Source organism: Oncorhynchus gorbuscha, linkage group LG23 (genome assembly GCF_021184085.1).
Source record: "Oncorhynchus gorbuscha isolate QuinsamMale2020 ecotype Even-year linkage group LG23, OgorEven_v1.0, whole genome shotgun sequence".
Taxonomy (NCBI): domain Eukaryota; kingdom Metazoa; phylum Chordata; class Actinopteri; order Salmoniformes; family Salmonidae; genus Oncorhynchus; species Oncorhynchus gorbuscha.
In genome coordinates this window covers 24,001,687-24,114,626 of record NC_060195.1, presented here as the reverse complement: position 1 = coordinate 24,114,626, position 112,940 = coordinate 24,001,687, and the positions used below count along the sequence as shown (strand labels likewise).

The 112,940-nt window shown below is 42.9% G+C and overlaps 5 protein-coding genes and 1 long non-coding RNA gene across 16 annotated transcripts; 3 read left to right on the top strand and 3 right to left on the bottom strand.

Moving 5' to 3' along the window:
- Positions 1-26,238: 26,238 nt before the first annotated feature.
- Positions 26,239-32,129, bottom strand: LOC124011452 (protein FAM199X-like). 3 transcript variants are annotated; one of them, XM_046324852.1, is made up of 7 exons: positions 32,029-32,129; positions 30,129-30,313; positions 29,792-30,011; positions 29,547-29,699; positions 29,302-29,463; positions 28,903-29,163; positions 26,239-27,685 (listed from the first exon to the last, which is right to left on the bottom strand). In XM_046324852.1, the coding sequence occupies exons 2-7, from the start codon at positions 30,296-30,298 to the stop codon at positions 27,509-27,511; spliced, it is 1,143 nt and encodes a 380-aa protein (XP_046180808.1). In that variant the 5' UTR covers positions 30,299-30,313; positions 32,029-32,129; the 3' UTR covers positions 26,239-27,508. The 3 variants fall into 3 exon arrangements, with proteins under 3 accessions (XP_046180808.1, XP_046180806.1, XP_046180807.1); XM_046324850.1 differs by lacking the exon at positions 32,029-32,129 and adding an exon at positions 31,870-31,998; XM_046324851.1 differs by lacking the exon at positions 32,029-32,129 and adding an exon at positions 31,653-31,812.
- Positions 32,130-33,738: 1,609 nt separating this feature from the next.
- On the top strand, positions 33,739-40,707 carry commd5 (COMM domain containing 5). Its single transcript, XM_046323691.1, has 7 exons — positions 33,739-34,249; positions 34,371-34,531; positions 34,671-34,699; positions 35,365-35,415; positions 39,415-39,510; positions 39,753-39,828; positions 40,485-40,707. Exons 1-7 carry the CDS (start codon positions 34,108-34,110, stop codon positions 40,584-40,586), a joined length of 657 nt encoding a protein of 218 aa, XP_046179647.1. The 5' UTR covers positions 33,739-34,107; the 3' UTR covers positions 40,587-40,707.
- A 1,354-nt stretch (positions 40,708-42,061) lies between these two features.
- Positions 42,062-48,555, top strand: LOC124011511 (LON peptidase N-terminal domain and RING finger protein 3-like). The gene is made up of 10 exons (XM_046324953.1): positions 42,062-42,888; positions 43,510-43,628; positions 43,737-44,000; positions 44,116-44,338; positions 44,461-44,551; positions 44,915-45,151; positions 45,308-45,466; positions 45,800-45,962; positions 46,085-46,234; positions 46,345-48,555. Exons 1-10 carry the CDS (start codon positions 42,246-42,248, stop codon positions 46,504-46,506), a joined length of 2,211 nt encoding a protein of 736 aa, XP_046180909.1. The 5' UTR covers positions 42,062-42,245; the 3' UTR covers positions 46,507-48,555.
- Positions 48,556-56,796: 8,241 nt separating this feature from the next.
- LOC124010383 (acrosomal protein KIAA1210-like) lies at positions 56,797-93,284 on the bottom strand. Of its 8 annotated transcripts, XM_046322773.1 has the most exons (14): positions 89,406-89,698; positions 85,798-85,854; positions 82,038-82,120; positions 78,698-78,872; positions 78,016-78,148; positions 75,198-75,222; positions 74,569-74,684; positions 74,036-74,101; positions 62,249-62,410; positions 60,675-60,765; positions 58,856-60,505; positions 58,232-58,377; positions 57,843-57,930; positions 56,797-57,534 (listed from the first exon to the last, which is right to left on the bottom strand). In XM_046322773.1, the coding sequence occupies exons 2-14, from the start codon at positions 85,845-85,847 to the stop codon at positions 57,368-57,370; spliced, it is 2,952 nt and encodes a 983-aa protein (XP_046178729.1). In that variant the 5' UTR covers positions 85,848-85,854; positions 89,406-89,698; the 3' UTR covers positions 56,797-57,367. The 8 variants fall into 8 exon arrangements, with proteins under 8 accessions (XP_046178729.1, XP_046178732.1, XP_046178728.1 ...); XM_046322776.1 differs by lacking the exons at positions 75,198-75,222; positions 85,798-85,854 and adding an exon at positions 92,974-93,284 and having other exon boundaries at positions 74,569-74,709; positions 89,406-89,528; XM_046322772.1 differs by lacking the exon at positions 75,198-75,222 and having other exon boundaries at positions 74,569-74,709.
- On the bottom strand, positions 75,387-75,764 carry LOC124010385. Its single transcript, XR_006834424.1, has 3 exons — positions 75,705-75,764; positions 75,514-75,552; positions 75,387-75,440 (listed from the first exon to the last, which is right to left on the bottom strand). It is a non-coding gene; the product is annotated as an uncharacterized LOC124010385 (long non-coding RNA).
- On the top strand, positions 92,054-102,191 carry ids (iduronate 2-sulfatase). Of its 2 annotated transcripts, none has more exons than XM_046322782.1 (9): positions 92,054-92,172; positions 97,485-97,621; positions 97,753-97,930; positions 98,430-98,518; positions 98,801-99,001; positions 99,352-99,522; positions 99,778-99,904; positions 100,237-100,404; positions 101,143-102,191. In XM_046322782.1, exons 2-9 carry the CDS (start codon positions 97,508-97,510, stop codon positions 101,670-101,672), a joined length of 1,578 nt encoding a protein of 525 aa, XP_046178738.1. In that variant the 5' UTR covers positions 92,054-92,172; positions 97,485-97,507; the 3' UTR covers positions 101,673-102,191. The 2 variants fall into 2 exon arrangements, with proteins under 2 accessions (XP_046178738.1, XP_046178737.1); XM_046322781.1 differs by lacking the exon at positions 92,054-92,172 and adding an exon at positions 96,951-97,176.
- The last annotated feature ends 10,749 nt before the right edge of the window (positions 102,192-112,940 follow it).

The following is a 112,940-nucleotide window of genomic DNA, read 5'->3' as shown; positions in this document are numbered from 1 at the left end:
AATCATCATTTAGTCTTCCCACACCTGTTCCCGATCCTTTCCCCTGATTAGAGTCCCTATTTATTCCTTTGTGATCCGTTCCTGTCCCGTCGGTTCCTTGTATTGTATTCACCATGCTGTGATTGCGTTTCGCCCTGTCCTGTCGTGTTTTTGCCGTGATTGTGTATCACCCTGTCCTGTCGTGTTTTGTGCCTTCATCAGATGCTGCGTGTGAGCAGGTGTCTCAGTCGACTACGGCCTGCGCCTACCCGAAGCGACCTGCAGTCTGTGGCCGCTTCTCCAGTTGTTTCCCCTCTACAAGTCTAGAGGATTTCTGTTATTCCGTTTTGGACTTTAATAAACTCTGTTTCTGTTAAGTCGCTTTTGGGTCCTCTTTCACCTGCATGACAGAAGGAACCGACCAAGGAATGGACCCAGCGACTTCAGACGCTCGTTACACTGCCGTCGAGATCCAAGGAGCCATGCTCGGCAGACACGAGCAGGAATTGTCTGCTGCTCGCCATGCCGTGGAGAACCTGGCCGCTCAGGTTTCCGACCTCTCTGGACAGTTCCAGAGTCTACGTCTCGTGCCACCTGTTACTCCCTGGCCTGCCGAGCCTCCAGAACCCAGGGTTAATAACCCACCTTGCTACTCCGGGCAGCCCACTGAGTGCCGCTCCTTTCTCACGCAGTGTGAGATTGTGTTCTCTCTCCAACCCACACATACTCTAGAGAGAGAGCTCGGGTTGCTTACGTCATTTCACTCCTTACTGGCCGGGCTCGAGAATGGGGCACAGCTATCTGGGAGGCAAGGGCTGATTGCTCTAACAAATTCCAGAACTTTAAAGAGGAGATGATTCGGGTTTTTGACCGTTCAGTTTTTGGTGGGGAGGCTTCTAGGGCCCTGGCTTCCTTATGCCAAGGTGAACGGTCCATAACGGATTATTCCATTGAGTTTCGCACTCTTGCTGCCTCTAGTGAGTGGAACGAGCCGGCGCTGCTCGCTCGTTTTCTGGAGGGACTCCACGCAGTGGTTAAGGATGAGATTCTCTCCCGGGAGGTTCCTTCAGATGTGGACTCTTTGATTGCTCTCGCCATCCGCATAGAACGACGGGTAGATCTTCGTCACCGGGCTCGTGGAAGAGAGCTCGCATCAACGGTGTTTCCCTGCTCCGCATCGCAACCATCTCCCTCCTCTGGCTTTGAGACTGAGCCCATGCAGCTGGGAGGGATTCGCATCTCGAATAAGGAGAGGGAACGGAGGATCACCAACCGCCTGTGCCTCTATTGCGGAGTTGCTGGACATTTTGTTAATTCATGTCCAGTAAGAGGCCAGAGCCCATCAGTAAGCGGAGGGCTACTGGTGAGCGCTACTACTCAGGTCCCTTCATCTAGATCTTGTACTACTATGTCGGTCCATCTACGCTGGACCGGTTCGGGTGCTACATGCAGTGCTTTGATTGACTCTGGGGCTGAGGGTTGTTTCATGGACGAAGCATGGGCTCGGAAACATAACATTCCTTTCAGACCGTTAGACAGGCCTACGCCCATGTTTGCCTTAGATGGTAGTCATCTTCCCAGTATCAAATTTGAGACACTACCTTTAACTCTCACAGTATCTGGTAACCACAGTGAGACTATTTCTTTTTTGATTTTCCGTTCACCGTTTACACCTGTTGTTTTGGGTCATCCCTGGCTTGTATGTCATAATCCTTCTATTAATTGGTCTAGTAATTCTATCCTATCCTGGAACGTTTCTTGTCATGTGAAGTGTTTAATGTCTGCCATCCCTCCCATTTCTTCTGTCCCTACTTCTCAGGAGGAACCTGGCGATTTGACAGGAGTGCCGGAGGAATATCATGATCTGCGCACGGTCTTCAGTCGGTCCCGAGCCAACTCCCTTCCTCCTCACCGGTCGTATGATTGTAGTATTGATCTCCTTCCGGGGACCACTCCTCCTCGAGGTAGACTATACTCTCTGTCGGCTCCCGAACGTAAGGCTCTCGAGGATTATTTGTCTGTGTCTCTTGGCGCCGGTACCATAGTGCCTTCTTCTTCTCCGGCCGGGGCGGGGTTCTTTTTGTTAAAAGAAGGACGGTACTCTGCGCCCCTGCGTGGATTATCGAGGGCTGAATGACATAACGGTTAAGAATCGTTATCCGCTTCCCCTTATGTCATCAGCCTTCGAGATTCTGCAGGGAGCCAGGTGCTTTACTAAGTTGGACCTTCGTAACGCTTACCATCTCGTGCGCATCAGAGAGGGGACGAGTGGAAAACGGCGTTTAACACTCCGTTAGGGCATTTTGAGTACCGGGTTCTGCCGTTCGGTCTCGCCAATGCGCCAGCTGTTTTTCAGGCATTAGTTAATGATGTTCTGAGAGACATGCTGAACATTTTTGTTTTTGTCTATCTTGACGATATCCTGATTTTTCTCCGTCACTCGAGATTCATGTTCAGCACGTTCGACGTGTTCTACAGCGCCTTTTAGAGAATTGTCTCTACGTAAAGGCTGAGAAGTGCTCTTTTCATGTCTCCTCCGTTACTTTTCTCGGTTCCGTTATTTCCGCTGAAGGCATTCAGATGGATTCCGCTAAGGTCCAAGCTGTCAGTGATTGGCCCGTTCCAAGGTCACGTGTCGAGTTGCAGCGCTTTTTAGGTTTCGCTAATTTCTATCGGCGTTTCATTCGTAATTTCGGTCAAGTTGCTGCCCCTCTCACAGCTCTTACTTCTGTCAAGACGTGTTTTAAGTGGTCCGGTTCCGCCCAGGGAGCTTTTGATCTTCTAAAAGAACGTTTTACGTCCGCTCCTATCCTCGTTACTCCTGACGTCACTAGACAATTCATTGTCGAGGTTGGCGCTTCAGAGGTAGGCGTGGGAGCCATCCTATCCCAGCGCTTCCAGTCTGACGATAAGGTTCATCCTTGCGCTTATTTTTCTCATCGCCTGTCGCCATCTGAGCGCAACTATGATGTGGGTAACCGTGAACTGCTCGCCATCCGCTTAGCCCTAGGCGAATGGCGACAGTGGTTGGAGGGCGACCGTTCCTTTTGTCGTTTGGACAGACCATAAGAACCTTGAGTACATCCGTTCTGCCAAACGACTTAATGCCCGTCAAGCTCGTTGGGCGTTGTTTTTCGCTCGTTTCGAGTTTGTGATTTCTTACCGTCCGGGTAGCAAGAACACCAAGCCTGATGCCTTATCCCGTCTGTTTAGTTCTTCTGTGGCTTCTACTGATCCCGAGGGGATTCTTCCTTATGGGCGTGTTGTCGGGTTAACAGTCTGGGGAATTGAAAGACAGGTTAAGCAAGCACTCACGCACACTGCGTCGCCGCGCGCTTGTCCTAGTAACCTCCTTTTCGTTCCTGTTTCCACTCGTCTGGCTGTTCTTCAGTGGGCTCACTCTGCCAAGTTAGCTGGTCATCCCGGTGTTCGAGGCACTCTTGCGTCTATTCGCCAGCGCTTTTGGTGGCCGACTCAGGAGCGTGACACGCGCCGTTTCGTGGCTGCTTGTTCGGACTGCGCGCAGACTAAGTCGGGTAACTCTCCTCCTGCCGGTCGTCTCAGACCGCTCCCCATTCCTTCTCGACCATGGTCTCACATTGCCTTAGACTTCATTACCGGTCTGCCTTTGTCTGCGGGGAAGACTGTGATTCTGACGGTTGTCGATAGGTTCTCTAAGGCGGCACATTTCATTCCCCTCGCTAAACTTCCTTCCGCTAAGGAGACGGCACAAATCATTATTGAGAATGTATTCAGAATTCATGGCCTCCCGTTAGACGCCGTTTCAGACAGAGGCCCGCAATTCACGTCACAGTTTTGGAGGGAGTTCTGTCGTTTGATTGGTGCGTCCGTCAGTCTCTCTTCCGGGTTTCATCCCCAGTCTAACGGTCAAGCAGAGAGGGCCAATCAGACGATTGGTCGCATACTACGCAGCCTTTCTTTCAGAAACCCTGCGTCTTGGGCAGAACAGCTCCCCTGGGCAGAATACGCTCACAATTCGCTTCCTTCGTCTGCTACCGGGTTATCTCCGTTTCAGAGTAGTCTGGGTTACCAGCCTCCTCTGTTCTCATCCCAGCTTGCCGAGTCCAGCGTTCCCTCCGCTCAAGCGTTTGTCCAACGTTGTGAGCGCACCTGGAGGAGGGTGAGGTCTGCACTTTGCCGTTACAGGGCACAGACGGTGAGAGCCGCCAATAAACGCAGGATTAAGAGTCCAAGGTATTGTTGCGGCCAGAGAGTGTGGCTTTCCACTCGCAACCTTCCTCTTACGACAGCTTCTCGTAAGTTGACTCCGCGGTTCATTGGTCCGTTCCGTGTCTCCCAGGTCGTCAATCCTGTCGCTGTGCGACTGCTTCTTCCGCGACATCTTCGTCGCGTCCATCCTGTCTTCCATGTCTCCTGTGTTAAGCCCTTTCTTCGCACCCCCGTTCGTCTTCCCTCCCCCCTCCCGTCCTTGTCGAGAGCGCACCTATTTACAAGGTACATAAGATTATGGACATGCGTTCTCGGGGACGGGGTCACCAATACCTAGTGGATTGGGAGGGTTACGGTCCTGAGGAGAGGAGTTGGGTTCCGTCTCGGGACGTGCTGGACCGTTCGCTCATCGATGATTTCCTCCGTTGCCGCCAGGATTCCTCCTCGAGTGCGCCAGGAGGCGCTCGGTGAGTGGGGGGTACTGTCATGTTTGTCATTTATTGTCATGTCTTGTCCCTGTGCTCCCCATGCTATTCGTTTCCCTCTGCTGGTCTTGTTTGGTTCTTTCCCTCCTTCTATCCCTCTCTCCCCCTCCCTCTCTCACTCTCTCGCTCTCTCTTCTCTCTGTCGTTCCGTTCCTGCTCCCAGCTGTTCCTATTCCCCTAATCATCATTTAGTCTTCCCACACCTGTTCCCGATCCTTTCCCCTGATTAGAGTCCCTATTTATTCCTTTGTGATCCGTTCCTGTCCCGTCGGTTCCTTGTATTGTATTCACCATGCTGTGATTGCGTTTCGCCCTGTCCTGTCGTGTTTTTGCCGTGATTGTGTAGGATCAACAAGAGTTCACAGAGTACTAGGGCTGGGTGCTAACATACAAACACAGAGCAAAGAACAGAGGAAAACAAAGGGTTTAAATACAATCAGGGGAAACGAGGCACAGGTGCAAATAATAATGGGGATCAAGGGAAAACAAAAGGTCAAGAGGCACAATGGGGGCATCTAGTGACCAAAAACCGGAACAACCCTGGCCAAATCCTGACAACTAGTACATGTCCCTGGGCCTGTAAATTATTGATTTCCCCCTCCAGGATGGAGAAGCTGTCTTCATTAAAGTATGGGGATTCTAGTGGGGGGATATACGTAGATGGCACAGAGTTGCACATTTTTCTCTGTTAAGATCATTTCCTTTGGTGGATGGGACTACCAGCTCTCTGTAACCTAGAGGGCAACCAGTGGGTCCATCTCCTCTATACCAGGTTTCTTGCAGGATGACAATGTCTGTATTACCGATTTCTTTGGTGAAGTCTGGGTTCTTACTCTTTAGGCCAAAGGCAGATGACCTCAGGCCTTGGATGTTCCAGGATGATAGAGTGAAGGCTTTGTGTTCCATAAAGTGTGCAATGTTGTTGGTCGTGTGGTTTGGCCTCAGGCCAGTAAGTGTGAGCAGAGCCTGCTGAGCATCTGGTACATGCCATTGGCTTGGGCGAGTGTAAGAGTGGGGGTTGGGCCTGTTTGCCCGCTCACTACCTGGGCGTGTGTGACTTCCATGTTGAGGCCCTCTTTGCGGGGGTGGGGTGCATGGGGTGGGCAGGAGTGGCATAGGTCTGATCTGAGGGGGACTAAATGGGGTGTGGGCATGGTTGACGTGGGGGGGGTGTTGATTGGTTGGGGTGAGGGTGTGGATGTGTTTGGGGGTTCTGTGGTCTGGATGTAAGTCCTCTTGGCGTGGGTTCTCTATGTGCAGGTCCAGGGGGGAGGTCCTGCAGGTCTTGGAGGGTTTCTCGCTGGTCTGGGTGGGGTGTCTATTGATCTGTTGCTCGTGTGTGAAGTGTTGGGGATACGTTTGAGAGCGATGTCCTTTAGAGTCTGGGCAAAGGTGGACACTGCTGCCTTGTAGGTGGACCTGGTCATAGAGGCTGTTCTTGTCCAGGGTGGAGTGGTGGGCCAGGAAAAAAATTGTTTTTGAGGCACAGTCACAGGGAATACTTGCGTTTACCCGCTGTATTGTGGCAGGGTGGAAGTCTTTTCGTGGTAGCAGGGTGGAGATAACCACTTGTGCGTTAGGGAAAGTATAAGAAGCCTTTTCAATCACTTCCTTCCGTGCTGTGGCCACACTTTCATGCTGTGCTCTCAGGTCATTTGTTTTTTTTCTTCTATATATTTCCCATTTGAGTCCATAAGAAGTACAATCTGTGTTTTGTGTTTGTCCTCAGTGGGTGTGGGGGGTTTGTCAGAAGGGCTATGAGAGTGGCTGACAGGGGGGGTGCTCAGAGGGGGTGAGAGCCGCTGGATATGGGGTTTTTCTTTTGTCTGTTCTGCTGTGATGTTGACTCTATGGTCAGGGTCTGGTGTGGACTGTTCTGCTGTGGTGTCGAGACTTTTGTCGGGTGCTGAGGTGGGCTGTTCTGCTGGCTTCTCTGTGGGGGTGGCCACCTCTCTAGTGGGTTGTTCTCTGTCACACGCCATCCCCCTCAACCTCTCCTCTAGTGCTCTGTTCTTCTCCTGCTCCTGTTGTAGTTGTCTCACCACTGTCCAGAGTGCAGATCTCTCTCTCTCTCTCTTTCTCAAGGTTGTGGGTTCGATTGCCATAGGGGACCAGTACGATGAAAATGTATGCACTCACTACTATAAGTCACTCTGGATAATGTAGAGAGAGAGATACTGAACCGCTTGTTAGATGTGATCTAAAGGAACAAGTTTGAATCTCCAACCTGGCAGGAGAACCAGGGAAGCGAAGGAGCTTCAGCTTACTGTCACATCACAGGAATGATTTCACTTTCACTTTTTAAGAGCAAGAAACAAGTCTAGCTTCATGCTTCATCGTGAATTCGGAACCATAACCAACCATAATCATGACAACAGGAGGAATAAACATCTCATGCTCATAGGTGTCCACATATGGAACACAGTGGGCATTTATTCAGTAAAGAGGTCAATGGGATGCAGATCAAAGTGGGAAAGCGCAAGGACACCATTCAAAATATTTGATCTAACAAAGTGGATATTCGCTAAATCCATCATTATTTATGTATTCTAATAGGTGCACAATTTGGTTACTAAAATCCGATTTGGATATATTTGTCTGTTTTCGTTGCATAATATTTAGATGTTGTCCTTGGTTTGGTTTATAAAAAAAGTTCTGCTAAATGCTACTGTTTTGTATGAGCTGATAGCACATGGTCTCTGGTTGTGAGGCCAGTTGGATGTACTGTCAAAATCTCTAAAACAACGTTTGAGGCGGCTTATGGTCGAGGAATGAACATTAAATTCTCTGGAAACAGCTCTGGTGGACATTCCTGCAGTCAGCATGCCAATTGTACACTCGCTCAAAACTTGAGACATCTGTGGCATTGTGTTGTGTGACAAAACTTCACATTTTAGAGTGGACTTTTATTGTCCCCAGCACAAGGTGTACCTGTGTAATGATCATGCTGTTTAATAGGCTTCTTGATATGCCACACCTGTCAGGTGGATGGATTAACTTGGCAAAGGAGAAATGCTCACTAACAGTGAGGTAAACAAATGTGCGTACATCATTTGAGAGAAATAAGCTTTTTTGTGGGTATGAAACGTGTCTTGGATCTTTTATTTCAGCTCATGAAACCAACACTTTACATGTTGCGATTATATTTTTGAACATACACTGAAGAAAAATATAAACGCAACATGTAAAGTGTTGGTCCCATGTGTGAAATACACATATAAACAATAGCCGAAATATAGACTAAATGAGATGGGTGGCAATGAGGTGATTCTGAATCTTTGGGTATGTGGCGTTTCCATTGTTTTGGTCAAATTCCATTGATCTCTTTACTGCATTAATATTTGAAGGAATAAGACAATCATGTGGTGGGTATTTTCTGTCTTTAAAAAACGCTTACAAAATAGCCTTTAATCTTTCATCTTGTCTTTCCTAGATAAATGCTCTATTGTGTTGCAATGCACTGGTGTGATCTAAAAAAAATGGTAAGTCATGACCAATGATCTCCTTGCAACTCTCATCTATGAAATATGAAGGATAGCTTTTTGATCCAGAGAGAGTGAGAGATGGAGAGGGCAACAGAGAGAGAGAGAGAGAGAGAGAGAGAATGAGCGTGAGTGAGAGAAAGAAAGAGCATGTTTAATCAGAGTTCAGCTAGCTGCTCTGTGTGCGGACTGAGTTCTCAACCCGACAATTAGAAGAGACCCTTAATGGTGTGTTCCTCCTGAAGGAGACAAGGGCAGATAAAACACAGCAGCCAGGATGACACACATCAACTGTGCCTGACGCATTAACTTCAGCTCAACAAGCCCATCTGTTGTGCTTCTGGGAATTATTCACTAGTGTAAATAATGAAAAGGACAAAAAGTGACATTGTCTTTGAATGCTGAAGAAATAATTGTGTGTTTGTTAGAAAATATGTGTTGGTTTTGACTGGTGTGCTTCAACTGTAAATACCTGAAATGTTTCTGTAATTCACATGACTTCCCTATAGGCTGTTACAACTATAGATAACAAGTGAAGGAACCATAGATCCTGGACCACTAAGAAAGGGCAATACAACCAGTGAGGTGCTTAGATTCATGTTCTGACCTGCAAAGTACAGCTTCCTGTAGTCTGCAAGAAATCCAAATATCAAAAGATCCATCAAAAATACTGTCACGACATGCTCTTTTTGGTTGAGGATCATAGCTCTCTCTCTCTCTCTCTCTCACCACAGGTTTATGATGGTCATAAATACCTAAAACTCTTTATCCCACTCGGCCAAAATGAAGGTTGAGAATCCCTTTGTTACCACAGAAAAAGACTTTGCAGTACGGTAACGTCAAAAGGTTGAATAATTGAACAGTGTTTCTGTATTCCAAGCAGTTGGTGTGGTCCGTGGACACTTAAGGAACAGTCATGTCGAGTTTGTTTCATTTGGTGACCTCATGAAGGACAGGAGACACACATTACTGTTTCTTTGTTTGTATACACTTCTCAAGTATGGGGTTTGCATCTGAATGTTGTATAACATAAATTATTGAGTATATGGATACTTTTGACATTATGAAATGTGATGTTAGCCTTCTAAATGAGAGTATGGGTTTTCATATAAAAAGTTAACTAGTCAGTGACCACACCCCGTGAGCACAGACATTTACATCGGCGTCATGGAACGCCCCCTTTTCTACTAAAAGTATAAAACCTACTTCCGACAAAATGTACATTAGACCAAAACATGCCGGTGATGCTGGTGTGTGAAGTGGTTTAAACTACATAGGACAAAACCAGAGAACGTGGAGATCATCCCCACGCTGAAATGGTGAAGAAATCTACAAACTAAAGATCAATGACTCAGGCTGCAGCTGTTTAAATACTTTAGTCTGGTAAATGCATCCGATCAAAGAATATTTCCTGATTGGTACTCGGTGACGTATCCATTATATCAACCTACAACTTCGACAGACTCTGATCTCTGGTGGACAAACCAGAGGCTTTCTGTTGACTAACTATCTAGCAGACGGACCGGCGATTGCAGAGGGACAACAAAAGCATGCACTCGTTAATATGTCAATTGCAATGTATTTTCGAATGAGCAGGTGTTCATGTTAAAAGTACTAGCATTTCCATGAGTGTAGTTAAAAACTCTTGAGTTTTCCCACTCTTGAGCTGACCCCACCCCTTTCCTTTGTCTACCAAGCCATCATATTGGTTTCATCCACTAGGGACTTTTCATTGTGTCATGTTAGTACCCAATGTATAACTAATTGTGTGTGTGTGTTCATGTAATTCTGTGATTGATTAGTTAGTAAATAAATAATTAAGCCAATGTTTATATCGCTGATTCATGATTTATGTTAGAGTTCGTGCAGATATCCAAGGGTTTGCGACATTCAGGAATGAGACTGATGGAGGTAACAATACATTAATAGAAGACTGTAATCGATAAGATATGAAAATATCTGAAGAGTTAATTCAGGAAATAGAGACTCTATAAACAAATTCCTGTGGCGTCCCAACTTCATAGTTAATTAAAGTTACATGATTCGTTTAATCACGTAAGGAATAATTACACAGATTTGATGATATAACAGTCTTAACATTTAATGATAGTCAATGCTTCGACAATACTATCGTATATCGGATGGATACATAAAACAATACGGTGACACATAGATGTCAAATGAATTCCAGCACTATAATATACAGTACTTTACATTTACCCGGGAAACCTTTCTCCTCTGTCATGTGTCAATCAACCAGGATGGTCTTAGCATGCATCCACTGCCTCATCACTCTTGTCAGGATTACTTTTGCCTGATGAGACTAGTGTTGACTCGTGTTGACTGGCATGACCTACAATCATCGAGGCTGGCTCTAGGCTCTAGGATTTGATCATCTCTGAGTTCAGGAACTTAAACCAGCTACTGGTAGCTAGAGCCTGGAAAAGAATCACATTCAATCAAAGCCTAAATTCCCTCCACCTGGAATATTAGTCACTGGGATTATTGCTTAATTTCACTAATAAGTGTACTCTCTCACTGTCCTAAAGGTACAGTCAATATCAGAGGACAACATTTGACATTTCTATGTGAGAGCAAGAGAATATTAAGACCCAAGCAATTCTATCCTTTATTTAGATTTGATAATAATCCTCCCCAGTCTAGCCCCTGCTAAACACTAGTCTAACAATCATTTATACCTGTCTTTTGTGATTCTACACGGTAACTGAGGAACCAGTCGAGTGATGACTATCCTCAGAGTGTGATGCCATACGTCAGCCAGCGTTGGGGACCACAGTGTGCCCATTAGGTGGCCTACATCACACTGCAACTCCTATAATCAAGGAGAAAAGCAAACGCCACGTGTTTTAAGGAGCCCTCCTATTGTGCCCTCTTTGTTTCCATCCGAGAAATCAGACTCACAGGCTAATTAAGAGGAGCCTTCATGCCTCCACATTAAGTGACATTAGACCCATCTGCAGTGTCCCCTCCTCCGGTGACACCCTCCTGGGCAGGAAGCCAGGATGGTGAGGCCCACTCTGCTATCACTGGCAGCTCAGCCTGCCTGATGGATCAGTTAAGTGTGACAGGGTCTGTGCTGTTCTCAGAGACCTGCTTCCCTGTGTGATGGGCTCCGTAGGTGACTTTACTGTTGGGTTTGGAGGGGGGGATCTGTGTGTGTGTGTGTGTCTGTGTGTGTGTGTGTGTATGTGAGAACAAGAGAGAGAAGGCTGTCATTAAGGTGTCTCTAGTTGATGTGCTGATGGTGATGACACCACATCACCCAACACGCATGACAGCCTTGAACCACTGGCTCTTGATGCCATTAAACATGGAGCTCAAGATGCTGGTTTTATACATACATTATAGTGTGATACATTCCTATATAGTCTAATGATTTGAATGAAAAAGACAACATGAACCTACCACAACAGAAGTAAACAGTCTAGCTATGTTGTACACAGTGAGACCTGAAGAGGAACAGATCTGTTGCAGTGAGAGCAGAATGTGTTTGATGCTTGTAATTAGTGTCCAATTATCTGAAACACAGACAGAACCGGTGATCAAAGGTGGCTCATAAGGTCTAAAACTCTTCTCAAACACTGGTCCCTAAAGAGCATTCAGCTAGATGTACAGCCAGTGCAACACATTTTTTTAAAGAAGCAATTGTATTTTCTTTCAGCAGACAGTGTGCTTGCTTTACCCATCTTATTGCTAAAGCTAGGAATATCACTCTAATCAAAACATAGCCACGCTTGTCATAAACTTTATTAAGTACAACAAGTAGGAGAGAAGCCCAGACTACAGTAGTTGTCTCTAGCCTAAATTGCATTTCTCTTAGATGAACAAGGAAACAGAAAGCCAGTTGGTTCAACAGCTGTTCACAGCTGCCTTCAGAGACCACAAATTACTGTCAACATTAAGAAACATATACAGAAAATGTAATTGAACGTCTAGTTCTTCGTATCTGGCATGAGGCTAAATCCTGCTTCTGAATTCATTTTCACAGCCGTAAATATGACTATTGCTTTATACCTTTCAATCATGTCAACTTTAGCCACATTTGGGGTGTGCTTGAAGAGGAAGACCCGATGTTCTTCCAGAGAAAACCCCAATGTGTCATGCCTTGGTCATTGTATTTTGTGTTTTTGGTATATGTTTGGGTAGGCCAGGGTGTGACATGGGTTTATATGTTGTGTTTCGTATTGGGGTTTGTATTAATTGGGATTTTGTATGATTAGGGGTGTGTCTAGTTAGGCTTGGCTGCCTGAGGCGATTCTCAATTGGAGTCAGGTGTTTCTCGTTGTCTCGGATTGGGAACCGTATTTAGGTAGCCTGAGTTCGCGTTGTATTTTGTGGGTGTTTGTCCCGGTCTCTGTGTAGTGTTCACCAGATAGGCTGTAATAGGTTTCACGTTCCGTTTGTTGTTTTTGTATTTATCAGTTATTTCATGTACCGCGATACTTTCATTAAAGTCATGAGTAACCTACACGCTGCATTTCGGTCTGACTCTCTTCTTACAACAGACAAACGAAGTTACAGAAACATCCACCACTCACAGACCGAGCAGTGTGTAAACTGGCAGGAGCTAAAGGAGGACGTTATGGACAGCAGAAGCATGGAGTATACGTCATGGGAAGAAATCGACAGGTGGGCTGCAGACCCGGAGAGAGTGCAGGAACCCGCCTGGGATTCCCTACAGCAATGCGAAGAGGGCTACAGACGAATGGAGTCGAAAAGCACTGCGACCGAAAGTAACGGGGGAGAGCGCAGAGAGAGAGTGGCTGAGTCAGGAGTCAGACCTGAGCCTACTCTCCCTGTTAATTGTTAGGAGCAGCAATATGAGGACTTCTGGTCTTGGGAGATGATATTAGACGGTAGAGGACCCTGGGCGCAGCCGGGAGAATATCGCGCAGCACGGAGACACTGTTGGAAACCGGAAAAACAGCCCAAAAAAATAATTGGGGGGTGGCTAGAAGGGAGAATAGTTATGCCAGGTAGGAGACCTGCGCATACTCCCTGTGCTCACCGTTCGGGCAGGCACCGTGTTATGCTATGGAGCGCACAGTGTTTCCAGTGCGGGTGCAGAGCCAGCTGCGGCACATACCAGCCCTTCCTATTGGCCGGGCTAGAGTGGGCATCGAGCCAGGTAAGCTTGGGCAGGCTCGGTGCTCAAGAGCTCCAGTGCGCCTGCACGGTCCGGTCTATCCAGAGCCACCTCTACACACCAGTCCTCAGGTAGCAGCACCCCGCACCAGGCTTCCTGTGCGTGTCCTCGCGCCAGTACCACCAGTTCCAGCACCACGCACCAGGCCTCCAGTGCGCCTCGCCTGTTTAGCGCAGCCAGAGCTTTTCTCCTCTCCTGCGCTGCCGGGGTCTCCCGCCTGTTTAGCGCAGCCAGAGCCTTTCTCCTCTCCTGCCCTGCCGGAGTCTCATGTCTGTCCAGCGCCGCCAGTGTTCCCAGTCGGCCCAGCGCGTCCAGTGCTCCCAGTCGGCCCAGCGCGGCCAGTGCTCTCAGTCTGCCCAGCGCCCCAGTGCTCCCAGTCTGCCCAACGCCGCCAGTGCTCCCAGTCTGCCCAACGCCGCCAGTGCTCCCAGTCTGCCCAGCGCCGCCAGTGCTCCCAGTCTGCCCAGCTCCGCCAGTGCTCCCAGTCTGCCCAGCTCCGCCAGTGCTCCCAGTCTGCCCAGCGCCGCCAGTGCTCCCAGTCTGCCCAGCGCCGCCAGTGCTCCCAGTCTGCCCAGCGCCGCCAGTGCTCCCAGTCTTCCCAGCGCCGCCAGTGCTCCCAGTCTGCCCAGCGCCGCCAGTGCTCCCAGTCTGCCCAGCGCCGCCAGTGCTCCCAGTCTGCCCAGTGCTCCCAGTCTGCCCAGCGCCGCCAGTGCTCCCAGTCTGCCCAGTGCTCCCAGTCTGCCCAACGCCGCCAATCTGCCCAGCGCCGCCAGTCTGCCAGGATCTGCCAGAAGTGCCAGTCTGCCAAGATCTTCTAGATCGGCCAGACAACCTGAATCATCCAGTTCCACCAGCCAGCCAGGATTTACCGGAGCCTACTACCTGCCTGAGCTTCCTCTCAGTACTGGGCTTCCTCTCAGTACTGGGCTTCCTCTCAGTACCGGGCTTCCCCTCAGTACCAGGCGGCTTCTGTCCCGAGCTGCCCCTCTGTCCCGAGCTGCCACTCTGTCCCGAGCTGCTCTTCAGTTATGTGGGGATCTGGGTGAGGACTATTAGGCCATGGTCGGCGGAGAAGGTGGATGATCCCAGGACGCGAAGGGGAGGAACGAGGACATTAATGGAGTGGGGTCCACGTCCCGAGCCAGAACCGCCACCGTGGACAGACGCCCACCCGGACCCTCCCTATGCTCTTGAGGTGCGTCCGGGAGTCCGCACCTTAGGGGGGGGGGTGGTTCTGTCACGCCTTGGTCATTGTATTTTGTGTTTTTGGTATAGGTTTGGGTAGGCCAGGGTGTGACATGGGTTTATATGTTGTGTTTCGTATTGGGGTTTGTATTAATTGGGATTGTGTATGATTAGGGGTGTGTCTAGTTAGGCTTGGCTGCCTGAGGCGACTCTCAATTGGAGTCAGGTGTTTCTCGTTGTCTCGGATTGGGAACCGTATTTAGGTAGCCTGAGTTCGCGTTGTATTTTGTGGGTGTTTGTTCCTGTCTCTGTGTAGTGTTCACCAGATAGGTTTCACGTTCCGTTTGTCGTTTTTGTATTTATCAGTTATTTCATGTACCGCGATACTTTCATTAAAGTCATGAGTAACCTACACGCTGCATTTCGGTCTGACTCTCTTCTTACAACAGACGAACGACGTTACACAATGTTCTTCCAGAGGAAAACCCAATGTTCTTCCAGAGGAAAACCCAATGTTCTTCCAGAGGAAAACCCAATTTTCTTCAAGAGGGAAACCCAATGTTCTTCAAGAGGGAAACCCAATGTTCTTCAAGAGGCAAACCCAATGTTCTTCAAGAGGCAAACCCAATGTTCTTCAAGAGGCAAACCCAATGTTCTTCAAGAGGGAAACCCAATGTTCTTCAAGAGGAAACCCAATGTTCTTCAAGGAAAACCCAATGAGAGGAAACCCAATGTTCTTCAAGAGCTTCTTCAGTACTGGGCTGTTCTTCAGACCGGGCTTCCCCTCAGTTCTTCAAGGGAAACCCTCAGTTCTTCTGGGCTTCCCCTCAGTACCGGGCGGCTTCTGTCCCTTCTTCCAGAGGAAAACCAAATGTTCTTCCAGAGGAAAACCCATTGTTCTTCCAGAGGAAAAACCCAATGTTCTTCCAGAGGAAAAACCCAATGTTCTTCCAGAGGAAAACCCAATGTTCTTCCAGAGGAAACCCCAATGTTCTTCCAGAGGAAAACCCAATGTTCTTCCAGAGGAAAACCCAACCCAATGTTCTTCCAGAGGAAAACCCAACCCAATGTTCTTCCAGAGGAAAACCCAACCCAATGTTCTTCCAGAGGAAAACCCAATGTTCTTCCAGAGGAAAACCCAATGTTCTTCCAGAAAAAAACATTTTATGAGCGGAAAAGGGTACATTCTGTTCATATATCTGATGTGGATTTATTATGTAGCCTACTTTCTCCTTCCCATAATTCCAATATCTTAAATATGCCATGAGAACATATTGAGAAAGAAGAGATAGGATGAGTCAATCTATGAAGGCTATCTGTTTCATGACAACTACGCATGTATAGATGCAACAGTCTACAGAGTATAATTCTCATGAAATTGAAGATAGTGTTGTGAAAACTAGCATGGCCAATAGAACCCTAACTTAAACAACATACTGCAAAAACTACTGTGCGCTCATTTCTGTACATTTATTACACAACATGGACAATATTGTATAGGACTATATAAGCAAACACACTGCAAACAACCCACACAGTACATAGGTAATGTACAGTTAACAGGACTCCCCATGGGCTCTGGCTCTTACCCTGAGAGCATCTTTGGCCATTATTGCATATTAAAGACGTTGTAATGCACCATCAGGTTTATGGCACACTAATTCTGACTCCCTGCTGCCCAGCAAATCAGCACTTTACAGCCCATAAAGGGCCAATAATCGTCCCTAAACTAGTGTTAGAAAAACTGTGTCAAACACATGGCTGCCTTCCTCTATCAGACAGTGTCCAATGAATTAGCGCTGTATCTAAAATCAGTGTGAACCATCAAAAAGCTGCAAAATGAAACGATATTTCAACCTACCTAACAGTTAAGAGAGACAAAAATGGGTGCATAGCAAAATATAGAATGGAATTGAAACAAAGATTGCCTTGGGGCTAATCCTGTGGAAGGCAAATAATTGACAGTGGTGTTTTGAGGTCATTATTAAAGCAAACACTTGACATATGAGAGAGGGTTGTAATTGAGAAATGTGCCAGAGTGGGATTAACACCTGGGGCTCATTCACATGCAAGGCAACATGTTCCCACGATAAACAATATGATTATTGTTAACCATTTCATATAGAAAACTGTCATGTAGAGACATAAAACTATCTAATTCACACCAAGTTTAAAATGTTAATTCTGACAGCAAATTGGTGAATGATCAAGGTGACCCGGCAGTATTTTGAGGAGGAAGTTCCCTCTCTCTCTCTCTTTCTTTTCCCTTTTTCTCACTCTCTTCCTGCCTCAGGTTCCTCAACCAGACTGCCTGGGATGGCACCCAGTCTGGCGTTGTATGAGGAGACTCTACAGGTCAGTCCTCACAGGACTCTAATGAGGTCTCTGCAGGTCAGTTCTCACAGGGCTCTAATGAGGTCTCTGCAGGTCAGTCCTCACAGGACTCCAATGAGGTCTCTGCAGGTCAGTCCTCCAATGAGGTCTCTGCAGGTCAGTCCTCACAGGGCTCTAATGAGGTCTCTGCAGGTCAGTTCTCACAGGGCTCTAATGAGGTCTCTGCAGGTCAGTTCTCACAGGACTCCAATGAGGTCTCTAGGTCAGGTCAATGAGTTCTCAGGTCAGGACTCCAAGGTCTCTGAGGTCTCTCACAGGGCTCAGGTCTGCAGGTCGTTCTCACAGGGAGGACTCTAATGAGGGAATGAGGGAATGGTGTGTGCTGATATAGGGCAATAGGCAGATCTGGACACAAACCCAAGCTGTGAAAATAGAAGAATAGCTAAAGCAAAAATAAATGTGATGAACGATTATCATCAAATGATTCCATGCTGGCTTGTAAGATTGAATTTTGAAAGATAATGAATTTGGCATTACAAAAGACATGTCAAACATTACAGGGAAGAGAAGATATTACTTGTTAGATATTACTGCACTGTCAGAGCTAGAAACACAAGCATTTCGCTACACCCACAATAACATCTGCTAAACACGTGTATGTGACCAATAACATTTTATTTGATTTTGAAGACTGAACTGTGGTAGATTGAATGGGACCACAGTTTTAAAAAATCTTTTGAATTGTACATCAACAGAAAATAACTTGTTTTCCACAGTCTCCGAGCAAGATGTCAGAATTTCTTCTCTTCCACCCGAGAAACCAAAGAGTCACCCCTTCTCTTCCTATTCTCTCGATACACATGTACACTTCTCCGCTTAACTTCTTCTGAAAAGTGAACAATTCAGGGCTGAGCACATTCTGTCCTTGTTTGTCACAAAGACCCAGATCCCAGAGGTGTTTCATTGACTGCCACATGGGCTAAATTGGGCGGAGCTGTAACGGCAGTTGACGGTGGAAGAAGAGGAGGACCAAGGTGCAGCGTGGTATGTGTCCATATTTATTAAATGAACATGTAAATAACAAAACTAACAAAGAGAACGACCGAAAACAGTTCTGGCTGGTGCAGACACACAACAGAAAACAGAAAATAATCACCCACCAAACACAATAGAAAACAGGCTACCTAAATATGGTTCTCAATCAGGGACAACGATTGACAGCTGCCTTGATTGAGAACCATACCAGGTCAAACACAGAAATAGCAAATCATAGAAAAACTAACATAGACAACCCACCCAACTCACGCCCTGACCATACTAAAAGAAAGACATAACAAAAGAACTGAGGTCAGAACGTGACAGGAGCACCGCTATGGTTCTGAGCAATGATCCAACAATCGATCCAACTTTACTTGGAAGCATTCTTCTTTGGCCAAGTGTCAACATAAAGCAACGTGGTTTGCTATTACACAAGAGAAGAGAAATCTAATGATGTAAACCCTTATGACCACACCCATTTTTTAAATATTCATGTTTCACTGTGTGATCAAGTCTTAAACATAGGGTTCATTCGTGTGGAATATATGATATAAATATGATTGCCTAAATCTTACAAATATAGATTTAGAATGAACCTTAGATAGTACACCATGTGGAAAACTACTGCCATCCAGTGGAATAAACCACTCGATCCGTTGTAAGGCTTCTTTTTCTCCCTGAGAGGAACATCATAGGACAAATTAATTACATAATCTGATAGAAAATGGTTCAGACTGGTTAGTTTTGAACTTGTTGATTTGAAAATCAAACATGGTGATGCAGTGCACATGCAGACACACACACAAACATTATCCTCACTGATTCATATTATGTCAAATATCCCCTCCAGTGGCATGTTAATTCAAAAATATGATTTGCATAAGTGAAGCCATGCTGGTGCACATTCCCAGAGTATTGCCCAGATTAAACGAATAGGACCTGGGCACCATCAAAAAGACTGCTTGGTCAATTAGTCAGTCTGCATGCTGCCATTTTCTAAGTTACAGCTAAAAGCTGTGCAGCAGGGAGCAGGCTATAGCTGGCTGACTGAAGGACAGGCTGGCTGGGATTCCAAATCGATGTGCGTGGCAATATTGACACCCTGTGTTTGCGTAAGAAAGTGAGAAATTGAGGTTTGGAGTTTCAAATAGGATCCTTTCCTGGCACTTCCCTACTAATAGTTACTGTCATAAATCTGTACATTTATCAGAGCCCCCTCCATGCTTCAATTAAACCACATTTACACCAACTTGTGGGCTGGCCTCCATGTGCCTGCCTCCTCATTGATTAAATTAAATTAGCTGATTTTCATAGTCCTGATATTGGTTGAAAAGGAGTTTTAATGACTCCAACCTAAGTATGGAAACGTCCAACTTAATTTGTATTGCTAGATATTACTGACTGTTGGAGCTCGAAAACATAAGTATTTTGTTGCACCTGTGATAACATCTGCAAATCTGTGTAGGCAACCAATAAACTTATTTCATTTGATATAAAATGCTGTTCAGACAAAGACAGTACAGTATGACGATGTGCTAAAACTGCTTCTCTAATAGACATCCCTTATCACACTTTTAGGTGATGTCATGGTTACGTTGACTAACTAAGCTCATGCGTAAAAAACGTCAAAGGGTCTAACGGTCGTCTCACGGCGAACTGCGCATGTGCATGCCGTCAAATCAAAGGCACTCGTTCGATACAAAGTTATATACGTGTCAGTTTGTCACTTTTACGAGGTCGGAGTAACAACGTGCTCAACTACTTACGACGGCTCGAATCTTGGTTGTGCCTTTAGAGAGAAAATTGACAACTAAGGAAAGATTTTTCCATTCTGTCTTTGATTCTCCAACATCAAACCCCTGCCTGGTCTGTTTCGCAAGCGTACCCGGAAGTATCGCAATGTTGCGCCTCTGGGTTTACAAACTGTGGTTCAGATATCTTTTTCTTTCCACATTGATTTCCACAGGTGGCCACAAGAGTGTACTCATCTCCCATCATTATTGAATGTCATTTAGTGGTATAAAAATTCAAAATAAGTGAAATTACTTTATATTTTCAGTAAATTGAAGTATTTCATAATAATAAACAATTATATAACCTATCAACCCCGTTACAAGGATACAGCTACAGTTATCTATTATCATTATTTTAACCTTTATTTAACCAGGCAAGTCAGTTAAGAACACATTCTTATTTTCAATGACGGCCTGGGAACAGTGGGTTAACTGCCTGTTCAGGGGCAGAACGACAGACCTTGTCAGCTCGGGGGTTTGAACTCGCAACCTTCTGGTTACTAGTCCAACGCTCTAACCACTAGGCTACGCTGCCACCCCGCTACAGCTACTGTTATATTGCTAGAGCTAAAGCTGATACTAAAACAAATTATATTAATATTACTAGTAGTATTACTTAATTTTGCACATTCATGGTAAAGTAGGGCTATCAATCTACAAATTCACAAACAACTGGACATAAAGTCTTCATCCTGCATGTTCCCTATCCTGGCAGATGGAAAAGTAAAGATGCTAATGACATCACAGTGAACCCTACAGTGATGAACCAATAGAGAGCAGCACAGCTTCCACTATTTGAGAGCCAATGCTTTGTTCACATCTAACTCTTCTGTCAGAGTACCTCAGAGATCTCATCCGTAGTGGACAGAAATGAGTGAGAGGGCTGTAAGGTGGTCTCCTAAACCACAGGATTGGGAAAAGAAGAACCATCCTACAAACCAGAAGTCATCACATGGGCTACAGACATTTACATTTTCATCGTCTTATTTGATTGATTCCATTCTGGGCAAAGACGCAACCAAAGACACTGGGATCGACAGAGGAGGTACTGTACCTAAACTAAATTTAGGGAAATTGTCAATTAACTTTCGTAAGTGGCGCAGGGGAAATTGTTTGTGAATGGTGAAATTTCTAAAAAAGGTGAAAATAATTACGTTACACGATAAATGACTAACTGTGCACATTTTCCAAGCAGTGGATACAATGGGTCCTACATCTCTCAAAGGGACTGAGAGTCAATCCAACAAGTCCAAGCAGATATCAGTAACACATCTTATTGCTCCTGAGGAGAACAAAAAAGCTACTTCACAGCTACAAGAAGATACCAGGATGGAGCTCCCAGTAAATACTAGTAGAGAGACAGAGTTGGGCTCCAGCAGAGACCCAACAGAGCAGCTGACAGCAGAAAGCCGAGATGGACACAACATCAACTCAAAGAAGCAACGACTTTATCGAACCACCTTTACTCATTTCCAGCTGGACCAACTGGAGAGGGCTTTCCACAAATCTCATTATCCAGACATTTTTGCCAGGTAATAACATTATGCCATCATTACTACTGGTTATTGACATGAGTAGTGGGGGTCTTGTTGCTATGTAGTATACCACATACCTCACCTCTCAATCATGTTTATTCTAAAAGACAATTCAAACTGTTCATAGATCAATTGCTCTTTATTTCCCTAGAGAAGAACTGGCGACAAGTCTAACTTTGACGGAGGCAAGGGTCCAGGTACACATACTCAATCATTTGTTTTTTCCCTTTATACTGTAAATGTTGGTCTTGGGGCTGATTCTTATTTAGTGTGAGGCTGCAACACATAGTAGTCAGACATGGATCCATCAATAGGCTCCTGACATTTCTCCACTTGCGACACCTGTGTGTCCAGGTGTGGTTCCAAAACCGCAGAGCCAAGTGGCGTAAGCTTGAGAAGGCTGGTGTTTTGAGCTCGGTCCCTGGGCTACCTCTAACCAACCCCCTGAGCCTGTACTTGGATGTCCCCCTGCACCAGGCCTCTGTGGTGTTGCCATCCTGGGGGGGAACCCCACATACAGTCTCTCTATATGGGCCTGACTCTGTGGGAACACTGGATATTGGCCCTCTGGCCTGTGTCTCACTGTGTGGACATCCTCTTATCCATCCAAACTTCAGCAGGTAGTATATATATACATCAGTCTTCTGTTGAGCCGGACATATGTTACGTAATGTGTAGCGATTAGAATTTGGATTTACTCAGTGGCTGATCTGAAAAACACTTGCATAGCTACACATCTTGGTAATGGTTAAGACAGACTAAACCCAACCCTAACGCCATGTGAAAGATGGGACTATGCATTTGGTGTTTTCATTTGTCAATATACTACACTCTTAGAAAAAAGGGTTCCAAAAGGGTTATTCGGCTGTCTCCATAAGGTTCTACATGGAACCAAAAAGGGTTCTCCAAATGGTTATCCTATAGGGATAGCTGAATAACCCTTTTTAGGTTATAGATAGCACCTTTTTTTCTAAGAGTATAGAAACCTGAAGTTATTTTTATCTCCTAAGGTTTTTAACTGTGATGAATCCTTCGGGTAACACTCCAACCCTGATGACCAAAGCTACCAGACCATCCCAGACCAGACCAGCTGCCATACTGGGTAATGTCAGGAGGCTACTGCCCACACCAAGCAGTACTCTGTCCACAGACAGTAGTCCAACAGATTAAGGGACATTATCCAGTCAATGCTTGGTTTATATTGGGTGTTTTGTTAGCTGAATGTCAGCATCATCAGATTCAGTTCAAATGTTGGTAGTGTGTCCTGTATGATTTAGTATTTGTAGTGTGTCCTGTATGATTTAGTATTTGTAGTGTGTCCTGTATGATTTAGTATTTGTAGTTTGTCCTGTATGGTTTATTGATTTAGTATTTGTAGTGTGTCCTGTATGGTTTATTGATTGAATGTAAAGATGTTGGACATCTTACAAAATACCTCTACTATATACAGTGGGGAGAACAAGTATTTGATACACTGCCGATTTTGCAGGATTTCCTACTTACAAAGCATGTAGAGGTCTGTCATTTTTAATCATAGGTACACTTCAACTGTGAGAGACGGAACTAGTGGCAAATACAGTACAGTGCATATGGACACGCATGTCTTTTTCCAGGTTATGTTCATCCACAAATGATATTGACCAAGCTTTCAGATAACATTATTGACTTAAAAGGGATCGAGATATAAAATTCACTCTAGTTGATGGTCAATCAAAACGTCCTTCAAATGTCTTGCTCACAAAAAACACAATTTCAAAAGCAATAGGCCAGCTAACAATGGGACACCATGATTTGACAGACGAGTCCATTAGGCTCCTCTAAACAATAGTCAGCTTGGATTTCAGGAGCAGCCTACCTGTCAATGGGAAACGATTAAGGCAATAAATGACTGCAAAGCTTCAAATGCCTGCTGAAATCAGATGGGAATGACTTAGGTCCTGCCTGAAATTAACAGACAAATAACACACATATTGTTGACCATTACTGTTCAACTAGCCATGCAGACCGGGGCCACTCAAATGTTTCATGGGTGATGAGACTGACGTTCACGACCCCATCTTGACTCAAGAGTATTTTCAAAATAAACTTTACTCACCCTATCTGCTCTAACTGATATCATCAGCACTAGTGTTCCTACATTATGTTCTCTTAAAATAAATACATGAATGGAAGTGTATTGCTTCCGATAAGGTTTGTAAACATTGCTGGTGTGCTTAGTATTCAGTAAGAAGCACAGGGACCAATTTGTGGCTCTGATTCACCTATTCTCTTGGATGGGAACAAATACAACAATCAGAAAGGCAATGACGCATGACCAAATACTTATTTCTGCAGGACAGTCTGTCTGTGTACATACACTACAGAAAACAGAAGGTAGCGGCAACATTGGCAGTAGCTTGTTCTCATACAGATTATTTCTTCAAGTTATGCGGACTTTGCCACCCTCAGCGCAATTCAGAGAAATAGTGGGTTCATCAGTAATGTATCTGATGCTTTTCTGGGAAAAGAGGATGTGGTGATTTGAAAAGGGACTATCCTTTCTCAGTAAGATTTCTATGTTTCTTTGTAAGTATAAATAATCACAAGAAGCTTAAATGACTTAAATGTAATGTAAATGTTATGCTCTGGCATTCTGTTTCCTGCCACTGAGTTGCCCTATTATTTACATCAGTTCTTCAGTATTTCTTGCTCCATAAGTTGTATACTATTCAATTGTTTGGGCCAACAGAGAATTGATTTAAAAAAGGCATTACATTGTTCATGATATAAGGCTTGATGCATTGGTGTTGCAGTAGTATTGTCGATGGCTCAATTGCGCAACGGTCCCATTCCCTGTGGCAGCCATTCTCAGACCGTTTTTGCGAGGTAGTTAACGTTAGCTAACGCTAGTTGCTGTACCTATGCCAAAGCGTTAGTATTTCACCACCCATAGTTTGGCCTCAATCTTGTTTTTTTTTATGTCCAGCCAATCTTTACAGCAATTGTATTTTCATGACTGATGAAAACTCATTTTTATTATTGCTCTCTCTTGTCCCTCTGCCGCAGAACAATACATTTCCATAAAAATCGCAGTATCGAAACACAACACATATATAGCATTTTGATAAATCGTGATACATGTAGAACCTCAATACACTTATTATCGGCACCTAAGTATCGTGATAATATCGTATCGTTAAGTCCCTTGCAATTCCCATCCCTCCTACTCACCAGTATGCCTGCTAATTAATTACAGTGAAAAGCACCTCTATTGAAATCTGCACCTGCTTCCAATGAACTTCAATGTTAATTTAAAACCTCCCATCAAAAACTATGGCAGTGGAATAATGGGATATACCAAAGATAACCTTCTATACTGACAAGACAGCCAAGTAGCTGGTCTAACAATGGAAATACACGTACACAAAGATAGAAGGCAGGGGAGATCAGGTGGGACCATTCTAGCCAATTAGACGACAGATGCGCGTGTGAACAGCAGGCACATCTAACTTACAGTCGTCGTTTTTCTCAAAGTGCCCGGAATGCCACATGCATCCACTTATATCAGTACATTCGTAACAGCCTAAACATTACAAAACGTATATTCCATCAGATAGGGCTGTTGTAAATCGACACTCCCTCATAGACCTTCGTACAAAAAGGGCTTATCTCACAAGGACAGATTTTGGGTGGAGTAAATCATCTCGCTTCGTCTCTTCCTCTTTTTTTCACCTTTATTTAACCAGGTAGGCCAGTTGAGAACAAGTTCTCATTTACAACTGCGACCTGGCCAAGATAAAGCAAAGCAGTGCGACACAAACAACACAGAGTTACACATGGAATAAACACAAAAGAAAGAAATCGATATACAGTGTGTGCAAATGTAGTAAGATTAGGGAGGTAAGGCAATAAATAGACCATAGTGGCGAAATAATTACAATTTAGCAATTAAACACTGGAGTGATAGATATACTTGCTATACCTTATTCCCATTGCAGACAAAATAACCCGATTTGATTTGAGTTTCAGACATCAATTTCAGGGAAATAGGTCTCTAAATCAGTAGACGTCAGATAGGCTACATGAACTATTACTCTCTTGATTAACATCGTATCAAGCTAAGTTTAATCAGATCATTAAGCATCCACCGTTTTTCGGTAGTGGAATTGGAATATACTTTTTTTTTAGGATCCAATCGATATGATATGGTACCTCCATCACCATTACAGTCTCGCTGAGTATGTGCTTGTATCTCTTCCAGATAACGCTAATGGAGCTAAGCAAACACATTTCTAATGTACCCTGGACAGTGAGGAGTCACTAACACACTGATTAATCACAGATCAATTGCATTGCTTTCATTCACACACTATCTTCCCCTTTAGAACGGTTGTGTGAGTTTAAACCTATAATGTATTTCTAATGCATTACCTATTGAACTTCAGTCTATGACAGAGGAAACTGATCTGCAATGAAGCTCAAATGATTAACTCCTTAGCCATTGCATGCTGTTACACAATGACATACAGTATATTAGTCTTATGAAATGTCAGCCCCCGAAGAAACCAGTTCATGTAATGACTAAGTATAGGCTAGTAAAATTATATGTGCAATAGTAATTTATAAACTGGGGGGGGCTCAAGTCCAGAATGCTGATTGGCTGACAGCCACGGTATATCAGACCGTATACCACAGGTATGACAAAACATTTATTTTTACTGTTGTAATTACGTTGGTAACCAGTCTATAATGGCAATAAGTCACCTTTAGTGTTTGTAGTATATGGCCGATATACCACGGCTAAGGTCTGTATCCATGCACTCCGCGTTGCGCACAAGAACAGTCCTTAACCGTGGTATATTGGCCATATACCACACCTCCTGGTGCCTTATTGCTTAAATTTAGCATGTCTTTTGTGAATACATTTATATTGAGGTGTAATTCTAATTTGTCTGTAAATTGTCATTGTAACAAATATTGGACATTGCAATTTGCATTGCATAAGCCAATCAACAAGTAATTTATCCATTGATATATTTCTCTCTAATGAAAATGAAAAGAAACGTCATGGAAAATATGATGCGTCGATGTCAATTTATTTCTCGTTATGCGTTACATTACTATTGAGTACATCACACAGAAACAGTTCTGGTTTGCGTCTGTTCTGCAACACTATTTCCAACACCGCAGTCAGGTCAGTAATACATGGTTGTGGTATATACAATTTATAATTGGACTTCCAAAAAAGAACCAACAAAAACATCCCATCTTGGTCCGTTGAACTTTCCTCCCCAGAATGAATGGTACAATATACACAGACATAGTTGTTTTATGGCAATTCATTGCTTTCATTCAAAATAAAGATCTACTCACAATATCTAGTTGATCTATTATATTGTTTTCAGAATTACTTAAATGCGTAACTTTATACAGGAAAAAGACAAAGCGAAGTAAAGCTTCTTTAAGGTAAATACATGTTCTAATGTACAGCAGTTAGTGTTAACTGTTGAAGTGGAAAGAGTAATGAGTTCCACAGGACAGGATCAGTAGCCAAGGAGAGTAAGCCAAGACATCATGAAATACCTTCCCATTCACAGACAATACAGTCATACTGAAGTTTCATGTCATTCGGCAACATAAAAATATCTCCTGTGTGCAATGCAATGGATATCTGCATTATTTTACGTCTCATGCTCAAACGTAGCCCCCATGCACAAAACACACAAAAAAAAAAAAGATTTGTTAGCGGTGAACACTGTGTTACCATCTTGCATTTATGAATGTGTAAGCCTTCATATTTTAACTTAAAGGGAAGACTTGATGCAAAAACTGTTCTTTATGATTAACCGCATTTATAAAAATTAAATTTTTAAAAGCAGTTTAAGCACTTATCTCTGTTGGCATTGAGTTATCACTTCCCATGCAGTGACTCAGTGTTCCATCTATGCCTTCAACATTAAATGAACCACAGAATTAGGAAGTTAACCTCATCTTATGATACATTTGGTCGTTTTAATTGAATACTCATTCAATATTAATGCGCAGTGCTTTGCCTCAGCAGGATCATACTACCAATGTTTATAGAACAAAAAAAACAAAAACAAAAAAAAGAAGTTTTATTTAAAAGAGAACTAGATTCTTCAAAACAAGGTGCTTCATTTAAAAAGAATAATTATGTGCAGGTGTCCAATTCTAAGGATATAAACTAGAACTCAAGAATGGTCCCAATAGGGCAGCTTTGCTTCAATGTGAATGGGGCTCTAGGATGTGGGACCAGCTGTGATGTTAGCGGAGGACGTTATTGTGAGGCTTAGAGGGAACACTGACTCATTCATTCTTGTCACATGAAGACGTCAACCACATCTTCTCCATGGTCCTCCTCCTCTGTGACTTTGAGTGACAGCACCTCTTCATTGAGGAACAGGCCACTCAGCCTCTCCTTGCGGGCCTGTCTCTGTTCCTTCAGCTGTCTCTTACGCAGGGCTTTCTGCTGCAGTTTCCTTTGCTTAGAGCGTTTCTTCCAACACAAATAGGACAAGAAGATAAGCAATGTGTGGCAGTGGCACACCAAGCACACACACACAAGAGAACAGACAGCACACCAAGCAATGCAAAACAAAGGCTCAGGCTACAGGTTCCATGACTCAAATGTAGGGTAATTTTTTTACTTGAGGCAGGAGATACATTTTCCATTATATCTGGGCACTTCATCCTACAGTAGGTCACCTATATATTGAGAATATTTCCCTGTTATCACCGTGCAAAACTGTAGGAGTGTGTACATATCAAATAGAAACCCATTTGAATACCTCATGTAGAGTAACGTGCACCACATTGACGCCACATGGAAGTGATTGCAATAATAATGCAAGGAGGAATACATACATTGATGTCCCAAAGTATTTGGACAGTGACATATGTTTGTTTTGGCACCTTGGATTTTAAATGACTATGAGGTTAAAGTGTAAACAGTGTCAGCTTTAATCTGAGGATCTTTTCAGAATATGCTTCTAAACACTTCTACATTAATGTAACCTCAGTCATTGTATCATTTCAAAGCCAAAGTGCTGGTGTACAGAGCTAAAACAAACTGTCCAAATACTTTTGAACCTCACTGTAGCCTCCCAAGTGAACGTTCGTTCCTTGTGTTTTCTCAAAATGCAGGTCTTCCTCTGCTTTGTCAACATCCTCCGTTTCAGTGTTGGTTTATTTTTCCACTTGTCTATGCCTCCCATCCTTGGGTTAGTAGCTAGTATGCTAGCAGTTTTTAGCATTTTTAAGCTAACAACTCAACCAGGTAATAAATTACAGGAAGAAGAGGGAAGGAAGATTACTTCATGTAAATAATCTTCATCTCTTTATTTAAAACCTATTCGAGGGAGATTAAGCTAGCAAAACATAAAATACTGCATAATACTAGATTAAATGTGTTTTTTAATTACGCAAGATGCTCTTGCCGCTGGTAGATACTTCCCTCTCCTCTGAGCTTCCCTGTCGAGGGAGGTGTCCAAATCATTGGTCCATTTTTCTAGGGAGGATACCTACTTCTGTCTGTTTTTATTTAAAGCTCAGGTGCATCCTGTTTCCAAAGATCATCCTTCAAGGCACTGTATGTTGTTGATTTCAGTCAAATTCCAATTTCAGTTGCTGTTTAATCTGTAGGTATGGAAAACTTGAGGAGCTATTCAAAAGCCATAGTGAACTTCAACAGTCAGAGTGAAGTCCCTGCCTTACCTTGGAGTCCCGGATGCGTTCAGCTGCACTGGACAGGTTCCCGTCGCTGTGGGCACGGCTGATGTTCGCTGTGCTGCAGTTGGACGTGGAGTTGCCGGTGGAGCCTGTGGATCCGGTGGAGCTGCTGGCACTGCTGACCAAGCTAGCATTACTGCTGCTCACCCCACTAGTGCTAGCACTGCTGTGGCCACTCCTCTTCCAGCTGTCTCGGGTGCTGCTGGGGCGCTGCCGCGGACTGTGCTCCCGGATGTAGTTCCTCACCTGGAGGATAGGAATGTTAAAGCTTCAGGTTCAACTTACATCTGAAAAGTTGTACTATTTCTTTAGATGTGAATACACTGCAGTGTCACAATCCAATATTTAAAAAAAAAGTGTGTACCATATGTGCTATTCACTCACCTGTTTCAGTTTCTCATCCGTCAGGCAGTTGAGCTCAATGATGAACTCGCTGTCTGTGGGGGATATCTGTGCACACGGGTCAATGATCTTGATGATGTCCAACTGCTCTCGTAGCCCCATCTCTGTGCTGACCTTTCTGCTTAGATATTCAATATATTCCACCTGACAGAGAGACAAAGCCTATAACATCTGCAACCACTGCTTTACAATTCTGGCATTGTGAATTTGAGAGCTGGTCTCCATACCTGTTCATCATTGGTCATAGCACTCCAAGGGAGCTCATCCAGATTTCTATGTGGTTTGGTCTTTCTCTTGGAGGAGAGGCATGGGGAGCTTGGAACACTGGGTATGATGTCAGAGAGTACATCACTTCCACTGGTTATGTCACTTCCAGGCAACTGTGGATAAACAAAAAACATTAACCCAAATGGAACAACTACCAACATAACATAAATATTTTTGTCAAGTTATCACATTGGGGGGCACATACCTGCCACTCAAATTCGCTGTCTGACCAGTCCCAGTAAGTGCTGATAGAGGAAGACACGTCGCTGCAGACGCTGCCCTCCGGAAACAGGTCAAAGGAGGTGAACTCCTGGTCATCCAAAAGGGAGTAGCAGTCCTCCTGGTCTCCCACAGAGACGGAGGAGAACAGCTCCTCACTGCATTCAGAGCTGGCCACACTGGTTCCACAAGACGTCAGGTTCCATCTGAAAACAGTCAACAAAAGCAACATTTTGGTGTGGTTAGTTTAGCCTGTTCCACTACCGTCTTGCATTAAAAAGTGGAATGCAAGTCAAAAACAGGTAGCTAGCCATCAGCCTTACCTGTTACTATGTAAGCGGCGCAGTTGGTCTGTCCGGTGACAAGAGGATAACTGACAGCCAAAGTCACTGACATCCAATGTGCCCGTCTCACTGATGTTCCCTCGCTGAGACAGCAGCCGTGGAAAGGGCTCCTCTGGAGAGAGGAACTTTTCATAAAGAGCCTCAGACATTTTTGTTTTCTCCACCTGAGAAAAACAGTGGGAAATAAGTGTAATTAGAAAATGTTTTATAGGTAGCTAGCTAGTCAGGGAAATGTTAAACAAGGCTCTTTCCACTTGGATAATTAAGCAGGTTAGCTACCTACCTACACTACATGACCAAACTATGTGGACACCTGCTCATCAAACATCTCATTCCAAAATCATGGGCCTTAATATAGAGTGGGTCCCCCTTTGTTGTGATAACAGCCTCCACTCTTCTGGGAAAACTTTCCACTAGATGTTGGAGCATTGCTGTGGAGACTTGATTCCCCAAGTTGTAGTATGCTGTAGCATTAAGATTCCCTTCAAAGGAACAAAAGGGCCAAGCCCAAAGCATGAAAAACAGCCCAAGACTCATCATTCCTCCTCCACAAAGGCAGGTAGTGTTCTACTGGCATTCGACCAAACCCAGATCCGTCGGACTGCCAGATACTGAAGCGTGTTTCATCATTCCAGAGAACACAATTCCACTGCTCCAGAGTCCATTAGCGGTGAGTTTACACCACTCCAGCTGTGCTCAGAAATGGAAACACATTTCATGAAGCCCCCAATGAACAGTTATTGTGACTGTTGCAACAGGCGATTTTTACTCACTTACAAACTTCAGCGATCCCGTTCTGTGAGCTTGTGTGACCTACCACTTCTCTGGTGAGCCGTTGTTGCTCCTAAACTTTGCCACTTCACAATAACAGCACTTACAGTTGACAGGGCAGCAATTCGACAAACTGACTTGTTGGAAAGGTGTCACGTTTAAAGTCACTGAGCTTTTCAGTAAGACCATTTTACTGACAATGTTTGTCTATAGAGGTTGCATGGCTGTGTGCTCGACTTTATACACCTGTCAGCAACGGGTGTGGCTGAAATTTCCGAATCCACTCATTTGAAGCAGTAGACACATTATTTTGTACATAGTGTATCTGAGATTGGCTGGCAAGACAAATTAACTGGCAGCGTAGAGACTAGCGGTCTGTTAACAAAACATTGCTAACACCGGCTAACTACCTAGTTAGCTAGCGTCCCCAGCAAGCTTCAGAGTTCGTTAGAGTCAGTTAACAAGATACAGTAGATGGATAACTTGTCAATTTCAAATGTTAACATGTTACATGCTAATGATCTAGCTAGCTAGTTATTTTGGGAGAAAAATAAATCATTTTGAAGGCAAACAACGAGGCCTCGCTAGCTAAATCCTCCGCGAAATCGAAAAGGCAGAGAGTTAACATTAGCTGGCTTGTTCGATATAATAATCAACTCGCTAATAATATGCCCAACATTATTTGCCACGGAAGATCTGGCCTGGTCGAAAGAAGTTGACCAAACAACAAACCTGCAGTTGTTCAGAGAAAAACAGTTATTTCCTCCTCCATTTGCAAACACTACGCAACTCCGCAATCACACACGTCAATTCGACGCTTTGAAAACGACTGCGCCCCCTTGCAAGTAAAAATAGGAAGTAGATGGCATGTCATGGAAAAGACTACTAGAAGGACAGATATCTGTTTCCTTGTTCTATTTCGCCGAATGTATAAGTCTGGAGCATCCACCTGGCGTTTCCAGAGGAAGCAAAGAGGTCGGCAGTGGGAGAAGATGGATTTTAGCCGACAGTCTGAAAATGTTCTCATCGATGCAACATTTAATACAATTACAACTTTCTGTTATCCAAACTATTACGGACATAGTGGACTAAGTTTTGTAGACTTTACCCTTTGCCAAAATACGTTGTTTAGGAGTGCAAAGGCTAATTGCGTTATTGCGCACTTCAGAGTAGGCGTGTCCTAACGGAAATATGCAATTGAATGCTAGAACGCGCCAATAGGCTCTCGCTAGCTCGTGCTTGGCTCTGCCCACCTCCTAGTTTGTTCGAACCCCTGATCCATACTTAATGAGAGACTGAGTTGGACCCCTTTGACTAATACAAATACAAGGCAGTTAACCCACTGTTCCTAGACCGTCATTGAAAATAAGAATTTGTTCTTAACTGACTTGCCTAGTTAAATAAAGGTGAAATAAAATAATTTAAATAATGATAATTACAAAAATAAAGTAGCTAGCTAAATAATTTTCAAAATGCTAAACAAGAATACACACGAGAAAAACACAACATCAATTATTTACACGAGAAACTAAAAAGGCTATAATTTCTACTTGCTAGGTTACTTGTTACTTGTCAATGAGAGTTTGCATGAAGAAATGTGGAGGTTTTTCCCACCCTGCACATTGAGCGATTACTTCAAAGCTAGTGAAAGGATGTGTAGTTCTGTATGATAGCCACATTAGCTACTAATTAGCATTTAATTTGAGGAGGGGTGATTACCGCTGAATATATTGATCAAATTGACATTGTCTGAGAGAGATTACATGGAGCACTGACCTTATATGTAGTAGTTCTAAAATCCCCTATAGAAATATGAAAAACGGAACAAACTACAAAATAAATAAAAAACTAAATCAAACTACTTTTCTGTAAAAAAATAAAACAGAGCTAGCCTGTTTCTAAAACCCTCCTGTCACTAAAACCAATAAGCATTTCGCTACACCCGCAATAACATCTGCTAATTAACAAGTGTATGTGAACAATACAATTTGATTTGATTTGGTCTGATTTAAATATGTGAACGTGACCAATATTTGTATTATTTTGTATTATTTTAATTTTATTACTATCGCCATCTACTGACCATGTTTAACCCCTACCACATACACGTGAACTCCTTTTATTTTGTAGATTCCTTTCCTCTCTCCCTTTCCTTTCCTCCTTTCCTGGCTTCCTTTCTATTCATATTTTCATAGCTTCCTTTCATCCTTGCCAAGCTTCCTTTCTTTCCCTACCTCCCTTTCCTCTCCTCCTTCCCTATCTTCATTTCTTTCCCTTTTTTCCTAACTAGGAAAGGAGGAAAATCAAGCGAGTTAGGGGAAGAGGAAAGGAAGCTAGACAGGAGGGAAATAAAGGGAGCTAGGAAAGGAGTGCAGGTATCTAGGGAATAAAACGGAGGAAAGGAAAGGAAGCTAGGAAAGGAAGTCAGGAAGGATTTTTTTTATAAAGATGTTTTATTGTTACATACACCAGATATGTGCTGGGAAATGTGTTTTTTTACAGTGTCAGCCATAGTAGCAAATTAGGGTTAAATGCCTTGCTCACTTTGGGTATTCGAACCAGCTGGCCCAATGCTGTAATGCTAGGTTACCTGCTGCCAAGGGAAGCTAAGAAAGGAGGAAATTAAATTAGGAAAGGAGAAAAGGAAAGGGAGAGAGGAAAGAAGGAAAGTAATCCAGGAAAGAAAAGGAGGAGTTCACATGTACAGTTTGTGTAAGGGATTAACCACGACCAGTAGATGGCGATAAATAGTATTGGGTCGAGTGACAGACGAATATTAGTCAGAGGCTATGCTGCAGGGCTGCAGATGGATGCATCTCGGCTGGGGAAGGTTGGAAGGGATTCTGGAGAGACAGGAGGGTTTGTTTATTTGTTAACTTTTTAAAATGTACTTAGTAGTACATGATTAGGTAGGAGGGTTTAATTTTTAGTTGTATGTATGTTTGTTTGTTTTATTTTATTCTAGTCTGTAAACTATGCTTGACCACACCCTCCACTACAGTAGGTGGCGGCAGAGGCACGGTTGTTTGCAGACCGCCATTAGAAGAAGGCATGTCATGTGATCTACCATTACAGAAATCTTCTGGAATAAATAAACCGACAAGCTAGTCAACTCAAACATCATCATTTGAAAAGAGGTTACGCTTATTTAGGTTTGTTCAAGAAGTTTAGCTATATATGAAGTATAATGTCGTCAAGCCATGCCAAAGTCGCGGTTGGTGCATCCAAAGACTCAAGTTTTTTGGGAGGAAGGATACCATCAGAAATCGAAATCATGGCTAAACAGCTGAAGGATTTAGACCAAGAAATGTTTAGAAAAATACTGAAAGGTTTGTTAAATTGCATGCCATTAACTTTGGTATATTGTTAAATTAATTTGTTTTAATTTCTCTTCCGTTTATCCACACACGCAAACCATTTTGACATCACTTTTCTTGTGTCTATTCCCAGCGGTGGTGAGTGCTATTGAGGGCAAGGACTGCAGAGAAGCAATGAAGGCTATCGCGGAAAATGCTGCCCTCCCTGAAGAACGGTTGTGTTATGTTGTGGCTGGAATGTACAGACTCCTAAAAGAGGCATTACGTATCCCCACATCATCGTTAAAACAAGAGGTAAAGAACTGGTTATTGTTTATGTTGTATTGAAACCATACTCTCATAGACCATGGTCAGATTGGATTTCTAGATGACGTCTGATTTCATGACTCATACATAACATCTACAATAAAATATATATTTTTACGTCTTCTAGGTCTTCAAAGAAGATCTAAGGGAACTAAGGTAGCTTCTTCCATGTATCACCTCATCATATCTCAAAGCTGTGACTCATCAGTTTATCTTGCCTGTATCATGGAATTGAACAACTTCTTACAATAGGCCAGAGATTATCAACTAGATTCAGCCAAGGATGGTTGGGGGCCTAATTACAAATAATTTGTAGACTGCAAATTGTCCACGTAAAGCCCAAATAGATTTGACCAAAACATAATCATTTCAAACCCTGCTTGTATTTGTATATGATCAATTCTGTCACTATTAGGAAACAGATTTCCTAAATTAAAATCACTTGAAGCTGATTTCCTGGTGTTTTCAGTCTATTATTTGCTCAGATAATTTAGGGGGCCAAATAAAACCACATGCGGGCCAAATTTGTCCCACAAGGCCGCCAGTTGGGGAACCCTACAATAAACAAATTATGGGGATCTTTGATTGCCTATCACAGAAGGAGCTGGTGGTATATGAGAATACACACATTATTACAAAATATCATTGTGTAAATTAACCCCAAAGGTTTTTTGTTTGTTGTTGCATTTATCGTAATATGAAACACTGACTACACTTGGCAGTCTACATTATTCAAAGCAATGATTCATACTGTGCCATCAAAATATTATCTGGACATGTTTTGAATTGTTTTCAGCTGACATTCCATTCTTTCATTGTAGGATACCTGAGGAATTCATCACAGACTTTGCAAGTGTGGTGTTTGGCAATCGGTATGTTGACTTGTTATGGATTAACATTAGCCTATATTCCCACAATTCATTTTGTTGTTATACAAGGCTTTCGGTAAGTATTCAGACCCCTTCCCTTTTTCCACATTTAGTTACGTTACAGCCTTATTCTAAAATGTATAAAGTAAAACATTTTGCACATCAATCTAAACACAATACCCCATAATGACAATAGGAAAACAGGTTTATGGACATTTTTGCTTATTTACATACAGTACCAGTCAAAAGTTTGGACACCTACTCATTCCAGGGTTTCTTTATTTGTACTATTTTCTACATTGTAAAGACATCAAAACTATGAAATAACACATGGAATAATGTAGGAACCAAGAAAGTGTTAAACAAATCAAAATATATTTTATATTTGAGATTCTTCAAAGTAGCCACGCTTTGCCTTGACGCCTTTGCACACTCTTGGCATTCTGTTAACCAGCTTCATGAGGTAGTCACCTGGAATGCATTTCAGTTAACATGTTTGCCTTAAGTTAATTTGTGGAATTTCTTTCCTTAATGTGTTTGAGCCAATCAGTTGTGTTGTGACAAGGTAGGGGTGATATACAGAAGATAGGCCTATATGGTAAGAACTTTAAGACGTGAAGGTCAGTCAATCTGGAACATTTCAAGAACTTTGAAAGTTTCTTCAAGTGCAGTCACAAAAACCATAAAGCACTATGATGAAACTGGCTCTCATGAGGACCGCCACAGGAAAGGAAGACCCAGCGTTACCTCTGCTGCAGAGAATACGTTCATTAGAATTAACTGCACCTCAGACTAGCCCAAATAAATGCTTCACAGAGTTCAAGTAACAGACATCTCAACATCAACTGTTCAGAGGAGACTGTGAATCAGGTCTTCATGGTTGAATTGCTGCAAAGAAACCACTACGAAAGGACAATAATAATAAGAAGACTTGCTTGGGCCAAGAAGCACGAGCAATGGACATGGAGGTGTGGGGCCGATTTGCTTGTGACACTGTTTGTGATTTATTTTGAATTCAAGGCACAGTTAACCAGCATGGCTACCACAGCATTCAGCAGTGAAATGCCATCCCATCTGGTTTGCGCTTAGTGAGACTATAATTTTGTTTTTGAACAGGACAATGACCCAAAACACTCCTCCAGACTGTGTAAGGGCTATTTTACCAAGAAGGAGAGTGATGGAGTGCTGCCTCAGATGACCTGGCCTCCACAATCACCCAACCTCAACCCAATTGAGATGGTTTGGGATGAGTTAGACTGCAGAGTGAAGGAAAAGCAGCCAACAAGTGATCAGCATATGTGGGAACTCCTTCAAGATTGTTGGTAAAGTATTCCTCATGAAGCTGGTTGAGAGAATGCCAAGAGTGTGCAAAGCTGTAATCAAGGCGATGCTACTTTGAATAACTTTTTTTTGGTTACTACATGATATTATTTATACTTCATAGTTTTGATGTCTTTACTATTTTACAATGTAGAAAATAGTCAAATAAAGAAAAACCCTTGAATGAGTAGGTGTCAACTTTTGACTGGTACTGTACATTTTCAGACCCTTTGCTATGAGACTTGAAGTTAAGCTCAGGTGCACCATGTTTCCATTGGTCATCCTTGAAATGTTTCCACAACTTAATTGGAGTCCACCTTTATTTAAATGAAATTGATTGGACATGATTTGGAAAGGCACACACCTGTCTATATAAGGTCCCTCAGTTGACAGTGCATGTCAGAGCAAAAACCAAGCCCCGAGGTCGAAGGAATTGTCCGTAGTGGTCCGAGACTGTGTCGAGGCAGATCTGGGGCTGGGTACCAAAACATTTCTGCAGAATTGGAGGTTCTGAAGAACACGGTGGCCTCATCAGTCTTAAATGGAAGAAGTTTGGAACCACCAAGACACTTCCTAGAGCTGGCCAAACTGAGCAATTGTGGGTGAATGGCCTTGATCAGGGAGGTGACCAACAACCCGATGGTCCCTCTGACAGAGCTCCAGAGTTCCTCTGTGGAGATGGGAGAAACTTCCAGAAGGTCAACCATCTCTGCAGCACTCCACCAATCAGGCCTTTTATGGTAGAGTGGCCAGGCGGAAGCTATTCCTCAGTAAAAGTCACATGACAGCCCGCTTGGAGTTTTCCAAAAGGCACGTAAAGACTCGGATCATGAGAAACCATATTCTCTGGTCTGATGAAACCAAAATTGGACTCTTTGTCCTGAAGGCCAAGTGTCACATCTGGAAGAAAGCAGGCACCCTCTCTACAGTGAAGCACTGTGGTGGCAGCATCATGCTGTTTTTCAGCGGCAAGGACTGGGAGACTAGTCAGGATCGTGGGAAGATGAACGGAGTAAAGTGCAGTGGTCCAGCCAGAGCTGGGACTTGAACCCGATCAAACATCACTGGAGAGACCTGAAAATAGCTGTGCAGCGACCCTCCCCATCCAACCAGACAGAGCTTGAAAGGATCTGCACAGACGAATGGGAGAAAGTCCCCAAATACAATCTTGTTGTCATACCCAAGAAGACTCTACTGTTATAGCTGCCTAAGATGCTTTAACAAAATACTGAGTAAAGGGTCTTTAAGACTTATATAAATGTAATATTGGTGTTTTTTTTTTTTTTTATACATTTGTAAAAATGCCTAAACCTGTTTTTGCTTTGTCACTATGTGGTATTGTCAGTGGTTTAAAGTACTTAGGTAAAAATACTTGAAAGTACTACTTAAATTGTTTTTGAGGGGTATAGGTACTTTTACTATACTATTTATATTTTTGACTACTTTTACTTTGCTAAATTCCTAAAGAAAACAATGTAATTTTTACTCCTTACATTCTCCCTAAGACCCAAAGTACTTAAATGTTTATGCTTAGCAAGACAGGAAAATTGTCAAATTCTCTTATCCCTACTGCCTCTGGTCTGGTGGTCTCACTAAACACACATGCTTAATTTGTAAATTCTGTAATATATGGATTTTTAAATATTTTTTTAGCAATTACATTTGAGACAAAAGTATATTTCAAACCAAATACTTTTAGACTTTTACTCAAGTTGTATTTTAGTGGGTGACTAACTTGAGTAATTTTCTATTAATACCGGATCAGTGGGAACCCCTTTGGGGGGTTGAGCTAACGTAGGCTAATGTGATTAGCTTGAGGTTGTATGTTACAAGAACATTTCCCAGGACATAGACATATCTGATATTGGCAGAAAGATTAATCTAACTGCACTGTCCAATTTATAGTATCTATTACAGTGAAAGAATACCATGCTATTGTTCGAGGAGAGCGCACAGTCGTGAACTTGGAAATGTATTAATAAACAAATTAGGCACATTTGGGCAGTCTTGATACATTTTAAACAGAAATGCAATGGTTCATTGGATCGATCTAAAAATGTGCACATGCACTGCTGCCATCTAGTGGCCAAAATCTAAATTCGCTCGGGCTGGCGTAATACATTATGGCATTTCTCTTGCATTTCAAAGATGATGGTACAACAACAAAAAAGCGTTTTTATTTGATCTTTCACCAGATCTAATGTGGTGTTCTCCTACATTTTAATTTAACATTTCCACTAACTTCAAAGTGTTTCTTTTCAAATGGTATCACGAATATGCATATCCTTGCTTCAGGTCCTGAGCTACAGGCAGTTAGATTTGGGTATGTCATTTTTAGAGGAAAAAAAGGGGGGTCAGATCCTTAAGAGAGAACTTTACTTTTACTTAAGTATGACTACTATTGGGTACTTTTTCCACCACTGGGTATAGATTGCTGGGGGGGACAATCAAATCATTTTTTTTAAATAAGGCTGTAATGTAACAGTTTGGAAAAAATCAAGGGGTCTGTTTACTTTCCGAATGCACGAAATGACAAACTTAATGAAAAGGTTTGTCTTAAACTAAAATCCAGGTTTCCAGCACTTAAGTGGTGGGTTTATTGTGCACAGAGACCCCTGTGGTGCTCACTCTGTGATTGTGGATCAGCTTACTGTCCCTTGCTTTCTCTGGGGGGGGTTTCAGACGAACAGCACTGGAGGCAGTGGCTACACAGCAGGGGCCTCGATTACCCTCCCTGAAGGATTTTAGATGGAGAGTGGATGTGGCCATATCAACAAGGTACACTATACTTTGTTCACTATCACATAGGAGGGTCAACTTTTTGATGGAGAAATTGAACAGAGAATTAAACTGAGAAAAAAATGCATGCAGTGTTATCGTTATATAGTAGTACAATAAATGGTTTGATAAATAGTTAACACATTTCATTCTGTAGTGAGAATTTAAAAAGCAAACTGTATTGCTTAGAAGGCTCTGATTTAATAATACATGCATCACATTGTCTGTTGTTTTCTTGGAAGCTCCCTAGCTCGTGCCTTGCAGCCCTCCATTTTAATGCAGATGAAGCTCTCAGATGGAAAGGCCCATCGCTTTGAGGTAAAAACACAAACAACTTGCTGGTTATGGCTTTCATATGCACGTCTCCTCACTGGCTTACTCGGGTGAGGGTTGATTTAAGTTTGTCTAATGCATGTAAAGATGTGTGTAATTACTCGGCCTGTAAATATGTTGGCCTATCACAGTTGCAAGTAGGTTACTATGTAACAGTGTGTCCCTGCTTTATGCAACTGTGTACAACATGATTTAGACTAGAATATGGGCTACATCTGTTTTAGACTGTCAACGTCTTATGGTGAAGAACTGTCTGGCATGAAGAACCCTCAAACATAAATATTGTTCTGTGTTCAAACAAGTAATCAGACATAGCATTTATTCCATAGTCCATTTGTATGACAGAGCTTGATATCAGCATTCATAATGTTAATAATAGTGTTATTTCCTTCAATACAATTGGGTAATTTTTAAAGGTAGACTCAGCAATATGACATAGATGCAGAAAGAAAACAGCATAGTGGGTCAATTTCCGCAGCAACTAAGGACGTTGACGTTGAAGCACGAGGCTCAACTTCTCCGCTGTTTTGGTTCCGTGGCTACCACGTTGTAAATGAGTGAAGAGAACATGGCATACTGCTCATGGCAACGTCATTCTACCAGTCTACCTTTTTTTAAATATGTCTGGGTTTTTTCTCTAGGTGCCTGTTTCCAAGTTCCAAGAACTCCGATACAACGTTGCGCTTATTCTTAAAGAGATGAACGATCTGGAGAAGAGAAGCGTTTTGAAGATTCAAGATTAACCGTGCATGTCAGTAAGGTTATGAGAAGATGGTTTCATCAGGCAAGGTTTTTGCCATAAAAAGGATTTATAAGTTTGACATGTCATACTGTAGATATTAAATATGATCATTTGTACCAAAATGGGTGTTGTGTTTTAAATATCAGATATTTGTATTAGCACTTGACTTAATAATGGTGTTAACAGTAAATGTATTGTTTGTGTTTATAACCATGTGTTTATTTTAAATTACAATGCAAAGTAAAGTTGACCTAGAATTGCTAAGGTGACATGGGGGAAAGTTATGGGTCAGCCACAGGATGAAGGCTAAACCTCATCCAGGTCTAGACTGACTGGGTTACACCGATGGCCCACTTTCAGAGTCACTGTAAAAGAAGGTTGACCTGTCCCTGGCTGTCTGAAAATGGGATTGAGTTCATTTGCAAGCTCATACGACCTACCTGTGTGGAGGAATTCGGGTAACAATGTAACCCACTAACAGTCTTTTGTCCTTGAATGAATAAAAACACAATTTCCATGTAATACTGCCTCTAGCACAGTGCCTATTAATGTGCCACATTAATTCCGGCAGCATACCACCCGGCATGCTTCTGAAGCTAAGCAGGGTTGGTCCTGGTCAGTCCCTGGATAGGAGACCAGATACTGCTGGAAGTGGTGTTGGAGGGCCAGTAGGAGGCACTCTTTCCTCTGGTCTAAAAAAATATCCAAATGCCCCAGGGTAGTGATTAGGGACACTACCTTGTGTAGAGTGACATCTTTTGGATGGGATGTTAAACTGGTGTCCTGACTCTCTGAGGTCATTAAAGATCCCATGGCACTTATCGTAAGAGTGGGGGTGTTAACCCCGGTGTCCTGGCTAAATTCCCAATCTGGCCCTCAAACCGTCAGTCACAGTCACCTATTAATCCCCAGTTTACAATTGGCTCATTCATCCCCCTCTCTATTATATCACTTTATAGCCTACTGCAACATACTCAGAGTGCTATGTAGAACTTTTAGTCCCTGTAGGAGAACCCTCTGAAAATAAGGTTCCAGATAGAACCCTTTTCAGTTCACATAAAACCTTATTTGGTAGAACATCTGCTTCCAAATATCATCCTTGAGGTGGTTCTATGTGGAACCAAAAAGGATTCTCAGAATCCTATTTTAGAGGGTTTTCGTGGGTTAACGGCCTTGTTCAGGAGCAGAAAGACAGATTTTTACTATGTCTACTCGGAGATTAGATCTAGCAACCTTTCGGTTACTGGTCCAACGCTCTAACCACTAGGCAGCCTGCCGCCCCATATGCTCTACTGTCCAACAGACCAGTGATGGAATGCCATCAACCTACGTACATCTATACAAGTATTACGCATTAGACCCATTTCAGCACATTGACCGCTTCAGTCCAGACGCTCTGTTACAACTGAATTGTTATTAGGCAACTGCGTTAGAAACCTGTCCAATACAAACAGCTGGCTGTGGTCACATGACAGTTTATGTAACTTTTATTTATTTATTTTTTAAAAGTGAGAATATTATTTATGGTGTGCTATCATATCGTCTGAGTAGTGAGCTGAACAGGGGCGAAGACTTCAGAAAATGAGATAAATAGAGAACGACCTGTTGTTCCAAAAAGGAAATATTAATTTCGCGAGAATACTACACAACAGCAGTCATCATGGGAACGGATAGTACAGGTTGTATGCTGCTTCTTGCGGTAGAAGCGTTTAAATCTAAAAACTTCGGGCTCGCAGCAGACATATACGAATGTCAAATGCTGCTCCTCCGTGACCCTGGTAAGCAGCAAGATCTGTTGGTGAAACGAGCCGATGCCCTGGCATTTGCTGGCAAATTGAACGAAGCTTTCGAAATCTACCGAAAAGCGGCTGAAATCGAGAGACTCCGACCAGTCCATCTGGAGAATCTTATTAAATATCTCTCTAACAGTATTAAAATAAATGATGGGACACACAGTCAAAGCAACAGGCAGGAGACGAACTCTTATTGCGTTGGATATGATGCATTTACCTGCAGAATATGTTATAGATTTCTATACGAGCCAGTTACCTTGCCCTGTGGACACTGCTTTTGCAAAAAGTGCCTGGACAGAGAAAAAACGCCCGTCTGCTGCAAAGAGTGCAATGACGTGACCAAATGCAATGATGTGGACAATTATAGAGTGAATGTTGTTCTTAGTAACTTGTTATCAAAGTGGTTTCCAGTTCAATTACTTGCTGTTCATCTGAGACGTGAGGGGAATGGACTATATTCAGAGAAAACGGATTCTGCTTTGGAAAAATACAACAAAGCAATACAAATAGGTATGGCATTTGACCTTTTCATTGAAATCAATGTTCTAAATGAAATTAAATTCAATTAAATCCTATGCAATGTTGCAACAGTATGTAGAGTACTGTTTTCAGTGCCCATGGGCTGGTTTAATTGACAGCTGAATCAGCAGCGTGTGGTGTAAACTGCGCTACATTGTAAGATTTCGATGGGGAAATTATTATAACAATGTATCCTGTTTTACTAGGCTGTAACCCCTTAATTAGGAGAGAATCGTGCTTTTGTCAGACATGGGCGTGTGAAGGTTAAATAAAATGTTATGTAGGCTAGGCCAGGGTTGTTTGGGAAACACTGGGCTTGGCGAACAAACATTGAGTGACATGTGAGCCATGGCATTTTGTTGCGATCGTGTAACAAACAGTAAAATAAATGTGGGTCAAGGGTAATTCAAGTTCAACAGTAGACACAGGAGTATTGGTTCCACTGTCATTATTGATTAAACATATACTTCTTCAAATGTTGAACCACAACAATCAAAAATCCCCACATTTGCACTGTGATCTAAAGAACAATGGTCTTGTGTGACATTCAATGATAGAATGATGGAATAATTAATAGATTATCATTTTCAGTATGTTGTATTTATTTTCCAGCTCCAAGGGACCATGTTCTGTACAGCAACCGATCACAGATGAATTCCAGTCTGAAGAATTACCAGGATACCCTCCATGATGCAGAGATGGCATGCAAGCTCATGCCTCGTTGGTCCATGGTGAGTGTTGGATGTTTTGCCATGTTTCATTTAGATCTATCATCAGAACTTCACAATGCAAAGAGATTGTAGGATTGTACTGATTACTAAACATGATTTTTCTTCCAGGGACATATTAGAAAAGCACAAGCTCTTGTCACTCTGGGGAAATGTGAAGAAGTGTTAAGAGAGTACCTGGTCGTCATTGCATTAGACCCTGAGAGTAAACTGGCAAAAACAGAGGCGCAAAATATTCTGAGTGATCTCCTGGCCCCTGTCACTGATCAAGTACACAGAAGAATCCTGGACTGCACAAGTCTACTATCTTCCAGAAGTAGATTTAAAGGTGACGCTCTGAACACCTCAAGCTGCATCATCACCACATCTTACAAGGTAAGAGAAGTCATCTATCTTCTGAGTTTGTCTATGCAATACAGTACTATCATATAGTGCCTGGAGTTGAGCTCATGAACTTACTGAAATGTCCTATCATCACCCTTTCTCACAGGAATACAAGAACATCATCGCCTCTGACGAGAAGTTGACGTTGTCGCCCACGATGAGTGAATCTAAGACAGATGGCTCGTTTGAGACATGCAGCGGAAAGAAAAGAGAAAATCAGGTGAATGTCTGCCATCCCAGCGTCACCAACAGGAGCGTCTTCCTCAAACGTAGCTCGTCTGAGGACAGCCAATTGGACAGTAGCGACATCTGCAAGCGTTCCAGATATGGTAAGTTTAAATGCCTCTTGTCTCTGCTCTTCAATTCAATGGAGCTTTATTGGCATGATGTCTACTGTAAGTGAAGTAGTCGTTGAGATTCACATTCTAACTCAAATGGTTCTCCTTTACAGAAGTGACCCAGAATGAACAGGCAACTTCCTGGAGTACAGTGCTTGCTGGCCTCATAGACCCGACTGACCTGGAGTGTTCTCTGTGTATGAGGTGAGTACTACCATCCATGACAATACTTGTAGCTAAATTGTAGTATTTGCCACTTAAGGCTAAAAGGATAGTAATATAGTGTTCTGCTTTTGATTCTGATATTCTAGGATTAAAAGTTATTTCCTCAGCCTGATACAAGTCAGTTAGTTTACAAGTGAACACAAGATATCAATCTTCCTTTCTGATAGTATTAAGCAATAAAGATTAATTGGTAAACAACTTATTTTCACCATTATAGCTTACATTTAATTTTCAAACATTCTAATTGACATGCAATGCACTATAAATAAGAACCTGAAAGTAATCAACACTAGAGTAGTGTGAGACGTTCTGAGTATCCTTTCTCTCCATGGTATACCCTAGGCTCTTTTATGAACCAGTCACCACTCCTTGTGGACACACCTTCTGTCTGAAATGCCTCGAGCGATGTCTGGACTACAACCCCAAGTGTCCTCTCTGCAAGATGGATCTGAAAGAGTATCTGTCAGAAAGTAAATACAACAAGACTGTCTTGGTGGAGAACCTCATCTGCACGTATCTGCCATCCGAGCTCATAGATAGGCAGAAAGTCAACGCGGAGGAGATTGCAGACTTATCGAAGTAAGAATCACGTCAGCATACAGACACTACCCCATTGATCCAGTACTGTGTAACAAAGACATGTAAACATGGCATTTATGTTTCTTCACCTGTAACTTTGGATATATTATTTCCTCAAACTAATAATTTTCTCTACTTTGATTTCTTCTTTTGCAGTCTAAACAAGAACGTGCCTATATTTGTTTGCACCATGGCCTTCCCCACAGTTCCATGCCCTCTTCACGTCTTTGAGCCCTGCTACCGGCTGATGATCCGCAGGTGTATGGAGATGGGCACCAAGCAGTTTGGAATGTGCCTCGATGATAACCTCAAAGGGTGAGTAAAGCCTGTACAAAGCAGAGAGACATTGTGTTGCATATTCCTCAGTCAGACAGGGGACATCGGCATCATCTGGCAGTTCATGTTAACAACTCAGAAGCCCCATTGGGTCAACTCTCTTGTCTGGCCCCATTGGGTTAATTCTCTTGTTTGTCCCCATTGAGGGCCTTAGGGTATTATCAGAACTGAGCAGGTCTTGCATGTCATTTTGTATAAGCAACTTCAGATAGTTTATATAGCCTATTTTATTGTTTGGTCCCCCTGTGAATGCCGTAAGCACATTTTTGGTCTTATTTGCTTACCATATCTACTTTTTTTCCTTCCCCATAGATTTGCAGATTATGGTTGCCTCCTGGAGATCCGAAACGTGGAATTCTTTGCAGATGGCCGCTCCGTTGTTGACACCATCGGGAAAAGAAGGTTTAAAGTCATTGAGCACCACCAGAGAGATGGGTACAACACAGCAGACATTGAATACCTGGAAGACATTAAGGTTATTTGTTAATCACATAAACTCAAGCATTTGCGTGAATGTTCTCTGAACTTGTTTGAACATGTTTAAAGTGTGTTCGTGTATCTCGCTGTGCTAATAAAGGCTGTTTCTGTTCTGTATAGGTGGAGGGTGTGACAGAGAAGGAGCTGCAGAGTCTACATGATGCAGTGTACGACCAGGCCTTAATCTGGGTCAACTCCCTCAGAGCAGAACAGATGGAGAGGATCGTGGGTCACTTTGGGCCCATGCCGGAGAAAAACTCTGAACCACAGGTAAATATGTGAACTCTGGATACAGATCGTATTTGTGTTCACTCTATTTTGATACGGCACAGTTTGTATTGAACAGGTTATGGATAGATTGTTCTGGTTGTCCCCTGTAGGCCAGCCCCAATGGGCCGTCCTGGTGCTGGTGGCTGCTGGCAGTCCTTCCTCTGCAGGGTCGAGCCCAGCTGCCCTTCCTTGCCCTGACCTCCCTGAAGGACAGACTCAGTGGCATCCGCAGAGTACTCCTCTTCATGACCCGCAACCGCTCCTCTCGGTGACTCCAACCCTCACACAACCATCCATCTCCTCCCTGTGGATGTCTGTTTTGTCAGAAAGACCAAATGTTAACGAAAGCCTTCTGCGTAAATAGGTTATTGGCAAGTGGGCTTTGATTAGATTACCAAAATGTGATGCTGATTATTTCTTCCTTCCAAGGATTAGAAGAGGATATTTATGGACTGAATCAGTGTGCTTAATCAGTGTCCTTTAAAGACAATAATGATTTTCTTTATTTTTTTCTTTATTTTTTCTTTATTATTTATAAACACAGCATGTGCATGTAACATGTTTACATGCCTGGGAGGGATGACAAACTCTAAACTATTACATAAATAACTTTTTTTTCCATAGGGTTTGTTAACCACCACAAATGACATGCTATCAAAACCAAAACCCCTGAAAATGTAGAAAGTGAGTTAACAAAATGCCGATACAGAACAAGTTCTGCTGCTGCTTTAACTCTATCATTCAGATAACCGGATTTCCTCCCTGTTCTGGTGGAGATGAGTGTGATACACCTCCAGTTGAATGGGGCGATCTCCTACTTACGATGGAATGTGTATTGTTATTTACATGACCTACTTTGCAGCAGCAGCATAAGTGATACTCACATGGTGAGCAAAGATGGGTCGTGGGATTTGCCTTTAAGAAAGGAAAACCTTTTTAATTGTTTTGTTGGACATTACATGATTCTTTGTCTGACACTTTAAAAAAAAAACTAGTTTTCTGCTGTTGTTTTTATGTTATGATGATCACCTTTTTATACAGACAATGTTGAACCAGGATGGTTATGTTGTTGTTAAATCTTGTGGAAATGTGTTAATGAACAACTATTATGTTTTGTATTCCAAGGGCCAAGTGTAGGTTATTGTATTCATATAGGGCTGCCTTGTCTCTTATTATTTGCAACATTATATGGTCATAAATTAGAGATGACGCACGTGACGAACAAACTCAGAGTGATTTTGCAATAATGGTTTCCACTTGTGCAGCGTGATTCCTGTCTTGTATACAAAAGACAACGACATGAATGTGAACATGCAAATAACTGTAGACGAGGGAAATATCAACTTGTAGAGCGTGCAGGATTTATCAGCCTTGTCACTCTTACCATTTTCTACTATTCTCAGTTTGGTTTTAGAAAAACGTTTTGCATTAGGTTGTCCTGACCTAAGCCCAAAACACTCTGAAATGATTTTCCGAACACACATTACAGTCAGATGAAACAGGCAGCAGTCTAACCATTCTAAAAGCTCACGAAGGAGTTGGAATAGTTATTTCTGACATTTGAACGGTCATCTTGTCATAGCAGTTGTTGTCCACTGGCAGTCCTCATAAACGGTAGCATCAAACACTCAGTGATTTCGAATCTTTTTCAACATTTAGTGCCTTAAGTTGGATTTCTTCCATGATGCCAGTACCATAAAGCTCAAACTATGTAGCAGAATTAAGGGTTCACGGTAGCGTTCCACCGAGGAAGACTTGGCTTAAATTCCAAACTATTACTGAGGAGAAAAACAGTAATTTAAACAATTCCAGTCCTGGTTTATTGTGAGTATTGTTGTTGTTACAAATATTGGTATTATATTGTGTATTTTATCCCAACTAAATGAAAATCATCTCAACGCAAGAACACAATTTGAGTATTTTCAGCTGGACTTTCAGATACAACAACAACGTTGTATCTTCCTGTCCTTTTTGAATTCCACATTGAACCTTGCTCTAATGATTGAAGCCTTCTACCTCTGTCACACTGACCTCTAGCTCTTCCACCACAGAACATGCTAATTCAAATGGACATGTCATTTGTTTCTATGGAGATGAGGTGACCACGGATGAAGTCTTTTTTGGGTGATTGTATAACACAGGTATAATTGCCTCGAACTGTATGTCTTTACAAAAAAAATGGAATGTATGTTGTAGGCATCTTATCCGACGTTATATTTCTGTTTTGATGGAAATGTAGTCATTGCAATGTTATACAATGTACAGAAAACATACGTCTGAATAAAAAAGGCACTTAATTAGTGGAATAAGAGCTAAACCGATGGTCTGTCATTGGTCTCGTCACGTATTCAACATTTTTCTCCTTTGGTTACATGTTAGTCTAAAGTATCAATATAGCTCTTTAGAAACGTCTAGAATGTTGGGACATAACAGAAAGCTTATGTAAGGCTGCATTGACTTTACACAACAGTGTGAATGTAGGTCACGGTTTAGGAGGAAGGAAACACTATTCCACTCCCCTTGCCCCACTGCCCCACATTCTGCAGCTCTGCCTTTTTGCTGGAGGAGATGACCTTACCCATACCGAACCGCACGTCCCTGACTGGGAGGGATAATGGACTCTGAGGAAGAGGGGACAAGTAGCACCAATGTAATTAGCAGTCTGGTGGGAGTGAGGGAGGGAGAAGCCATGGGGATATATTTAATAGGGCTTACATAACGGGGCAGTCAGACGTTACGTAAACTTTGAAATGGGGTTAGCATCTGCAGAGGATCAGGGTGTCTTGTCTGCCTTTGGGAGAGGGCATTTTTCAGCAGTCGGTACAGGAATCGTGCCAAAATGGCAAGGGACTCCCCCCCCCATCTTTGTTATTTTGAATAAGGCGTCATGCTTTGTTTGTTCAGGACAGAAAAATGCATAAACAAACTTTAGTGAGTGACAAATGGGATCTCAAAGGTGTGAAGCGACTAAGCCAGATATTATTCAACTGTACTGAGAGCCCCACTGGAACTAGAGAGTATAAAGATACTCTTTCTCAGCATACGCCTTTAAACAGATCCCTCATCAGCGTGCCCTAGCCAGACTGGCCACATAACACTAGTCCTATGTTACACGCCAAGTAAGGTTATGTAACTGAAGTGATAAGGCCACTAGAGGGGTTGCTATTGGAACTTGGCGGATACACCTTCCCCCAATTTTATAAAACATGTAGCACACTGACAGAAGTAGGGCAAAGCAGTGCATTGTGGGAAAACTGGTTACCTAACTTACCCAGAAAAGGTATCTGGGAGGTTAAGTGCCTGTCTGTGTGCTGATGTGACGACAGAACTCACACTTAGTGCTAGATCGTCCATTGTAAACAGTGTGGGAAACTGCATGAGAGAGGGCAGTGTGTCAAAGGGCTAGAGAGTGCCCATGTGAGAAGTGTGTGACTGTGTGTGCCACAAGCTCGTATGATACAGTGTTAGGTGCTCCATGTATAGCCCTGAGATGCTGCTGCCTGTGGCTGGTAGCTCTGAGATGCTACCAGTGGATGGATGGCTCCTACTGTCTCCTATCGCTTCAATGCTGCCAACACTTCCATGCTGTCACACTGGGCTGGCTGTGCTTGTAATGTGCAGACAGCCTGCCCTCAGCCTTAAGCTGCTGCGAATAAATGCATGCTATTTTAATGTGCCTAATCAAAGTGTTGTATAATGGTTATCATATTGCAGCGGATATTGCAGGGTTTGTCTTTGTATCCCTCAAAGCTTTGTCTGTGATGAGGAATAGTCAAACTAAAGAGTACACATCCTAGTTTACAACATGTGACAACAGTTGCGATGCAACAGAGAGTTTGTCCACAAAAACATTTTTCCACAGGCAATGTGGAGACACCACCCAATGATTGTGTAATGATTTTTGTGCAGGCAGACTGTTGTATCACAACCATTGTGTAAAATGCATTTTACATCAGTTGTACAAGTTGTATTGTGTATGTGGCCATAGTCTTATCTTGCATTACACTTGTCTACTCTAATTCAATTAAATAAATACATATTGTTTAAACACCAGATGAGGGGGCCATTAGATTGCAAAGGCTTTTCAAAAGCAACGTTTGAGAGGGCTATCAACATGAGCTGAAACACAGGAAACATCTCTGCCACTGAAACATTCCTGACTCTTGGGAATGTGTGGTCTGTGCCTCCAACAAAACACCCCATGCACATGAGCTTAACCCATGGGCTGAAATGGAAGGTTGTGGAACACAAAAGACATTTCATGAGTCAGTGCCTCGGTTATCTCCCCTCTCCGAACCACTTTTGTCATCTGGAAGTATAATGCCACGAAAAAGTATTTTCCCTGTCTGATTTTGTCTTAGCATATTTTTTTATACTGAATGTTATCAGATCTTCAACCAAAACGTAATATTAGATAAAGGGAACTTCAGTTTACAAATAACAAAAAAATATACTTATTTTATTGATTTAATTAACAAAGTTACGCAACACCCAATTCACATGTGTGAAAAAGTAATTGCCCCACTTCATTCAATAACCGGTTGTTCCACCTTTAGCTGCAATCAAATCAAACTGTATTTGTCACATGCGCCAAATACAACACGTGTAGTTGTTGATCAGTCTCTCACATCGCTGTGGAGGAATTTGTGCCCGCTCTTACATGCAGAACTGCTTTAACTCAGTGATATTTGTGGTGCTTTAAGCATGAACTGCTCGTTTGAAGTTCTGCCACAACATCTCAATTAGGAGTAGATCTGCACTTTGAGTAGGCCATTCCAAATCTTCACATTTTAGTTTTCGCCAGACATAATGGTGGTTTGGGGATGCTTTGCTTCCTCAAGACCCGGACGACTTGCCATAATAGAAGGAATCATGAATTCTGCTCTGTATCAGGGAGTTCTACAGGAGAATGTCAGGCCATCCATCTGTTAGCTGAAGCTGAAGCGCAGCTGGGTCATGCAGCAAGACAATGATCCAAAACACACACTCAAGTCTACATGAAAATGGCTAAAAAGCAACCAATGTGAAGTTTTGAAATGGCTTGGTCAAAGTCCAGACCTAATCACAATTGAGATGTTGTGGCAGGTCTTGAAATGAGCAATTCATGATTGAAAACCCACAAACGTCCCTGAGTTAAAGCAATTCTGCATGGAAGAGTGGGCCAAAATTCCTCCACAGCGATGTGAGAGGCTGACCAACAACTACAGGAAGCATTTGGTTGGAGTCATTGCAGCTTAAGGTGGCACAACAAGTTATTGCGTGTAAGGGGGCAATTACTTTTACACACAGGAGCATTGGGTGTTGCATAACTTTGTTTATGAAATAAGTAAGTCATTGTTGTGTTATTTGTTCACTCAGGTTTTCTTTATCTAATATTAGGTTTTGTTTGAAGATCTGATAACATTCAGTATCGAACATATACTAAAGTAGAGAACATTAGAAGGGGGCAAATACTTTTTCACAGCCCTGTACATGCTTTTATGTGCATGATGTAACAAATACCCCCTCTCCAGCCCGGTCACTGTCAGTGCGGTCCAGTAGTCAAAAAGTGGACACTGTGGACATCAGGAAAACTGTAGAATCACACTTCTTAGTGAGGTGAAGCTCAATTCACTAAGTTGTCAAAAATAAATAATACCTAGCATTTAATAAGGTTTGTAACCCTTCAACACTCTGACCATAGAAGCAAATGGCTGGGCTGACATATCTGCACTTAGACAGCTGTAGCTGAACAGCCTTTACATAACAGTACCTGGCCCGGGCCATTCACTGGGTGTGTAGGTGCCTTATTCACTAGACATAATAAAGCCCTTGATGTGAGTAATGTGCTTGTGTAACACAGCAGAAAATGGCACAGAGGTTTGCAATGGCAGCGCAGCCCAAGAAGGTCAAGCGAGCCAAGCCGTTCCAAGTGTGGTTGTATAACATGTAATTGGGTAAAGTAGGCTACTTAGTTATAAATACTAGTACACAGGAAGGAAGACAGTGTGCCTGCTTAATCATATCATGTAAAAGTAAGTTCCATCTAAGTCATTACAAACTAAAGGGTATTTTCAGGTACAGTATGTGGAATGTGTACTGTGCAATGCAGGAATGGCTTAATAGCAACAGGCAGTGTTAATGCTCCCTCTGACTTCGTTTCCATGCTACTGCAGTTCTAATGGATCAACAAGGTATGCTTTGAGTTTGATATACAGTACCAGTCAAAATGTTGGACACAGCTACTCATTCAAGGCTTTTTCAAATATTTTTATTATTTTCTACATTGTAGAATAATAGTGAAGAGATCAAACTATGAAATAACACACATGGAAACATGTAGTAGTCAAAGTGTTAAACAAATCAAAACATCTTTTATATTTGAGATTCTTCAAAGTAGCCACCCTTTGCCTTGATGACAGCTTTGCACACTCTTGGCATTCTCTCAACCAGCTTCATGAGGTAGTCACCTGGAATGCATTTTAATTAACAGGTGTGCCTTGTTAAAAGTTAATTTGTGGAATTTATTTCCTTCTTAATGTGTTTAAGCCTATCATTTGTGTTGTGACATGGTAGGGGTCATATACAGAAGATACCCCTATTTGATGAAAGACCAAATCCATATTATGGCAACAACAGCTCAAATAATCAAAGAGAAACAACATTCCATCATTACTTTAAGACATGAAGGTCAGTCAATACGGAACATTTTAAGAACTCTGAAAGTTTCTTCAAGTGCAGTCACAAAAACCATCAAGCGCTATGATGAAACTGGCTCTCAAGAGGACAGCCACAGGAAAGGAAGCCCGAGAGTTACCTCTGCTGCAAGGGATAAGTTCATTAGAGTTAACTGCACCTCAGAGATGCAGCACCAATAAAAGCATCACAGAGTTCAAGTAACAGACATCTCAACATCAACTGTTCAGAGGAGACTGCGTGAATCAGGCCTTCATGGTCGAATTGCTGCAAAGAAACCACTACTAGGACACCAATAAGAGGAAGAGACTTGCTTTGACCAAGAAACACGAGCAATGAACATTAGACTGGTGGAAATCTGTCCTTTGGTCTGATGACTCCAAATGTGAGATTTTTGGAACCAATCACCGTGTCTTTGTGAGACGCAGAGTAGGTGAACGGATAATTTCCGCATGTGTGGTTCCCACCATGGAGGAGGTGTGATGGTGCTTTGCTGGTGACACTGTGTGATTTATTTAGAATTCGAGCCACACTTAACTAGCATGGATACATCAGCATTCTGCAGCGATACGCCATCCCATCTGGTTTGCTCTTAGTGGGACTATCATTTGTTTTTCAACAAAACAATGACCCAACATACACCTCCAGGCTGTGTAAGGGTTATATGACCAAGGAGAGTGATGGAGTGCTGCATCAGATGACCTGGCCTCCACAATCACCAGACCTCAACACAATTGAGATGGTTTTGGATTAGTTGGACTACAGAGTGAAAGAAAAGCAGTCAACACCTGCTCAGCATATGTGGGAACTCCTTCAAGACTGTTGGAAAAGCATTCCACATGAAGCTGGTTGAGAGAACACCAAGAGTGTGCAAAGCTGTCATCAAGGCAAAGGGTGGCTACTTTGAGGAATCTGAAATATATTTTGATTTAACACTTTTTTGGTTGCCACATGATTCCATGTGTGTTATTTCATGGTTTTGATGTCATCACTGTTATTCTACAATGCAGGAAATAGTCAAATAAAGAAAAACCCTTGAATGAGTAGGTGTGTCCAAACCTTTGACTGGTACTGTAGGTCAGTCCAGCTAATCACAGACTCTGCTTTAAATTGAGGTTATAGTATTTAATCAACATTTCTTGGTAATTCAGAATCATTTTTGCAGTTCAATAAAATAACTTTAGGTTGCATAAAATGAGTCAAAGCTAGAGTTAGTCAGTCTGTACCTTGAATAGAAATTCTCAAAACAAAGATGAGTGTTTTTAATGCGATGCTCAAGCATGTTTTATTGGGTGTCCCCCTTTACTATTTGTGTATTATGTTTGCGTTGAAACCTTGGCTGCAAACACATCAAATAGCAAACCTTGCCAGTGACCGTAGATACTGAAGAACGCTTCAGGTTGACAGTTCTGCAGCCGAACAATGACGATCATGATGAAACCCTCACTTAACAGCCTTTTGAAGAGGAGGTTGAGCACCAACATATAGTAGAAGCAAGCTAACCCCAAGACAACATCCTCAGAGTGGCAGTAGCTCTGCTGCGTGTGCTAGTGGTCATCGTGCGATGGGAAGGAGAGAGAAGAGTTGCAGTTGCACTAATCTCGATGCTCTGCTGGACCGATACGGATCTAGCAGCAAGTCCCCCCATGCTCTGAGCTGAAAGAGTTATTTGGCTTCTGTTGATGCTCAGATTCCATCCTTCACCTGGCAGCTCTGTCTCTCTGTCAACCTCTGTATTTTTATCAGCCTGGTGGCCCACATCAGGATCTGGCTGGGTTCCTAGGTGGGTGTTCAGTCAGTGTTCCATGTCACTGTCTCTTCAATTCTCCCTCAGCACCTGCAGTACGTCCCAGCACCTTCAGTCTGGACTCCACTGGTGGGCAGAATGATATCACTATAAGTTCCACTGCCACGGAATCTAGATGGTATCTGAGTCCCAATGATCTGTTCCCTTGTTTCTGAAAAAACAACAATATTTGATTGCTTAGATTCTCCCTCAACGTCAATGTTTGACAAAGATTTGATGACTACAAAACGCATGGGTACATCAACTCTCAAGACACCTTGTAATGGAGTCACATCATTTGTGTATAAATTGTTTGTTTTTTTACCTAGAAAGTTAGTGAAAATATCTAGATGAAGAAGGTGGTACAAGTAATGGTTGTTGTGGGTCATGAAGGACAGCTCTCGATAATGAAGTGTCAAACTCACAGGGCTATAAATACTCCCAGAGCACTGAAGTGTGTGTTGCCGATGCAAAGTGTCCACTGAAGTGTGTGTTGCCGATGCAAAGTGTCCACTGAAGTGTGTGTTGCCGATGCAAAGTGTCCACTGAAGTGTGTGCTGCCGATGCAAAGTGTCCACTGAAGTGTGTGCTGCCGATGCAAAGTGTCCACTGAAGTGTGTGCTGCCGATGCAAAGTGTCCACTGAAGTGTGTGCTGCCGATGCAAAGTGTCCACTGAAGTGTGTGCTGCCGATGCAAAGTGTCCACTGAAGTGTGTGCTGCCGATGCAAAGTGTCCACTGAAGTGTGTGCTGCCGATGCAAAGTGTCCACTGAAGTGTGTGTTGCCTATGCAAAGTGTCCACTGAAGTGTGTGTTGCCGATGCAAAGTGTCCACTGAAGTGTGTGTTGCCAATGCAAAGTGTCCACTGAAGTGTGTATTGCCGATGCAAAGTGTCCACTGAAGTGTGTGCTGCCAATGCAAAGTGTCCACTGAAGTGTGTGTTGCCGATGCAAAGTGTCCACTGAAGTGTGTGTTGCCGATGCAAAGTGTCCACTGAAGTGTGTGTTGCCGATGCAAAGTGTCCACTGAAGTGTGTGTTGCCGATGCAAAGTGTCCACTGAAGTGTGTGTTGCCGATGCAAAGTGTCCACTGAAGTGTGTGTTGCCGATGCAAAGTGTCCACTGAAGTGTGTGTTGCCTATGCAAAGTGTCCACTGAAGTGTGTGTTGCCGATGCAAAGTTTCCACTCTATTCAAACATCCTTTCTTGGTCCCACAAGGACACTGAAGAGATCGATCTGGGAGAGCAGCATCATTTTAAAGGTCTCCGGACCTGAACCTCAATGAAAACCTGTGGTTTGAATTGAAGAGGGCAGGCCATAAGCACAGACGGATATCAAGGATCTGGAAAGATTCTGTATGGAGGACTGGTCTAAGATCCCTCCCAACATGTTCTCCAAAATCATAAAACTTTTCCAATTGTATTAGTAAAAAATAATATAATTTAACTTTATTTTCATACAATATAGCTCAGTATTTGTATTATTTTTTTAATAGTATTTTTTGCTCTTTATCAATGAATTCTATAATTCCAGACCCCACTGTATATTCACAAATTCATTAATTGAGCCAAAAGGTTGAGGGAACAAGCTCACTCTCCCTGCCTGCTTCATTACACTGGTGTGGTGTCAGAAGTGGGATATTCACTGTGCCACAAAATAATTATAGTGGCAGAGTTTTCATCTGCGCTTATAAAACACAGGGTCACTACAGTAAGGTTGTCCCACTGTTATACATTATAAAATTAGTTCATTTTTAGAACAGTGAGGAGAGTGAGCGAATAAATAAATAAATAAATAAATAAATAAAATACTATTTGAATCCCTTGTAAAAACAAATACTAGGGTTACTGTTAGGAATCACTACCCATGATTTGATCCAACACGATTTAACCAAATCCGAACTACCACACAAAAGCAAAGTGAATCTTTCGATTCGTCAAAAATAATAGTTTAAAATAAATCGGTTTCCATTTTGGGGGAGGAGGGAGGGTTAAAATGTGAAGTGGGGAATCAGCAAAATGAGAAGAAAAAAAATCTATCTGTGATAAACTATATTTGTTAGCTCGATTGTCAGTAGGTACAAAGAGGAGCAACTGTCAGATGTAACTTCCTTGTATTTTACTGTTCTTGAGTTCAGATGACAAAGAGAAACAGCATTTGTTCATTACTGAACATTTTATGTACAAGTCATGTACACACGTTAAAGGTAATACAAAAAATACAAAAATACATCAAAACATGAGATTTAATAAATAAAAAGAAGAAACCTTCATCTCTTTCTTTCCATCCATGCTTATTCATCCCCAAATCAAAGATCAAGGCTAGGTTTAAGGTTTTGACCCACCTGAACCTCACCTCATACAGACCGACATTGTCAGTTAAGAAATTAAAACAAATAACTAATTTAGGTCATGGGTCTGTCTTACTTAAAGACATATCATGTCAACTGAATCCAATTGTATGCCGTATCAATCAATAATTCAAAACCTTTACTCATTTGGCCCAATTCCCAACTCACTCCTTTCACTGCAGCGTGTGATTTGAGGGTTTCAGTGTCTGACCAATCAGAAGCTTGAAGGTATTAGAACAGCAGAAGAAGTAGAAAACAAAATTATACTCTGGGTGTGCAAATGCATTCCGATCCATCAGCGGACGGATGGCTTGGCCCATCTTCACTGCACTATCTGGGGCATCTCGCTCCAGGCTTTGGCCTTCTTCTTAGCCAGGGCCAACCACGGGGGCTCGTCCTGAGCCAGGGCTGTAGGGGCTGGGTGAGTCAGGGCTCTCTTCCCTTCCTTCTCAACCACGACAGGCTTGGAGATCTCCAGGGAACACAACACTATGGACAACAAGCAGAGAACATCTTTAAAGATGAGACTTTTAGCATTGTCCCCCCCAAAAGTAGTCCTACCACAAAGCACATTTTTATCAAAATTGCCTACAATATTTTTTTGAGTCTTATTTCAGGCATGTAATTGAAGATTAGTAGTGATCAGGTAGGGATTATTATCAATGGGAACATTCTATTTGCAGGTGTGGTCCACAAGGGGGCAGCAGTGGATTAATCACACTTATGAGAACAATGAAAACACTTCAATAAGAAAGCGATGCATGTGTGTAGCAGAGTGGGATACCGAGGAGTCTAACCTTTAACAGGAGATCCTGGAGGTTTGGCTTGGTCTTTGTTGACAGGCCTTGTCAATGTACGAATTGATCTTTTTCTGATAAGCTCCTCCTGGAAATGTAGGTTTTGTGAAGAGTTTGAATTATGTACTTATTCATTCCAATATAACAAAGTAAATGGAACCTATACAACTTTATAGCCAGTCATAAAACATCTAGTCATTGCGTCAAAATAAATGATAAAGAGCTGCCCAGTGTGCACAAGATCAAAAATACGTATTTTGCTCAAGTGTGAGGACTGGATGAACAAATGAAGGAATGGATTGATTGACGAGTCAACTGTTTTCCTCTCTCAAACAGTAGGCTTCTCGGGAAAACAAAATAACACATGAAACAATATGCACCATCCCTACCATCTCTGCAGGGTCTTTGCTATCCGTGGTTTCCTCCAATGAGTTCTCTTTTAAGATCCTCTGCTTTTGTCTGGCCAATGAGATCCAGCTTGGCGATTGAGATCCCCCACCAGGTCCCCCACTAGGCTCTCGACCCACAGACAGATCTGAAACAAAAGAACACAGGAGAAATGTCTTCAACTGGTGTGGAATATATAGGAGCTGCCTGGGAAATTAATTTGGCATAATGATTTTGTTTGGAGTGGAAATGGAAGATAGAGGTGTGAATGAATGAAGGGCAAAATGTAGAAAAGCAATATAATTCCAACTAATTTGTTGCTCTAAATAGTCATATGGAGGAATCTCTCCTTGGTGTTAATGAGTCTATGGTTAGATAGCTCTCAATAAGTCAGCTCTCAACAGCACTCATGGCCCTGTTTCAGTATGAATTGTTAGTCCAAAGTTAGAACAGCATGAGTCCATATTCCTATAACATACACAGGTTAAATGTCTTGTCAAAATTCTTAAGCTCAACATTGTAAAATAGATATAAACAAAGATGACCTTGCAAAGTGAAGGATAAAGCCAAAAGCCCACGTCTGGAAACACTGACTGGTGTGATGCTGACGAAGATGGTTTTAGTACCTGGTATTCTCTTTGGCTTGACCATACCATCCAGCTCTGAGGGCTTTCTGGGCAGGGCAGGTTTGCTGTTTGACTGTGGTTCAGTGAACGAGGCCCTCTGTGGCTCTATGGGAAGTGAGTGTACTGGGGATGCAGGGGGAGTTTCACTCTCTGAGCCTAAGCGAAGCATACCCACAGAGGTCTTCCTCAGCCTGACACCAAACAGATTCTCAGGGGTCTCTTCCTCCTGGGCTGCAGGGGGAGTGTCTTCAGGTGACATGATGGGTGCTGTGGTGCTCTGTGTTGGGATGGGACTAGCAGGGACATCAGCCCCCACAGGGCTAAGTGGCTCCACTCCACTTGGGGAGTCTCTTTTTGCTTCCACAGCCCCAGGCACAGTGACCGAGGGAGATGGAGAAGGGGAGGTTAGCTCTTTGGTAGCCAACCTTTGCCAGGCAGGGGCAATGGTGTACCTGGGTCTATTATGTTCAGAACCACCAGATGGTTTCCCAGGATCCTCGGTGGCAGTTGGTCCCCTGCAGTGCTCCTGGGGGCTCTGCTCTGGGCCGGCGGCTGCACTGGTTATACAGGGCTGGTCAGTTGTTACACTGGGCTCTTCTTGGTCCTGTGTGGTGTGTGCAGGGGCCTCAGGCTGGTCCAGGGACTCTGGAGGAGGTGTACTGCTGTTTGGCAGCTGGGGGAGACAGGCTTGGTCTGTGACTGTTTGGTCAGACAGCTCAGTGGTGCACTCAGGGCTCTCACAAGCTCTCTCAGGGTCTCTGTCTGGAACCTGCTGGAAATAATCCTCCACCGAGGTTGACGTTACATCCTCGTCCCCCCCTGGCTCCAATAAGGCTGTCTGCACTGGCACATCTGAGACTGGCTCCATTTTGTCCTCCTCTTCCCTCCTCTCATCTTCCACAACCTCCTCTGTTTCCTTCTCCTCTACCTCTGCCCCCTCCTCCCTCTCCTCTTCATTCTCTTCTTCCTCCCCCTTTTCCACTGAAGGCATGTCCCGATCTTCTTTGGTTAAGCACTCAGAGTTGATTTCCTCGGCATCTTCCTCTTCCTCCTTTGGATAGAAACGTTCCACCACTAACTCCTCCTCAGATTCATAAGGCTCACCTTCCACCTCCTCTCGGGGCTCTGCCAGGTAGTTCGGTCTATCACTGGGGAGACACGCTTCTTCCTGTGGGTTTAATGCCAGCTCATCCACCCCGCTCTCAGCCTCTGACCCCTCCATGTTCACCTCCACCTCCAGGAGCACAGCCTCTGTCTCCAGCCCCAGGACAGATGTCCGTGGACCCTTGAGGGAGATCAACACCTCCTGGAGTAGAGAGCCTCCCTCCACAGCCACCTCACACCCAGGAGGGGTCAGGAGGAAGTCATCTCCAGTAGGGGGCTCCAGAGACTTCATGGAGCCAAGCAGTGGGGCGGTCTGGAGCCAGGGAGCTGAAACCTCAGCCTGGCATGAAAGACATTCCTCAGAGTCAGAGTCATTCTGTATGGAGAGGGAGGGGGCATCCTGAGCATGAGACAATTCCTGTTGGACACCCTGCTTATCCTCTTCATCCGAGGCTGACCGCTCGGCCTGCTGGGACACCACGACCCCATCTGTCTGCTTCTCCTCCTCCTCCTCCTCCGCAACACCAGCCTGCTCGCGTTTCACATCTGGAACATACATAACTACATCAGAGCAGAGCCCCACTAAGTTCCTATATCATTATCCTGTCATCAGTCATTGTATTGGGTAAGAATGATCATCTTTCTGATATTTTACTACTATTTACGCTTTTGTACATCTGTGTAATGTTACTGTGATAAGGATAATTTATATTACCTTCCTCCTCATCCTCCTCCACAGATTCTGGAATGATACAATTCTGTCTTTCCTCCTGGAATGATTCTCCCTCAGCCCTGCCATCAACCCTCTGAACAGAGAAGAGTCATTTCATCTTAATAACAATACAGTTCCTTTAAAGATTATTAAGCTTTCCAGCTTTCCATGTTTTACACAGATCTCGTAGACTCATGAGCCACGCACGCTGATGGCAGGCTGGTGTGTTGTGTTTGGGCTACATGGGCTGGACTCTCTTGGCTCATTGGATAGATTTTTTCAGGGGTTCTGCTCTAGTGATCAGAGTTAGGCTAGGTGTGGAACAGGGATGGTGGGGGTGTGTTGGCTAGGTGTGGAACAGGGATGGTGGGGGTGTGTTGGCTAGGTGTGGAACAGGGGTGGTGGGGGTGTGTTGGCTAGGTGTGGAACAGGGATGGTGGGGGTGTGTTGGCTAGGTGTGGAACAGGGATGGTGGGGGTGTGTTGGCTAGGTGTGGAACAGGGATGGTGGGGGTGTGTTGGCTAGGTGTGGAACAGGGATGGTGGGGGTGTGTTGGCTAGGTGTGGAACAGGGATGGTGGGGGTGCGTTGGCTAGGTGTGGAACAGGGATGGTGGGGGTGTGTTGGCTAGGTGTGGAACAGGGGTGGTGGGGGTGTGTTGGCTAGGTGTGGAACAGGGATGGTGGGGGTGTGTTGGCTAGGTGTGGAACAGGGGTGGTGGGGGTGTGTTGGCTAGGTGTGGAACAGGGGTGGTGGGGGTGTGTTGGCTAGGTGTGGAACAGGGGTGGTGGGGTTGTACTGGCTAGGTGTGGAACAGGGGTGGTGGGGTTGTACTGGCTAGGTGTGGAACAGGGGTGGTGGGGGTGTGTTGGCTAGGTGTGGAAAAGGGGTGGTGGGGGTGTGTTGGCTAGGTGTGGAAAAGGGGTGGTGGGGGTGTGTTGGCTAGGTGTGGAACAGGGGTGGTGGGGGTGTGTTGGCTAGGTGTGGAACAGGGGTGGTGGGGGTGTATTGGATAGGTGTGGAACAGGGGTGGTGTGGGTGTATTGGCTAGGTGTGGAACAGGGGTGGTGTGTTGGCTAGGTGTGGAACAGGGGTGGTGTGTTGGCTAGGTGTGGAACAGGGGTGGTGTGTTGGCTAGGTGTGGAACAGGGGTGGTATGTTGGCTAGGTGTGGAACAGGGGTGGTGGGGGTGTGTTGGCTAGGTGTGGAACAGGGGTGGTGGGGGTGTGTTGGCTAGGTGTGGAACAGGGGTGGTGTATTGGCTAGGTGTGGAACAGGGGTGGTGGGGGTGTATTGGCTAGGTGTGGAACAGGGGTGGTGGGGGTGTGTTGGCTAGGTGTGGAACAGGGGTGGTGTGGAACAGGGTGTTGGATGGTATTGGCTAGGTGTGGAACAGGGGTGGTGGGGGTGTATTGGCTAGGGTGTGGAACAGGGGTGGTGGGGATGTGTTGGCTAGGTGTGGAACAGGGGTGGTGGGGGTGTGTTGGCTAGGTGTGGAACAGGGGTGGTGGGGGTGTGTTGGCTAGGTGTGGAACAGGGGTGGTGGGGGTGTGTTGGAAGGGGATGGACATATCTTACAGTGGTGGGTTTCCTCGTCTTGGCACAGGCCTTGTGTCGGACAGCCAGGCGGTGGCGAGCGGCAGTGTTGTCCAGACAGCCCATGGGACTGGCAGGCTGGCTGAAGTCTACAGGCAGGAAGACCAGGGGACTGACCGATCTGGAGCCCGTCTCACAGGACATCTACACATTTTGATACAGTAAATAAAATTATTTCAACCTCAATGTCTTCAGACATCTGTCTACACACATCACAACTTTCTGCTGATGCCAGATACCAGCTAAACAGATTCAAGAGTGCTGTATTGTGGTTCTCCTGATACAGATGAACCCTATCCTGAGACATGGCTCAGTTTCCTACTCAAGATGAAGGAAAAGCATTCAGACAAACAGAGGGAGGACTGACTGTCTAAACAATGTCAAACAGAGGGAGGACTGGCTGTCTAAACAGCTGGATAAACAATGTCAATCAGAGGGAGGACTGACTGTCTAAACAGCTGGATAAACAATGTCAAACAGAGGGAGGACTGACTGTCTATACAGTTGGCAAAAACAATGTCAATCAGAGGGAGGACTGACTGTCTAAGCGGCTGGATAAACAATGTCAATCAGAGGGAGGAATGACTGTCTAAACAGCTGGATAAACAATGTCAAACAGAGGGAGGACTGACTGTCTAAACAATGTCAAACAGAGGGAGGACTGGCTGTCTAAACAGCTGGATAAACAATGTCAATCAGAGGGAGGACTGGCCGTCTAAACAGCTGGATAAACAATGTCAATCAGAGGGAGGACTGACTGTCTAAACAGCTGGATAAACAATGTCAAACAGAGGGAGGACTGGCTGTCTAAACAATGTCAAACAGAGGGAGGACTGACTGTCTAAACAGCTGGATAAACAATGTCAAACAGAGGGAGGACTGACTGTCTAAACAGCTGGATAAACAATGTCAAACAGAGGGAGGACTGACTGTCTATACAGTTGGCAAAAACAATGTCAATCAGAGGGAGGACTGACTGTCTAAGCGGCTGGATAAACAATGTCAATCAGAGGGAGGAATGACTGTCTAAACAGCTGGATAAACAATGTCAAACAGAGGGAGGACTGACTGTCTAAACAGCTGGATAAACAATGTCAATCAGAGGGAGGACTGGCTGTCTAAACCTGGATAAACTAAACAGCTGGATAAACAATGTCAATCAGAGGGAGGACTGACTGTCTAAACAGCTGGATAAACAATGTCAAACAGAGGGAGGACTGGCTGTCTAAACAATGTCAAACAGAGGGAGGACTGACTGTCTAAACAGCTGGATAAACAATGTCAAACAATGTCTAAACAGCTGGATAAACAATGTCAAACAGAGGGAGGACTGACTGTCTAAACAGCTGGATAAACAATGTCAAACAGAGGAGGACTGACTGTCTAAACAGCTGGATAAACAATGTCAAACAGACTGTCTAAACAATGGAGGGAGGACTGACTGTCTATACAGCTGGATAAACAAAAACAGAGGGAATGTCAATCAGAGGGAGGACTGACTGTCTAAACAGCTGGATAAACAATGTCAATCAGAGGGAGGAATGACTGTCTAAACAGCTGGATAAACAATGTCAAACAGAGGGAGGACTGACTGTCTAAACAGCTGGATAAACAATGTCAATCTAAACAGCTGGATAAACAATGTCAATCAGAGGGAGGACTGGCCGTCTAAACAGCTGGATAAACAATGTCAATCAGAGGGAGGACTGACTGTCTAAACAGCTGGATAAACAATGTCAAACAGAGGGAGGACTGGCTGTCTAAACAATGTCAAACAGAGGGAGGACTGACTGTCTAAACAGCTGGATAAACAATGTCAAACAGAGGGAGGACTGACTGTCTAAACAATGTCAAACAGAGGGAGGACTGGCTGTCTAAACAGCTGGATAAACAATGTCAATCAGAGGGAGGACTGACTGTCTAAACAGCTGGATAAACAATGTCAATCAGAGGGAGGACTGACTGTCTAAACAGCTGGATAAACAATGTCAAACAGAGGGAGACTGACTGTCTATACAGCTGTCTAAACAATGTCAAACAGAGGGAGGAGGACTGACTGTTAAAACAGCTGGATAAACAATGTCAAACAGAGGGAGGACTGACTGTCTATACAGTTGGCAAAAACAATGTCAATCAGAGGGACTGTCTAAACAATGTCAAACAGAGGGAGGACTGACTGTCTAAACAGCTGGATAAACAATGTCAAACAGAGGGAGGACTGACTGTCTAAACAATGTCAAACAGAGGGAGGACTGGCTGTAAACAGCTGGATAAACAAACAGCTGGATAAACAATGTCAAACAATGTCTCAATGTCAGAGGGAGGACTGACTGTCTAAACAGCTGGATAAACAATGTCAATCAGAGGGAGGACTGACTGTCTAAACAGCTGGATAAACAATGTCAAACAGAGGGAGGACTGGCTGTCTAAACAATGTCAAACAGAGGGAGGACTGGCTGTCTAAACAGCTGGATAAACAATGTCAATCAGAGGGAGGACTGGCCGTCTAAACAGCTGGATAAACAATGTCAAACAGCTGGATAAACAATGTCAATCAGAGGGAGGACTGACTGTCTAAACAGCTGGATAAACAATGTCAAACAGAGGGAGGACTGACTGTCTAAACAGCTGGATAAACAATGTCAATCAGAGGGAGGACTGGCCGTCTAAACAGCTGGATAAACAATGTCAATCAGAGGGAGGACTGACTGTCTAAACAGCTGGATAAACAATGTCAAACAGAGGGAGGACTGGCTGTCTAAACAATGTCAAACAGAGGGAGGACTGACTGTCTAAACAGCTGGATAAACAATGTCAAACAGAGGGAGGACTGGCTGTCTAAACAGCTGGATAAACAATGTCAATCAGAGGGAGGACTGGCCGTCTAAACAGCTGGATAAACAATGTCAATCAGAGGGAGGACTGACTGTCTAAACAGCTGGATAAACAATGTCAAACAGAGGGAGGACTGACTGTCTAAACAGCTGGATAAACAATGTCAAACAGAGGGAGGACTGACTGTCTAAACAATGTCAATCAGAGGGAGGACTGACTGTCTAAACAGCTGGATAAACCATGTCAACCAGAGGGAGGACTGACTGTCTAAACAGCTGGATAAACAATGTCAATCAGAGGGAGGACTGACTGTCTAAACAGCTGGATAAACAATGTCAAACAGAGGGAGGACTGACTGTCTAAACAGCTGGATAAACCATGTCAACCAGAGGGAGGACTGACTGTCTAAACAGCTGGATAAACCATGTCAACCAGAGGGAGGACTGACTGTCTAAACAGCTGGATAAACCATGTCAACCAGAGGGAGGACTGACTGTCTAAACAGCTGGATAAACAATGTCAATCAGAGGGAGGACTGACTGTCTAAACAGCTGGATAAACAATGTCAAACAGAGGGAGGACTGACTGTCTATACAGTTGGCAAAAACAATGTCAACCAGAGGGAGGACTGGCTGTCTAAACAATGTTAAAACAGAGGGAGGACTGGCTGTCTAAACAGCTGGATAAACAATGTCAATCAGAGGGAGGACTGACTGTCTAAACAGTTGGCAAAAACAATGTCAATCAGAGGGAGGACTGGCTGTCTAAACAATGTTAAACAGAGGGAGGAATGACTGTCTAAACAGCTGGATAAACAATGTCAATCAGAGGGAGGACTGACTGTCTAAACAGCTGGATAAACCATGTCAATCAGAGGGAGGACTGACTGTCTAAACAGCTGGATAAACCATGTCAATCAGAGGGAGGACTGACTGTCTAAACAGCTGGATAAACAATGTCAGGGACACCATTATCAAGACCTCTCAGTAGCTTAAAATACCCAGCCACTGAAGTCCCAGGCAGACCAACATCCTGGCATTTTTCTGCCTGGCTCCCCCATACATTAGCTGAACAAATACAGGCCTCTGCTCTCAGCCCACTGGAATGTTGGTCTAATCTACTGTTTCTGACAACAATTCACCCTAAAAGGTAAAGAGATGGAGGGGAGACAGGAGGGTGAATGACCTTCAGTGACACCCTGACTTACTTTAAGTGATCTGATATGACAACCTGTCAATCCGACAGTGAGTAATAGTGAGCTCAAAAGAAGACTCCAATGGGCCACCTCTGATCTTGCTTTCATACTAAACATGGATGCTTAGGATAAATAGCTATCTGGTATATAGTATACAGATTTAACACAAACATATTACCAAAAAGGATTGCTCCGATTATGGGCATAACAGTGTACTTGCCCTGTGTAACCAGCAGAGTGGATGAGATCATTAGATATATAATAAATTAAATGCGTTGTGTTTGTTATTGTAACCAGCAGAGTGGATGAGATCATTAGATATATAATAAATTAAATGTGTTGTGTTTGTTATTGTAACCAGCAGAGTGGGTTAGATCATTAGATATATAGTAAATTAAATGTGTTGTGTTTGATATATAGTAAATTAAATGTGTTGTGTTTGTTATTGTAACCTTGTAACCAGCAGAGTGGGTTAGATCATTAGATATATAGTAAATTAAATGTGTTGTGTTTGTTATTGTAACCAGCAGAGTGGGTTAGATCATTAAATATATAGTAAATTAAATGTGTTGTGTTTGTTATTGTATCCAGCAGTGGGGATCATTAGTTAGTAAATTAAAGGACAGCAGAGTGGGTTAATCACCACCTTCCGTAAATTAAATGTGTTGTGTTGAAACCCCAGCAGTGGGTTAGATCATTAGATATATAGTAAATTAAATGTGTTGTGTTTGTTATTCTTCCAAGGTTAGATCATTAGATATATAGTAAATTAAATGTGTAATGTTTGTTATTGTAACCAGCAGAGTGGGTTAGATCATTAGATATATAGTAAATTAAATGTGTTGTGTTTGTTATTGTATCCAGCAGAGTGGGTTAGATCATTAGATATATAGTAAATTAAATGTGTTGTGTTTGTTATTGCAGCAGAGTGGGTTAGATCATTAGATATATAGTAAATTAAATGTGTTGTGTTTGTTATTGTATCCAGCAGTGGGTTAGATCATTAGATATATATAGTAAATTAAATGTGTTGTGTTTGTTATTGTATCCAATGGGTTAGATCATTAGATATATAGTAAATTAAATGTGTTGTGTTTGTTATTGTATCCAGCAGAGTGGGTTAGATCATTAGATATATAGTAAATTAAATGTGTTGTGTTTGTTATTGTATCCAGCAGAGTGGGTTAGATCATTAGATATATAGTAAATTAAATGTGTTGTGTTTGTTATTGTATCCAGCAGTGGGTTAGATCATTAGATATATAGTAAATTAAATGTGTTGTGTTTGTTATTGTATCCAGCAGAGTGGGTTAGATCATTAGATATATAGTAAATTAAATGTGTTGTGTTTGTTATTGTATCCAGCAGAGTGGGTTAGATCATTAGATATATAGTAAATTAAATGTGTTGTGTTTGTTATTGTATCCAGCAGAGTGGGTTAGATCATTAGATATATAGTAAATTAAATGTGTTGTGTTTGTTATTGTATCCAGCAGTGGGTTAGATCATTAGATATAGTAAATTAAAGTTTGTTATTAAATTAAATGTGTTGTGTTTGTTATTGTATCCAGCAGTGGGTTAGATCATTAGATATATAGTAAATTAAATGTGTTGTGTTTGTTATTGTATCCAGCAGTGGGTTAGATCATTAGATATATAGTAAATTAAATGTGTTGTGTTTGTTATTGTAACCAGCAGAGTGGGTTAGATCATTAGATATATAGTAAATTAAATGTGTTGTGTTTGTTATTGTATCCAGCAGTGGGTTAGATCATTAGATATATAGTAAATTAAATGTGTTGTGTTTGTTATTGTAACCAGCAGAGTGGGTTAGTAGATATATAGTTAAATGTGTTGTGTTTGTGTTTGTAAATTATTGTATCCAGCAGTGGGTTAGATCATTAGATATATAGTAAATTAAATGTGTTGTGTTTGTTATTGTAACCAGCAGAGTGGGTTAGATCATTAGATATATAGTAAATTAAATGTGTTGTGTTTGTTATTGTAACCAGCAGAGTGGGTTAGATCATTAGATATTAAATGTGTTGTGTTTGTTATAGTAAATTAAATAGTGTTGTGTTTGTTATTGTAACAGCAGTGGGTTAGATCATTAGATATATAGTAAATTAAATGTGTTGTGTTTGTTATTGTAACCAGCAGAGTGGGTTAGATCATTAGATATATAGTAAATTAAATGTGTTGTGTTTGTTATTGTATCCAGCAGTGGGTTAGATCATTAGATATATAGTAAATTAAATGTGTTGTGTTTGTTATTGTAACCAGCAGAGTGGGTTAGATCATTAGATATATAGTAAATTAAATGTGTTGTGTTTGTTATTGTAACCAGCAGTGGGTTAGATCATTAGATATATAGTAAATTAAATGTGTTGTGTTTGTTATTGTATCCAGCAGAGTGGGTTAGATCATTAGATATATAGTAAATTAAATGTGTTGTGTTTGTTATTGTATCCAGCAGTGGGTTAGATCATTAGATATATAGTAAATTAAATGTGTTGTGTTTGTTATTGTATCCAGCAGTGGGTTAGATCATTAGATATATAGTAAATTAAATGTGTTGTGTTTGTTATTGTATCCAGCAGTGGGTTAGATCATTAGATATATAGTAAATTAAATGTGTTGTGTTTGTTATTGTATCCAGCAGTGGGTTAGATCATTAGATATATAGTAAATTAAATGTGTTGTGTTTGTTATTGTAACCAGCAGAGTGGGTTAGATCATTAGATATATAGTAAATTAAATGTGTTGTGTTTGTTATTGTTCCAGCAGAGTGGGTTAGATCATTAGATATATAGTAAATTAAATGTGTTGTGTTTGTTATTGTATCCAGCAGAGTGGGTTAGATCATTAGATATATAGTAAATTAAATGTGTTGTGTTTGTTATTGTAACCAGCAGAGTGGGTTAGATCATTAGATATATAGTAAATTAAATGTGTTGTGTTTGTTATTGTAACCAGCAGAGTGGGTTAGATCATTAGATATATAGTAAATTAAATGTGTTGTGTTTGTTATTGTATCCAGCAGAGTGGGTTAGATCATTAGATATATAGTAAATTAAATGTGTTGTGTTTGTTATTGTATCCAGCAGAGTGGGTTAGATCATTAGATATATAGTAAATTAAATGTGTTGTGTTTGTTATTGTAACCAGCAGAGTGGGTTAGATCATTAGATATATAGTAAATTAAATGTGTTGTGTTTGTTATTGTATCCAGCAGTGGGTTAGATCATTAGATATATAGTAAATTAAATGTGTTGTGTTTGTTATTGTAACCAGCAGAGTGGGTTAGATCATTAGATATATAGTAAATTAAATGTGTTGTGTTTGTTATTGTATCCAGCAGTGGGTTAGATCATTAGATATATAGTAAATTAAATGTGTTGTGTTTGTTATTGTAACCAGCAGAGTGGGTTAGATCATTAGATATATAGTAAATTAAATGTGTTGTGTTTGTTATTGTAACTAGCAGTGGGTTAGATCATTAGATATATAGTAAATTAAATGTGTTGTGTTTGTTATTGTAACCAGCAGAGTGGGTTAGATCATTAGATATATAGTAAATTAAATGTGTTGTGTTTGTTATTGTAACCAGCAGAGTGGGTTAGATCATTAGATATATAGTAAATTAAATGTGTTGTGTTTGTTATTGTATCCAGCAGAGTGGGTTAGATCATTAGATATATAGTAAATTAAATGTGTTGTGTTTGTTATTGTATCCAGCAGTGGGTTAGATCATTAGATATATAGTAAATTAAATGTGTTGTGTTTGTTATTGTAACCAGCAGTGGGTTAGATCATTAGATATATAGTAAATTAAATGTGTTGTGTTTGTTATTGTAACCAGCAGAGTGGGTTAGATCATTAGATATATAGTAAATTAAATGTGTTGTGTTTGTTATTGTAACTAGCAGAGTGGGTTAGATCATTAGATATATAGTAAATTAAATGTGTTGTGTTTGTTATTGTAACTAGCAGAGTGGGTTAGATCATTAGATATATAGTAAATTAAATGTGTTGTGTTTGTTATTGTAACTAGCAGAGTGGGTTAGATCATTAGATATATAGTAAATTAAATGTGTTGTGTTTGTTATTGTATCCAGCAGAGTGGGTTAGATCATTAGATATATAGTAAATTAAATGTGTTGTGTTTGTTATTGTATCCAGCAGAGTGGGTTAGATCATTAGATATATAGTAAATTAAATGTGTTGTGTTTGTTATTGTATCCAGCAGAGTGGGTTAGATCATTAGATATATAGTAAATTAAATGTGTTGTGTTTGTTATTGTAACCAGCAGAGTGGGTTAGATCATTAGATATATAGTAAATTAAATGTGTTGTGTTTGTTATTGTATCCAGCAGTGGGTTAGATCATTAGATATATAGTAAATTAAATGTGTTGTGTTTGTTATTGTAACCAGCAGAGTGGGTTAGATCATTAGATATATAGTAAATTAAATGTGTTGTGTTTGTTATTGTATCCAGCAGTGGGTTAGATCATTAGATATATAGTAAATTAAATGTGTTGTGTTTGTTATTGTAACCAGCAGAGTGGGTTAGATCATTAGATATATAGTAAATTAAATGTGTTGTGTTTGTTATTGTAACCAGCAGAGTGGGTTAGATCATTAGATATATAGTAAATTAAATGTGTTGTGTTTGTTATTGTATCCAGCAGTGGGTTAGATCATTAGATATATAGTAAATTAAATGTTTTGTTTGTTCCATAGCCTGACTATAACCAGAGCTCAACTTGGCAGAGTTGTGTTACGTCCCCATTTGTAGCAGACAGTCTGAATGCAAGAGAAAACCATTGGAATGAATTCAGACCACACAGGAGACACACACCCCTCCTCCTCTCTCCTAGTTAAACAATACATCCTGCAGAAACGGAGCTGTCGAATGACATGCAGCAATATTACTGTCAGGTCAACATCTTCAACTAAAGATTTGTGCTGGGCTTCTCAGTGGTGCTCACTGCACACAGAGGAGGTACAACAAACAGTACGCCCCTCTTATGGCTTGTTCAACAGTACGCTCCCTCTTATGGCTTGTTCAACAGTACGCTCCCTCTTATGGCTTGTTCAACAGTACGCTCCCTCTTATGGCTTGTTCAACAGTACGCTCCCCCTTATGGCTTGTTCAACAGTACGCTCCCTCTTATGGCTTGTTCAACAGTACGCTCCCTCTTATGGCTTGTTCAACAGTACGCTCCCTCTTATGGCTTGTTCAACAGTACGCTCCCCTTATGGCTTGTTCAACAGTACGCTCCCTCTTATGGCTTGTTCAACAGTACGCTCCCTCTTATGGCTTGTTCAACAGTACGCTCCCTCTTATGGCTTGTTCAACAGTACGCCCCTCTTATGGCTTGTTCAACAGTACGCTCCCCCTTATGGCTTGTTCAACAGTACGCCCCCTATGGCTTGTTCAACAGTACGCCCCCTTATGGCTTGTTCAACAGTACGCCCCCCTATGGCTTGTTCAACAGTACGCCCCCCTTATGGCTTGTTCAACAGTACGCCCCCCTTATGGCTTGTTCAACAGTACGCTCCCTCTTATGGCTTGAAAAAACCTCTTCTAGCTTGTTACAGCTCTGGGTCAAGCTGAAACATCTCAAACAAGGCAAAACACAAGCACATGACAACTATTTGGAGGTTCAGGCACAAACTATTGCATCTGTCTGTCTGTGTGTGTGTGTGTGTGTGTGTGTGTGTGAACAGTCAGCAACTTCTGAAAATCACACATGGTAAGATATAGTAGTCCTGTCTTGTGCCCATGGGACTATCCCCCATCTTTCTGACGTCCCACAAGACACCAGGTAAGACGTTATCCCTACCTATATGTCCATAGCTATCTCAACTACCCGATACCCCTGTACATCCACTGGTAATGGCACCCCATGTATATATCCAATCGTTACTCATTGTGGATTTATTCCTTGTGTTAGAATGTTTCTATTATTTCTCTCTGCATTGTTGGGAAGGACTGTAAGCATTTTATTGTTAGTCTACACTGGTTGTTCACAAACCAAATGAGATTTTAAAATGCTGAATGGAGTCAGGTACTCTCTGGAGGTTTCCCCCTCCATTCTGACCTGTTAAACTCATGGCTGTGTGGAAAAGACAGAGGAAGAGAAAATGGTCTGCCATCATTGACAGAAAAGTAATAGAAGCTCCGTGCAATTCTACACATTCTGCCATAGTGTGGAGGCAAAGATTTGCCGTTTTTAATATGATAACTGATGATCAATGGGCCCCTGCCCGGTCGGTAATTTGACCACGTTTACTACAAGTATAGATAGCTGGCCGCTAGACTAACTTACCAATCACACCTTTTTTTTGCTGACATGGGCTAATTGAGTGACTGGTGATGCACAACCAAACTTTGAAATTGCACCCCAGACCAACGGGGAGGACGGGCTCATCACTGGTCTACATATTGTGGATGTATGAAGCTCAACAATGTCTCCATCCTGATTCACTCCTATTGCTCAACACTGCATCTGACATGAAAGCTTTCATACCTCATCAAAAGACACACAGCTTTCATACCTCATCAAAAGACACACAGCTTTCATACCTCATCAAAAGACACACAGCTTTCATACCTCATCAAAAGACACACAGCTTTCATACCTCATCAAAAGACACACAGCTTTCATACCTCATCAAAAGACACACAGCTTTCATACAGCTTTCATCATCAAAAGACACACAGCTTTCATACCTCATCAAAAGACACACAGCTTTCATACCTCATCAAAAGACACACAGCTTTCATACCTCATCAAAAGACACACAGCTTTCATACCTCATCAAAAGACACACAGCTTTCATACCTCATCAAAAGACACACAGCTTTCATACCTCATCAAAAGACACACAGCTTTCATACCTCATCAAAAGACACACAGCTTTCATACCTCATCAAAAGACACACAGCTTTCATACCTCATCAAAAGACACACAGCTTTCATACCAGCATCAAAAGACACACAGCTTTCAGCTTTACCTCATCAAAAGACACACAGCTTTCATACCTCATCAAAAGACACACAGCTTTCATACCTCATCAAAAGACACACAGCTTTCATACCTCATCAAAAGACACACAGCTTTCATACCTCATCAAAAGACACACAGCTTTCATACCTCATCAAAAGACACACAGCTTTCATACCTCATCAAAAGACACACAGCTTTCATACCTCATCAAAAGACACACAGCTTTCATACCTCATCAAAAGACACACAGCTTTCATACCTCATCAAAAGAAAAGATCAAAAGACACAGCTTTCATACCTCATCAAAAGACACACAGCTTTCATACCTCATCAAAAGACACACAGCTTTCATACCAGCTTTCATACCTCATCAAAAGACACACAGCTTTCATACCTCATCAAAAGACACACAGCTTTCATACCTCATCAAAAGACACACAGCTTTCATACCTCATCAAAAGACACACAGCTTTCATACCTCATCAAAAGACACACAGCTTTCATACCTCATCAAAAGAAAGATGTGCTCTGAGACATCAACTCATGGAATTCGTCTGGAGGACATTAATTTATTCTTAAAATCAAATGACAAAATAGCCCACTCATATTCTGATTGGTCATGGTGATCAAATGATCAGGAAGATTGTTCACAGTGTCCACTGAACAGGAAGCACATAACAAAAACAAAGAAAACTAGAGACATGGATAACTGGTTATTACCTGGTCTTCATCACTGTCGGTCCCTTCCAGACTCAGGGAGCTGTTCCTCTGCACCGGTTTGGAAGACTGGAATTAGAGACAGATGGGATGAGACAATGCAGTTAGAAAAAGGGTGATTGGCAGTAATAGAGCTGTAGACCGCAGCTGGCTGGGGGCACCTTAATTGGGGAGGACGGGCTCATTGTAATGGCTGGAACGAAATTCCTGGAATGATATCAAACACATGGTTTCCATACGTTTTAATACCATTCACTGCATTCCAGGCATTATTATGAGCCATCCTCCCCTCAACAGCCTCCTGTGCTGTATAAGTAAGCATGACTGCATGGAGTTATCCTCTTGGTAGCTTTCATGAAGCATGAATATGTGGTATGTATTGTATATCTATTGTATGTACCAGGGACCGTGTGATTACAGTCACGTAGTACATACCACACAATTATAATAGGGACTGAAGACAAGAATCAGCTACGTAGTTGACCGCACAGACCCCATGAATACTATGCCAGTCCTGACTGCATAATGATGCGTACCCTGTGGGACACCCCAGCCAGGACAGTGTGCAGGGTGGAGTACTCTGGTGGGCTGCAGGGCAGGCCGTCATCTTCTGAAAGAGTTCCTGCGTCATCCATCTTCTTCACACACAGAGACGGAGGAGAGCCTAGCCTGATGACCTGTTTCAACAGAGAGACGGAGGAGAGCCTAGCCTGATGACCTGTTTCAACAGAGAGACGGAGGAGAGCCTAGCCTGATGACCTGTTTCAACAGAGAGACGGAGGAGAGCCTAGCCTGATGACCTGTTTCAACAGAGACGGAGGAGAGCCTAGCCTGATGACCTGTTTCAACAGAGGCGGAGGAGAGCCTAGCCTGATGACCTGTTTCAACAGAGGCGAAGGAGAGCCTAGCCTGATGACCGGTTTCAACAGAGACGGAGGAGAGCCTAGCCTGATGACCTGTTTCAACAGAGACGGAGGAGAGCCTAGCCTGATGACCTGTTTCAACAGAGACGGAGGAGAGCCTAGCCTGATGACCTGTTTCAACAGAGACGGAGGAGAGCCTAGCCTGATGACCCGTTTCAACAGAGACGGAGGAGAGCCTAGCCTGATGACCTGTTTCAACAGAGACGGAGGAGAGCCTAGCCTGATGACCTGTTTCAACAGAGACGGAGGAGAGCCTAGCCTGATGACCTGTTTCAACAGAGACTGATGAGGAGAGCCTAGCCTGATGACCTGTTTCAACAGAGACGGAGGAGAGCCTAGCCTGATGACCTGTTTCAACAGAGACGGAGGAGAGACCTGTTTCAACAGAGACAGAGGAGAGCCTGATGACCTGTTTCAACAGAGAGGAGAGAGGAGAGCCTAGCCTGATGACCTGTTTCAACAGAGACGGAGGAGAGCCTGATGACCTGTTTCAACAGAGACGGAGGAGAGAGCCTGATGACCTGTTTCAACAGAGACGGAGGAGGAGAGCCTGATGACCTGTTTCAACAGAGACGGAGGAGAGCCTAGCCTGATGACCTGTTTCAACAGAGACAGAGGAGAGCCTGATGACCTGTTTCAACAGAGACGGAGGGAGCCTGATGACCTGTTTAGCCTGATGACCTGTTTCAACAGAGACGGAGGAGAGCCTGATGACCTGTTTCAACAGAGACGGAGGAGAGCCTGATGACCTGTTTCAACAGAGACGGAGGAGAGCCTAGCCTGATGACCTGTTTCAACAGAGACGGAGGAGAGCCTGATGACCTGTTTCAACAGAGACAGAGAGAGAGCCTGATGACCTGTTTCAACAGAGACGGAGGAGAGACCTGTTTAGCCTGATGACCTGTTTCAACAGAGACGGAGGAGAGCCTAGCCTGATGACCTGTTTCAACAGAGATGGAGGAGAGCCTAGCCTGATGACCTGTTTCAACAGAGACGGAGGAGAGCCTAGCCTGATGACCTGTTTCAACAGAGACAGAGGAGAGCCTAACCTGATGACCTGTTTCAACAGAGACGGAGGAGAGCCTGATGAGCCTGATGACCTGTTTCAACAGAGACGGAGGAGAGCCTGAGTTTCAACAGAGACGGAGGGAGAGTTTGATGACCTGTTTCAACAGAGACGGAGGAGAGCCTAGCCTGATGACCTGTTTCAACAGAGACGGAGGAGAGCCTAGCCTGATGACCTGTTTCAACAGAGACTGAGGAGAGCCTAGCCTGATGACCTGTTTCAACAGAGACGGAGGAGAGCCTGATGACCTGTTTCAACAGAGACGGAGGAGAGCCTGATGACCTGTTTCAACAGAGACGGAGGAGAGCCTGATGACCTGTTTCAACAGAGACGGAGGAGAGCCTGATGACCTGTTTCAACAGAGACGGAGGAGAGCCTAGCCTGATGACCTGTTTCAACAGAGACGGAGGAGAGCCTAGCCTGATGACCTGTTTCAACAGAGACGGAGGAGAGCCTGAGCCTGTTTGATGACCTGTTTCAACAGAGACGGAGGAGAGCCTAGCCTGATGACCTGTTTCAACAGAGACGGAGGAGAGCCTAGCCTGATGACCTGTTTCAACAGAGACGGAGGAGAGCCTAGCCTGATGACCTGTTTCAACAGAGACGGAGGAGAGCCTAGCCTGATGACCTGTTTCAACAGAGACGGAGGAGAGCCTAGCCTGATGACCTGTTTCAACAGAGACGGAGGAGAGCCTGATGACCTGTTTCAACAGAGACGGAGGAGAGCCTGATGACCTGTTTCAACAGAGACGGAGGAGAGCCTGATGACCTGTTTCAACAGAGACGGAGGAGAGCCTGATGACCTGTTTCAACAGAGACGGAGGAGAGCCTAGCCTGATGACCTGTTTCAACAGAGACAGAGGAGAGCCTGATGACCTGTTTCAACAGAGACGGAGGAGAGCCTAGCCTGATGACCTGTTTCAACAGAGACGGAGGAGAGCCTAGCCTGATGACCTGTTTCAACAGAGATGGAGGAGAGCCTAGCCTGATGACCTGTTTCAACAGAGACGGAGGAGAGCCTAGCCTGATGACCTGTTTCAACAGAGACAGAGGAGAGCCTAGCCTGATGACCTGTTTCAACAGAGACGGAGGAGAGCCTAGCCTGATGACCTGTTTCAACAGAGACGGAGGAGAGCCTGATGACCTGTTTCAACAGAGACGGAGGAGAGCCTGATGACCTGTTTCAACAGAGACGGAGGAGAGCCTGATGACCTGTTTCAACAGAGACGGTGGAGAGCCTGATTGTTTCAGCTGGAGCTGCAGGGGAATAACATACTTATCAACCACTCCTAGCTATTTTCAAGTGTTTTCAGTATTTTTATGTGTTCATAGGGAGTGGCTATCATGATGCGTGTGCAGGATTAGTTTACTAAGCAGAGTAACTTTTCCTGTCAGACCAAGTGTTCTCCAAGACCATGCTATCCAACCCATTGGTAGAGAACTCTTCTCAAAGTGGAATGATAAGTGAAAGTGTGTTAAAGAAATAATAGCTCCTCTCTAGCTGAGAAATAGACTGTGTGTGGTGAAAGAAAGCGGTACCACAGACACACAAACTGAAAATACTCTATTAGTATGAGCTCAGCTGCTCCCTAGGACACAGTCTCAGGTCTGTTTCCTCCCAGGCTTTAGAATCCATATCCTTCTCCAAAATGACTGAACAACACCAGCCAAGTCTCTCTCTCTCGATTATCTCCTCCTTGTTCTAGCATGTGGTTGTGCCTAGCCAACACTAGCTGTGTTGTGCTTCAGAGTTCTGTACGTACAATCTGACCTTCGGTGGGATGCTGTCTAGAACAGGTGACAACTAAGGATGAGCCTTGGCTAACTAGCGCCCAGTCTAACTGGCTTATGACCAGACAGGCTAATTTTATACCCAGGTTCTACAGACGGAGAGACCTGAATGTCGGAGATGGTAAAGTATAGGAGCATAGCTACAACAGGTCATATTACAGCCAGTCCCAGTGTGGAGGAATAGGAGAGGCTCTACTACCCACCTGTAGAGACTTGACTTTCCCATGGATGCTGTCCTGAGAGACTCCCAGACCCTCAGTCACCTCTGACAGGGGAGATTCAGAGACAAAGACACTGTCATGTGACAGAGCCTTATTACCCATATTTATTTTTGACCTTTGAAAGAATGAAATAGAAAAAAAAATGACAGATCAGAACATTTGCGCTTCTAGGCAGTGGCTGGGTCATCTCCATTCAATCATGTAGGACTAAGTCTAATAAAGTTTGTAGAAAAACCTAAAAAGCAGAAATGACAAGTCCCTAGCCCTGCCTCTGTCCCAAATGGCACCCTACTCCCTGTATGGTGCACTACATTTGACCAGAACCCTATGGACCCTGGTCAAACGTAGTGCATCAAATAGGGAGCCATTTGGGACGCAGCCCCTGAATCTGCAGCAGGTAGCCTATAAGGCTGCATGCTTAAAAAATAAATATTCACTAAGCTCTAGAATGAGCGGAGAAGACTGGGTTTATTATTCAGGTGACTAAGTGGTAGGGAGAACGTTCATTTACAGCAGTCCACTCTAAATTAGGACAAATATGTACCTTTAAAGTTGTAAACATATGTAGAGCAGACTTCACACTACCCGGTAGAAATTCAATGACGCATTTGTTCCTTGGGAATAAAATGAAATTGCCTGTATTGTGAAAAGAAAACCATCTTACCCAGAGCCCTCGTCTTTCTCAGAGCGGATGAGAAGTGCAGGTTCGGGGGCGTTGACATTGTCACTAGACTGGCTACACTTCAACCCACTGTCCCCCCTGGCAGGAGCAGCGGCCTCCTTTCTCTTCTTCTTAGAAAATAAGTTCTTGAAGGTCTGGAACTTGGACTTCTTCTTGCCTACATTGAAGATCACATTAAGAATAGAGCATGGCAGAGGTTATTCATCTCCAGTTAACAAATGGGGCCTATTCCTTCGCTACCAGTTTTCACCAGTTTTTAACCATATTCTTTATCATTTTCCTTCACATCTTTCCACCACTGAACAAATAAGACCACCTAACTGAAAGCTTTGTAACGAACCTCAATCATTATTTGAAATGTAACTATTCCCTCATGTGAACTCAAGTGAGAGTAGTTACACTGCTGGTCATAAACCCAGGTAGCATTAATGAGATGGTAAAAATACTCCCACTGTTCCATTTACATTAGCACTACAGTAGAAATTCTCAACACCTCTTTTTAACTACTTCAAGTGTTTTTTTGTGAGTGTAAACTCTCTCAACTCCTTTGTTGAGAATAATAGCAGGCCAAGATCTGAGACATTTGCTAGGTGATAAGGGTGGTGCCTACAGCTCATGAATACAACACATCAAGCTATTTTAGAAACAATATGTCGATTACGCCAAAGTAGCAGCATAACCAGAAACAAAGCAGAATGGCCAATTCTTAAAAGAGAAGGTCAAGTTAGTTGGATCCATAGAAATGTTGCCAATATTTGGGAGGGGATGACTGCAACATGAACAATCCTCGGATGGAGCCCTTCAGCAGCCAGGAATGCAATCGTCTGATTAAAGAGTGAGTGCTGCTTGGAGGATTGAAGCTTGCTAGTGAGAGACTATTTATATATAAAGCCACACCATCCCGTGACTGGCTCACATGCTCTGGAAAAGACTTTGAGATCCAACTGTAGACAAGGCCTAGAGCTGGTATGATCACACACTTTAAACTGGCCCATTCAGTATGGCTGGAAAAGTCAACAATTCATGGAAAACGTCATCCCAATAGGAGAGGTACTACATATTTTGGATGCATACTGTACATATAGCTGGAAATGTGAACACAAAGACATTCTGTTCAGAGAGGGTCTTTTTGTCAAACAGGCTAAATGTAGGCCTAGATGGGACACATGAAGGAGATGCATGACCAGGAGATAAACAGTCAGAAACAGAATTTACTTGTTGATCTGGAGACCACTGCCGTACCCAACCACAACTTACTCCCCTTGAGCTGATGTTCAACCTATTACAAACTGTTATCCCAGGTAAACGTGGTCCTTTGTAGCTCAGTTGATATATAGCATGGCACTTGTAATGGCAGGGTACGTGGTCTATTTCCGGGACCAGCCATAAAGAAAATGTATGCACACATGACTAAGTCACTTTGGATAAAGGCGTCTGCTAATTGACATATTATTATTATTATTATTATTATTATAATATACACTCACTGCTCAGTTTATTGTTAGGTACACCACCTCGTTCATGAAAATGTATCGCTCCTAGAGACAGTGAGTCACGTGGCCGTGGCTTGCTATATAAAGCAGGCAGACAGACATCGAGGCATTCAGTTACTGTTCCATTGAACGTTAGAATGGGAAAAACGAGTGACCTAAGCGACTGAGCGTGGTATGATCATTGGTGCCTGGACTTTTCAAGCACGAAAGTGTCTAGGGTTTACCGAGAAGGTTGTTGAGAGAGGTGGAAGGAGAATGGAAAGAATCATGCAAGCTTCAGACCATAAACAAACAAATAATGGTGCAGTACAACAATGGTATGTAGAACGGCATCTTGGAACACACAATTCGTCAGTCCTCGTCAAGGATGGGCTGTTACCAGAGGACGACCACACTAGGTTCCACTCCTATCAGCTAAAAACAAGAAGTGTCTCCAGTGGGCACACGATCACCAACACTGGACAATTGAGTAGTGGAAAAACATTGCCTGGTTCGACAACATTCCAGTTCCTGTAGCATCATGCTGATGGCAGTCAGGATTTGGTGTAAGCAGCACGAGTCCATGGACCCATCCTGCCTCGTACAGGCTGGTGCCGGTGGTATACTGGTGTGGGGAATATTTTCCTGGGACACGTTAGGTCCCTTGATACCAATTCAGCAACTAACGTTTCCGACACCTTATAGAATCTATTCCCTGAAGAATTCACCCTGTTCTGGAGGAAAAGTGGGGTCCGACGCAGAACTTTTATGAAAAAAATATGTTATTTATTGAACCTTTATTTAACTAGGCATGTCAGTTATGAACAAATTCTTATTTACAATGACGGCCTACACCGGCCAAACCCGGACGACGCTGGGCCAATTGTGCGTCACCCTATGGGACTCCCAATCACAGCCGGGTTTGAATCTGGGTGTCAGTAGTGATGACTCAAGCACAGAGGCAGTACCTTAGACCGCTGCACCACTCGGGAGTATTAGATGGTTGTACCTAATAAACTGTGTATTATAAATAAAAAAATCTTGGGAAGAGTCATGACCAAGACCTAGTCTGTAGTACACAAAGAACTACTACTATCTTGACTGAAGATTAACTCCTTGGAATATTCACCCCTGTCCCCCACTATCCTCCCAGGTCGTCACGAGGATACTGCCATGAGGCAGCCGCCCATTAGGGTATTCCAAATTATCCCCCGGCCAGCACACCGCCAGCCATTGACAAATTATTTATTTTAATGTACCTCGCCCTCTGTGCTCTGCTTTAGAAATTCAATCTGATAGAGTAGATTATTCCCCTTTTCAGTGGGAGCTATTCCTGAAGGAAAGGGCTAATCCACGTCCCAGCAAGCCCTCCAGAGACGCTTCCCAGCCTGACCTTGCAGATCCTCACTTCCTTGTTCCCAGAGCGCATCACAGCAGGGTGAAGGGTTGGCAGACAGACAGTGGGAAAATGTGTTCTTATGTTCTTATTTTTTGTACTTCATTTCCTGCCAATAAAACTGTAAGAAAATCTCCTTCCTAAGCTTGACCTGATCCTCCCTGAAGCACAGTGCTCTCTGCAATAAAGAGATAATAGCACACTGGTCTAGAAGAAACACTTTAGCATGGATCTTGTGGAAGGATTCTCATCATGATAAAATCATCTCACTTCAACTTGCAATGAACCTTCAGGGGAGGCATAGATCCACAGATTAGATACTGTAAATCTGATCAAATAGGATCTGCTGTCACACATTGACCATAGCACTACCACAGACGGACATAGTTCCATGACCAGAGAAAAGTGAAGAGCCCCTTTAAAGGGCTAGCAATTAGTTAAAGTATGGGTTTACCTGTGCACTCTTCAGTGGTGTCTGCTGGATCCTGGTTGGTCAACACATCTGATGGTCCAGAGGCCATGATACTGCAGTCACTGCTGGGAGATAGAGAGTCATTGACTAAGGAGCAGAGGGAGAGTCATTTTTTAAAACCTTTATTTAACTAGGCAAGCCAGTTAAGAACAAATTCTTATTTACAATGATGGCCTAGGAACAGTGGGTTAACTGCCTTGTTCAGGAGGAGAACGACAGATTTGTACCTTGTCAGCTTGGGGATTCAATCTAGCAATCTTTCGGTTACTGGCACAACGCTCGGAGGGAGAGAGCCATTGACTATGGCGCAGAGCCATTGACTATGGCGCAGAGGGAGAGAGCCATTGACTATGGCGCAGAGGGAGAGCCATTGACTATGGCGCAGAGGGGAGAGCCATTGACTATGGCGCAGAGGGAGAGAGCCATTGACTATGGCGCAGAGGGAGAGAGCCATTGACTATGGGGAGAGAGCCATTGACTATGGCGCAGAGGGAGAGAGCCATTGACTATGGCGCAGAGGGAGAGAGCCATTGACTATGGCGCAGAGGGAGAGAGCCATTGACTATGGCGCAGAGGGAGAGAGCCATTGACTATGGCGCAGAGAGAGAGAGCCATTGACTATGGAGCAGAGGGAGAGAACCATTGACTATGGAGCAAAGGGGGAGATAATTAGCTATATTATAGAAGAAAGCCTTCCAGGGATTTGGGCAACTAATAATGAGACCACAGTCAGTTTGGGCTGAGTACAATGTAGATTAAATCAGGCACTATTTCATTCATCCCTATTTACTGTAACTCAGCTGTGTGCATCTCCACTGAGGGCAACAACCACATTCATAACCCTGCTCTCTATAGAAGGAGAGATCAGGGATGGTCTCAGCCTACCAATCTCTCTCTACTACAATGCCCTCAGTGACACCGCCCTGTCATGTCACAGGATGAGGCGGAGATAAGCAGCCTGTGCCTGGGGCAGATTATTGGAGGGGGCTGCCTGGGGCTGGAGCTAGCGCTGGTCTGGAGCTCCCAGCAGGATAGCCTCAGACACGCCATGCCGACCCAGCAGGAGGAAGCCATCAGCGGTCAGTGACAGCTAGACACAACCCTTGGCCCCACGGAATGGTTAAACAGGATGTGGAGGCAATTTGGATTTCGACCGCACATGCAAAACGAATTACTCCGTTAATAAGGTAATTACCTCCTCCGCCTATATGGTATCATGCCAACTCTGTCAAGAACCTGATGAGCTCAGAGCAGCTATGTTTGTCAAAATCTATATCCATGTCTCGGGGGCGGTCTTAATGAAGAATTCTCAAATATAATATCTTAGGATTGACTTGTTTATTTCCACATTAGCTTAAGTCTGGATGTGATGACTATAAGAGCAAGGAACACTCAACAAAAACAGTGAACGAAATGATTAGAAGTTACAATACTAAAACTTGTAACCATTACACCCAGAAGCGTAGTACAAATACCGGAGGCAGTCAGAGAATAAATATAAACCCAGCTGAGAAAATTCAAAGGCAGTACTTGGACTCCGCTTCCTGGTGTGACGTAGGCTGCTGGAAGCCTCCTGTGTCTGCGGTTACGTAACATCTACAGTTACATCGCCGCTGAAGTCCAAGGCCCTGTCCCAATAGCTTAAAGCTATTCAACTCAGCCTGAGACTACCCCATCCATGTCATTGATGTTCAATAAGAACAGAATGTTCCTTGTGTGAGATAAAACATGTGCCTTCTGTATCTGAAATCTTCTTCAATAATCAATAAACACATGGCAACATCATTATTCCAGCTGTGAGAATATCATATGTTGAACTCCTAACTGCAGGCCTTTTTCAGTGCATTTCATTACATTAGTTGTTTATTTCAACCATTTACAAACCCTTGACAGTTATAAATAAACATACATTCAAACTGGCTTCCCTGTTCCCCTGGCAATGCTTGTACCAAACAGTACAACAGACAGGCCCACTCCAGACGAGCTAAAGTTACTACTAGACAACACATTGTCTGAGAAACTGAACCTTCTCTCGGGTGTTTTCTGTTAGAATAGTTATGAAAACCAATCTAACAGAAAGCACCTGAGAAAAAGTTCAGTTTCTCAGACAATGTGTTGTCTAGTAGTAACTTTACTGAACTAAAGATATTATATAAACATTCGAAGTATTATTTTGTGAGTTGAAACATTCCGCGATGTTTGTCAGCCCTTTGAATTGAGAGAGAGAGAGAGAGAAAGATCTCCAATCGGCCTCTTCATTTCCTCTGTATCTCTGAGTAAATGTTACCTGCTTCACAGAGAAATAACACTTCAGAGATGAAACCCCCCACCACCAATACCAAGGGAGACAATGTGTGACTGAAACCCCCCCACCACCAATACCAAGGGAGACCATGTGCGACTAAAATCCCCCCACCACCAATACCAAGGGAGACCATGTGCGACTGAAACCCCCCACCACCAATACCAAGGGAGACCATGTGCGACTGAAACCCCCACCACCAATACCAAGGAGACCATGTGCGACTGAAACCCCCACCACCAATACCAAGGGAGACAATGTGCGACTGAAACCCCCACCACCAATACCAAGGGAGACAATGTGCGACTGAAACCCCCACCACCAATACCAAGGAGACAATGTGCGACTGAAACCCCCACCACCAATACCAAGGGAGACAATGTGCGACTGAAACCCCCACCACCAATACCAAGGGAGACAATGTGCGACTGAAACCCCCACCACCAATACCAAGGGAGACAATGTGCGACTGAAACCCCCACCACCAATACCAAGGGAGACAATGTGCGACTGAAACCCCCACCACCAATACCAAGGGAGACAATGTGCGACTGAAACCCCCACCACCAATACCAAGGGAGACAATGTGCGACTGAAACCCCCACCACCAATACCAAGGGAGACAATGTGCGACTGAAACCCCCACCACCAATACCAAGGGAGACAATGTGCGACTGAAACCCCCACCACCAATACCAAGGGAGACAATGTGCGACTGAAACCCCCACCACCAATACCAAGGGAGACAATGTGCGACTGAAACCCCCACCACCAATACCAAGGGAGACAATGTGCGACTGAAACCCCCACCACCAATACCAAGGGAGACAATGTGTGACTGAAACCCCCACCACCAATACCAAGGGAGACCATGTGCGACTGAAACCCCCACCACCAATACCAAGGGAGACAATGTGCGACTGAAACCCCCACCACCAATACCAAGGGAGACAATGTGTGACTGAAACCCCCACCACCAATACCAAGGGAGACAATGTGTGACTGAAACCCCCACCACCAATACCAAGGGAGACAATGTGTGACTGAAACCCCCCACCACCAATACCAAGGGAGACAATGTGTGACTGAAACCCCCCACTACCAATACATCTACACCACAAACACATCACACACAGTCGATTAAGACTAGGGGATAATAAGAGAGAGACTGAGGATCTGTATAGACTAGACCATGGGAAGGAGTACTACTTGTGACCAACAGAGAGCATTCTGGGGAGAATGCAGCCTGGGGTTGTCATCACAGCTAGCCTATGAAGCATAACCTCCCAGGGTCTGACCATGTGACCAACCCCAGTCAAACAGCTCTGCTTCCACAGCTTAACATCCTCTAGAAAAGGAGAGGACACAACTGAGTACGCACGGCACAGTGGGGCAACATGGTTCAGGGGCAGGAGGGTTCAGCAGGGCTAATGGACTGACCTTGGACTGACTGCAATACTGACCAACAGCGATGACGTCCTCTGTTTCATGTCTTAACTTTTCAGGGGTTGAAAGGGAAGAGAGTTGGTGGGAAGGAGCAGTATTACATTATGAGAACAAAAGAGATTGTTAGATAAACAAAAACATTATTTAGAAGATGAGAAAATACTTGATCACAGGGAGTTCAACAGTTGAGTCGGGCCAGTTCCAAGACACAGCCAGGTTTGAGTATTGTTTTTGTACTGGGCTATCCCCTATTTCAGTACTGAGCAATCCCCTATTTCAGTACTGGGCGATCCCCTATTTCAGTACTGGGCGATCCCCTATTTCAGAGCCAGATATGAGGAGTCACCTATGTTTTGCAATCAAGCAACTAGCAAGGTGTACGAGACAGACAACACCTTGATTCTAACGTTCACACACACTCAGTGTCCTCGGAGACCGTATTCTTCTCAACATCCAGGATACTTCTAGTATTTGTGGAAAAGGAAATACGGAGTTTGTAGGAGTTCACATAATTTTATATCAAACCATATCTGAAGTCAATCCAATATAGACTAATATGCCTATGTAACAGCGCAAATAAATAAATAAGCAATTACATTATCTTAAGTAGGGACGGTACACAACACATTCCACTCAGTTATGTTGAACACAAAAATTCTCAGAAACGCCAAAGTTTTTATGCATGTTTTTTTTAAGGTAAAAAATAAAACGCTCCATGTGAATATATTTAGCAGTAATGCCAAGCAATGATACTGGCCATTTTGTTTGATATAATTTAAAGGCATGCCTGTATAAACTAACTGGCGCAAGAGTCCTCTGGCAGTCTAGCTTATACACATAGCCTGTGGAGCATGGAGCGCCGAGGACAGATATACTGTGCATTTAGAAAGTATTCAGACCCCTTTACTTTTTCCATATCTTCTTACGTTACAGCCTTCCTCATTAATCTACACACAATACCCCATAATGACAAAGCGAGCTGCCCGACTGGCCAAACTGAGCAATCGTAGGAGGAGGGCCTTGGTCAGGGAGGTGACCAAGAACGCGATGTTCCTCTGTGGAGAAACAACCATCTCTGCAGCACTCCACCAATCAGGCCTTTATGGTAGAGTGGCCAGACGGAAGCCACTCCTCAGTAAGATGCACATGACAGCCCGCTTGGAGTTCGCCAAAAGGCACCTCAAGATTCTCTGGTCTAATGAAACCAAGATTGAACTCTTTAGCCTGAATGCCAAGCGTCATGTCTGGAGGAAACCTGGCACCATCCCTACGGTGAAGAATGGTGGTGGCAGCATCATGCTCTGGGGATGTTTTTCAGCGGTAGGGACTGGGAGTCCAGCCAGGATCGAGGGGAAGATGAAAGAAGCAAAGACAGATCCTTGATGAAAACCTGCTCCAGAGCACTCAGGACCTCAGACAGGGGTGAAGGTTCACCTTCCAACAGGACAACGACCCTAAGCACACAGCTAAGACAACGCAGGAGTGGCTTCGGGACAAGTCTCTGAATGTCCTTGAGAGGCCCAGCTAGAGCTCGGACATGAACCTGATCTAATGTCTCTGGAGACCCCCAAAAATAGCTGTGCAGCAATGCTCCCCATCCAACCTGGCAAAGCTTGAGAAGATCTGCAGAGAAGAACGGGAGGAACTCCCCAAATACAGGTGTGCCAAGCTTGTAGAGTCATACCCAAGAAGACTTGAGGCTGTAATCACTGCCAAAGGTGCTTCAAAGTATTTAGTAAAGGGTCAGAATACTTATGTAAATGTGAGATTTCAGGGTTTAATAATGTTTTTGCTTCGTCATTATGGGGTATTGTGTATAGATTGATGAGTGAATTTAAAAAAGATATTTTAGAATAATAATACCAAGTGTGGACTAAGTCAAGGGGTCTGAATACTTTCCAAAGGCACCGTAGATGATGTGCAGTGTAGTTCATTAGTAGTGGGTGTAGTAGGCAAGTAGCCCTACATAAAGATGTCCAAACTGAATGCAATCTGGGCTAAACCATCGATTCCCCAGAACATACAAGATGATCACAGCAACCAAACAGCAGCTCCAATGAAACTTAACAGGAGAAGCACAGTACCCGGGACAAGGCTACTGCAGGGCACAGCTGCCTGGAAGGAAGAACTCCTAGAGTAGTTACAATGGGCGGACTTTCAGGATATCAATGAAGGATGTGCCGTCTTTTTTTTATTGGAGGTTCAACCCACCATTCTCTGTTATGCTGAGTGAACACTTTTCATTGGGTGGCGCCCCAATATATGAGGCTGCATATCCAAGTGGATGGTCTGCTCATCACAGTACAGTTTTGTTTTTTCAACAACAACAAAAAATATTCAGCTGTTGAGTAAAACCTCACATACCTTAATGTTTGTCTTGAACCAGAGCCACAAACCCATGGAATGTCCTCTCCTCACTCTTTCTAAATGAGAGGAGTGACTAAGTCTGACTTTGAGAAAAAGCTTCTTGAATTTACAAGTTGCATCAAGGGTGCGTTCAGTGCGGAAGGGTTAGGCCACACATCTGTCCCAAATACGAGTTGTGTGTAGCAAGAGAGACATTCTGTGTGTTGCGCTCACATGATGTTGTGTGCAACAGGGCTTAACATGCGTGAATGCATTCATCTTCAATAATAGCTTGAACATATGAATCCAACAAGAGGAAAAATAAACATTTTGGTGTTCGTAGTAGAGCATAGTTCAACGCAGCCTTCCTTACCCCTGTTCTGTAGGACAAGGAGGATTAAACCAGATCAGACAAGTTCCATCTGGAAAAAGTGAGGCTTTTTTACGGTCCAATATCAAGGAAGGATGACTGTTTAAACGAGAACCATGTGAAACGGTGCAGGTGTTCCACACATCGGAGCCAAGCTGTTTACACTAGCATGTTATGTTTTGTACTCATCTATACTGTATGTCATACATTCTCCAGTTCTAATTCCGTCTGTGTACAAGATGTCACATGAAGCCAGACTTCTGCTAAGAGGAACTTAGTTGGGACAGCTGACAGACACAAACCATGAAATGGATGTTTGGGATGTGGATGGATGTGAATAAACCGTGGCAGTAAGTTACTCACTCTGGGGGAGAAGTGCTGATCCCTTTCAGGCTGTTACTGTTAAGTGGGTCAGTTCACAGTTTAAGAAAAGGCTGCCTGGCTCGCTTTCTCACATGTTATCAATGAACTGAGTGAGGGGTCAATAAAGCTTTTATTGTCTTCTTAATGTCTTGAGACGGAAGGATAAAGGGGGAGATGGTTCTTTAACACTGCGAATAAACAGCCCCTATACAGTGCATTTACTATCTAGTCCACGAGGCTACAACAGTGGTCTTAGTTACAAATTAACTATTTATTCATCTTTTTTGACTTGCCAAATCAATGCAGGCCTACTGTGTCCTAATATTAGGTTTCAGAATCAGAACATAACTATTGCCCTTCTCTAAAGACAGACATGTACATTAAGAAGACTGCCTGGGAAAAATAGCATACATGACCATGTTCACTTCAGATAAATGCTCTGGCGATACATATTTCCCCTGTCTTCATACCTTGCCAGGATATCAAACAAGTTGCACCAGAAAAGCAGAGAGAACAGACTTACTTCTTTACTTGCAAGCAGCCGTAAAATCCAGCCATGGTTTCTAGTTGGGAATGTTCAAGAGATCCAGCAGGCAGTACATCCTTTCCCAGCTTGTCTGAGTGATGGCGGCAAGTGGAAGAGTCCCTGTGCAAGCCCCAACTGCAACGTTAAAGGCCACCAGTCCACTACACACAAACACCCCTCTTCTTCATGTACATGAATTAAGACAGAACGGCAGAAAGACAACCATAAAGACACAGCTAACTTTGAGGTTACCTGCCCTCCCTCCCAGTGACCTGCCTACAGTGAGAGGACACTAGTGTGAACTAACAGCCCGCCCCAAGCTACTTTTCCCACCCATCTCCACCTCCCACTCCCTCCCCCGTCATTAGCCTAATCCCGAGCGGCAGCCTGCAGCTATTGTCTCAACCAGGCAGCTTACTTCCAGCCGATCTGACCCGTGTCTCTGTGATAATTAGATAGGGGGTGTCGTGAGGAGACACGAGGATTGTCCTGGCTAGGAACTCTATCCTATCCCCATCAGAAAAACAAAACAGCCCAACCAAGACTACCACCCTGCCATAGAGTCCGAGTCAACACAGACAACAGATGTCTAAATCTTAACCTCTAACTAACTATGGCTAACTATGGTTCAACCTTTGTGTCATTCATGTTGGGATGTCAATTCATATGGACGACTAAGTAGAAAATCAATATGGGCTACTGATCCACAGGTTGGATAATAATTATCAGATAAACAGTACAAACCGTCATTCTGTTACCAAACTTTGCATCTGCACTGTTCAAGTAAAATGTGTTTTTGTAACTTTTTCTGTGGGAATTGTTAACAGTTGTCCTTGTGCATTGAGTTGTATGGTTTGTTTAACTTTCCAATCAGTGGATTTTGTTTGACATTTTAAAGTGAAAACTCTAAGTCTCAGCATCATTCTGTCACCATGGAATTGCCCAGAAGTATGTTATGACAGAATGCTGACTTGTGCAAAACAATAAACCTTTTACTACAACAATAGTCAAATGAATCGAATGCAACGTTTTACTCATGAATAACTCAAGTCAGTCTGAAAGTTTTTAACTGAACATCTCTATGTGAGATCGTGGTCTGAAGGATTTGGTAAAGCTAGATCAGAATACAACCAAAATGGCCAGAACTGCTTGGAATCTATCCAAGTGGAGCCATTTTCCTAGGAATAAAGAATGTGTTCACGTAAACAATCCACTGAAACTCTATTAGCTCTCCAGACCTCTGAGACTCCATTTCAAAATGAAATATTTCCCTCATCCCGAAAGTGTAAACACATTAGAAGCTTGTGTCACAGAGAGTAACCACAGCACTACCATAGCATTTACTCTACTTAATGACATTCCAAAGGAATAGGACTTGGGTGATAACAAATAATGGATCAAATACATCATCAGAATCAATAGACTTATCTTATCAACTCAATGTATACAATCTGGTGTCTTCTATACACCGACAGCAATCATCATCTTAGTAATGAAACATCCAGACAGACTACCAGACACAGAGTAGATCATCACACATGGGAAATCTCAATGCATACAAACTATATGTGGACTCATTTCAAAAACACATGTCAGTTTTACTCCTGGATTTTTGTGTGGTATTTCATGAACCATTTTTAAACTGCCCCCACAGAAACCCACTGCTTTGCTCAGAACTGAGAAAGTAAAGCAGATGAACGATGGTGAGAAGGACATGAGATCATTTCTCAGTGCAAATATCAAGCATTGTGATTGTCCTCAACTTTGTGGTTTACCAAGATACTGTAGTTGAAATTCAGAGTAAAATAACACTGATTTTAACTATAGTTACTTATATAAAGTTGAATTCTGAAGAATTAAATATTTGCCCATGATTGAGCAAGAGGCCCTTTTCCCCCTGATCTCTTGAATCCCTCATCCCCTCAACAGTTTTCTCTGACTCGGGTTTCTTTAGATAACCCCTGCAGAGTACTGTTTCTTTTCTTTACAAAGCTCTTGGAATTCCTGCTCACATCTGGGACACATCTTCTACGAGCAGCGATCTCTCTGGCTCTAATCAACTTGAATTAAGGCCATGTATGCAGCAGAACTGTAAATAACAAAAACATTATACTGTAGAACTGAGCTAGTGAGCTAGCGATGCTGGGTGGGAGGCGGAATGTGTCACAGACAGACAGGGATGTCAAAACAGCAGCAACAACAACACACAGTTCTCCTCTCAACACACAGTTCTCCTCTCGGTCTGGCCTGGTTCTCTTCTCATGGTGCTGGAAACCTTTTAGAGCTGACCCTTGAAACGACCCACTCTGCTCTCCCACTCTCCACGTGAAAAGGGATCCTGCTGGGTTTTACTGCTAGATTTAAACTGCTAAAGGCCCTCTAGTCTGCCTTTAACCTACAGTTGTTGCTGTTTTCACCAGGCATTCCTTCCATTCCAAATCATTTGCTCCACAGCATGTGTGATGTGAGCCTTAAGGGCACATGAGAAGGTATTTATCTGAAGGGTTTAATTGCATGGTGATAATCAACTAATTGTGCTTTTAAAAAAATGGTTTAAGTGTTGTGATATCCTCTATTGAAAACATGGAATTAGTGCCATGACTCAATCTGGTTGGTCCTACTGGTCGAATGGGTGTGGTTGAGAACTGACCCCTATTAAAAACTTTGTGGACCAGCTGCCAAAGCCAGTACACTTTCTTTCATTATGTTCAGAAATAATGCCATATATCGTTGTTAGAAAAACTAATCAAAACGTCACGCCAGGGTAAGCCTACATGAGACACAGACCTTATTTTAAGTGTTTCTAAAATCCCCGATGGGAAAATGAATGGTGGAAAAACGATTGGAACCATTTATTTTTCTTGCTGAGTCGGTGGTTGTGTTTGATTAATGTTTTATTCAAAAGTATGGATTTCAACAAACAAAGGCATGCTACAACAGAGGTCAAACAGGTACATGATAAGGGTTTAAGAATGTACATTCTTTAAGGATCAGGTAAAGGGACTCTGAGTCAGAGGTTCGTGAATTAAGAAAGGTTTTATTTTTTACCTCTAGTAGCCTATGCGCTCAACTCTGTAGAGGAGTTGAGGTACTTGGCAATAGTGAACAGCATTTTATATCCCTCAAATGGGGCGTTATTTGTATTCTAATAAGGAATGTAAAGTTATTAATGGTCAGATCATACCAGATAGCTATTGGCAATAAGTAACTGGACTAAATTGTATTGACCACAGCCTATTGAAACAGCAAAAACACTCATAACCATTATCCTTATGTGTTGCAATAATAGGATATTGTAAAAAAGTTTAAAAAATGTTTAATATTTAAGAGGATAATGAGTCGCAAACTAAATATAACATCGAATTGTGTCCCAGGAGATTCTTCAAATGAGGTATAATTCAATAACAACGCTTCGGTGAAGTTGAAGAAACCATCAACTGAATTCAACAGGCTTTTTGCGAATCTAACACAAAGCAAAATAGAAAACTGGAGCGAACCATAAGGGAGCTTCGCATATCAATCAAACAATTGTCTCTAAGTTCGTCTTGAAGAAAATGGTACTTACAAACTGAGTTATATATTTCAGAGTACGCAGTCATCCATCAAAGTCAAGAAGACCTCGGTGATTTGTGATGATTAGATCTGGCCCATTGAGGTCTCGTGTCTTCAACTAGCCTGCAGAAGCACTGGAGTACCGCCCATGCCGTCGACGAGTTGTGTGCACCAGTTGACTCATTGGGAATTTTCTTTAGATAAATATCAACTGTAAAATTAACCAAACAATTTAATCAAACAGTATCAGTCAAAGATGCAACATTTTCAAGTGCACTGTCCCCTAGCGTCCCTAGCTATTGCTTTTTGTATGATTTGTGTCTCAATTCCATCTGTATTTAAAAAAAAAAAAATCTTTACGGATTTCCTGGTCAAATAATTTTATGTCCATAGATAATCAGTGTTTGACTCGGACTGAAATAGTTGCGGGTACTCAATTTGGGTGCTGGTACTGTTTATATAAGTGCAGGAGCTCGACAGTACTTTTGAGCTAATATTCTATAAATGGTACAGGTACCGTACTCAGCTCCAGTGAGCTCCTGCCCAAATCAAACACCGTGTATAATCTGTGCTGGGGAACAAGGAGAATTGATGGGAAATATATGGCCAGCAATGCTCTCTAGTGGTAGTTTTTTGTACGGATCTTAAATGATTCTGCCTTAAAATTTGACAAATCTATGCATTATACAAGTTGACCAAACACTAATTCTATGATGATTTTATTTGGAAACTAGATAGAATACATATATTCTACATTTAGATGTTAGCAATTTGGCATAGTATTTTATCCAAAGAGACTAACATGCAGTTAAACTAAGTCCAACTAAACAACCACACATCAGTCATTGCAAATAGCTTGAAAGAGATGGAGATATTTTCACCATAGGCAGACTCAAAGACAGGTGGTAAAGGCCTACAGTAGGGGGAAAAGTACGAGAAAGTGGTAGGAAGTAGGATCTGGCAACAACGTCACTGGAATAGTCACCCCCTGGACTCTTCAATAACCCTGGCTTTTGAACCATTGAGATCTGGCAACGACTCATTGGAATAGTCACCCCCGGACTCTTCAATAACCCTGGCTTTTGAACCATTGAGATCTGGCAATGACTCATTGGAATAGTCACCCCCGGACTCTTCAATAACCCTGGCTTTTGAACCATTGAGATCTGGCAACGACTCACTGGAATAGTCACCCCCTGGACTCTTCAATAACCCTGGCTTTTGAACCATTGAGATCTGGCAACGACTCATTGGAATAGTCACCCCCGGACTCTTCAATAACCCTGGCTTTTGAACCATTGAGATCTGGCAATGACTCATTGGAATAGTCACCCCCGGACTCTTCAATAACCCTGGCTTTTGAACCATTGAGATCTGGCAACGACTCATTGGAATAGTCACCCCCGGACTCTTCAATAACCCTGGCTTTTGAACCATTGAGATCTGGCAACGACTCATTGGAATAGTCACCCCCGGACTCTTCAATAACCCTGGCTTTTGAACCATTGAGATCTGGCAACGACTCATTGGAATAGTCACCCCCGGACTCTTCAATAACACTGGCTTTTGAACCATTGGGATCTGGCAACGACTCATTGGAATAGTCACCCCCGGACTCTTCAATAACCCTGGCTTTTGAACCATTGGGATCTGGCAACGACTCATTGGAATAGTCACCCCCGGACTCTTCAATAACCCTGGCTTTTGAACCATTGAGATCTGGCAACGACTCATTGGAATAGTCACCCCCGGACCCTTCAATAACACTGGCTTTTGAACCATTGAGATCTGGCAACGACTCATTGGAATAGTCACCCCCGGACTCTTCAATAACCCTGGCTTTTGAACCATTGAGATCTGGCAACGACTCATTGGAATAGTCACCCCCGGACTCTTCAATAACCCTGGCTTTTGAACCATTGAGATCTGGCAACGACTCATTGGAATAGTCACCCCCGGACTCTTCAATAACCCTGGCTTTTGAACCTTTGAGATCTGGCAACGACTCATTGGAATAGTCACCCCCGGACTCTTCAATAACCCTGGCTTTTGAACCATTGATCTGGCAACGACTCATTGGAATAGTCACCCCCGGTGGTGCCCATGTCCATTATCTCATAGGTGCAAACATTTTTGTCCCTGGCATTGTAGGCTGAAATCCCACCTGAAAAGACATAGACAATAGATTTTTACCATGGTATGCATGCATTCGCAAACATAACAAACATGCAACTCGTTACTTATATCCAGTGGTGTAAAGTACTTAAGTAGTTTTTGGGGGGTATCTGTACTTTATTATTTATATTTTTCCAACTTTTATTTCACTACATTCCCAAAGAAAATACAATTTTCCCTGACACCCAAAAGTACCTTTTACATTTGAACAGGACAATTGTCTAAATTCACACACTTATCAAGAGAACATCCCTGGCATCCCTAATGCTTCTGATCTGGTGTACTCACTAAACACAAATGCTTCGTTTGTAAACTATGTCTGAGTGATGGAGTGTGCCCCTGGCTATCTGCCAATAAAAATGTTAATACATACAATTGTGCCTTCTGGCTTGCTAAATATAAGGAATTTGAAATGGGTTGTACTTTTGATACTTAAGTACATTTTAGCAATTCCATTTACGTTTGATACTTAAGTAGGCCTATATTTAAAACCAAATACTTTTAGACTTTCACTCTAGTTATTTTCTATTAAGATATCTTTACTTTTACTCAAGTATGACAATTGAGTACTTTTTCCAGCACTGCTTCTATCAAACTATAGAGTAGAGTTGTGGGTGAGACACACCTTTCAGCTGGTGCTCCTTGGGCCATGCTGGGAATTTCGCCTGGATCCTACGGAAAGAAAATGTTTATAAATCAATCAAACCACTTTTTTAATGCTTTCCTAAAATACAATTCAAGCCACTGATTATAGCATCACTGCAATTCAAAATCATGAAATGTTGTGTTTCTAGCTCCATGGAGCAATTATCAAATGTAATGTAATATGAATGAATAGCCTCCTGAAAAGAAGAATAGGAAGATGCTATTAAAACCTGACAGATTTAAACAGAAATACCCTTTGTAAAATCTGCTTCCTTATTCTCACACAATCAACAACATATGCACACAAGTCAACCTACATCAGCCCAAAGCAGTTCCCATTGTCTTCCCAGCCATGGTCCAAATTAATTATGTGGTAAATGGAGGTGAAAACGCCTTTCGTGCAAAAGTTGACACAATAACCATCATATCGACGTTCAATTTTGAGTCTCGTGATGATATGGTGTGTGGTCCTCCCACTACGACCCGGGAAACCATGCAGTTTATTAGGCTACAGATAGAATAAATGATGATGAACTTCACAGGGTGGTGAAAGAGCACGATGATTGCGCTTGATGCTACTTTCCAATAGCCTATCAATGGTCTTATTCTGTTGACATGATCATCGATGCTTGACTGCCGTTTGACAAATACAAATATTGTCCGCCTTATCCATATTAATCTCTTCGTGTAGAAGAGCCTACATGAAGATCCTAGAAGAGCACTGCATCTGCGAGCTGTTGACACATTTGCGATGTGTTTTTGTGACAACTATCCGTAGAGTTGAAAATGCGATGGAAACACATTGCACTTTAGCTTTTTATTCCGTCCATGAACAGTTAAGCGAAAAAGTACATTGCGTACATTACGTCATCATTCACAGATTTGTAACTGCAACAGGTCCATTTTGTGGAAACATGCCACTGGTGGGAAAATGCCAAATGTGTTATGCGGATTCTAGAATATTCGCATGGAAATCTGTCGCCAATTGGATGGATGGAAAGGTAACTACTCACTGATTTGATTTGTATAGAATACATTTGTGCATATTGAAAATGATAGGAATACCTGTCAACTACATAGATAAATGCGGGGAGTCTAGGTTTCAGAGCATGACGTAGACTTTCCAACGACCAATGGAAATAGAAAGAGGGGAGGTCCTTTCACCAGGAAGGTATTTCAGCAGACACGATGCGATCAATGTTTTGACACAGTCATTAGTTGTCGCGTGTGTATATATGTCCATGCACTGCCTTTATAGACTACGCACGAGCTTCATTAGCTTACAATTGTTTTAGCTTGGCGAGGCTCTGTTGCCTCACGATGTCTCTGTCTGTCCATAAATGGTTTTGCGTCCTGATTCTGTGTATGTTCTCTCATGACGTTGTTGCAAAAACAGGTAACTCACTTTTCAAAAACCTTTTTATAGTAAGTCGCTTCTTGTTGATGTTGAGTTTCTGTGAGAACGTATTATTGATCAGTAACATTGTTACAACTTTAGTCATGTTGCCCAATGTATGGCGTTCGTTCAAAGCTTGCTACGTTGTAGCTGATTTTTAAGGCGGGGCAATTGTGGCTTCAGAATTCTGATATTTTGCGAAATGCCTGATCTGATTGGTCAATAACAATTTTAGTGGTGATTGAATCAGAATTGGGCTGCATGTGTTAACGCAGCCATTGTAACATTGACTAATAATCTTTCTTTAGTTAGGCGCAATGTTCTCTTCATCATGGCTGACGATTTGAGACCAACATTAGGATGCTACGGGGATCCTATTGTAAAGTCACCAAACATTGATCAACTTGCCTCTAAAAGTAACGTCTTTCTCAACGCATATGCCCAGGTAGTCCTACAAACAAAGTGATTTAACGCTGTAGCGCAAGCCTACTTTGGTTGGCAATTCATTTTCTAGCAGTGATTGTAACTATATAGACAAAATGGGACAGTAAGTAATTTCTCTCATTCAATTTGTAGCAAGCAGTGTGCGCACCAAGTCGGACCTCCTTACTAACAAGTCGTAGACCCGACACAACCCGGTTATATGACTTTAACTCCTACTGGAGAGTGCATGCGGGGAACTACACCACTCTCCCTCAGTACTTCAAGTCAAAGGGCTACACCACCATGTCGGTTGGAAAGGTTTTTCACCCAGGTAAAAGTATCCTAGACATTTTGTCAGCAGGTTGACATTTTATTGGGATGAATCTATTCCTGAAGGCTGAGTGCTTTCTGCTTGATGGGCCAGACGCAAAGTCAAAATTGGCTATATAGTTTTAAAAATGCATTCACAAATGTTTGTTTTGGTCCTAATTGAAAGTTGGGTGTGAAGTTAGCAGTGTGTTTAGTTTTCAAATCTGACTTTGTGGCTAGTGACCAACCAACAGAGCTGCCGCCAGGACAGGATTCATCCCAATAAATGCCAACCTGCCATTTGTCTTAGACCTACTTAATGTTATTGGTTGGTGAATTCTTAGAAGTCTACGTTGAAATTAAGTAACAATTATCTTCTGTGCTTCTGTGTTCAATGTTTTAAAACCCCTTATTGCACAAAATAAGCAACATCTCTTGTCATGTGACGTGAATCTATCAAATTGCCAGAGGCTGTTTCCCATGTCGTCTTAATACTAATATCGCTGTGTTTTGTGCTGAAGGCATAGCCTCTAATCACTCGGATGATTACCCGTACAGCTGGTCTGTACCTCCTTATCATCCTCCCTCTTTCAAGTATGAAAATATGAAGGTCAGTGTTTGTCTTGACTGCTGCCACAACTCCATGGTCTAGAGGCTTTAGCCATATGGCTTAAATGATGTCAGTATACTGAATAGTCTATTTAATTTAGTGAATGGATTCCATTCAGTAGACATTCATTTTAAGAAATTGCTACAAATGCTTATGCATGTTATCTGATTTCAGCCCTCTGTATGTCTAGTTTAACTGCCTAATGTAAATGTTTCTCATGCATTTAAAACAATTCTGAAGGGTTTAATGTTTACCATGAATGACATGTACTGCTTTGTTTAGGTTTGCAAGGGCAGTGATGGCAAACTGCATGCCAACCTGTTGTGCTCAGTTAATGTGTCTGAAACCCCTCTTGGGACACTGCCAGACATGGAGAGCACAGAGGAGGCCATCAGGCTGCTCAAGTCCACAAGGGATTCTGGCAAGAATTTCTTTCTGGCTGTTGGATTCCACAAACCTCACATTCCCTTCAGAATCCCACAGGTACTGCTGCTTGCCTGGCTTACTTCACCGTAACACCAGGAGCGGTTAAACCAGGGGTTTCCCATACTCCGTCCTCAGATCCCAAGGAGCGCACGTTTTTGCTCTACACTGCTGACTCAAATCAACTAATCAAGCTTTGATAATTTGGATCAGCTGTGTAGTGTTAAGGTAAAAAACTAAACGTTCACTCCTTGGAGGCCCGAATGACAGAGTTTGGAATTTCGCTGGGTTAAACCATGATGTAGATGAGCAATAAATGTAGATGGTATGATTTGTAACATACTGATGAAACTGCCATGGCACTTGTAAACTGTCATTTTGTTCTTAAATGGCCTAACTCTGTGTATTAGGACTTCTTGAAACTCTATCCCCTGGATAAGATGAGCCTGCCTCCAGACCCTGACGTTCCTAAAGGCCTCCCCAGCGTGGCCTACAATCCCTGGACTGACATCAGGAAAAGGGAAGATGTCCAAGCTCTAAACATCAGCTTCCCATATGGGCCGATCCCAAAAGATTTCCAGGTTGGTTTGGTATCCGTTCATTATTTGTAGGCGCAAGGTATCTATTCATATGGTTTTTAATGTGGCTGTAAGATGGTTGAAGCACAACTGGTGGATTTCTTTCCTTCCAATCTGTTACATGAGGTGATATGATGCAGATACATGTTGAACTATTTAAACATTCTTACAGAAACCTACAGGTCGAAGCAGCATATTATACTACAGCAGGTTGCATACTGTTATGTATTATTGATATACCATAAATGTTGGCTTCAGCTCCAGATTCAACAGCACTATTATGCATCTGTGTCATACATGGACTCCCAAGTGGGTCGGTTGTTGAATACTCTGGATTATCTTGGCCTGGCTGAAGACACTGTTGTGGTCTTTACATCTGACCATGGTACGTCAATTCTTCCTTCTGTTTCAATACGTTATGTACTGTAGAGATGTGAAATCTGCTGCATGCATCAAACTGCTGTCTAGCCTATAATAGTTTGTCAATGGGTACATTTCTTTTGTAGTTTGTCCACTAGATGGGGCTGTGACAACACAAATTCTGCCTTTACACTCCTGAGTTCAGACTTCACCAGCCTCAAGCTTGGATTCCTTCAAACCTTATGTTAACTTGACTAGGAACTGTTTATGCATGTTGTATAGCGATATTTAAACAAGAATAACATTTAATTATGTTGTTTGGGTATGTATTTGTAATGGGAGTCATTTCTCTTACAGGCTGGTCACTTGGGGAGCATGGAGAATGGGCCAAATACAGCAACTTTGACGTGGCCACTCGCATTCCACTAATGTTCTACGTAGCAGGCGTGACTGCAGTCCGTCCTTGGCCAGAGACCTTCCCTTACATTAATGTGTTTGGCCCAACACTGCATCACTTCACACGAGGTATACTATACACTCCATAGTTAATAACTAGTTTTCATTCCTCGTGCACTTTTTATCACTGATCTGGCAAGATGTGGTGATGATGAAGGCAGTATGGTGGAAACCGATCCAGTTTTTTTCTTCCCATCAGTGGTAGTGAAGGAGAGGAAGCCATTAGGAAGATTGAATTGCATACTCCTTGCGTCTTCTCCTCTTGTCTTCACAAAACCCATTGGTGGAGGCAGGGGGGAGGGACCTCTGGCGTTGTCATCCAATGGGTTCTGAGAAGGATAGGACGTGAGGAATATGTCAATGGACTGCGTTTAGACAGGTATCTCAATTCTGCAAAAAAATAAAATCAGAAATTGGTCTTTTGACTTATCAGATCAGCCCTGGAAAAAAGCTGATGTGAAAAGACCTATTGTGGTTGGTCAGAAGACCTATTAGTGAAAATTATAGAATTGGGCTGGCTGTGTAAATGCAGCCTTTGAGACACACTATTCTATTCTCTCTGCAAGTCATTCTCCCAGGACAGATTGCAGGAAGTTTGCTCCACTATGGCTACGTCTGCACAATACTGAGATTTTTCCACTAATTAGGCTTTTGATCAATCACATCTTTTTCAGTGTTTTTCTCTTTGGTGAAAAATATCAGCATTAGACTGCCTGTAAATGCAGCCTATGTAACATTGTTATTCCCCATATAATGTAGTAGACTATCGGTTGTGGGGCTGTGACTCACACTACCTCTTCTCCACAGGAGGAACAGTGAGCAACGTGAACGAGCTGCTAGATATCTTCCCCACTGTGGCTGTCCTGGCTGGGCTGAAGCCCCCGCTCCCCTGTCCAGACAACTCCTTTGATGTGGAGCTCTGCACCGAGGGACACGACCTGGCCTACACCTTCAACAACGACGACAATCACAAGAAGTCTGAGGCCATTGCCTTCAGCCAGTACCCCCGGCCTGCCGACACCCCCCAGGAAAACTCTGACCTGCCCGACCTGAAGGACATCCGGATAATGGGCTATTCTCTGCGCTCCTGGGACTATCGCTTCACTGTGTGGGCGGGCTTCGACCCAGCTAGCTTCCAGGCTAACCTGTCAGATGTGCATGGTGGGGAGCTGTACCTCCTGGAGGAAGACCCAGGCCAGGACCACAACCTGTACAACACCTCTGAGCACAGCCTGCTGCTCTGCAAGCTGGGCCAGGGCCAGCAGCCCTGGGCACAGACCCTTAAACAACACCTCCTATACCTCACTGCAGGGAATAAATCTAAAGGGATGGCATGATGCTTTGTGTAATGAACTATTTTGCTGTGTTCATAAGGGATGTTTCCATTCTAGGCAAGTGCCTATATCTAGATTGTTTCAGCTTCTATTGGCACTTTAGGTTTTTAGGTGTAACCCTTGTCTTAGCAGTTCAGGTTTCTGAATGTTGATGGTGAATTTCAATGGCAAGAATTTGACACCAGCTCTAAATCGAACCTAACAACTCCAATAGATCCCTGTTCACTGGTTATCAGTATGCTAGTTTGAGATCAGACTTATTTTTCAAGCATAAGGTAATGTACTGTAACAAACTAATGGTGAAATGTGTATTTATATAGGGAAAGATCATTAGGGCCAACATGGAGGTGTTGGTGAACATGCTGTACTGTAACAAACTGATGGTGAAATGTGTATTTATATAGGGAAAGATCATTAGGGCCAACATGCTGTACTGTAAAACTATCCACATTCATACTTTGCACAATTTGTTTTTTTTTTGTTTTAAATTTGGAACAACCTATTTATCCAAGAAAATTCCATTGTTTTTTGCAGTCTGAACGTGAGGTCAGGCCAGTTGGAGATGGATCCATGGGCTGATTGAAGCTTCTTTTAATTGCTTGCGCCAAAGGGGAATTGCATTTGTGCTCAAACTTTATCTGTGATTTGAATTCTCTATCAACTCCTGTACTTAGTTCTGCTAGTAAATGTTCCCCATTTAGGTTCCTTCCCCTGTGAATGAGGCAACACTGTCTGGGAGCTGAAAGACACTATCTGGAGAGAATGTGCAACTCCTCACATATTGTCCAAAAATAATTATTACCACTCAACTAGTCCTATCTATACAAATGTTTATTCTTCACTACTTTCATAAGAGTGGCTCTACTGAAGTTAAGGTAGTGTGTACACTCAAATTGGTTAATTTGACTTTAATCTGTCAGGCACTGACACTCAACCTTGAGTTGCAGCACTATCCTGATGTAATAGGACAGGGGAGCGCTTCATTGACTCATATAGGAATGTTATTTACCTTAAGTAGACAATGTGACCTAACACTGATAGACGATGGACTTTAACCATGCAAACCTGTTAATATGATTAAACAAGGAATCAATGTGGATGTGGTAATGGGTCACTGCTTAAGCTAATCATTACTTTGATACAACCATGTGACATCTGTGTGGTGAATGAATCTGTTACATCCAGGGTTGGTTTTGAAAATCGCATGCAGATTGGTCAGTCGTGTTTAGGAATCAATCCCCATTTGTTGGTATTTAACAAATCCATATCAAATTAGTGTCACTTTGTCTTGCTGATTCAGAAGCACCTTATTAGGGTAGTGGGTAATGGCAATTTATTAATGAAAAAAAATGCTTGATGACGATTAATGAATTGAGAGAATGATGCTGAAAAACCGGTCTTTACTTTAGAAACGCAACTCCCAAGTTGCAGCAGCAGGACCCTGCTGGAGGAGGGCGAGTAAAGACTTATCAGCCCAATGTCAAACCCATACAAGCCAGCTGGACTGTTAGGAACTAGTCTGACAACTATGGCAATCAGAGCGACTTGGAGATCATGAGCAGGCTCTTGCTCACTCATGAAGTGCTCATTCTTTTGATCGCTGCCGGTCTCCACAGTCTGGTATTGAGATGGGTTATGGCTCACAGAAATGCCCAATGTTATGATATAGTGTATCTTATTTGTCTGTCCTTGCCTGCAGAATATGGTAATTAGAAACAATATTATTCCTCAAACTCAAAACTGCATTATACGTACAGTATGTATATTTGTTTGCATGAAATGCACTATGTCTCGAGGGCAAGTGTGCCTTGTCCTTGTAGCTTGGCTGAGAGGAGCAGCTGGTAGACAGTGTTTATCTCCAGAGGATGTTGTACTGTAGGATATGGCTGGTAGACAGTGTTTCTCCCCAGAGGATGTTGTACTGTAGGATATGGCTGGTAGACAGTGTTTCTCCCCAGAGGATGTTGTACTGTAGGATATGGCTGGTAGACAGTGTTTCTCCCCAGAGGATGTTGTACTGTAGGATATGGCTGGTAGACAGTGTTTCTCCCCAGAGGATGTTGTACTGTAGGATATGGCTGGTAGACAGTGTTTCTCCCCAGAGGATGTTGTACTGTAGGATATGGCTGGTAGACAGTGTTTCTCCCCAGAGGATGTTGTACTGTAGGATATGGCTGGTAGACAGTGTTTCTCCCCAGAGGATGTTGTACTGTAGGATATGGCTGGTAGACAGTGTTTCTCCCCAGAGGATGTTGTACTGTAGGATATGGCTGGTAGACAGTGTTTCTCCCCGGAGGATGTTGTACTGTAGGATATGACTGGTAGACAGTGTTTCTCCCCAGAGGATGTTGTACTGTAGGATATGGCTGGTAGACAACAGTGCTCCAGTGAATGGTGTGGCAGATATTACAGCCCAGGATCTGATGCCCTCCATCTGGCCTAGTAAGGCAGAGTGCCAGCCAGGCCAGCAGAGATGTTGTACTAGGATATGACAACAGTGCCCCTACAGCCCTCTGATGCCCTCCCTCTTTCACCAGAGAGTCTATGCCCCCCTCCTCCCCTCCCTTTTCACCACCCTCTCTCCTGGCACAGTGAAGCTGAGATGTAGCCCACAGCTAGAGCAGAGGACTATCTCAGTAGTGATCATGTTGACAGCTCTGTTTAACAGAGCCGTCTGGGATAGGAGACAAGTGGTCAATACTATGCTCTCAACATACAGTACCAATAAGGGGATATTTCAGTGTTGATAATGGATGGCTTCCAAAAGCCCTTATACGTCTCAAAGAATACAATGCTTTTGTTTGTAATATTTTATTTATTTATGTATATATATCCTGAACAAAAATGTAAAGGCAACATTCTACAATTTCAAAGGATTTATGGAGTTATAGTTCATGTAAGGAATTCATGTCAGTCAATTGAAATAAATTCATTAGGCCCTAATCTATGGATTTCACATGACAGGGAAGGGGCGCAGCCATGGGTGGGCCTGGGAGGGCATAGGGCCTACCCACTTGGGAGCCAGGCCCAGCCAATCAGAATTCGTTTTTCCCTAAAAAGGGCTTTATTACAGACAGAAATACCCCTTAGCACCCCCCCCCCACACACACAATTCCCTAAAACAATGTTGGAGGCGGCTTATGGTAGAGAAAACAACATTACATTCTCTGGCAACATCTCCTGCAGTCAGCATGCCAATTGCACAGTCCCTCAATTTGAGACATCTGTGGCATTGTGTTGTGTGACAAAAACAAACTCCACTTACACTATTGTACTGGTCAGTCCTTTAAATAGACCTACTATCTGTGACTATTGTTTACCTGACTGTCTGTGTATTTAATAAGATTAACTTCAAAGATGCATAATTCATTTTTTAACCTCTTTTTCTACTGAAAGCTGCCATATGTTTAATTTCAGTCATAAACATTTCCATGGAGATGCATTACAAAGTAAAACAGATCCAGAGTTGACGCTCCATGTGAAAACATATCAGACAATTACGTGAAGTTTCTAATGAAACCCTCTAAGATTTTCATACAAACATAATATTGCTGTCTGAAATTGTTATTCAAATGAGTGTGCCAATATCAATTAATATGCAAATGTATTTTTTTGTGGTGAATTTGCTATAGGTTTTATGAATAAAGATGACCCAATTTCCGAAACCTGTCGATCTACTTAAATGAATCGATTAATTGTCACGCCTTGGTCTTAGTATTTTGTGTTTTCTTTATTATTTGGTCAGGCCAGGGTGTGACATGGGTTTATGTTGTTGTATTTCGTATTGGGGTTTTTGTATTATTGGGATTGCGGCTGAGTAGGGGTGTTGTATGGGCTTGGCTGCCTGAGGTGGTTCTCAATCAGAGTCAGGTGATTCTCGTTGTCTCTGATGGGGAACCGTATTTAGGTAGCCTGGTTTCGCTTTGTATTTGGTGGGTGATTGTTTCTGTCTCTGTGTAGTGTTCACCAGATAGGCTGTAATATGTTTCACGTTCCGTTTGTTGTTTTGTATTTTGTTTATTACGTTATTTTCATGTTTCGTCATTTCATTCATTAAAGAACATGAGTAACAACCACGCTGCATTTCGGTCCGACTCTCTTTCGACAAACGAAGAACGACGTTACATTAATTGTATAGTTTCTACTTGGGTGCTATGTGAAAGCATCTCACTGGACCTTCGGAACACTGGGAGGAAAGGTGTAAGATCACTTGAGGTGTAAGATCATTACCCCAAGGTTCAGTCCCTCCTCTCCTCCCTCTATCCTCAGCATGGTGATGTTGGGGTCTGTGCCCTTCAGACTGCCATCTGCTGTGATGTGCTGTAATCTCCGATGGTACAGGGCCATCTGTTTACGCTTTACCAAGTCAGAGAAGGAAGTGCTGGTGCAGGCAGGGTGCTAAAACAGGAATCATAATGACCTGAGTTAGAATGAGGACACTACTTCTGAAAAAACACTGTGGCTAATCATAATAATAATAATACTATGAGATTGTGGAATTAGAGGGAGATGCATCCCAGGGGCATTGCTAGATTGCTTAAATCACTCCAGCACATTAAGTGTAATGAAATAGTTGTATATCACACTGCTTTAAAGGACAGCTAGTCGCTTCTGTCTTAAACATGCAATTAAAAGAGCTTTTGTGGTGGTGGAACTGAAAATTACAGCACAGCATTACAACACATAGCCATGATGTAATTGGTGGAAATGCATGATTTATCTTTGCAGCAGCAGCTCAAGCACTTATCATCAAGGGAAGACTTTCCAATATATTATTGAAAGAATGAAAGTACGGCTACAAAATATTATTTATACCATACACAGTTATTGTTCAGGAAAATAACATCCTAATGGGAGTAGAGAAATGTTTATATCAATTTGCAGCCTGTGATAAATGTCATCCCCTAAAGCTAAACTGAGGAGACTGATTTGCTCTTGTTAATTGGCCCAAACTCATTTGCATTATTCAGCTGAACATAAATACGTATTTTCTAATTCAAGAAGAACATGTTTCCATTTCACTGCATGGTTTGGTGTTACTCATTTGTACAGTATATAGTCGTAATGTGACAGATAAGAGATGCTTCCTTCTTCTCTGCCTGGTTGATGAGATAATACAGAAATGACTGATGGGAGATTTCATCTTCAATAAACAGGGGTCGAGGGTGAAAGGTTGATTGTGACTCATTAGTGATGGTAAGAGAAGTATCTACACTGTGACAGGAACATAACTACTATCACCACCACCACTCTGAGAATAACATAGTGAACCTGAAGGGACTGGTGTTCATTATCTGTTCCTCTGAGTGGAAGTTGTCTGATCTGGTGGGATCTGGTTCTATCTCATATATAATTGCCATTGGTGCAACATGACCTTGTGCTCATCCATTTAGGCCCATTCCCCTTTTAATATTTTAGGAATCCTTTAAAAACATATTATCCATGCTGGTGAATACCAGAGTTCATCCTCTAAGCAGCCTTGCCCAGAGGGGACAATTATCAAGCAGACACTTTACATTTTCTCTGCTTCTATGCTGGAGGTTTCTCCCTTTTGCAACTTAAACCTGATAGATTTTTGATTAACTTTACCTACGACTGCTCTTCTTTTTGTTCAACTGGAAATTCCTATTACACACTTATCCTGCATAAGAGACCTGGAGTCCCTTTATAACATGTTATCCTGCATAGGAGACCTGGAGTCACTTTATAACATGTTATCCTGCATAGGAGACCCGAAGTCGCTTTATAACATGTTATCCTGCATAGGAGACCCGGAGTCGCTTTATAACATGTTATCCTGCATAGCAGACCCGGAGTCCCTTTATAACACGTTATCCTGCATAGGAGACCTGGAGTCCCTTTATAACATGTTATCCTGCATAGGAGACCTGGAGTCCCTTTATAACATGTTATCCTGCATAGGAGACCTTGAGTCGCTTTATAACATGTTTTCCTATATGACACTGGAGTATAACGAGTCCATCCTTTAAAAGCTCACCCAGAGGGGACGTGTCTGAAAGAAGGAAAATGGCAGAAACACATGTATTCTACCCGGTTGCTTTTAATGTTAAGAATCATACTGTAAGAAAACACTTTTAAAGCCTCATAAAATTATCCAACTTTCAAAACAAGTCCTTTTTGACTAGCAACAGCAGTCAACTAGCTATCTAGGTGGCTGTTTAGCTTTCTAGCACATTCACTACTTTCTTTGTAAACAATGAACAAGCTAGTTAGCTACCACACATTTTCCATGCTGTTAAAAGGCACAGTCACCTGGTTGAAAACGAGTTTTAATGACTCCAACCTAAGTGTATGTAAACTTCCAACTTCAACTGTACTTATTGACTCAAGACATTTCAACATTTCAACTTTTCAACATAATTTCATTTTGACATTATGGGATATTGTGTGTAGACCAGTGACACAAAATCTCAATTTAATCCATTTTAAATGCAGGCTGAAAGCCTGTAACAAAACAAAATGTGGAAAAAGTCAAGGGGTTTGAATACTTTCTGAAGTTACTTTATGTAACAGTGGCCATGCAATTGACTTTTTGTTTTAAATGGATTTGAGGATAATGTAGTTGAGCCACAAACCAGCGTCCAATTCCCATCACTCTCATGCCTGCCCACACGAATAATGTTCTCTCCTCACGCTAGCACCGCAGGACATGGCTAACATGCCATCTGTGGAATGAGGTTCTGTCCTCATGCTAGCACAGAGTGACATGGCTAACATGCCAACTGTGGAAGAATGTTCTGTCCTCAGGCTAGCACAGAGTGACATGGCTAACATGCCGTCTGTGGAATGATGTTCTGTCCTCACGCTAGCACAGAGTGACATGGCTAACATGCCGTCTGTGGAATGATGTTCTGTCCTCACGCTAGCACAGAGTGACATGGCTAACATGCCGTCTGTGGAATGAGGTTCTGTCCTCATGCTAGCACAGAGTGACATGGCTAACATGCCAACTGTGGAAGAATGTTCTGTCCTCAGGCTAGCACAGAGTGACATGGCTAACATGCCGTCTGTGGAATGATGTTCTGTCCTCACGCTAGCACAGAGTGACATGGCTAACATGCCGTCTGTGGAATGATGTTCTGTCCTCACGCTAGCACAGAGTGACATGGCTAACATGCCGTCTGTGGAATGATGTTCTGTCCTCACGCTAGCACAGAGTGACATGGCTAACATGCCGTCTGTGGAATGATGTTCTGTCCTCACGCTAGCACAGAGTGACATGGCTAACATGCCGTCTGTGGAATGATGTTCTGTCCTCACGCTAGCACAGAGTGACATGGCTAACATGCCGTCTGTGGGATGATGTTCTGTCCTCACGCTAGCACCGCAGGACATGGCTAACATGCCGTCTGTGGAATGATGTTCTGTCCTCACGCTAGCACAGAGTGACATGGCTAACATGCCGTCTGTGGAATGATGTTCTGCCCTCACGCTAGCACAGAGTGACATGGCTAACATGCCGTCTGTGGAATCATGTTCTGTCCTCACGCTAGCACAGCAGAACATGGCTAACATGCCGTCTGTGGAATCATGTTCTGTCCTCACGCTAGCACAGAGTGACATGGCTAACATGCCGTCTGTGGAATGATGTTCTGCCCTCACGCTAGCACAGAGTGACATGGCTAACATGCCGTCTGTGGAATGATGTTCTGTCCTCACGCTAGCACAGCAGGACATGGCTAACATGCCGTCTGTGGAATGATGTTCTGTCCTCACGCTAGCACAGAGTGACATGGCTAACATGCCGTCTGTGGAATGATGTTCTGCCCTCACGCTAGCACAGCAGGACATGGCTAACATGCCGTCTGTGGAATGATGTTCTGTCCTCACGCTAGCACAGAGTGACATGGCTAACATGCCGTCTGTGGAATGATGTTCTGCCCTCACGCTAGCACAGCAGGACATGGCTAACATGCCGTCTGTGGAATGATGTTCTGTCCTCACGCTAGCACAGAGTGACATGGCTAACATGCCGTCTGTGGAATGATGTTCTGCCCTCACGCTAGCACAGCAGGACATGGCTAACATGCCGTCTGTGGAATGATGTTCTGTCCTCATGCTAGCACAGAGTGACATGGCTAACATGCCGTCTGTGGTATAAGTGAACCAGAGCCAAGATTAACATGCTGGAAATGTGATTAAGATCACTTTATTGGTCCAACTAAAATTAGATTTCCGCTTTTAACCGAATCCCTCCGAAAGACATACAGTACAGATGTTTTGCAGAGGTGCAGTTCACACTGGGCACCCAGGGAGATGTTGTGGGAGGTTAAGTGCCTTGCTGAAGGGCACAACAGCAGGCAATGGCAACTAGAATTTAATGCCAGCAACCCTCTGGTTGCCAGCTCACATCCTGTTAGATTTTTCTGATCAGACCAGTGATTTGAACCGGCAACCCCCCGGTTGCTGGCTCGGCTCGCCTCTAACTGCTGGACTACCAGCGTGAGTGTGACTGTGACAGAGGCCACCCTTCTTCTAATGGCACTTTAAACTGTTCCTGAACAGGATCACTCCTCTGGCAGAGCAGAGACAAGACAGTGTGATTAGCAAGTCCCTGAATCTGATTATGTCCTTCGCTCATTATCAACCTCTTTCCCAGCGCCAAGTGTGATCATTACAACTGAAAGCAATAGAAATCCCAGTGAACCAAAAAACAATCCCTTCAATGGCATCGGAGTATCTTTGGATATAATGAGACTGGAGGGGTCAGAGCTTTCCCCTTGGGCATGGGCCAGATATCAAAACAATTCAATAACTATTAGGAGTGTTTTGCAGTCACTCGAGGACTACACATTGCCATGCCGCCCAAGTAGATCGCATACTGCACGTACTACACACCCAAAATCCCTTCTTACCCTTCAAATTGAAATTGAAAACAAATTCAGAATTTATTGGACCTTTATCTCTCAAAGGCGCCTCTTTGACGAGTGATGAAAGAAAACTCTGCTCTTGATAAATATTTAATTCCCACATCAAAGAGGGAAATTACACTATTTACTGTTCTCTTGATTTTGATAATTTGGAATCTTTTAGAACTATGAGCTCATTTGTTTTTTCATGTTGAACCTTTTATCTGGTTCCATCAGAACCATGTATCTAGAGAGTTGGGCCAATGTGGTTTCTGCATCATGATGCATTTACATGACACTACAACATTCTATGTCAGCCATGTTAGGTCTCCATTAACATTACATGGGGAATATTTCAACAATACCATGTAACTGAATGTCTAAAATTAAAACAATATTCAAAATGTAAACATTTGGCCCAACAATCTAAATACAGTTGAAGTCGGAAGTTTACATACACCTTAGCCAAATACATTTAAACTCAGTTTTTACACAATTCCTGACATTTAATCCTAGTAAAAATTCCCTGTTTTATGCCAGTTAGGATCACCACTTTATTTTAAGAATGTCAAATGTCAGAATGATAGTAGAAAGTAATTTATTTCAGCTTTTATTACTTTCATCACATTCCCAGTGGGTCAGAAGTTTACAAACACTCAATTAGTATTTGGTAGCATTGCCTTTAAATTGTTTAACTTGGGTCAAATGTTTTGGGTAGCCTTCTACAAGCTTCCCACAGTAAGTTGGGTGAATTTCGGCCCATTCCTCCTGACAGAGCTGGTGTACCAAAGTCAGGTTAGTTGGCCTCCTTACTCACACACACATTTTCAGTTTTGCCCACAAATTTTCTATGGGATTGAGGTCAGAGCTTGTGATGGCCATTCCAATACCTTGACTTTGTTGTCCTTAAGCCATTTTGCCACAACTTTGGAAGTATGCTTGGGGTCATTGTCCATTTGGAAGACCCATTTGCGACCGAGCTTTAACTTCCTGACTGATGTCTTGAGAGGCTGCGTGTAAAACAAGTTTTAATGACTCCAACCTAATTGTATGTAAACTTCTGACTTCAACTGTATACGTTATCTGGCTGACTTGAGTAATGTCTCTCCCTGCAGGAGATGACCCACTCCTGGCCTCCTCCCTGACTGCCATCCACACTCCAGGCAAGGCTGAGCAAACCCGGTTCCCTATTCCTTCCAAGGTGAGTCCTAAAGCATATAGCCTACAACACTGTACTGTTCATTGACTTCAAAAGTATATGGCTCTGTTTCTCATCAAAGCAAGGTGATGGTGGTAAAGCAGGATTAAACACATAAACAGGATTTAACAATCACTCTAACCTGATTAAACACACAAGCATTAACAATCACTCTAACCTGATTAAACACATAAACAGGATTTAACAATCACTCTAACCTGATTAAACACACAAGCATTAACAATCACTCTAACCTGATTAAACACATAAACAGGATTTAACAATCACTCTAACCTGATTAAACACACACGCATTAACAATCACTCTAACCTGATTAAACACACACGCATTAACAATCACTCTAACCTGATTAAACACATAAACAGGATTTAACAATCACTCTAACCTGATTAAACACACAAGCATTAACAATCACTCTAACCTGATTAAACACACAAGCATTAACAATCACTCTAACCTGATTAAACACACAAGCATTAACAATCACTCTAACCTGATTAAACACATAAACAGGATTTAACAATCACTCTAACCTGATTAAACACACAAGCATTAACAATCACTCTAACTGTATTAAACACAGGTATTAACAATCACTCTAACTGGATTAAACACAGGCATCAACAATCACTCTAACTGGATTAAACACATAGGCATTAACAATCACTCTAACTGGATTAAACACATAGGCTGTCATTAACAATCTCTCTAACTGGATTAAACACATAGGCATCAACAATCACTCAAACTGGATTAAACACATAGGCATTAACAATCACTCTACCTGGATTAAACACACAGGCATTAACAATCTCTCTACCTGGATTAAACACATAGGCATTAACAATCACTCTAGCTGGATTAAACACATAGGCTGTCATTTACAATCACTCTAACTGGATTAAACACATAGGCTGTCATTAACAATCACTCTAACTGGATTAAACACATAGGCATCAACAATCACTCTACTGGATTAAACACATAGGCATTATCAATCACTCTAACTGGATTAAACACATAGGCATTAACATTCACTCTAACTGGATTAAACACATCTGCATTCACAATCACTCTAACTGGATTAAACACATAGGCATCAATCACTCTAACTGGATTAAACACATAGGCATTAACAATCACTCTAACTGGATTAAACACATAGGCTGTCATTAACAATCT

What these genes read in the sequence shown, in the direction of transcription:
- LOC124011452 (XM_046324850.1), bottom strand. Translation starts at nt 31,947, where the DNA reads ATGAGAACATTTTCAGACTGTCGGCTAAAATCCATCTTCTCCCACTGC. An exon ending in ACAGCGAATTTGAGTGGCAG is followed by an intron (nt 29,700 to 29,791) that starts GTATGTGCCCCC and finishes GTTTATCCACAG; the next exon opens with TTGCCTGGAAGTGACATAAC. An exon ending in AACGCATCCGGGACTCCAAG is followed by an intron (nt 27,686 to 28,902) that starts GTAAGGCAGGGA and finishes TTGTGTTGGAAG; the next exon opens with AAACGCTCTAAGCAAAGGAA.
- commd5 (XM_046323691.1), top strand. Translation starts at nt 34,108, where the DNA reads ATGTCGTCAAGCCATGCCAAAGTCGCGGTTGGTGCATCCAAAGACTCA. An exon ending in AGTGTGGTGTTTGGCAATCG is followed by an intron (nt 35,416 to 39,414) that starts GTATGTTGACTT and finishes GGGGGGTTTCAG; the next exon opens with ACGAACAGCACTGGAGGCAG. An exon ending in GATGTGGCCATATCAACAAG is followed by an intron (nt 39,511 to 39,752) that starts GTACACTATACT and finishes TTTTCTTGGAAG; the next exon opens with CTCCCTAGCTCGTGCCTTGC.
- LOC124011511 (XM_046324953.1), top strand. Translation starts at nt 42,246, where the DNA reads ATGGGAACGGATAGTACAGGTTGTATGCTGCTTCTTGCGGTAGAAGCG. An exon ending in CTCGATGATAACCTCAAAGG is followed by an intron (nt 45,467 to 45,799) that starts GTGAGTAAAGCC and finishes CCTTCCCCATAG; the next exon opens with ATTTGCAGATTATGGTTGCC. An exon ending in AGAAAAACTCTGAACCACAG is followed by an intron (nt 46,235 to 46,344) that starts GTAAATATGTGA and finishes TGTCCCCTGTAG; the next exon opens with GCCAGCCCCAATGGGCCGTC.
- LOC124010383 (XM_046322773.1), bottom strand. Translation starts at nt 85,847, where the DNA reads ATGAAACAGAGGACGTCATCGCTGTTGGTCAGTATTGCAGTCAGTCCA. An exon ending in TGGCTGGGGTGTCCCACAGG is followed by an intron (nt 74,102 to 74,568) that starts GTACGCATCATT and finishes CTCTAATTCCAG; the next exon opens with TCTTCCAAACCGGTGCAGAG. An exon ending in GGAGGAGGATGAGGAGGAAG is followed by an intron (nt 60,506 to 60,674) that starts GTAATATAAATT and finishes TGTATGTTCCAG; the next exon opens with ATGTGAAACGCGAGCAGGCT.
- ids (XM_046322781.1), top strand. Translation starts at nt 97,101, where the DNA reads ATGTCTCTGTCTGTCCATAAATGGTTTTGCGTCCTGATTCTGTGTATG. An exon ending in TGGAAAGGTTTTTCACCCAG is followed by an intron (nt 97,931 to 98,429) that starts GTAAAAGTATCC and finishes TTTGTGCTGAAG; the next exon opens with GCATAGCCTCTAATCACTCG. An exon ending in TTCCCTTCAGAATCCCACAG is followed by an intron (nt 99,002 to 99,351) that starts GTACTGCTGCTT and finishes TCTGTGTATTAG; the next exon opens with GACTTCTTGAAACTCTATCC.